Source organism: Cibotium barometz, chromosome 15 (genome assembly GCF_041138505.1).
Source record: "Cibotium barometz isolate CiBa-2024 chromosome 15, ASM4113850v1, whole genome shotgun sequence".
NCBI classification, from domain to species: Eukaryota; Viridiplantae; Streptophyta; class Polypodiopsida; order Cyatheales; family Cibotiaceae; genus Cibotium; species Cibotium barometz.
Window position 1 is genome coordinate 53,830,604 of NC_141060.1, and position 144,179 is coordinate 53,974,782.

Consider the following 144,179-nt stretch of genomic DNA (forward strand, 5'->3'; position numbering starts at 1 on the left):
CAAAATATAAAAATTGTTTTTTTTTTGCCTTTTTTCTTTTGTTTTGTTTTGTTTTGTTTTGTTATATTACAAAAATTTAAAACAATGCAAATTACCCAATTATGCTAAAAAATACAGAAAAAAAAATAAAAAATATGCGCACAATATGGACTCCTAAAAAATAAAAAGATTTTTTTTTATTTTATTTTTTTTTTTGAATTTCCTTCTTTCTTTCTTCTCGCTATTTTTTTTTTAAAAGATTTTCCACTATTTTTTTTTTGTTTTTAATTCTTTTTTTTCTTTTTTCAAAAAATAAATTTTTATTTTATGGTTTTTTTTTCCTTTTTTTTCTTTTTTTCTTTTTCTTTTTATCTCTTTTTTTTTTAATTTTTTTTTTCTTTTTTTTTATTTCTTCTTCTTTTTTCTTTCTTTTTTTTTTAAAAAAAAATATTTTTCTTGTTTTTTTTTATATTTTTTATTATTATTTTTTATTTAAAAATTAAAAAAACATAAAAAAATATAAAAAAATAAAAAATTGCACCTACCTTATCTTTTTCGGCGCTCCACCGCTTGCTCGCCGGATTTCCCGCCGACTTCACGTGGCCCCTTGCTCGCCTTTACGTTTGTCTACAACTGCTGCCGCCTTCGCACAGCTGCTGCCAGCCGTCGCCTCTACGACCGTCTACAACTGCTGCCCGCTTCTCCACGCTTCTCCACGCTTCTGACCTTCGCTCGTCTGCTTGCGTACCCAGCCGCAGTCGACAGCCACACCAAAGCCTTCCAAAGCCTTCGCACTGCTGCTGGCCGCCTTTGGCCACGTCAGCTACCCGCCTCTCGGCTTTCTCCTTGCCTGCAGAGAACAGCCGCCTCCACTTGGCTTACAACCAGCTGCCTCGTCAACTTCTTGCTGCTGCCGTCAACTCCTTGCTGCTGCCAACGACGTCTTCTTGCTGCCGCCCAGACTCCTCAACGCAGCTGCAGCTGCGCCTCCTCAACTCCAGCCGCCAACTTCAGCCGCCTACGCCGACAGCCACACCGCCTCTGCTTCTTCTTGTCGGCCGCCGGCCTTTAGCTGCAGCAGCAGCCGGCCACGTCAGATCCTGCTGCAGCCGGCCACGTCAGCATCACACCGGCCTTTGTGCCCCTTTACTTCGCCTTCAGTCTTCCCTGGCTGTAGCTCGTCGCCTCCTAAACTCCAGCAGTCTCCACGATGCAGCGCTTCCACGCCAGCCACTGTAAAAAATAAAAATATAAATCTATATATATATATATATATATATATAAAGATTTATTTATAAGGCCGCCTTCTCTTTGTTGTAAAAGAAATGATTAAATCAATATATATTTGTTTTTATTTTGAAAAAGCAGTCGGTTTGATGCAGCCCTTGTACTCTAATGTTTGATGCAGCCCACAAATATATATATATATATATATATATATATATATAGATTTATAAGTTCTTTCTTAGGGCCACCCTTGGTTGCCCGTTTCTTTCAAGCAAATCGGTTTCTTTCAAGCAAATCGGTTAGTCATGCTGCAATAGATAAATATTCCTCATTTTTTCCTCGAGCACGCTTGATGCGTTGGCTCCCCACACAATAACAACACAAAACAAAAGGAAGGTCGCCTCCAACACTTCCTATCTCTCTTCTTTCTTGCTTGGGAGTCAATGGGGCTTGCATAAGCTATGGGAGAGCTTAGCAACGCATCCCTTTTCTTTTTATTTATTTATACTAATTACATGTTAACAAAAAGCATGAAAGAATGAAATGACAAAAAACAATGAAGGTAAGCATAATGAACGGTACTTGAAAAAACATAAAAGCAATGAAACATTAAAAAAAAACAATGCGGGAGAACCCTCAACCGCTCAATGGTTAACCTTATCCACTCACACCGGGATCACACACCCAAACTTAACCTAATCACTCAATGGTTTTGCAACCAAAAGAGGAAATAGTGGTGGTTTCCACACACTCTCAACCGGATTTGAGTCTTCTCCCCGGCAGCGGCGCCAATGGAGAGACGGAAAACTCTCTCTCTTGTAGCAAGAGGAGTACGATCCACACTAAGCTCAATCCAATGGGATTTGCATCCCTTTCGGAGCTAGGGATTCGACCCGTACCGGTGCACAAAAGCTTATCCACAACAAATGGAGAGAATGTGAAGAAAACTACTACTATTGACATGGACTAACACATACTCAAGCTCAATCTTGCCACACTCAATCACTCAACATCCCACTCATTCCATGCATCCAAACAAGAAGAAAGCTAAGCTATTGCATACACAAGCTCAAAGCATCCTTCATTCTCAAGATCTTACTTCCTAGCATGCACACACTCCTTGAAGCTATCAACAACAAAGAAACATGCTTACTAGAGAATAGACATGAGAAGAGAGACAAACATCACTCATTGCATTAACAAAAGAATAGACTTACAATAATGTAACTGGGGAGAGAGAAGAGCTTGCACCTCTATGGAAGAAGAGGGAGAGCTAGTCTCAAGAGAGCTCAAACATGAGTTTGCCCAATGTGTGTAAAGCTCTCAAATGAGCCACCTTTTATACAAAAATTCTAGGACTCCCATAAGTCCCCATGTGGGATTATTATCAAACCCTCTCCCTCATTCATCTACAAAGTAGAACTCTTTTCAAGAGCCCTAAGTATCGTTTTTGTTGCATCCTGGTATTGATCTTCATTTGCAAGCAACATATACATACATATATGTGTATATATGTATGTATATATACATACATATATGTGTATATACACATATATGTATGTATATATATATACATATATACATATATACATACACACACACACACACACACACACACACATATATATATACACACAGAGATATATATATATATATATATATATATATATATATATATATATATATATATATATGTGTGTGTATATATATATATATATATATATATGGCCCCTCTTGCTCAGCTAGCTGGGAGGAAGAAAGGGGTTGCACCACCCAACCCCTTTCTCGGTGCCAACCCTCTCTCGGTGTTGCACCACCCAACCCTCTCTCGGTGCCAACCCTCTCTCCCTCCCTGGCCAAAGAGGGGGAGGGGGGAGAGGGAAAAGGAAACAGGCGAGGGATAGAGGGGGTGATGTTAGCCAATCAATATGGGAAAGAGGGGGGGTACCGGAGGTGGCAACATGCAAAAGAAGAGGGGGGTAAAGGGCAGGAGGGACTGGGGAGGGGGGGAGGGGGGGAGAGGATGGGTGCCTGTACTGGTTGAATATGGTCATTGGTGACCATATTTGGAGCGGCACAATATACTTGCCCCTGAATATGCGCGCGCGCGCGTGTGTGTGTGTGTGTGTGTGTGTGTGTTTATATGTATGTATGTATGTATGTATGTACATGAGGACAAGGTGCTTTTGTTTAATATCGGTGAAGGGCGCCACACATATGGTGCTTAACATGTTAGCATTCCATATGAATAGGCTGAATAACCTTGATCTAAAGAGTACTTGATTATAATGATTATAACAATTTTAAGGAATGACGGTGGCAAGTTGGTAGGGTGGTGCCAAATGTGGCACAAGGTAGGCAATGACTATGATGGGTAGTTGGCAGGTTAGCTCCAGAGGTGGTGCAGGCAATGACCAATGGCAGTAGACTCGAGGAAGTGCACAACAAAGAAGTCATAGTGCTAGGGGGGAGGAGCGATGATGCATTGTGAAAGCTAGATGATCAAAGAGCGTAAGTGCTCAATGTTGGGAATGGCAATTATGAAGGGGCAAACAAAACAAAGCAACAAGCAGGATGGCTCCAATACCATATGTGAGCTTTATAGAGTTAGGTTTAGCAAAGATGCTTGGTTATGGGGGATTGAAGAGATCCATGATGGGTGAAGCAGTAGTAGTAGAGAGAGAGCAAAGAGATGTGATAAGCTCTTCAAGAGAGAGATGATTTGAAGGAATCAAATGGCGATTGATTAGATGTTGTGATCATGATTCATTGAGTACAATGCCTTTTTGTAGGCAGAGAGCCTTATCTTTGACTACTAGGTCACATACACTAAAGCATTGACACATGGGTACTATGATATCATTAGTTTTTACATCAACACAGAAAAACTAGCCTTAGGATGATGTTCACACACACTCATAAGAGAGTGTTCACATGCACATATACATGGACACACAAATTGGGGTTTACATGCTAGGTGGCACACACACATGAAGCTCTGAATCCCAACAAACCCCCCTTTAGAGTGAAGCTGCTAGAGCTACTAAAGAGCAATTTCCTCTAACGAACCTAAGCTAGGGAATGAATGATTGACTCCCCCCTCAACCAAAATTCATGACAATGATGATACTTATGATAGGTATGATGACCATGTGGGCATAACATTGATGGTTTACAAGGCTAGATTCTTCCCAGGTATAATGACCATGTATGCTAGCCATGATGGTTTACAATGCTATGTAAAGCTCATGCAATGATAGGCTTAATTCTTTGGCTCAAATAGCCCAATCACAAGGCTAGATTCTTCCCAGGTATAATGACCATGTATGCTAGCCATGATGGTTTACAATGCTATGTAAAGCTCATGCAATGATAGGCTTAATTCTTTGGCTCAAATAGCCCAATCACAATCAATAAAGTTGGCCTCATTAGATGCCGCTTCTTTTTGTACTTCCTCATCTTCTTCTTTATCCTTTTCTGCAAAGAAAACCTTTTGTGATCTATTTCTTACAAAACATCCCTTTTCAATGTGACCTAGTTTTCCACAAAAATCATAATTTAATGCTCCTTTACCTTTGAAGTTGCCCTTTGAATGAAGATCCCTTGTAATTCTTGGTATAGTAGGCCCCTTCATTATTGTGGTAGACCCCTTATGCTTGTCTTTTCTTTACCTTCTTCTGCTCTTCTAATATTGAAGATTCGACATCCACCAATTTGGGAGAAGGAAGATTTTTGAGGATTGTTATGATGAGATTGCCATAATCGTCACGTGATAGACTTTTTATAATTATAACAATCATTATATCTTTTTCTATAGGCATCTTGATACTTGCAAGGTAGTTTAATGTGCTTTTCATATAATTTAGATGAGCTGGAACATAACCTTCAGCCTCCATCTTTAAATCAAAGAATTTTATGAGAATGCTAATTTTAGAATTCTTTGCATTTGCTCCAAACAGCTTATTGAGTTCTTCCCAAGCTTCATTGGCTCTATCAAATCCATCTCTATGTGATGAATAAAGTTATCACTCAAGGCCAAAGAAATAATAGCAAATGCCTTACTTTCCATCATGTGCTACCCATTGCGCCTGACTATCCCTTGTGCTTGGCTTTTTTTCTTTTCCATTGGCTATATTCCATAATCCCTTCTTCATTAGGATGAATTAGATTTTTGTTTGCCAAGTATGAAAAATTTTCCATCAAAATTATCAAGAGTTGCCATGATTTTGGAAAGATTTTACTCAAGATAGGTCTTACTCTTGGCTTGGAGCTCAAGAGTAGTGTCTAAATCCTTTACAAAGTTTTTAGCTTACACAGTTTTCCCCCTTGGCAAAAACTTTGATTGTTGTTAGAAAGTGACATGCTCGTGCAAAACTACCTTTTATAGCTTAAGCCATGTACATCATGATGTAAATATACACTACATATGAACACCTCAAGCTTTTAAAAACATTTTACCCCATAATCACTCATTGATGCATTGCAGGAAGAAAATGCCATGCATGAAGCTTAACTTTAAGCCTTAAAAGGCTTTGATTTGCTGAAGATTGTGTTGGCTGAGGACAAGGTGCTACTGTTAAATATGACAAAAGATTGAACATGGATCCTCAACCATGCATGGCAATGGTGTGCTTAGCCCTAGTTATTGTATTTAAAAAACACTAAGCCTATAATGGGTGTAGCCTAATCAACAACATAGTGATGATCCTCATGACTTAATCAAGCTTGACTCAAGCACAATTAGGTTATAAGATGGAAGCTTGTACTCATAGAGAGGCTTGAGAGCTGCTTGTTTTCATTGCTTGAAAATGACCCTTTTTATATGAGGAGGGTACACCTCTTACAAATGTGCTCATGTGGGATAATGTCCAAGTGTGATGTGGCTGGATGCTCCTAATCTTGGTCCTCTACTCATATCTTGCCCTTAAATTTCAACACCCCCCCTTGGTGCCATGATGTATATATAGGCTACTGTGGTTGGATGTGAGTTACAAAAGGTCCATCACTTCCCCTTAGTGCAACATGCTAATCAAGGTGGTCAAGTGTGGCATTACAAGATGTCATCAACCCCTAGGTACATAAGTTGCTACCCTCATGTGATCAGGTGTGATAAAAACAAACGACTAGGTCTACTCTCCTCATCGAAGGTCTTCTCTTTGCTCGATGAAGACTTCATGTAGTTGGCTTCTTCATTCTTCAGTCAACATTCTTCTTCCTTATGCTCGAGTTTGTTGCAATGTCCACATTTGGGTTGTGTTTTGAGTCTGCATTCGCTTTCAAGGTGTCCTTTCTTTCCACAGTGGTAGCATTCTTTTATGCCTTTTTTAGTGTAGAATGCTTGTTCTCTTGTTGTACTTTGTGTTCCATTCTTTAACCACTTCTCTTCTTCAAGTAGGGATGAAATACAACCCTCAAATGTTGGTTCAGGTAAATTTTTTAGAGTGGTTCACTAGTGCAGAAGAAATTGATAAACTTCTGAAGGTGGGGTTTATCTACCCTGTATATGAGATAACTTGGTTATCTCCCATTGTAATTGTACCTAAGAAGAATGGGAAAATTAGGGTATGTGTTGATTACAGGAAACTTAATGCAGCTACTATTTCAGATCCATTCCCTTTACCCTTCTATGATACCCTCCTTGATTCAGTAGTAGCAAGTCATGAAGTATATAGCTTTCTTGATGGAGTTAGTGGCTATAATCAAATACTAATGGCACCAAAAGATAGAGACAAAACATCATTTATAACAGAATGGGGAGTATTTGCAAGTAATGTGATGAATTTTGGACTGAAAAATGCTCCCTCGACATTTCAGAAATGGATACAGGAAGTGTTTGAACCATTTTTAACATCATTCATGAAAGTCTTTCTAGATGATTTTAGTGTGTTTGGGAAAATGGTTGATCATTTAAAACACCTCAAGCTTTGCTTTGAGAGATGCAGGATGGTGGGTTTAGCACTTAACGCCTCAAAGTGTGCTTTTGCTATAAATAGAGGCATTCTACTTGGATATGTTATTTCTGAAGAGGGAATGCATATTAATAGCAGGAAAGTCTTTGCAATCCAAGAAGCTATACATCCTAAGAATGTCAAGCAATTGGCAAGGTTCATAAAACAGGTGAAATGGCATAATATGTTTTTGAGATATTTATCTCATGTGTGCCATCCTTTAACAAAACTGACAAAGACGAAGATATTTATCTCATGTGTGCCATCCTTTAACAAAACTGACAAAGAAGAAGATAGCTTTTATTTGGGGTGAAGAATAGGATAGAGCTTTCAAATTATTAAAGAAGATGTTGGTGGTGGCACCAATTCTTCAGCCATCTGACTGGAATTTGGAGTTTCATGTTTTTATTGATGCATCCCATATTGCAGTAGGAGCTGTAATGATGCAGGAGAAGACAAAGGGCTGGTTTAGACCAGTATATTATGCAAGCAGAGTTCTTGCTACTGTGTGGCAGAAAGGAAATATTCAGTTACAGAAAGAGAAGCATTAAGCATGATATATGCTCTCAAGAAGTTCAGACATTATCTTTTGGCCCCAACAAGGTGGTTTTTCATGTAGATCACCAAGCTCTTCTTTATATGGTGAATAAACCTGATTTGTTAAGGAGGATGGCTAGATGGGTATTGTTACTATAGGAGTTTAATTATACAGCTATCCATACACCAGGAGGAAGTCATGTGGTAGCAGACTATCTTATCAGAATAGAAACAGGAGAGAAGCCAGAGGGAATTTCAGATGATTTCCCTGACTATGAGATTCTTTAGATTCATTCAGTTGAACCAGAAAATTAGTATGACCAGATGATGTTCCTTACAGATGGATTATTTCCTGAATTAATCCGAAGAAGAAGTTAGCTTTGAAGAGCAAATCCTTCCTTGTTATTGTAAGGGTACTTTACAAGAGGGGCATAGATCAAGTAATCAGGAGGTGTGTTCCTGAATTTGAATAATTAGCTGTGATTAAGAAGGCACATCAGGGAATAGTAGGAGGACACTTCTCTAGTGAGATAACAGGGAGAAAGATATTTCAGGCAAGGCTATGGTGGCCCACTGTGATTAAAAATGCCCATGAATTCTCAAAACAATGTATCCAGTGTCAAAGAGATGGCAGGCCAACTCGAACAGACAAAATTCCTCATCAACCTGTATTACCCTTGGAACCATTTCAAAAATGGGGGATGGATTTTTCAAACCACCTGCAAGGTTTACAGGAAATAGGTATGTCCTTGTTGTTGCAAACTAATTATTGTACAAAATGGGTAGAGCAGTAGCTTTCAGAGACAATAAAGCCTCTAATGTGGCCAAGTTTTTGTATATAAGAACATCATGACCAGGTATGGGTGCCCAATAGAACTAGTTTCAGATCAGGGGGACCATTTCTTGAATAAGGTCATCAAGAAGTTGACCAGAGTTCACCTGATTATTCACAAAAAAATCAACAGTGTATTATCCTCAAGCTAATGGTCAGGCAAAGAGCTCTAACAAAATCTTGGTTAAAATCCTGAAAAAGATTGTGGAAGAGAACAGGAAGGATTGGGACCAAAAGTTAGACTCTGCTTTATGGGCTTTCAGGACAGCATTCAAGGTCACAGCAGGACTCACACCATTCAAGTTAGTTTATAGGTTGGAAGCAGTTGTACCAATGGAGTTCCTGGTCCCTAGTCTGAGAATTACAGTAGCCCATAAGTTATCACCTGAGAAATCCTTGGATTATAGATTGGAAAATTTGCTGGAGCTGGAACAGGACAGAATTCAGTCAACTTATATTTCAAAGGTCATTCAGCAGACGAGACAAGCATGGGTTGATAGAAATATAAAGTTTAAGCTGTTCAAGGAAGGTGATTGAGTGATGTTCTATAATTCAAAGCTAGGACCACATCCAAGGAAGTTGAAACTTTGATATGTGGGTCCCTTCTTGATAAAACAAGTTATGGGACAAGGCACGTTCTTGTTATTTGATTTATCAGGAAATCAGTTTGGTAAACCTGTCAATGGGTTTCGACTGAAAAAGTATTTTGGGCCACACCCGACTAATAATGTTATAGCTGTCTGACTCATCATGGCAGTCGGTCAAGAGCAACATGCATCTATAAAAAGGGACGGACATGTGCAAATGGAATCACTTGACGTGAGTTGTTACACAAGCCAAGCTTATAATTGCCAATGTCTTGTTCGAAAAGACGCCCTCACATGTGGTCAGTGAGGAGAGATGTCTGGCATGCACAAAAGCTTTGTGAGCCTGGACAACAAAATCGTTGAGGCATTCACGGACCTCTCCAAGCAAAAGGGCCTTGTAAGGTGCAGTCCTTGTAGCAGAGGCACACCAGCAAGAGAAGATAATTCTTATGCAGTTTCTGAAGATGATGACGTTGTCGTCGAAGAGATCTCTAACAAGCTTGACACATCAGCAACTTTCATCGACTCAAAGGTACCATTAGATCTGACTCAATCCAAACATAGAGCATGGTTACAGGTTGTCGGCCTGTTGGATTTTGCATTATTGCCCTGGGATCAGTGGATGGGAAATGAGCAGGCTAAGCAGCAGTTTAACTTTTTGCAAAACAGTGATGGTTTTGTCTCACCCAATGTATTTTTGTCAGTAGAATTAGTTTCCTATATATTTAAGCTATCCATGGAGGGGGAGCTGAGGTTTGACAAGGCATCCGTGAAAGCTTTGGAAAAAGAATTCGGTACGCCTGAAACATCAAGAAAATACTATGTTGTCAAGGCAAGACACCCAGAAAGAAGGATACAAATGGAATGGTTTTTAGAAAATGTGTTGTTATTGATAAAGTTAGAATATATGTCAGACAAGAACTTTGCTTATCTGCACACTGCAAAGAGGGGCACGACTGTGGCTTGGGCCCATATAGTCCATCAAAAGATTATGTCTGAAATCAAGGAAAAGGATAAAAGGAAGGTGGACAAGGCATCTAGGCTAGGTCCCATGCTAGGCTATTTTCCAAACCATGAAGAATTTGGAGTATGTGTATGGGGGAAATTTCATCTCAAAAATCAGGCCATATGTTAGGAGCATTAAAAGAACTTCAGAGATGTTAGATGCTGAACCCCCACAAATCAAAAGCAAAACACTGAAGCTTGATGCAGTGGTGAATACAGAAGAATTATCAAAGGATCTGCAGAGGGTAGGGTATTCAATTGAGGAGTCAAACATGGCTACCAGAAGTCACAAGGCCCTTACTGATCCTCTATTTGTGACTCCCTTAGTTCAAAGTTTTGCAGAGAAAGATATCAGTGGATCTCCAATCGTTAATCAAAATAAGGGTTTTAAGTTGAAGATGAGCAAAGGGAAAGATATTAAGGAGGGACTTCCTGAGAGGACTTCCTAAGATTTCAAGGAAACTTGAAAAGCAAGAAACACAGCATGCAAGTGTGGCACAAGAGATCCCTCTAGCAGAAGCTAAGAAGGCTTGGAAATTGATGGATGACTTTCTGTTCCAACACATGTACGTAAGAGTAGATAAAAAGAAAAATAGGAAGCTAGAAGGAAAAGTGCTCAGCTTGGAAAGACAGTTGGTAGAGAAGGATGTCAAGAATGACAGGGTTACAGAGTTAGAAGCTCAATTGCATGTTCAGGAGCAGTCTCATTTGTAGGATCAAAAAAAGCTGGAAGAAGACATGAGAAAATGGCAAGAAAAAGCTACATACAAACAGAGATGATCCTTACAGATTGGCTGACAGAATTTAAGGTGTCATATAGCACTCAATTAGAGGAACTGGCAAAATAGAACATAGAGTTGCAGACCAGTAATAAAGTTCTAATTAATCAGCTCACAGTTTTGAAAACTGTACAAGATCAGCTGAAATCTATGGTTGAAGATAAGGAAGTGGACATGTGTAACGCCTCCGCTACGGCTGCGTCTTCCTCAAGCCGCCATAGCCTAGGCGTGGAGAAGAAGAGAGGGTGGAAGTCGGTTCACCTCCCAACCACATAATGACGAGTTAGGGTTTCTCGTTGGGTTTTATACCAAAACCCTGGCCTGTGTCCACACCTCCTAGCCCGGCCGCCCATCTTACTTAAGAGCCGTGCTAACTTAGATGTGTACACACATCGACCAAACCCTAACGCCCATTAACCCCTGAACCCCGCTAGCACTAATAATACTCTCGAGACTCCGAAAGCTATTAACTTATGCTAGGGTTCGACTTCCGTAGGACCATAGTCCTGACATTACTCCCCCCTTCGAAAAGAGTTTTCGTCCTCGAAAACAAAAGTGGGGAAACGTTTCCTCATCACACTAATGTTTTCCCAAGTGGAGCCTTCCTCTGGACGGTCCTTCCACTTGATAAGAGCTTGTTTCCGAACTTGGTGGCGAGTACGTAACATGTGATAATCCAATACTCTTTCTGGTTCATGAGGCAGTATTGGGGGTTCCACATATTCTACCAAGAAAGAATCATCCACTGGGCTTTCATGACCCATAAGGCGTTTCCTCAAACGGCTTATGTGAAAGATGGGATGAACCTTGGAATGTGCTGGTAACTCAAGTTTATAGGCTACTGGGCCCACCTTCTTGAGTATCTTAAATGGTCCACAAAATCGGGGCGACAATTTTGGTACGGGACCCGTTTTTAAACTGGTGGAGTTTTGTGGTACCTTCAGAAACACCCAATCACCTTCTTGAAAGTGAAGTGGCCTACGTTTCTGGTCCGCAAACTTCTTGTAACGATCTTGTGCTTGACGAACATTTAATCGTGCAAGGCGCAACATATCCATATGGTCTTAGATAAAATCCTTAACCTGACTGATTTTCTCATTCGCCAGTCCCACCGACACTGGTGAACGTGGCTGAAAACCATACATCAACATGAAAGGGCTAAAGCCTGTCGAGACATGCTTTGCACTATTGTAAGCAAACTCAAGAATAGGCAAATAAGACTCCCAATCAGATTGTTTTTTGCTGACATATGCCCGAAGCATATCTTCCAGCACTTGATTAACCCGTTCAGTCTGACCATCTGTCTGCGGATGATCGGCTGTACTAAGGTTCAACATAGTACCCAACTTACTGAATACTGCTCGCCAAAAATGGCTGTTAAACTTGCGATCGCGATCACTGACAATATTGGATGGTAAGCCATAAAGTCGGTAAACATTCTCCACGAAAAGGCGTCCCAATTCTGGAGTTGTAACTGTTTTCTTAGTAGGCACAAACCGACAAAGCTTGGTTAATCGATCCACGATTACCCAAATGGCATCATGTCCACGATTCGTTGTGGGCAAGCCCGTTATAAAATCCATAGATATACTTTCCCACTTGCCGTCAGGAATCTCTAATGGATGCAGTAACCCGCCAGCTTTAAGACGTTCTGCTTTGTTCACTTGACACTTCTGACACTGCAGAACATAGTCAGTAACATCCTTGTGAAGTCTAGGCCAATAGAAATGCTTTCTTACGAGAGCATACGTTTTGCGAATGCCCGCATGACCTGCACTTGGACTATCATGACACTCAAAAAGAATTTGGCGCCTAGTGTCTAAGTCCAATGGAACACAAACTCTCCCCTTGTGGAGTAAGTATCCATCATCGATGGAAAAGTTTTTCCATCGCTGTAGTTCATCTTGTGATAAAGAAGAACCATGTGTGGAAGAACTGGAAACACTACCGTTTGAGTGAGAGGGACCCCTCATTTGAACATGATTCCACACCTTTGAGTATGTTGAATCCTGCTTGCATTTGCCTCGTAAAGATTCTAACAATTCGCTTTTCAACTCTGTGAATAGCAGCGAATTAATCTCCGGCATACGACTCAAAGCATCAGCTACAATATTGTAACGTCCTTTGCGATAGCGTAGCTTGCAATCATACTCCTGAAGGATCTCAGCCCATCTGGCCTTTCGACCCTGCAAATCTGTTTGGTTCATAAACCACTTTATGCTTTCGTGATCAAAAACAAGCTCGAATTGCGCACCATATAAGTAATGTCGCCATTTTCGTAAGGCATATATGATGGCAAAGAGCTCACGCTCATAAGCTGAGTAGTTTTGTTGAGCACGATTGAGCTTCTTGCTCTCATAGGCAACAGGATGACCATCTTGAATGAGAACCGCACCCACTGCCTTAGCACTGGCATCCGTTTCAATCACAAATGGTTTTTGAGGATCCACAATTGCCAAGATGGGAGCTGTAGCCAAAGCAACTTTAAGCTTATCAAAGCTACGTTGTTGCTCCTCACGCCATTGAAAGGTAATTGCCGCACCTTTCAATTGATCAGTCATGGGAGCGGCAATCTTTGCATAACCGTTCACATATTTGCGATAAAATCCTGCCATTCCCAAGAAGATTTGAAGTTCTTCCTTACTGCGAGGTGTTGGCCATCGCATAATAGCATCAACCTTACTAGCATCCATAGCAATTCCGTCTGCAGAAATTACATGACCTAGGTATTGTATGCTATCCTTGAGAAATTCACACTTACTTTCTTTCGCGTAAAGTGCATTCTCGCGTAGTAACTGAAAAACTTTTCGTAAGTGTTCCAAATGCTCTTCTAAAGTCGAACTATAGACCAAAATGTCATCAAGAAAGACAATGACAAATTTGCCTAAGTACGGCCTTAGTACGCTATCCATAAGCGTCATAAACGTTGCCGGGGCATTAGTAAGCCCAAACGGCATAACCAAAAACTCATAGTGTCCAAAGCGAGTTCGGAACGCAGTCTTGGTTATATCATCAGCGTTAATACGCACTTGATGATATCCTGAACGTAAATCAATTTTAGAAAAATACTTCGCACCGTTGAGTTGATCAAACAACTCATCTATCTTAGGTAGCGGGTATTTGTTCTTAATGGTTACCGCATTCAAGGAGCGATAATCCACACACATACGCATGGATCCATCCTTTTTCTTCACCAAAAGAATGGGCGATGCCCATGGTGAAGCACTATGGCGAATGAAGCCCTTACTAAGGTAGTCAGCAAGCTGACGTTCCACCTCAGCTACTTCAGTCGCACTAAGCCTGTACGACGGCTTACTAATTGGTTTGGTGCCCGGAACGACATCAATGCGATGAGGCAAAGCTCGTTCGGGTGGCAAACCCTCTGGTAATTCATTAGGAAAAATATCTTTAAATTCTTGTAACAGTTGTTGCAAAGACAAAGCATTAACTGGTTGCTTAAGATTATTTAAAGAGATTTTAGAAGAAGGTAAAGAGGAAGAAGGCATCGCTGAGGAAGATTCATTTGAAGAAGAAACATCATGCACATCAAACCCACTAGTTTGAGACACACAATAACAAAAATAGACTTCTTCTATTTGATTACTATGCTCCAAAAAAGAGAGTTCGGCATTACATATGAGTGGTGTTGGGGGTACATCACGTTCCCCAATAAGTAAAACATGCTTACCATTGGCCTCAAACGTAAACGTATTATGTTCATAACTCCTTTTGAGGGATGACCCTAACCCATACAACCACTCCCGTCCTAAGATGACATCCGCATGAGACATATTCATCACTTGGAAGTCAAGAACCATAGTGTGTTCTTGCACAAACACAGGCACTTGCCGTACTAGAGTATCCCACACATCGTGATCATCCCCCTGAATGGTGGACACCACATAACGATGAGAACTCTTTGTCTCCGGCAACTTTAATTTCTTAACTAATGCATAGTTCAAGAAATTGTGCGTGGCACCATCATCAATGAGAATACGTACTCGATGACCATAAATGGAGCCATGCATACGGACCAAATCATGTGGTCCAACTGTCTCTTGCCACATAGATGCAGTGAGATTACACTCATGCATCTCGGCAGTGTGCGAAACCTCTACCGCAGAATACTTAGGATCAGCATCCAAGGGAAGTGTTTGCACCATGTGTACAGCCTTCTCCTTGACCTTCTCCTTATCCTTATTCTTGCGAGGCAACTGTGGACAATTTTTCTTCTCATGATCACTACCTAAGCAATGATAACATAGTTTCTCCTTCTTGGCCCGTTCAAAATCTTGTGGAGACAACGGACCACTTGACCCTTTAGACTTCTTTGTGTTTTCAGTAGAATTGCTGGCAAGTTTACGCTTATTAGCATTAAATTGCGAGCCATTGAATTTGGCCGGTCTATCCATGCCCTTCTTATCCATAGTGTCATCAAAGATAAGGGCACTTTGGATAGCCGCTTCCAAAGTTTTAGGATATTGGGTTTTAACCTTTGCCTGATATTCTTTATCAAGGCCTCTAACAAACCCACGAACCTTTTGAAAGTCGTCCAAACCATCTAGCTTGAGAATGACTTCACGGCATTTGGACACATACTGATTAAGTGTAAGACCTTCCATCTTGCACTTGTCCCAGGCTGTCCAACTCCGATCTTTCTCGTTTTGCGGTAAGAACTCCTTTTTAAATGCTGCCGCAAACTCCTCCCAAGTCTTAGGGCGAGTTTCAATAGGTAGACTCATCCACCACTTGTAGGCTTTACCTTCAAGTGTGAGACTCGTCTCAGTGACCATAACAGCAGCGGGAGTGCGGCGTAAGCGATGCAAGTCCGTCCACTTGTGTAAAAATGTATGGACCGCATCCTTGTTACGATCGCGCTCCTCTCCCTTAAACACAGGCGGCTTCACGTTTTTCAACATAGCCCCTTCTTGCGTTGCAGATGGTGCAATAGATTCTACTATAGGATTTGGAACAAGAGGAGGCATAACTATCGGAATAGGCCCTCCACTTGTCGCCGATCCACTTGCAAAACGTGCCATAAATTCAGTAAAAAGCGTGCTCATGTTTGTGAGATTGGTATTGACATTTGTTATAGTGCGCTCAAGTGCAACTACCCTTGAAGTGAGACGTCCAAACTCTACCGTGTCTACCAAACCATAATCATCTATTGGACTCGCACCCCCTTCGGCATCGGTCATGTTGTCATCCCGATCAGGCGCAACGGCCTGTCGCGAATCACCCACACCACCACCCAAAGGGTGTGCCTCACTAACATCATGCATATCATTCTCAAAATCGAAGTGAACATGAGACGGTTCCGCTGAGGCCATGGTATGCACGTGTTTACAAATAGAGAACGGATTACCTTCAAAAGCGAACTTCAATTGAAGCGTCGTAGAAGAATTCCTCTTGCATGCACGGAAATCGAGAAGAAATCACCACTTGAGTCTTCAATCAACACATGCATGCAAAAAAGTGTGTTGCATGTAGCATGTCGTTGAAGATCCGTCCACCAAAAACTTCCAAACTTGGAGCATAGAAAACTCCTCTCACAAATTGAAAGAAGGAAAGTTGAAGGTGAAAAGGTCACTTTCCTTGTAGTTTGTGTCACTTTCCTTGTAGTTTGTGTCCTCCCTTGAAAGAATAAGTAGAGCTCTTTTGAAGAGAAGAACAACACAAGTGAAAAGGTGAAGTGGCTAGCACACTTGCCTTGGAGCTTGAGGTTGTGGGTTCAAAACCCCACTCCTTGGATGGTGAAGCCTCCCCCTTGTGCCACTCAAGTAAGGGAGAATTCTCGCGCGCTCGCCAACGGCGCGCCAACGATCGCTCACCGATCGCCTTCGAGGACTGCCGGTCTGCCTTGGTCGCCGCCTTAGGCGTCCGCTGTGGGCTGTTCACGTGGACGGTCGCGTGTAGGCTGCACTCGTACAGGTCACCGTACGGGCGGCGGCGCTCGTTTCTTTTGCTGCAGCGTCGAGCTCTTTTTCTCGTGCAGGTCGCGCCGGTCGTCGCTAGCTCTGATACCAGTGTAACGCCTCCGCTACGGCTGCGTCTTCCTCAAGCCGCCATAGCCTAGGCGTGGAGAAGAAGAGAGGGTGGAAGTCGGTTCACCTCCCAACCACATAATGACGAGTTAGGGTTTCTCGTTGGGTTTTATACCAAAACCCTGGCCTGTGTCCACACCTCCTAGCCCGGCCGCCCATCTTACTTAAGAGCCGTGCTAACTTAGATGTGTACACACATCGACCAAACCCTAACGCCCATTAACCCCTGAACCCCGCTAGCACTAATAATACTCTCGAGACTCCGAAAGCTATTAACTTATGCTAGGGTTCGACTTCCGTAGGACCATAGTCCTGACAACATTAATGGTGTGTTCATGAGCAATGCAGATTTGGCAGTTATGAAATCAGAGCTAATGAATACAGGCAATTTCATTTGGACAAGCATAAAAGATAGAATTCACAAGGTGCTGACCAAGCCATGGGAAGCTTTTGCAGATAGAGTGCATACTGCAAAAATTGAAATGCTCAAGGCCAAGATAGCAACCTTACAAAAGCAAAACCTGAAATTGCTGTCAATTCATTCTCCTATTAATATAGAACCTCTTCAGGTGGAGTTGCCATGTTAGACCACTTGGGAGAATCCCTTGGATTCCATCAAAGAGTACAAGAAGCTTGATGAAGGACTGTCAATAGAAAGCCAAAGATCCTTTAAATTTGTTTCTGGTTTTACAGGTTTGAACAAACTTGTTGAAGAACAAGATGATCTAGAAGTGGAAAGCTTGAAGATTACTGATTGGTGACACAGTACCAATCCAAACCAAAGGCCTTGTTTCTGATCCACATGTAGAAATGTTAGCTGAGGTGGTTCAAGAGATTTCTGATATGCAAGATTAGTTACTGGAAAAGGAATCAGACAAAGATACTAGGAAGGATCTTGCTAAAGATACAGAGGGAGGATCTGAGTTTGTTAAGAGTAGTACCTGAAAGATCAGGTGGACTTGTTAAAGTGGGTTTAGACTCGTAAAATTTTGGGAAAATTTGTGTCCACCGTGATCGCCAGGTGTAAAACCTAGGGTTTTACAGGATAGTATTAAGTATTATTAGGTTTTAAACCTTTACTGGAGATGTCAGGAGTCATGAGTTGAAGAGTCGTGTCATGTTATGTCTCTTGGGATCTTCATGTGGTGAAATCGGTTAAGCTTCAAATGTCATGCGCAGATATAGAAATGTGTGTAGCTATTGGAAAAACATCTGTTATCTTGGAAGGAGTTTTTTACTGTTTTTACTATTGTGTTATGTTCGACATGTTTGCCTTCAATTGAAAAGATATCAATGTATGCTTATGAATTACCAATGAATGAAGTGCTGTAAATGTTCAGATTATGCAGAAGACAGAATACTTGAAATGACAGGAAGAATTAATGTAAAGATTATTTGGTGCTGAGTTAACCCTCAACAGTGTATCCATTGCTCTCCATTCTTGCTTAAGCTTTGGGGGTGGCATTACGGAGTTATAACTTTAGTCTTTTGTTTGGCATTAGATGATATAGTTTTCGAGGCTTATAGTGCCGGTTTCTTTGACCTTGGAATCAAGATATAGGGGTTTCCTTTATGGTTGTTGCTTGACTTTCCCAGGCTGCACTTCGCAAGATTTTGAGATTCGGATGGAAGGGTTCCAATCAAAGATAAGCCTTTACCTTCTAACATCTCGACAAGGATCTAGTAAGGCTCGGGTTATGAGGCTTAGGTTATGGGTAAAACTCTACTACTTTTGAGGCTCCTACCTAACAGATTTTTTATCATAAAAAAGTATCTAGCTAAATAGTGGTGGTGGCTTACTTGGGCATTATAGGTTCCTTGGATTTCCAAATTGCTCTTGGGTATCTATTCTTGCTCAAGATTGTTGAGGATGACGTTCAGGGGGTAGTCTCATCTCTCTTGATAAGGTTTTGTATCTCCATAATGGTATGAGGGTGTAGGCAACAAGGCGAGGTAAGAGGAGTGTTGAGTTTTATGGTTTACTTGAGGTGAGGTTGTTGAGGATGACGATTGGGGGTAGTCCACATCTCTCCCGATAGGATGAGGTTTTGGATCTCCATAAGGGTTTGAGGGTGTGGTCACCGGCATGAGGTGACAGGAGCGTTGAGTTTTAGGGTTTATTAATGTGATGTCGTGTATTTTAGAAGACAAAGAGTGTTGATTTTTAGGGTTTAGTTGAGGTGATATCATCTATTTTTTGGAAGACAAAGAGTGTTGAGTTTAAGGCTCGGGTTATGGGTAAAACTTTGCTACTTTTGGGGCTCCTGCTTGACAGATTTTTGGTCATAGAAAGGTATCTCTAGGTAAACGATGGTGGCTCTGCCAAGTTTTTGCTTTGACATTGTAGGTTCCTTGAATTTTTAGAGTGCTCTTGGTATGTTTTGGGGGTATTCCTCATCTCTCCCAATGAGGTTTTGGGACTCCATAATGGTAGGACCTACAAGTGGACATTGGGGGGATTTGAAATCAATACTCCACTCTCATCTCATACACAAAGTATTGTTTTGATCTATTTCTGTTAGTCATAACCTCTATGGGGATGCCCATTATTTTATATTGGGATATTTTATTTTGGATGTGCTTTTATTTATATCATTTACTAAGATTAATATGTTTATTGTGTGCGCTAGTATGATATAGTCAAAATTAATGTGTTTAATCGGTTATGTATGCTGACTAATATTTTTTTGGATGTAAGTGATGATTGAGTGGCAGATTATATATTAATCACAAGTGGAACATGTATCTGAACATTGTTAACCATAGATAGAATATGTGTTGGACCACTAAGAGATATTTTGGAAGACATGTGAACACCTATTATGGTGTCATATTTTGGTATTAATATTTTTATAGGCTAATACTTTTGGTAGGCCCAAGATATTTTTGTAGCTTGCTATATTTTCTTTAAGAGCTTTTATGCTAAAAAAACTCAAAAGAACTTAAGCTTTGCTTTTGGAGTTACCTTTTTGAAAAGCAAGCTTTTAATACATATAAATATGGGTGATCTCTTTCTATTTTCAAGTTCTCTTGTTTATTTAATTTTGTTTATATAAGTTTTATGGTTTTAATTTGTTAAAGTCTATGGTTTACTCATAAAGATCTTGACAATTTATAAGGCTGCATTTATGAGAAGGAGTTGCTTTGTGTTTAAGGAGCATGAATGTTAGTTAAGATGGATAGTCTACTACTCTACAATGGAAATTTATGTAGATATCTTTACAAATGCTCTTGGGAGAGATCCTCGAAGGGGGGGTCAAAATCAAAGCTCCATGGTCATTGTATGAATATGCGTGTATTGGTTTTATCTATTTTGTAAGACCGCTTTATAAAAGAAGCCATTTATGTTTAACCAACACTGACCTCCACCTGGCAGGGTGTGATTTTTACTCAATAAGGGACCATATGTGGCCAAATAGTTAAGAGATGGCTTCTATAGTTTTGGCTTCATGCCAAATAAACTAATGTAAGTCTGAGCTGATATTCCAATATCGAATCGCACTACAAGAAGAGGGAGATTTTCTTGATATACACTTTGAGGCATAATTATTACAAGGTACTTGGCTGCTAATACTGGCACACTTTTTTGCCTATGAAATAAAATTAATGAAATGTGATCGATTATTTTTCAAAGCGCTATCACAAAGTGATTGTTACATTAGTGATAATTAGTTTAGTTACCGATAATGAAGCCACTATTTGAATTCTCCATGTGCACTTTTTTCTTAACAATAGAATTTACTTATATCCGCCTTAATATTATCAAGGTTGCCCATATAGAGTGTGAATTGATTGCCACCTTGTTTTGGTTTGACCAAGTTTAGACTACTCAAAAACTTGAATTGTGGCCTTGTTTTGTTTCCCCTATTAAAAAGATTTTTTAAAAAAATATATATAGTATCAGTAAGGCTTCATGTTTTCTTGTAGCAAACTAGCAGCAATAAGGCTTCATGTTTTGTTGCCCTACTAAAAACCTTTTATTTTGATGTTAATTTTTTAAATATATAGTATTAGTAAGCCTTCATGTTTTTTTATAGCAAATTAGTGTAAGCCTTTTATTTTCATGTTGATTTTTTTAATATATAGTAGTAAGCCTTCATGTTTTCTTGTAGGAAATTAGTGTAGCGGTGGCAGCTTCAGAAACTTCAAGAAAAATTTATTTTATCTTTCTCATTTTTTTCAATCTTTTATTCTTTCTTGTGGAAATCTCTCTCTCTCTCTCTCTCTCTCTCTCTCTCTCTCTCTAAAGAACTATTAAAGAGAGGGCACATAAAGACAAGTGAGTGGCATTCTTTTAAAATTAAGACAGGGCAAATTAAGTCTTAAGCATAAACTAAAAGCAAAGAACTATGAAAAGGAAATAAGATGATGGCAAGCACACTTGGAGGATAATATGATGAAATTCAAGTACAATTGGAATTCTTAGCTTTATGTTGTCTATTAAAACCAACGATGTGGGTGCATGAGGTTGAGATAGGATAAAAGCACGATGTTGTAATTATGTCCCAATAGAAAAGGAATACTTAGACCACAAGGATATATGTGTTTTTATGATGTAAATTGAGTATAACACTAGAGAACATGCTACAAACAATATTCATGATGGGATGCTTAAAAGTCTATTCACGTGGATCATGGAGACATCGTTGGCATAAATTAGTTCATAAGAAGCAAATGTGCGAAGAAGAACAATTTGAAAAACTATTAGCACACATAAATGGAAATCTTAAAAATGTAAACAGTTTGAGAAAGCACGAGCATTAAGTTTTAGAGTGAAAAAGGAAAGGGAGAGATTTCCCTGAATTTTAATGACCAATTAGATAACAAGGAGGAAAGTCTAAGAAATATTTAGAAATTGATTTAGTGTGTGAGAAAGGGCTCATAGAAAGAAAGAAAGAGGTCTCCCAATTATGTTCCAAGTGTGTTGTGCCTCATTAACATGCTTCACCCTTCCTTGCTTTCACTATTTGCATGTGGTGTTTGCCATAGATAATACTAGTAACCCTTTTCTCATCCTTGCATGCTCTCTTCTCAACCTTTTTATCTATTAACCTTTAGCCTAAACACTTTCCCATTCAATTGCCTGTCCATATTTACAAAGAGATTTTTTTAAGCATTTATACTTTATCCATTCCTTTCTCCACAAAATATAGTCATTATTTTACAAGACATATCCTTAGAACTTATATAGAGTGCAATAAAGTGATTTGATACTTTACAAGGTGATTCGTGCCTTGAACAATGGAGAAGAATCCACCTACACTTATTATGGGCTTTGCCTTCTTCACGTCTTGACAAGCTCTTTGATAACACACTACAATATTGTTGTGTTAAATATTTAATCACTATAAGCTCATACAAAAGATATTCATGATGATAACAGTACACTATGTGCACACTTTCTGTGTTAATGATACAAACACAAAAAAAAAGTGATAATTGTATAAACTCTCCAAGGTGATCTCCAAGGTGTCATCTTTTTTTGTGTCATATTTAAACCTTTGCAACATCATCTACTTTAGCACTTAAACTTTCTATTTGTCCACTAAATTGGGATGATCTTCTTAGTTGTCTACAAAACCACAATATATAAACCTTTATACATTGGAATATAAGAGATTGTTACATAATGTCCACCCTTTAGCTGAACGGGGATGCCCGAATGCTTGTGTGCCATGTTAGAGAATTGGTATTGTGGGTGACTCCACATTAAATACTAATTTCCTAATATTATTGGCATAGCTTGAGACCATGCTTGATGGGTGTATGCTGTTGAGATGTAACAAGTAGTGCATGCTTGACGACTATGTGTGATCGAAGTGAAATAAGTGGACTATGCTAAACAACTGTACACGATCGAAGCGTAACAACTATCATTATACACGTCATGCTAGATGATGTGTATAATGATACTCTCATTGTAGTGTAACAAGTAGTGAGTGTATGTTAATTATTGTGAAGATAGAAATTAATTGGAATAACTAATGTGTTTACATTTGTGAGATAGGTAATAAGCAGTGCGTGTGTTGCACATGGAGAATCTTATCAATATCATCTCGGATTATTATTAATTTTATTATTTTATTAGTCACGTGCCAAATGATTGTACATATTATGTATGTACGCTTATGCGTGGCATTGCTATATTACTAGCACATATGTTATAAGAGTTTTAGTTATTTTACACTTAGTATCTCAACAAGCTCTAGTGTTTGAGCTATTTTTTGTAAAAGTGGAAAAGAAAGCCCTATTTTTATATGCACAACTATTATTAGTTCCTTGGGCTATATTTTGAATACAATTCTCAAAATACTCATGTCATGAAAGAAGGAGCTGCACACATGAGGGGGGGAATTGCACCCAATAGTGTGTTGATGGTGATGTTTATGCTATCTCATGGTCTATGCTATGCTATAATCTTGTCAATTTAATTCAAGTCTATGGTTTATTCCTTGATGTATATGTGAGTTTTATTAATTCTTCAAGTGCAGTGGTATCATAGCTACGAGTACTTGCACTTGAAGAAGAGGGAGAAACTCACAAAAATCCAAAGGCTTAAGAACTCTAGGACAAAGCTTGGAAGGTTTATGGGAATTTCATGAGCCATAGGATGGAGAACGAGATCAAGGGCTGGAGATTAATGTCACCTTTTCTTCAAAAACCACTCTATTCAAACCAAAACCACCCTCTCTCATGAAAAGTGGGTTTTCTTGATTCTTAGCCTCTTCGTGATTTGACCGTATGGATAGAATCAACAATTAAAGGAGGCTTAAACTCAATCGTCAAATTGCTAAACCCCTACTCATGTCAAAAATCCATAATGGAAGTTGGAGAGTTGCCTATAAATCAATTTGGAGAAAATCTCTTCTCATTATTTGCAACCCATTAATCTTTCGATTAAAGATTAATCAAGCTAAATCTTCAAGCTTTTAAAAGAAGAATTAAAGCTTAATTTATTCTTCTTCTCCCTCCAATTTGAGTGACGGCCAAACCATGAAATTGGGGCTGTAGTAGCAAGTTTTTTCCCTTCCTCTCTCTCGGTTGTTGCCACACCGGCGGGTTTACAGCTGCTGTGAAGGAAAAATGTTTATTTATTTATTTTTAGCTAAAGATTTAAAGCTTATAATAATTATAAGCTTTAAAGCTTATTATAATTATAAGCTTTTAAAAGCTTACAACCTTCAAAAGATTTATCTACTATAAGCTTTAAAAGCTTATGACCACAATAAGCCTTATATATTTCATAAGGTAGAAAGCTTATATTTCCTTAAGCTCAAAGCTTCTCAAAGCAAAAATTCAGCAAAAGTGCACCAGTTCACAATGGATCTTTTAAGACATTTCATGACTCTTTTGAAGACTTCTTTAACACATTATTATTTGGGCTCCAAGGAGTTATCTTCAATGTCGGATGCATTTCTTAGGCAATATTCTCGAGCTTTTGAAGACGTGGAATCTTGGCATTTTGCTGATTATCCAACATTGACAAAGTTATTTCAGCCACTTATCTTTTGACATACAAGCTCTACTTCAAACATTTTACCAACTTCTCTAAGTCAAGCACATCGGTAACATTTACTACTTTACCGCGCATCAAATGAGCTAAGTATTATCACAATAGCTCAGTAATTTTTATTTCGACATTTATATCTGCATCTTTTATCTTTCCACATCTTTTTATATCTGGATCTTTTATCTTTCCACATTTCTCTTTCATCATGAACCCTCTACCCCCAACCATTCAAGAGCAAATTCAGTCACTCCAAAACTAGATTCTAGTTGAGAAGAAGTTGAGAATGGATCTAGAGGATAGGTTATTCTACAAGAAGAGGCATAGACATGCTAGTGATGCATCTTCATACTCTGATGGTGGTGACCAAATCTAAAGAACCATGCAAGCTACTCTTATAGCTTAGGAGTCTGGGAAAGAGAATAAAATTATCTACAAAGCTTTTACCTTGAAAATATTTAATGGTAAGAAAGATGCCCGCACAATACTTGCTTGGCTTAATCAACTTGATCGAGGGGTGAATTCTTTAAGAAGGACAAAATGAAGTGTGCTACCAATCATTTGGTGGACAATGCAACATTGTGGTAAAATGTGATTAGAACCAGTATGCATAAACCAAAATCTTGGAAGAGATTTCAAAAGCTCATCAAGAAAGATTTATTACCCTCAAGAATATATCCACTTATGTGGATAGATTTTGGTAAACCTTGTTACAAATACAGGTAATTGAGGAAGATCGCATGAAGGATCAAAGAGGGAAGTTTATAGTACGTTGAAAACCCACAATTTAAATAAGAAGTAAACATGTTTCAATGGCACTCTCTTAGCTTGACTATTTCGTTAACCTTGATGAATTATGAAAATAAAAATGGTTTTCCCAAGGAAGCTATGGCACCCCAAATCTCAACATCAAAGTTCTTGAAGCCTAAAACCTTTTCAAAATTATTTGATAAACCCCTCAATGGAAATATCACAAGTATTGATACTAAGGCGGCTGATGATTCACAACAAGCTAATAAAGATGATTTAAAGAAGTGTTACACGTGCAACGAGATTGGACATATTGCATCGAATTGTCCATGAAAGTCAAAGTATATTTCACTTGGAATATATATGGTTGATGATAATGAAGATGAATACCCCTACTATGACGAGTATTCTGTCTTCTAAGGTAACAAACTCATTTCATTTGAGTATTTTTATAATAAATTTTATTTAAGACTTTTGGTAAATTTCAAGGAGAGTTTTCATGCATCAAAAGTAGAACTTCTTGGAGGAACTGGCCCTTCCATCTTGAACTATACGTTATAAATTTTCACTATGTATTAGTCTTGTGGTAGGGGACACAAAGATTAATCCTATGTGAATGATTTCGATGCATACTTATCTCTAGATTTATGTGGGATAATTTCTAGTGGTATGGGACACTAGAATTTATTACACATATAATTCCTTGATAGAATGTCTTTTTGTCATAACTAGAGAAGATACTAGAATTTATATATTGTAAGACATTGATCTCCTTTGCTCGCAATAAGCAAACATGAAATTGAGGTCAGTTGCTTATCTAGGTAAGAGGGATGTTGTATAATGTCCACCCTTTAGTTGAACAGGGACACCCGGACACTAGTGTGCCATGCTAGTGAATTGGTATTGTGGGTGACCCCGCATTAAATACTAGTTTCCTAGTATTATAAGTATAGCTTGAGACCATGCTTGATGGGTGTATATTATTGAGGTGTAACAAGTAGTGACATGCTTAACGGCTGTGTGTGGTCGAAGTGAAACAAGTGGGCTACGCTAGATAATTACACATGGTCAAACCGTAACAAGTGGTTTATGCAAATGATGTGCCATGCTAATTAAAGTGTAACAAATGATAATACACGCCATGCTAGATGATGTATATAATGATACTCTCATCGTAGTGTAACAAGTGGCGAGTGTATATTGTGTTGTGCCTATCAATGTTTTATATTGAGATTAATAATTATGGAGATAGCACTTAATTGGAGCAACTAATGTGTTTACATTTGAGAGGTAGGTAATGAGCAGTGCATGTGTCGCAAATGAAGAATCTTGTCAATATCATCTCAGATTATTATTATTTCGTATTATTTTGTTAGCCACCTGTCAAATAATTATACATATTTTTCATGCACGCTTGTGCGTGGCATTGCTATATTATCAGCACATATGTTAGAAGAGTTTTAGTTATTTTACACTTAGTGTGTGAACAACCTCTAGTGTTGAGCTATTTTTATAAAAGTGGAAAAGCAAGCCCTATTTTTGTACACTCAACTATTATTAGCTCCTTGGGCTATATTTTGAATACAATTCTCAAAATAATAATGTCGTGAAAGGAGGAGTTGCACGCATGAGGGGGAATATTGCACCTAATAGTGTGTTGATGGTGATGTTTACTCTATCTCATGTTCTATGCTATGCTTTAATCTTGTCAATTTGATTCAAGTTTATGGCTTATTCCTTGATCTATATGTGAGTTTGATTAATTCTTCATATCAAGAAGTACATGAGGTCTTGTGAGACAGGGATCAACAACATATATATACAACTTTTCATGATGGTATTCTAACCAATGTTTTAGTATCCAATCTTCGTGCTTCGACATACTTGTTTTTGAGCCATTGTGCTCTTTGTGGGACTCAAAGCTCCTTGCTATGTGTCCGATACTTCAAGACATATGAATTACTTCAAAAGACAATAACAACATACACAGTTAATGTACTGATCACATTCTTTTTTAGAAGATGCATGACCACTCTCCTATGATTCAAAATCATTTCAGTAGAGATGTACGAAGAGAGGTAGTAACAACCCTAGATGTGTAGTAGCAAACAAAGACTAGTAAGATTTAAAAAGTGAAAAAGGAGCCCATCTGTATATCATGCATATCACAAGGTATCTATAGGCATGTGGACTAGAAACATCATGAAGAGTTGTAAATGTTGCTCAAGGAAAACTCCTACTCCTTGGACACATCATATACAAATTTTTAAAAAGTTGAATGATCCATGCAGAGAGAGAGAGAGAGAGAGAGAGAGAGAGAGAGAGAGAGAGAGAGATGAATACATGGATCATTCAACTTTTTAGAAATTTGTCGCCTGCCTTGGTGAGACTAAGCATTCACTTTGTTTTCCAAAGTTAAGAAGACTTTTCATTAAAAGGGTGTCACATGCTTTTTACAAGGTCAATTCATGAGATGCTAGTTAGTAGAGCAAGTGCATTACAAGGATTGGCCAAGAAATGTGCCCCTTGGAAAGCATTGGAGTGAAGTCACGAGAATCCTTCTTGTGGGTTGTTGACGAGGAAATTTTCTTCAAACTTTTGTCCAATTATGGTCAATTTTTTAAAGGAGGTTTTCCCACAAAATTGAGGGAGAGGAGCTGGCTCAAGGCTTGGGACAAGTTTGGCCATGAGAGCATAGGAAATACTCTTTAGGAGCTTGCCTAGCACTTGAGTAAAGGTGGAAGGAGTGGTTTCTCAGAAAACCATGGCAATTTCGTACACGCTCATGAAAATATTGATTGCAATAAAGTAATCACCGCCGTCCAGCCAGGCAGACCACGCGTCCAACTAAGCTCTTGTATGAGCTGCCAAGTGTCCGTCGTTCACGCTTCTCAAAACAGCCGGTTCTCATCATTGCTGACCTGGACAAAGTCCAAGATCGTATCTCACTTTCAAGGCTTCATCAAAATCTCGTGCTTTTACACGTGGCCATCGTTCAATAAAATTATAAATATATAAATAAATAAACAAAAGTTGAATTAACTTTAAAAGAAGTCTTCACGTAATGGGATCTTCTTTCGTTTGCATGTCTTTCATTTGGGAGGAGAACTTGTTTGTGCTTGGGTGCACTCCTCTATAAACACATTTTCAAAAATAAGGACCACTCCTCAATCTACCCGGTTTTAGTTCCCAAAATGTATACTATCTAAATATATATAATACATGAATCCTTAAAATAAACGCAATGAAAAAGCTTAGGCCATTTTTCATAATTCTAGCCAAAAATTACATTTTTTCAAGCACTAACTATTAGTTGGGTGCTTTCTCTTAAACACATTCCATGTCTTTGATTTGTGTTAATGTGTCAAAGCCCTAAAAGTTATAGCAGCACAACATGCATGATCAAATCAAAACCTCCACCATTCGACAAACATTACCATGTGATGCATCCATTGGCAATACCCCTCATCTATTCTTGCAAACTTGCATGGGAGTAAGTGAACTTTAAGAAAAGCACAACCATTTCTTTTTGGAGGAAAAACCTTATGTAGCTAGGGCATTTAAACAACTAACTATACCAATGCATGCATAGGAGCCAGAATGTATCACATGATAATATTTGCTGTGAATGGTGGAGGTTTTAATTGCATGACTTTGTTTTGTTGGAACCTTTAGGGCACTATTGGCCACTAACAAGTTTTCACAAATCAAAGGCATGCAATTTGTCCAAATGAAAGCACCCACCATTGTTGGGTAATAACAAGTTCTCACAAATCAAAAGAAATGCAAATTGTCCAAATGAATGCCCCCGTCAAATAACTATAGGAACCCAAATTTCCAAGATTTCAATATTGGTACAATAAATGTGTTCATGCCTACTATAACCACTTCATATTTATAGCATTTTGAGATCCTAGAATCAATTGGCACACTTTAAGAATCCTTTAAAACATTGCTATTATAGGAGTTAACAACTTATGTCATGTCGCATTAAACTTTATGGCACTAATTATACTTTAGGTGGCTACTATCCATGTTTCAATCACTTAGCATCAAGATGTTTAAAACATTGCTAATTATACTTTAGGTGGCTACTATCCATGTTTCAATCACTTAGCATCAAGATGTTTAAAACATTGCTATTATGGGAGTTAACAACTTATGTCGTGTCGCATTAAACTTTATGACACTAATTATACTTTAGGTGGCTACTATCCATGTTTCAATCACTTAGCATCAAGATGAGTATATACAAGGTATTTTGTGTGCGCACTCTCTTATCATCATCTCGAGCACTTGAGTAAAATATAAATGAATGTTTACAAATTTTTTGTGCATATACATACAAGGTATTTTATGTGCACACTCTCCTGTCATCATCTCTGGCATGTGCACCAAATATAAATGAATTTTTACGATTTACATATTAAAGTTTTTGATATAGCCTTGCTAATGACATCTTTAAGCACTTTATTTAACAAGGGAAAGGTTCCAAGAAAACATTTGAAATGTGTGGTAATGTGTTAAGGTGAATAACCTAATGTGAAGTTTAAAAAAGCAACTTCTCTATGTCAAATCATAAAATTCGAATGAAGGAATTTTGAACTGATTAAAAATGTGACTATATGAAACACCACTATATCGTTAAAAAGTGAGATACCACTATCACTTTAAGCCACCTGAGAGTGATACCTTTGTGTTGGAAACATCCTAAAGATTTTATAATGTGGTGAAGAACAAGGAGCCTACAAGGGTTTTTTCACTCTCATGTGGACACAGGAGAGTGAGGAATGCAAAGAAAGCTTACACAATAATGGGTGGGGACAAAAACACCACTTGGTTAGAGACCATTTTAATAGTAATAGTATAGGATTATACTTATTTGTTATAATCTTAGTCTCGAGGAGAAAGATGATAACTCTCTCTCTCTCTCTCTCTCTCTCTCTCTCTCTCTCTCTCTCTATCTATCTATCTACACACACACACACACACATATACATACATATGTACACACACACACAACAAATAAGAGTCTTTTGCATTAAGCAACAAAAATACAAGGATGGCTGCGTTCCACACACTTGCACTTCCCAAAGGTAGCTTAGATGGCTCTTAAAACTACTACGAGTATGTCGGTAAACACATAGTGATGGATAACCATGTAGAAACAGGCCTCAGTGTGTATCTATACATGCTTTGTGTTGCGAGGCAACCATGACTAGAGTGCGTCAATTTGCATAGCCATAGTCCATGGTGTTGATTCGACCTATAAAGATCAACTAGAACTCCATAAGCTAGGGTGGCTATGGGAGGTGGGTTTGTATCCCACTTAGGTTTTGATGGCCAAATTATCCCATTGCTTCGACAATCTCTTTCTCACATTCTTCTCTATTAATGTGGTTCATGGCCACAACGCTAATTTTATGATGTTTTTCTTCTCGCTTTGTTTTTGTCTGTAAAGATATCTCATACTGAAAATCTATAAAAATTTGAAAAAGGAGGTCTCTTGCAACGTTTACACACACACACACACACACACACATGCACACATTGATTCTCACATGAAGATAATGAGTACATTTGCTCTTTCTAACTTAGAAAAAATCATTTATATGAGCACGCAATGATGGTATGTGCAAAAACATGAGTGAGATCAAGCAAGATTGTTTGTTAGAAGTGGGAGTTAATTTCGAAAACTTGCTGGTTTGGCGAGACAACCATGACTAGGGTGCGTCAATTTGCACAGTCATAGTCCAGTCCATGGTGTTAATTCGACCTATAAAGATCAACTAGAACTCCATAAGCTAGGGTGGCTATGGGAGGTGTGTTTGTATCCCACTTAGGTTTTGATGGCCAAATTATCCCATTGCTTTCGACAATCTCTTTCTCACATTCTTCTCTATTAATGTGGTTCATGGTGGCCACAACGCTAATTTTATGATGTTTTTCTTCTCGCTTTGTTTTTGTCTGTAAAGATATCTCATACTGAAAATCTATCCAAAATGAAAAAGGAGGTCTCTTGCAACACACACACACACACACACACACACACATTGATTCTCACGTGAAGATAATAAGTACATTTGCTCTTTCTAGCTTAGAAAAAATCATTTATACGAGCACATAATGATGGTATGTGCAAAAACATGAGTGATCAAGCAAGATTGTTTGTTAGAAGTGGGAGTTAATTTTGAAAACTTGCTGGTTTGAAGATTAAAGAGAACATCTTGAATGTTGATTAGTGTGGCCAAAATGGGAGGTAGGATAAAGGGAGGGTGGTAATTTAAAAAAAAAGGTTTAAAAAGCATGTGATCAAAATTGAGACCTACTTTAAAAACATTAGATGTAAGACTTGAGTTAATTTCAACCTATGTGAGGTTGATGACATATTCGTTAAGTACAATACAAGATGGGGAAGTTTTATGAGTGAGCATGTATATGTGCAAGCTAAAAATGGCATATGATAAGTAAAAGGCTAGGTTGAAAGTAGCACCACGACAAGATGGCTTAGGGTGAAAGGAAAGAAGATGAGAAAAATCTGTAAAGGATCTTATTATGTGAAGCACATGATTTTACAACAAAAAGGCAAAGTCATATGCATTGATAGCTCTATTGCAAGAGATATTTCTTTTTGTGCATGGAAAATGTAGAGAGAATGTGCTTACATTTATGCATAATGCTAAGGGAATTTCAAAATGAGGTGGACAACAAGGGTAAGGTTCTTCTTGAGGTACATGATTAGGAAGGTTAAGGGTTAAAAAATGCAATAGATAAGCATGACAAGAAAGCAAAAAGGTGACTTAATGTGGTAGCACCTCTAGGATTCCATGGTTGCAATTGTAAGGGAAAGGATATAAAGGGCTTCATAAAAAAGAGAAGGGAAAGCTAATTAATTCTATGTTTGCTTGATGGAAGGGTGACTCAAGATTCATATGATGTAATGTGACTGCCCTTCAAATCACATCAAAGAGGAAAACCAAACTTTTGTTCGCTTGAATTTAGGTTGAAAGAGAACTTGGTCATTCTTGGATACCATGTATCTTGGAGCTAGTCTTCCTTTGATTGGGAAGAGATGGGAACTTTTATGTAAGCTACTCAATTGCAATGTAAAGGATCTATAATAGGCTCTGGTCTTGGGCATCTATGAACTTTTTGTAAAGGAGTTTATGTGATAATATATAATATTATATATATGGTTGAGTTCTTTTTTTTGGGAAATATATATATAATATTATATATATATTTCCCCAAAAAAAAAGAACTCGGCCATTAGTTAGGGTCGAGGACTACAAATGCTTACGAAAGAGATTCATTATCTAGCTTAAACATAAATTTATAGAGACTATGTGCATGTACGTGTTCATGTGCATGTGTAGTCACTCTTTGCCTAGAAAAAGCGGAAGATTTGTATTAAAAGGTTTATTAAAAGATTAGAGTGCATTATTTAAGTTGTCTTGTGGAAAACGTTTGGGGAAATTTGTACTGAAGGCTAAATAGAAGATCAAAGAGTATTATTCAAGTTGTTTTGCAGATATGTAATGATTGAAAATGTAACACCATCTCTCTATCTCAAGATTGTGTCTAAGCTAGCAGCATAGCAAATATGTTTTGTTTGTATTATCTCTTGAGGGTTTCGATCATGGACTCGATTTGCACACGGTTGACTTGTTAGCCTCAATTGAGAAGGCATGGTTTTGTCTAACGGAATATAAGATGTGGCATGACATTGATCAAGCACCTCGATGTCGCCCCCTTAGATGAAGTCAGGTGGATGTGATGTGGTAGACATTCTTCTAGAGATAGCTAAGCATCCACACTTCTTAAGCAGGTCTTGCATGCCATGGTGAGTGGTGTGAAGACTACTGAATGCATTTCTCACGCTTCTAGCATATTTATGTTGCACAACAAATGGGCTATATATCTCATGTCTCCTTGCGTATATACTCTCAAGAGTAATGTCTTAAGTTCTTATGTGCATTTCAAAGGCTTTTTGAATCCATCTATGCCCTTTTGCATTAAAAATCATAAAAAAAGGGCCTTTTTCTCCTTGGACATGGTCGTGATTTCTTTCATGGCCATTTTTTTTGGCATGTGATTTGTGCGCTTTGAGGAGCTCCATAGCCATTCTTCTCTTTGCAAAGCTCTCCTCCTCTGCAGAACTTTGCCATTGCCTTAGTCAGGCTCTGCACAGAGGTTGAATATTGCCATAGCCAGGGACTAATCCCACCTTACTTGCACGCATTTGGCCCCCCCATGCCTTTTCCGATCCCTGCATTGCTGCTGTTTCCTTCCATGGCATTTAACCTCTCCCCTTCGTCGCTGCAGCGCCTCACAGTGCCTCTGCAGCGCCTGTCTTTAGCTGTTTTTTCTTAGTGCGAAGATCCTTTTCTGATACATTTTTCCATTTCCAAGCAGGTTTTAGGGTTACAGCGCAACACAGCTTGTCATCTAGGGTTTGGGAAAGACAGACTGTCTGCCGTAAAGGGTTAGGGCAAGGCAGAATTGTCTGGATTCTACGAGGTAAAACTGTAAGGTTGGGCCTGCAAGGGGCAAAGATTAGCGTGAGTGTTTGCAGAAGTTTTGGGGTTTTTTCGTGGAGGGAAGTCAAGGCAGGTTGCAGAGACAATGACGAAAATTGTGGTGGGGATTGCGATTGCATCTGCGGCGGTAGCCTGTGCTGCTGCGGCCTATGTAGTGAGCAGGCGCATTCGAAGCCGCAACAATTGGAATCGGACGCTGGCCGTCCTGCATGAGTTCCAGACCGACTGTGCCACTTCCCTCTTCCGCTTGCGCCAGGTTGTGGATGCCATGACGGTAGAAATGCATGCAGGCCTCGCATCAGAAGGAGGCAGCAAGCTCAAAATGCTACTCAGCTATGTGGACAACCTGCCCACAGGGTATCTCTTCTGCCCCTCCTCTTTCAAGATCTAGCCCTCACAGCTGCATTCCCCCAATAACTAGTTTGTATTGGAAGGCATCTTTTCATGTGTATATATTGCATTGTTCTTGTTATGTATATGATGAATGAGACCGATCATTGACAGCTTTTCTTTTCATGGCCTTTAAGGTAAACCCCATCCTTCTCAGCTTCCTCTTATCATTTACAGCTTGTCTCCTTGGTATTTAATTCAAACTCCATCATTTATGTCTTGTCACTTGTGTGGTCCCTAAGGTGTGTCACGCTCGTTTGCAGTATAAGTCTTTTAAGCAGTGATTATTTCCTACAAATTTTTGATTCGAAGCACGTAATAGGTTACTGAAAATAGGTTCTGATTTTGAAGCATGAAGTTACCAAGTATACTGAACTCAATTCAAAGCAATACATTTTGGGCTATAGAATGTATTGAAATAAAGTAAAGTCTGCATTTAATTCAAAGCAAATAGAGCGTTAGTATGTTGTGTAATGTACATGTATTGCGCTTTCAAACCAGTGTATCATTTGAAGCTTCGATTAAGGTCCTAGAATACTCATGATTGCACTAGCTAGTGTACTCAGGATTGTACTGTCTAGTGTGTTTTACAAGTAAGGTGGTCTTTGTTGCAGGGATGAGGAGGGCTTGTACTATGCTCTTGATTTAGGGGGCACCAACTTCAGAGTACTCCGAGTGCAGCTAAGTGGCAGAGAAGGCCGAGTATTAAGGCAGGAGTATGAAGAAGTACCCATTCCTCCACAACTTATGGTTGGCTCCAATGAGGTAATACTCCTGGTTGGCCAGTTGCCTCATGCTGAATTGGGTCAAAGCTTAAATGCATCTAAGTGAAAGGTAGAAGTTATATCAAACTTGTGGATGACCCACCATATTGTCTTTGTAGCATGTGACGTGGTTGAAACTTTACATGTTTCATTACTCTCGAACTGGCACTGGTTGATCAAAAACGACTTTCTAATGCAGGAATTGTTTGATTACATTGCTCTTGAATTATCGCGGTTTGTGGAGACCGAGGGTGATGGCTATCACCCCAAGCCTGGCCGGGAACGGGAGCTTGGATTCACGTTTTCATTCCCTGTAAAGCAGACATCCGTTGATTCTGGATGTCTCATAAAGTGGACAAAGGGTTTTGCGATTTCTGATGGAGTTAGTTCTCCTGATCTGATACCTCCCTTTAGAGGCTGATTGATATTTTGATCAGCTGCACTTTTCTTGTGCTGGTCTGAATGCTTTACCGTCTTCGATGCAGGTTGGACAGGATGTTGTGCAAGCTTTGCATGATGCCATAAAAAGGCAAGGATTGGACATGAGGGTTGCAGCGTTGGTAATCATATTCATCATTCGATCACCAGGTGTAGGATCATTGCAAAAAGGGTGTTTTTTTCACTAATTCAAAGGCATGTTTGTTTTGCAGGTCAACGACACTGTTGGTACCTTGGCTGGAGCTCGCTATTGGAATGAAGATGTGATGGTAGCAGTGATTCTGGGAACCGGGACAAATGCTTGCTATGTCGAGCGGGCAGAGGCCATAACAAAGTATCAAGGAGAGTCACCAAGATCAGGCTCCATGGTACTCAGTTTAACTGGTCTGAGGGAGTTCTTAATGAGTATATCCTAGAAGAACAGCTGCATTTGCCCTGTTTTACTCCACCGGTGATGTTGACTTGTAGGTGATCAACATGGAATGGGGTAATTTCTGGTCATCTCATCTTCCCAGGACACCGTATGATGAGGACCTTGATGAAGAGTCCCTAAACCCTCTAGAGCAGGTACTGTGTGCTTAGAATCATGCTTCCTCCCTGCTACCGTTGCATGAGGTACTTACTGATTGGGTTGCTTCATGTAGCTTTTCTTGCTTAGAATGTTAACTTTATGTGCATCTGGCCAGGGCTTCGAGAAAATGATATCGGGAATGTACTTGGGCGACATAGTGCGAAGAGTTCTGCTTAGGATGGCCCAAGAAAGTTTCCTCTTTGGAGCTGATGTTCCAATTAACTTGTTTAAGCCCTTTATTCTAAGGTAAGGCTTTGTTTTTATTAGTTTGTGATTGTATACATTTTGTGATTGCAAATTTTTCACATGCGTTTGCTTTTCTACCGTGTGCACATGTTTTGGGAAGTTTATTTTTTTTGAAAACCCCACAGCTTTTCCTTTGAGGGATGAAATATACTGAAACTTAGCCTCCAACGTTTTATGGCCAAGATGAAGACTTAGGTGCGAATCTCGCATGGGTGCAAGATGGGAAAAGAGACGCCAAGTAATCCCACATGCAAAGGCAGTGTGGAAGATGAAAGTGTATATATAGCTCAAAGGGACCCCTTCTATCTTCAGCTCCCCCAAGCTTCTCTTTTGTGGTAGATTGGAGGGCTGGTTAGGCCTGCCTTAGGATGTCAGAGCCTCCGTAGGCCCATGCGGATGTGTGTGCCCCCAAGGGTGCTAGCGGCTCTAGAAAGCACGCTGGACACATATGTTGGCTAACCGTTGGAACCGAACTTGGTGTTGTTGGGGTAAAGGCATTATGCCCACCCTTATAGTGTGTACAAGCCCATAAGTTATAGTACATAGTACACTTAGTACTTTTAATGTACTAAGTGCACTATGTGTACTAGTGCAATATACATGTGTGATAGGGGAGTCACACACTCATGGCCATGAGTTGACTTATCCCCACAACTCTCTCTCTCTCTCTCTCTCCCTTGTTTTTGTGTGTATGTCTCCCACATGAAACTCTAACCCTAATTCTTCTTCTCCCATTCAACTGGTATCAGAGCCAACTGCAAGGGCCACCGGTTTCACCTCTGTAGCTGAGTTTCTTTAGAAACGCCCTGCCATCAAAGAGGAAAGCGTGGCTCTCTCTCTCCGCAACTTCTGCTACGCAGGCTGCAGCTGAAGCAGGTCGACTAAGTGTTGACGGGCAGAGCTACGCGTAGCACACCACAGGACAGTAGCGCAGCAGCAACGTGGCGAGGCAGGAAGTCACCTGGGTTCAGCTTTGTGCGAATTATGGTCGCCTGTGCGCCTACAAGCGAACCGTCGAAGCCAGGCTGAACGAGCACGTGGCAAATAGGAGTCGGGCGCCGTGCTGGAGCTTTCGCGCACAACTGGAGGAGTCGGGCGCCGTGCGTCGCCAACCTCGATAGCGAAACTCGTCACCGGCGCTCAGCCCATCGCGCGTAGTGCTGGCCAAGCCGCCGTCTACTGTGTTGAACACAACGAGGAGAGCTACGGCTAGCCTGCGGTTTCATCCACGTGCGTGTGTCCCAATGCTTAAATAAGCACAGTGCGGTGCTGTCTCTCAGGTGCAACAGAGGCACGATATGTGCTTTGCAATGCTCTCGTGATGAGCATGTATGCCTAATGTGGTGCTGCTTCAATAGCCGCACGGGTTGCTGCAAAGGAGTCCTTCATCTGCACTAATACAGCAGCAGCATCATCACCCCCCTTTCCTGTAACAAAAAAAAAAATCAAAAAATTACTTGAGGTATTTGCTTCAATTTTTTGGAATTTGCATGTCCAATTTGCAATTGAGCAGGTACAATCATCAATTGAGCAGGTCAGGTGCCGAATTGCTCAATTTTTGAGCAAAATTGGCAAAATTGGCAAAATTGGGTGACATTGGTCACAATCAGGATCAATTTGTAAGAAATTGGATGTCAAAATTTGGGGCTTTTGATGTAATTGTGCAATTAAGCATTCATACATGCTGTATGATGTGAGAAATCGCACATTCGGGCAAAATTGCAGCAAATTGTAGTGCAAATCAAGGGGCTTTTGTGCCGATTGGGTTGATTTGCATGCAGGCACTCGCATTTAATGCTTTGGGCAATGTGTTGATGCCTGTCAAGCACTCAATGTGCCTGTAAATCAAGCGGCTTTCATGTATTGGATGTGTATGTGGCCAGGGGAAAGCATCGCGAAGACTCTGGATGCCTTCATGTGCGTCAATGTACCATGTATGATCAGAAATTGATCTTAAATCAAGGGGCTTTTCAAGATTTTATGCTTGTTGAGCTTGGCAAAGCAGCAGGCAAGACTTTTATGCCTTGAATCCTCAAAAATCAGCTTGCAGTCAAGGGGCTTTTGCCCAATTTCTGTTCGGGACTGTTGTATGCAGTGTTCGGGACTGTAAAAGTTTGATTTTCACTCATTTGGACAGCCAGGAGAGCATTTATTGCTAATGTACTTGTTGGTACAGATTTGGTACAGCTTTGTACAAGTTTTGGCATGGCTGCACATTGATTTGAGTGAGTAAAAATCTCAATTTCAGCTGCTGTACTTGCCGATACAGGTTTGGTACATCATTGGTGAGCACTTGGTACTGTTGTACAGTACTTTGGAGGGCAACAGAGCACATTTAAGGTGCTGTCCTAAATCTGCAGCAACCAGATTTTGGTGATTTCATCACATACAGTGGGAGAAAAGTTGCATTCGTGCTTCCGCAGTGGGAGATAAACTTTGGGAGAACAACTGTGAGCACTTTGTGTGCTTTTGGTGCAGTGTTTGCACATTTTGCAGGGAGTCAGGCATTGACAGGTTGCATATTGCTATGGCAACCACAGGTGAGAGCTCTTCATTGATTCACATCAAGAAGCTTGAAGGCTCACATAACTATGATATTTGGCAAACCCAGTGCTATGATGTGTTGCTCTAGAAGAAGCAGCACAAGCCCATCAAAGAAAGGGGTGTAATGCCCGCTTCTCTTACTGCTGAAGAGTGGGAAGATATGGATGAGCTGGCAAGATCCACCATCATGTTGTCTGTGTCAGACACTTTACTTTTCAGCATTAGTGAAGAGAAGACAGCTTGGGGAATGTGGCAGAGATTGCAGGACTTGTATGCCCAGCAAAGTGTCTCAAGCAAAGTGTATTGGTTGAAGAAACTCATAGGTCTTCAGATGAAGAAAGGGCGTCTATGGCAGCCTATCTAAATGAGTTTAATGGTATTGTCAGCCAAGTTATAAATCAAAAGTTGGCAATGGACGATGAGTTCAAAGCCACTTTTCTCTTATGCACTTTTCCAGAGAGTTGGGACACATACAGGACAGCCACTAGCAATTCGAATGCTATGCTGTCATATGCAGATGTTGAAGGTGCTCTTCTTCAAGAAGAGATGAACAGGAAAAATAACTTTGTTGGAAAGTCCAATGCAATGAATGCACGTGGGAGATCCTAGCAAAGGGGTAAAAGCCAAGAACGGGGAAGGAGCAAGTCTCGCTCCAAAAAGGACTTGGAATGCCATTATTGTGGCAAGAAGGGACACATTAAAAAGCAATGCTACAAATGGAAAAATGATCAAAAGGAAAAGGGAAAAGGCAAAGACAAAGACAAAGATGAAGCCAAAGATGTAAAGCAAAAGTGAAACCGATCCCGTCAAGTGGGAAAGACTCCGTTGGACACCCACACGCTTAATAGCACAACTTTAAAACCACAAATTTGAAATGGACAACTTAATACAACTTGAAATTGAAATGAAATGAAATGGAAAGATGGACACCAGCACTGGGGCCGGAACGGGCCGACCCCCCCCTCAATATATGATATATTTATTGGGAGTATTTAATAAATACAATGCTCCGTGGGTTCCAAGAACCAGATAATGTCCATGTACATATGAAAACAGTACCAAACAAGTAGGCTCGAGGTCGAAACTTGATGTAGAAGCTCGAAGCAGTACGACCACTAGTGTGGTCCAATCTCTGCGGTCCTGTGCTTTCACTGGACTCCGCGGAGAGCGCCTCACTGGTGTTCCGAGACCACGCACAGACAGGCGCTCTTGTACTAACGCCTGGCTCTCCCGATCTCAGCACCTTTGGACCGAGGTTCGCCAATATAGCTTGGACAACCCGGCACCGAACGGGTGTGGCCGTAGAGGGAGGAATCCCTTATCAGATTTAAATATAAAATACTTTACTGAAATCTGAAATTCACTTACTTGAAGGTTGCAGATTGTAGACCAATATCCGAGGTATTCGTGTGTGTAGCTACTGGAGTGGAATACCAAGATGTAGCCTCAAGAAGAAAGAAAACACCGCCTATGGAAAGGAAGTGCGACCACCTGTTGTGCAGGACACAACCACCTTTTTGTGGAGGGGGAAGCGTAGGAGGAGTCGCCTGGCTGCAGAAAAGGAGAAGCACCACTTGTTGAAGATGTACACGCAGCCTGCGGGTGTTGGACACAGCCGATTGCTTTGGTAGTGCTGCGTAGAAGGAAGGAGTGCAGTCACCTGGGGGTAGAGGGCTGCTGGCTGGAGAACAGGCGCACAGCCGCCTGCTGTGGTAGTGGACAACCCTTCGGAGTGACCAGCGCAGCCACCAGCCGTCTGAAACAGAGGCGCCTGGCTGCAGTCTGATTGGGACAGAAAACGTGGCCTTCCGCCTGCAGCCTGTGATGATGCAGCCGCTTGGGGGGGAGAGTACGTGCAGTAGTAAAGTATGAGATGGTAGCCGCCTGCAGCAAATTCATGCGCTAGCAAAAGGTGTGATGACGGCGTTGCTTGAGACTATACACAGGAGAAGGTCGCCGGCAGGTTCTTCTTTTCAAAAGTTGATGGAAAAATGATCGCCAGGTGATGATCTCTACGTTTGAAGGATGGAAGCGATTTAATAAAACTAAAGTGGAGTCTTCTCTAGTGAGTTCCATGCATGCATGTGGGGGCACTAGTGTGGGTAGGTGACCATGCCCACCCCCACACTCACTTAAAAGTGGGGCTCCCCACCTTGGTCCCTAAGTGGGTGCCCACTTTTAAATAAATGTGAACACCTAACCTTATAAAATAAAAGGTTAGAATATAAAGCATTAAAACAACAAGTGCGACATACTTACCATGTTCACATGCACCAAAACTTGTCAGAATACAGAGCAGACTTCACGACTCACTGAGAGGCGTCCCCGCTCAGTAAGTAACACGTCAAGCAGGCAAACACACAAATACATGTCATGCGAAAACAGTTTCAAACATGCAAAATATGTGTGCATTGTGCAAATAGTAACATGGACATATCTCCCCTTCATGGAACAAGTACAAAATATCTGTCGGCACAAAACTGGCACGACATAAAAACATAAAAACTTGGTCTTCCTATGGAGTGACAGTCCCATAGGTAAGACACAGTTCCAGGCACGAGTCTCCCTATGGTGTGACAGTCCCATAGGCAAAACACGGCACGAATACTGGCTCTTCCATGGCGTGACAATCCCATGGGTCGAACACAGTCCAGGTCATACACGGGTGGTACTGATCTGGCTCCCGTCCATACGACACCATCCTGCTAACACACGGGTGGCACCAGTCTGGCTCCCGTCCATGTCAGCAAAATACTGGCCTCTTCACACGAGACACCGGCCTGGCCTCAAGTGAACGAGACGCAAAAACTGGAGATGGACCAAATGGTCGGCCAATTGGTGACATCCCCTCGGGCTTCTAAAGAGTTGACCTCAATTGAAAAGCCTCAAGATATGCTTGCAACAATTGTGGATAATCTGCAAAATAATCCTCATTTACCCACTTGGCATCAATAGGCAAATAATTTTTAAACTTCACAAGGTATCTCCTGGAAAGCTTTCCTGCAAGTAGCTTTCTCTCCTTGTGAAAAACAATCTGTTCTGGCTGGAGGATCTCCTCAAGCTCTTCAATTTCTGGCGGATCTTCTGTGACAGGCTCATCAAGATCTGGCCCCACATATTTCCGAAATAGACTCACATGAAAAGCATTGTGAATCTTCCAATGACTAGGTAAAGCAAGCCGGTAGGACACTTCATTGATCTTGTGAATCACCTTGAAGGGTCCATAATAGTGAGGAGAAAGCTTAGGATATGATCCTTCTCGTCCTGGCCTCTTCCGAAGCCTAGCCTTCTCAAATTTCAGCAATACCCAATCACCTTCTTTGACTTCCATGTCCCTTCTATGCTTGTTAGCAGCCATTTTATGCTTGTCCTGAGATCTTGCTATGGCTGTCGGCACCTGACCAAAGGCAACATCTAAGTCACGAACATATTCATCAGGTGCAAATATCTCATCCTTTGTACGAAGGATAGGTGGCAAGACCACTCTGCCATAAATAATCTCAAATGGAGCCTTTCCTGTGGAAGCATGGATCGTATTGTTGTGTCACGTGCATCCCGCACTTGGATGCCACGTAGACATTTCTGTACAGAAGGTGCAGGACCTGGGATCGTGAACTGGTCCCATGTGAGCCCAGTCCGGGACGAGTCAGCCAGGGATCCATCTCAGTCGTCCGAGGTCAGGTGTGCATTGTCCTGCACATGAGTCCAAGGTCAGGTGTGCACTGTCCTGCACATGAAGCAGTGCCAGTCCGCGCTGTGAGTCTCCCTCTGGAATGATGTCAGATGTTCTGTGTATCTGGTTTGCAACTGGATGCCAGGCCTCTGTAGGCATGCAGGTTTGCATGTAGAGATGGGGCCAGCCCATAGGGCTACCCCAGTGCGAAGATTTGCACTTGCACTCTTAGTATGGGCATGGGGGAGGTGTAGAACCACCCCCAAGGGGCCAGGAGGGCCCAAGCTTTGCCCACCAGCCAAGGCATGGGCTGGAAGGGCTGTCGGCCAGCCCTAGGGCTGCTGGACAGGCAGCCGACAGGGTTTGAAACCCTACCTAGCAGGTCAGGCCAGGTGTAGGGGCAGTCCCACACCTCTGCGCAGCATGCCCAGCAGCCAGGAGCTGTCCCAGAAAGCATGCGCAGGCTGGACAGCATTTAATAAAGTGTGAAAGCATTTTATTGAATGGAACCTAGTCGTGGGGCTTTTATTAGCTGGCCGACTGGATGCTAAGTGGAGTATAAATACTCCAGCCATTAATCGTGGAAGTCATCTCATAATTCACCAAGTGCATCAAGCAAACAAGGGCCAGGACAGCCAAGAGGTTGCTAACGCAAAGGGGTGAAGGACTGAAGGTCAAGGGCAGGTTTTTCAGCCAAGAAAAGGTCAAGTACTTTGTATTTGTTTTCAGATTTACATCATTCTAATAAAGCAAATACACCATCCGTGGTGGGGGCCCTACAGAGGGTAATTGGGACCCAATACTGTGTCCTCTCCATCTCCCCTTTCTCTCTCTATTTTTCTGCACATCTCCTTTCAGTTTTGTGCGTTAATTCCATCGCGAAAAGAGTGCTGATTTCTGAGTTTTGAAGTATCGATCCTTCTCCGAAGCTTCCGCATATTACATGTTGTAGGCAAACTCAACAAGTGGAAGATACTTCTCCCATGCACTCTTTTGATCTGCCACATAACGTTTCAATAAATCCAACACGGCTGAATTTGCAGCTTCACTTTGGCCATCCGTTTGGGGATGATAAGCTGATGAAAACTCAAGTTTAGTACCCATATTATCAAACAAAGCCCTCCAAAATAGGCTTGTAGTCCTGGGATCTCTATCCCCAACAATGGATTTAGGCATACCATGATGCTTGAAAATATTAGCAAGAAAAAGCTTTACCATATGATCAGCTTTAATGGTTTTCTTGACGGGCAAGAAGTGAGCTTGCTTGCTAAACCTGTCCACAATAGTCCAAATAGCATCATTCCCATGCTGGGATCTAGGCAAATCCATAATAAAATCCATCGTGATACTTTTCCAAGGTTGCGAGGGAATAGGCAATGGCTGAAGCAAACCTGGAGGCTTTTGCCTGTCAAATTTCACCTTTTGGCAAGTGATACATGCACGCACATAAGCCGCATGCTCAGCCAAAAGAAATACCTCTGAATCATGCGAGTAGTAGGCATAATACCTCTATGACCAGCATATGGTGGAGCGTGACATTCGTCCATAATCTTTGGACGCAAATCCTTCACCACACATAGGCAATTATCCTTCATAAGATAACCCTCGTTGATAACATAAGAGGCATGTGAATGACCAGCCATCAAATCAGTCCATATATGGCAAAAATCAGCATCCAAATGATACAAATCTCTCATAGCAGATAGATCTCCATGAGAGGCCACTGAGACTGCAGCAACATAAGGCCTCCTAGATAGTGCATCGGCCACCACATTTTTCTTTCCTGGAGTATGCACAATCTGAAAATGAAACATGGAAAGAAAGTTTGCCATTCTCATCTGCTTCTTTGAAAGCTTGGTTTGAGATAGAAAGTATCTCAAGCTTTGATGATCTGTCTTGACTACAAATTCAGCCCCAAGAAGATAATGTTTCCAAATCTTTAAGGCGTGAATTACAGCCAAGAGCTCTTTCTCATAGATATCCATATGAAGCTCAGCATCATGCAAACGACGGCTCTCGTATGCAACTGCATGCCCTTCTTGATTTAGGACAGCTTCTATGCAATCACCACAAGCATCACATTCAACCACGAATGACTTGTGCAAGTCAGGAACAATCAATACTGGACCACATATGATCGCGTGCTTGAGTTGCAAGAAAGCATCCTGTTCCTTTGAAGTCCATTCGAAAGCAGTTTTCTTCTTCGTGAGATCATGTAGAGGAGTGGCAATCATAGCAAAATGCCTTATGAAACGCCTGTAGCAACTTTTCGAACACTGTGACTAAATGAGTTCTGTGTTCCTGCTCATTCTTGGAGAAAACCAAGATATCATCAAAGAAGACTCCTGTAAACTTGCGATGGGGTCGGAATATCCTATCCATCATACGATTAAAAGTAGCAAGAGCATTGGTGAGACCAAAAGGCATTACCAAGAATTCATATAATCCGAAGGCTGTCCTGAATGCAGTCTTATGGACATCTTGTGGCACCACGCGTATTTGGTGATAACCACTCTTCAAATCAAGTCTGCTAAAACAAGCCGAACCATCAAGCTTATCCAAGATATCATCAATACGTGGAATAGGAAATTTGTTCTTGATGGTAAGCTTGTTCAAAGCTCTATAGTCTACACACATACGGAATGATCCGTCCTTCTTTTGAACAAGAAGCACAGGAGAGCAGTAAGGTGAGGAACTGGGCTGAACCAAACCTTTCTCTAAAAGCTCGTTAATCGGCTTCATGATTTCTTCTTGTTGTGCAGCACTCACTCGGTATGCGGGTTTGTTAGGAGGAGAAAGCATGTGACTTACCTGCATATGGCATGGTCTCTCCATGAGACAATTCAGAAGGCAAAATTTTTCTGGAAGTAGACCTGTCACCATGAGATACATGTCTGGCATGCATGTGACTCTCATGCCCTCCATGAGCACTGGCATACATATATCTGTCAGGCTTAGTGCCTTGGGGAGAGGATGCATGACGAGAGGTGACAGTCACCTCTTCCTTTTGCAAAAAAGATTTCAGCCTTTGGGATGCAGGATCTCCATGCTTCAAACGAGGTGGATTTTTGAATTTTAGCTCTCCGTCATCTCCCTCTTTGATATCACCTTTGTGAAGGAGATAGGCAAGTGCCAACTCCCTTGGTTTCTTGCCCACTTCACGAGCCATTGATTCAAAAGTTACATCAACCATAGCATCAGCCTTCCTGGCTTCAATAGCACTTTGCAGATGTGGATCTTCATGCAAAAACTTTAACTCTTGCTCTTGAGCCTGCAAAAGTTTTCTCATATGTTCCATTTCAGCCCTCATAGCATCAGGCTCTTGTTCAAGCATAACTGTCTTGCCTGGAGACAGTTGACCCTTTGATTCACTATCCATAACCCTTTCAAGAGGCTTGTGTCTACCTCGCAGGGCATCAGACCCATGAGAGGCACTAGATGGACCCCTCGAATTTGGTACTTCCAAAGGGTTGCCTTGGCTGTCCATTGTGTTCAAAGTTTGCTAAAAGCGGGATGTCACCACCTTTTTGTGGAGGGGGAAGCGTAGGAAGAGGCGCCTGGCTGCAGAAAAGGAGAAGCACCACTTGTTGAAGATGTACACGCAACCTGCGGGTGTTGGACACACAGCCGATTGCTTTGGTAGTGCTGCGTAGAAGGAAGGAGTGCAGTCACTTGGGGGTAGAGGGCTGCTGGCTGGAGAACAGGCGCACAGCCGCCTGCTGTGGTAGTGGACAGCCCTTCGGAATGACCAGCGCAGCCACCAGTCGTCTGAAACAGAGGCGCCTGGCTGCAGTCTGATTGGGACAGAAAACGTGGCCTTCCGCGTGCAGCCTGTGATGATGCAGCCGCCTGGGAGAGAGGGTACGTGCAGTAGTAAAGTATGAGATGGTAGCCGCCTGCAGCAAATTCATGCGCTAGCAAAAGGTGTGATGACGGCGTTGCTTGAGACTATACACAGGAGAAGGTCGCCGACGGCAGGTTCTTCTTTTCAAAAGTTGATGGAAAAATGATCGCCGGGTGATGATCTCTACGTTTGAAGGATGGAAGCGATTTAATAAAACTAAAGTGGAGTCTTCTCTAGTGAGTTCCACGCATGCATGTGGGGGCACTAGTGTGGGTAGGTGACCATGCCCACCCCCACACTCACTTAAAAGTGGGGCTCCCCACCTTGGCCCCTAAGTGGGTGCCCACTTTTAAATAAATGTGAACACCTAACCTTATAAAATAAAAGGTTAGAATATAAAGCATTAAAACAACAAGTGCGACATACTTACCATGTTCACATGCACCAAAACTTGTCAGAATACAGAGCAGACTTCACGACTCACTGGGAGGCGTCCCCGCTCAGTAAGTAACACGTCAAGCAGGCAAACACACAAATACATGTCATGCGAAAACAGTTTCAAACATGCAAAATATGTGTGCATTGTGCAAATAGTAACATGGACATATCTCCCGTTCATGGAACAAGTACAAAATATCTGTCAGCACAAAACTGGCACGACATAAAAACATAAAAACCTGGTCTTCCTATGGAGTGACAGTCCCATAGGTAAGACACAGTTCGAGGCACGAGTCTCCCTATGGTGTGACAGTCCCATAGGCAAAACACGGCACGAATACTGGCTCTTCCATGGCGTGACAATCCCATGGGTCGAACACAGTCCAGGTCATACACGGGTGGTACTGATCTGGCTCCCGTCCATACGACACCATCCTGCTAACACACGGGTGGCACCAGTCTGGCTCCCGTCCATGTCAGCAAAATACTGGCCTCTTCACACGAGACACCGGCCTGGCCTCAAGTGAACGAGATGCAAAAACTGGAGATGGACCAAATGGTCGGCCAATTGGTGACAAAAAGGGCAAAAGTGGAGTCAAGATTGAAGAAATCAATGTGTCACATGTAGGTGACAGTGAGGATGAGGTCCTATTCACGTCTTCACTTGATGCCCATTCACTTCTTAATTGAGATGGTCATGGTATGCACTCATGGATCATTGATTCAGGTGCCTCCTTTCATGTCACAGGTTGCAGAGACTTGTTTGTCAGGTATACTGCTGGCAATGAAGGAGTAGTTTATTTGGGTGACAACCATGCATGCAAGATTCTTGGCAGAGGTGATGTGAGGCTTGTGTTTTCAGATGGCTCACAGCTTATGCTCCATGATGTCAGGCATGTGCCTAAGATCAAGAAGAACCTGCTTTCTACTGGACAGCTTGATGATGCTGATTATGTTACCACATTTGGTCGTGGAAAGTGGAAGATTAGTAAGGGCTCACTGGTTGTTGCCAGAGGCTCTAAGGTGGACACTCTTTACTTCATGCATGCAGGTGTTTGTCACCATGCTAATGTAAATGCAACCGAGCTGCCGGAAATTTCTATGTAGCATAGCCGGTTGGGACACATGAGTGTCAAAGGAATGGAGCAATTGTCTCGTTTTGGTTACTTGCCTTCTCTAAAGTTCTCAAGTTTTCAATTTTGTGAGCATTGTATATATGGTAGGCAACTACAGTGCCCCCACAAGAAAGCTCTTGGACAGAAAGATGCTCAGTTAGAGCTTGTGCATACTGATGTATGTGAGATGCCTCAGCTTTCTTTGGGAGGGGCAAAATACTTTGCGTCTTTTATTGATGATGCCACACGCAAGGTGTGGGTTTATCCTCTTCGTTTGAAGAGTGATACATTCTCAGTGTTTGAGAAGTTTGTTGCTCTTGTTGAGAATCAAACTGGCAAAACACTGAAGGCTTTGCGTTCCGACAATGGTGGAGAGTATATGTCCAAACAGTTTCAGGACTTTTGTGATGCTAAAGGCATCAAGAGGGAGCTCTGTACTCCTTACGATCCTCCACAAAACGGGACAGCAGAGAGGATGAACATGACCATTCAGGAGAAGGTCCGTTCTATGTTGTCACATGCTGCATTACCTTATGGTTTTTGGGCTGAAGCTGTTATGACAGCCGTTCATCTTATAAACAGGTCACCTAACACGAGGCTTGGTGGGAAAGTGCCAGAGGAAGTATGGACAGGGAAGCCTCCGTCATACAAGCACTTGAGAGTGTTTGGTTGCGTTGCGTACGTGCACATACGCAGGGAAATGCGCACCAAACTTGATCCTAAGTCTCACAAATGCATATTCCTAGGATATGGTGACAGAGGTGAAATGGGGTATAGACTTTGGGATCCCGTGAATAGAAAGATTATACGCAACAATGATGTCATTTTTGATGAAACATGCATGTATAAGGAGCCTGCAAGGCAACAGGAGCCTGGCAGAGCCATCTTTGATGATGATGGACATCATGGACAACAACCAAGGGCTGTAAATCAGCCATTACAGCAGCAAAACCAGCCCTTAAATGGTGCTGAAAATGGTCCAAATGGACAGCCAGAGATGGCAGAAGATATCCCTATGGATATCCCACAGTTAGAGGAAATACCGGGCATGATATTTCAGCCTTATGGCATGGAACAGGAGCCACCAATAGGTGATATGCAGGCTGGACAGCAACCTGCAAATGATGGTCATTGGGTACGGAGGTCCACAAGACCCTCTAGAGTCCCTAACAGGTTTGTTCCAGGGGTTGACTACTTGATGCTTACTGACTGTGGGGAGCCCTCATGTTATAAGGAGGCTTTACAGAGGGCAGACAAGGCTCTTTGGGAGCGTGCTATGAAGTCAGAGATGGATTCTCTGCACAAAAATGGAACATGGAAGTTGGTGCATTTACCTGCAGGCAAGAAGGTTTTGCCTTGCAAGTGGGTTTACAGGCTCAAAGTTGCACCTGATGCAAAGCCAAGATACAAAGCCAGGTTAGTGGCTAAGGGCTTCAAGCAGGAATATGGTGTGGACTTTGATGAGATCTTCTCTCCAGTGGTCAAAATGACCACGCTTAGAGCTGTATTAGCTTTGGTTGCTCATGATGATCTAGACTTGATTCAGATGGATGTGAAGACTGCTTTTCTTCACGGTGATCTCCATGAGGAGATATATATGCAACAGCCAGAGGGTTATGCAGTGAATGGAAAGGAGAAGCTTGTATGCAAGCTGAAAAAGAGTCTTTATGGGCTCAAACAGGCACCAAGGGAATGGTATCATAAATTTGATACATTCATGAAATCCCAGAATTTCGGGAGAAGTAACATAGATCACTGCTTATACACCAAGAAAGCTTTGGATGGCAGTCTATTGATCCTCATCTTGTATGTTGATGATATGTTGATTGCCGGGAAATCTCGTAAAGAGATGGATGCCTTGAAGAAGAGGCTGCATCAAACCTTTGATATGAAGGATTTGGGTGATGCAAATCACATTTTGGGTATGCGGATACTTCGGGACAGAAATCAGCATGTGTTGTATTTGTCTCAGAAGGAATACATTGGCAAAGTCTTGCAGAGGTTCGATATGGATGGGGGGACGAAGACTAGTACTCCTTTGTCTCCATATGTGAAACTCAATGCTATGGACAGCCCACAGTCAGATAGTGGCAGAGCTGATATGGCCAAGATTCCGTATACTTCAGCTTGTGGCAGTCTCATGTATGCCATGGTTGCTACTAGGCCGGACATTGCATTTGCAGTGGGAGTGGTTTCTAGATACATGGCCAACCTTGGCAAGAAGCATTGGGAAGCAGTGAAAGGTGTCATGAGATACCTGAAGGGCACATAGGATATGTGCATTTGCTTTGGCAAACAGGATGCATTAGTGCATGGTTACACGGATTCGGATTATGCCGGTCATCCAGATAACCGGAAGTCTACTACCGGTTATGTGTTTACATTCACAGGAGGTGCTGTGTCATGGATATCAAGGATGCAGAAGTGCACTGCCTTATCTACTACAGAGGCCGAGTATATTGCAGCCACAGAGGCTTGCAAGGAGGCATTATGGCTATCTCGGTTAGTGGTTGATTTGGGCTATACAGGGGATATTCCATTGTTGCATTGTGACAGTCAGAGTGCCATCCAGTTGGCAAAGAACCCTGTCTTTCATGCAAAGACGAAGCATGTGGATGTGAAGTATCACTTCATCAGAGAGGTGATAGAGAACAAGCAAATTCAGCTTGTTAAGATTGATACGGATGACAACCTGGCTAATCTGTTGACAAAGAGTTTGCCTCCGGAGCGGTTTGCTCATTGCAGACACTTGATGGGCATTGGATGAGGCCAGTTTTAGCCTTGATATGGCCTTGTATATTATCATATACATGCTGATTTTTTTTTTCTTTCATTTAAGGGCACTGTGCCTTTAAGTGGGAGGTTGTTGGGGTAAAGGCATTATGCCCACCCTTATAGTGTGTACAAGCCCATAAGTTATAGTACATAGTACACTTAGTACTTTTAATGTACTAAGTGCACTATATGTACTAGTGCAATATACATGTGTGATAGGGGAGTCACACACTCATTGCCATGAGTTGACTTATCCCCACAACTCTCTCTCTCTCTCTCTCTCCCTTGTTTCTGTGTGTATGTCTCCCACATGAAACTCTAACCCTAATTCTTCTTCTCCCATTCAGGTGTGTGAACCATGACACGTCATGGGTGATGCGGCAACTCTTGGTTTCCAAGATAGGGTGTTCAATTGATAAGCTTAAAAGGGCTTGCTTTAGAGGTAATAATTTAGGGCTTGGATATGCAGTTTTGTTTTCTACTAGTTACTTTCACTCCTTTGGGTCATTGGTCTTGCCCTAGGTCTTATGACATCTGTCATTCGCGATAATAGAGTCTAGACAGATTGCCAAAGAAGGGTGAATATACCCCATTTCAGAGCCCTATTGTGTTCGAGTATCGCAAGTCAAAGCAATGAGGCACCATTTGGTCCAAGATGGGTTGGTAAACCACCTAATACCCCGGAATGTTGGGTGGCACCGCAGTGCTAGAGGGCATAGTGATGAGAGAGACCTGGGATGGGTAGAACCCATACGCAAGACCCAAAGGAGGTGCAGGCGGTGATGACTGCATGCCAACACTAGTAGGAAAAACCATGGGTTGGGTGGGAGGGTTTTGTGCTTGAAGTTGAGCAGTATTCCATAACACATTAGGAGTAGGGACAGAAAGTGAACCAGAGGAGAAAACAATGTTACCTCCTTGAACACCAGAAGTCTGAGAGTGAATTATACTACTAGACCCTCCTTTGTCTGGGTTCACAAAATGCCAGGGATCGAGGGTAGTTGATGGTATTGTTTATTGAACCTGTGCTACAGAAGAAGATACCCTGGTAGAGTTAGGAACATATGTACTAAAGGGCACATACGAACCTGACGCGGTCACTGGCAGGGTTGATGATGATGGATCTCCAAATGACCGAGGAGGTACGTGTCCTTCTTGAGAAAAAGTCCCATACCGAAGTCCAGCTTGTCGGCTAGAATAAGGAGGAGGGCTCTCCAGATGAGGCTGAATACCTGGGTCCAATACTGGCACACTGGTTGTGGGCATGTATCCTCCTCTGGAAGTAACGGCTGATGAGCTTGAAGAGGAAAAACCATATGCCAAGGGTGTAGAGGGTGAGTACATAAAAATAGGCTGGTTGTCTCCCAATGAAAGACCTCGAACAAGGCTCTCCAGTGAATGAGTCGTCCCATCCTCCGTGTGATCTAAATCTGAATAAGGAGAATTAGTATCTGATAAGAAAGGCTGATCCTCAGGAATCGTGGGTAGACGATCCATGTTGTGTGCTCACAAGGTCTTCAATCCTTTTGCTCACGATAGCTCTGATACCATGTGAGGGCAAAAGAGACCAAAGGACCAAAATATACGAGAGATTAGAGTAAATCACACAGCATGCAACGGGGATACATATATAAATGATGAAATCTAGTACAGGAGCTCTATGTGAGACTTGTTGTCAAAAATGCAGACAACAGTCCTGAAGTAAGCTTGATGTAAGTGTCGATATATGCCTGATGTAAGGCTGGTGTGATGTCAAATCCCCATAGGATCTCCTCGTAGAACACTCTTGGTACAATACTCGAAACCTGCAAACAAACCAAACAAACGTGAAGGGGGTGCAGGCCTGAGTCACCTCCCAACCTTGACAGCCGTGGGCGAGCCCACAAGACTTGGCTGTCCCCACCGAGCCACGAGCTAAGCTAACTAGATGAACGTACTGACCAATCTCTATCTCGTGACGTCCCATACCGCCACGAAGCGACCCTCGCGGGCCTCAAGACTGCTGTCGACCTCGGCTGCATAAAGTAGGTGCACGTCTGTCTGCACTAGATCTAGGCTCCTGACCATAGAGCTCTCACAAAGACACGCAAGACTCTCTGAACTAATGACTAACCTTGGCCACCCTTTTATAGGCTCTTGGCCGGTCATCGGGCGTCCACACTTGGACGCCCGCCCGTCCATACTTGGGTGCCCGCCCGTTAGTCTATCCCTAACTCAGCTCGCCAATCAGCCTGCCTAGCTTCAAGCTTCCCCAAACCTCGAAGTTAGTCTTGTGTGCGTGTAGCACACGGTAGATACACACTGTGCACATGACATACTCCCCTTCCTCTAAGAGCTCACACCTGACCTCACTAAAAAGCCAGGGTAATCTCTCTGAAGAGTAGTCAATGTCTTCTATGTAGCGTCCTTCTCAACACGATCCTTCCACTTGATCTTGTATTCCATGATAAGCGTATTATGCAATCTTCTTTCACGAAATCCAAGAATCTTTTCAGGTTCGTGTGAAACAAATGTCATGTCCTCGACATCTATGATTTCTTGAGAAGTAACTAACTGGTCTATTCCACCCAGTACTTCCTTAAGTCTACTGACATGAAATACAGGATGAACTTTCACATGAGAAGGCAAATCCAATTCATATCCTACTAAATCAATCCGTCGTGTAATACGAAATGGTCCACAGTATCTAGGGGATAATTTCGGAGATCGACCTGTCCGTAAAGTCTCGGAATCTTTCGGGACTCGCAAATACACCATCGTTCCGTGAGAGAACTCTTTGGGTGAATGATGTCTATTAGAATAAAATCTGTCTTGGTCTTGAGCACTTCTAATAGATTCCTTCGCAACTTGTAACATCTCTTACATATCTTGTAAAAAATTATGTGCTGTATTATACTGAAGTTAGTACTGTTATATACAAATTCTAACATAGGAAGATAATCCTCCCATGAACTCTGTCTTTTGGATACATATGCTCGAAGCATATCCTCCAAAATTTCAATCACTCTTTCAGTCTGGCCATCAGATTGAGGATGATCTGAGGAACTCAAATTCAAAGTTATTTTCAACTTCTCAAAAATAAGTTTCTAAAAAACCACTTAAACTAAGAGTCCCTATCACTGACTATGTCCTGCGGTAACCCGTACAATCTAAACAATTGCTCGATAAACTGTCTTGTTAATTGCGTAGCTGTAATGGTTTTCCGGGTCGATAAAAATCTAGCCATTTTTGTCAAGCGATCTACCACAACCCAAATAGAATCATGGCCTTGATGTGTTCTTGGCAATCCGGTAATAAAATCCATGGAAATACTTTTCCATTTATTACCTGGGATTTGCAAAGGATGCAACAACCCAGCCTGTCTAAAGCGTTCAGCTTTATTTCCTTGACAAACTTGACACTTGAGAACATAATCTTCTACATACCCTTTCATCTTTGGCCCATAAAAAGTGTGTTTCACTAACGATAATGTCATGTGTATCCCAGGGTGTCCAGCAGACGGGGCGTCGTGACACTCCTTAAGAATCGTGGACCTAATATCCCACGCTCTCAAGGTTTGGAGACATTATTTATATGGCTCCAAGTTTGTGGTATTGACTGATTATCAGTCAATCAAGTATGTGTGTGATGCCGATGATTTGAGAGGAAGGAAAGCTCGATGGGTTGAATTAATGCAAGATTTTGATTTTGAGATTCGTTATCAAAAGAGGTTCATGAATAGTGTCGCAGATGCGCTTAGTCGGATTAGAGAGGTGAATACTTTGTCGTTTACCGAGATTTTTACTGACTTATTTTAGTCATTGAGAGGGCTTTGTAGGACTGATAGTTATTTTGGTCCATTTTGGCAGAAGATCCAGGACGGGAGCTCATTGATTGACCAAGACTCAATGATTGAGCAGCCTACCATTGAGGCTGCAGGAGGCCAGTGTATGATTCGGAATGGTTTACTATTCCGTAATGACAAAATTTGTGTACCACAGATCTCGGACATTAGGTCCAAGATTCTTAAGGAGTGTCACAACGCTCCTTTTGCTGGACGCCCTGGGGTACACATGACATTATCGTTAGTGAAATACACTTTGTATTGGCCAAAGATGAAAGGGTATGTAGAAGATTATGTTCTCAAGTGTCAAGTTTGTTAAGCAAATAAAGCTGAACGCTTTAGACAGGCTGGGTTGTTGCATCCTTTGCAAATCCGAGGTAATAAGTGGGAAAGTATTTCCATGGATTTTATTATTGGATTTTCAAGAACACGTCAAGGCCACGATTCTATTTGGGTTGTGGTGGATCGCTTGACAAAAATGGCTAGATTTTTACCGACCCGGAAGATCATTACAGCTACGCAATTAGCAAGGCAGTTTATCGAGCAATTGTTTAGATTGTACGGGTTACCGTAGGACATAGTCAGTGATAGGGACTCTAAGTTTACAAGTGACTTTTGGAGGCTTGTTTTTGAGAAGTTAGAAACAACTTTGAATTTGAGTTTCTTAGATCATTCTCAATCTGATAGCCAGATTGAAAGAGTTAATCAGATATTGGAGAATATGCTTCGAGCATATGTCTCCAAAAGACAGAGTTCATGTGAGGATTATCTTCCTATGTTAGAATTTGCATATAATAGTACTAAGCATACGAGTACAGGTTTTAGTCCTTTCATGCTTATGTATGGTTTTCAACCTAGATCACTTGTTATTATAGTGGGATTTTTAGGACTTCAGTATGATGCAGCCCGTAATTTTTTGCAAGATATGCAAGAAATGTTACAAGTTGCGAAAGAATGTATTAGAAGTGCTCAAGACAGAGACAGATTTTATTCTAATAGACATCGTTTACCCAGAGAGTTCTCTGAAGGAATGATGGTGTATTTGCGAGTTTCCAAAGATTTTGAGACTTTACGGATAGGTCGATCTCCGAAATTATCCTCTAGATACTGTGGACTATTTTGTATTACACGACGGATTGGTTCAGTCGCATATGAATTGGATTTGCCTTCTCATGTGAAAGTTCATCCTGTATTTCATATCAGTAGACTTAAGGAAGTATTGGGTGGAATAGACCAGTTAGTTACTCCTCAAGAAATTATACATATCGAGGACATGGCATTTGGTCCACACGAACCAGAAAAGATGCTTGGATTTCGTGAAAGACGATTGCGTAATACTCTTATCACGGAATACAAGATCAAATGGAAGGATCGTGTTGAGGAGGACGCTGTTAGAAGCCATCTCCTGTCTATTTTTATACACCAGGGCCTTTGTTGTGGGTGTGTCCGCTCTTATGAGGTGTTTTCTCATTTTTCTCCACTCTCCGTATTTTTTTTCCATTTTCCCCTATTTTTTCTATGGCTTGGGTGGCTTCCCTGTGTTGGCAGGAGGGCCTTTGTGCTGGCCGACTGTACCTTCAGGAACCTGACCTCATATCTGTTTAGGCCGACTCAGGATAGCTGGCCGACTGAGTGTATTTGTTGGTCGTGGAGGTTCAGGGCCAGTCGGCTACCTTTAGCACAGGCCGACAGGGTATTTGGGGCCATATAAAATGGCCCCAGGGCCTCCATTCCATTTTGTATCATTCCCGGGATCTTCTTGTGTATATAGAGTAGAGTTACACGCCTCTACCACTCTATCTCTTGTGCTGTTATTTTTCTGCATTGCTCTTGTGTTCCGAGATCTGGTCATCATCACTGTCGCGTATTCTGACATGGTATCAGAGCCTAGGCTCTAGATAGTTCTTGGGATTTGTGTGAGCAAGAGGGGGACTGTTGTGTTGTTGATTGGTGGACTGTTCGGGAAGAAGAGAAGCAAGAGGACGGCGGGCTGACTTGCTGGACAGCCACTTTTGCAGGTGTTAGTTCTTCTCTGTTCCCACCCACCCACCCTTTTCAGAGTACATCCCCGCAATGGCAGATCTGTTTGAGATGGCCGAGAAGCATGTGAAGATCCCGACACTCCCCGCGTTCCCAGTGGACCGTCAGTTAGATGGGAGCAACTACGGCATATGGAAGGTTATGATGGAATCTGTTTTGGAGTCATACGACCTCGCTGATTTCGTCATTATTGGGGTTCCACGGCCGGAAGTAGAGGAAGGGGAGTTACCATTGATCCGCAAGGACCGAGAGGCTCAGACACAGGCCAGGGTCCGTTCGTTTATCTTTCTCAACTGCACACTGCAGGTAATCAATCATGTAAAGCATATGACGCTGGCCAGAGGTATATGGCAGCATTTGGCCTCTCTTTACAACAGGGTATCGCCCATGAAGAGGATCTCCTTGGAAGTGTAGATGCGGGTTATGAACCCTGCAAAGTCATCGACGATGCGGGAGCACATTAACAAGTTGCAAGCTCTTCAGCAGGAAGTTCTTCAGGCTGGGAAGGAGATATCGTCAGAGGACATGGCCATAACGTTGCTGTCGCACTTGCCCTCCCAGGACTCACCATTTTACTCGTCTTTGATTACCAGTGGTAGGCTTAGCACCGTCACGTGGGAGGAGCTTGTGCCCATGGTCTTGGACCAGGAGGAACGATTCATGAACCCTCCTCAGGGTGGAGGTTCAGAGGCCTCAACTGGCCAACGGTCGAAAGGCCGTAACACAGGCAAAGGAAAGGCTTCGTTGGAGAAGTCTTCCGAGAAGAAGTCCGACGTTGACCGCGAGAAACTAAAGGCAAAGAGGACATGTAATGATTGTGGCGAGAAAGGCCACTATTGGAGGCAGTGTCCCAAGCGGAAGACCGAGAAGGGTGAAGATTCCTCAGCAGCAATCATGAAAACTCCGGCTTTTATGCACCTGGAGATGATGGACATCGATGTTTCATTTTCTTTAGGCAGGGAGGAGATTGGAGGATTCTACGCAACGGATACTCAGTGGTGCTTCCAGGCACATGACTCCTTCCCGTTAAGATTTACAGGATCTCTACAGGTATTCTGGTCACATTCTTACTGGGGATACATCCACTATCCCAGTTCACAATGAGGGCAGGTTGGAGATAGTTCCCGATGGCAGAGGGGGGAAGCAATCCTCCCGGGTGTTGTATGATCCGTCACTTGGTTTTCATCTGTTGTCAGTGCATCAGGTTCGCAAGACTGGCGTACGGGTGGAGTTTGATGAGCATTTTGTTGCTTTCCGGGAAAAAGCAATAGGCCAGGTGGTTTGGGAAGGTGGAGTGGAGAATGGAGTTTACAAGCTTTCAGCACTCTCTCTCCCAGGTCCTCAGGTTTGTGATGAGGTCTGGTAATGGCCACGTAAGTGTGGATACGCTGCAGGAACAGGCTTTCCGAGACCAGATGGTGGATAGCTTGCCAGTGGATGGTAGCAGTTGGCAGGAACTCTCCGGTACTGATGTTGGTAGTTCTTGTGTTCGTCAGTCAGAGGAAACTGAACAGGTCACTTATGCTCTGATGTCTCGTAGTATTCGGGACAAAGAACCTCCTGTAGAAGAGGATGTTCTTTCCACGGGGACCTTTTGGAAAGCCAGGCAGGTGGCAGTTGATCACTTGCAGAAGGAGGTGGTTTCTCCAGGCTTTGTGGTTCCGGATTCAGAGGGAGTGGTTGACAAGTTTCAGAAGGCCTTGCGTGGTCTTCAGCAGGTTTCCAGGACTTGGTTTTGCACCGTAACAGGTGTTGATCCTTATGAGCAGTGTGATGCCTCTTTGACTCAGAAGCAAAATGGTTCATTGATCTGGTTGATGGACACCAGATTGGACGGGAGCTTCTTGATGAGGTAGTCTCATGGTTGCAGATTACTCTTTGGGAGGGAGGATTGCGTTTCTTGTGGTTTCTGCGGCATGCGAAGGATCATGGACTCTTTCACACAGGAAGGGGATTGATTGATGGAGTCCGACTCCACGGTTGGAGTGACTCAGTTTGGGGAGGAGATCTGGACACGAGGAGATCTACTTTAGGCCCAGGAGCAGTTTTTTGGAGCAGTAAGAGACAGTCATCTTTTGCCTTGTCGTGGACAGAGGCAGAGTACCGGACTGCTTGTGATGCTGCTTGTGAGGTGGTGAGGATGCAGAGGCTGCATTGTAGGTTTGGGCTTCCATTGGAGGAACCCATGGTCATCCAGAGGCACTTTGTTCGTGAACAGATCGTTGCTGATGACATCTTGCTAGAGTTTTGTTCGACGGAGGACACTACGGTGGACCCCTTCACGAAGTCGCTATCTCAGGATTTGCTCAGGCGGCACCCCAACTTCCTGTGGTTGGTTTCACAGCCAGGAGCTGAGAGGGGGTGTTAGAAGTCATCTCCTTTCTATTTTTATACACCAGGGCCTTTGTTGTGGGTGTGCCCGCCCCTATGAGGTGTTTTCTCATTTTTTCCTACTCTTCGTATTCCCCCCCCATTTTCCCCTATTTTTTCTATGGCTTGGGTAGCTTCCTTGTGTTGGTAGGAGGGCCTTTGTGCTGGCCGACTGTACCTTCAAGAACCCGGCCTCATATCTGTTCATGCCGACTCAGGACAGCTGGCCGACTGAGTGTATTTGCTGGTCGTGGAGGTTCAGGGCCAGTCGGCTGCCTTTAGCACAGGCGGACTAGGTATTTGGGGCCCCCATTCCATTTTGTATCATTCCCGGGATCTTCTTGTGTATATAGAGTAGAGTTACACGCCTCTACCACTCTATCTCTTGTGCTGTTATTTTTCTGCATTGCATTTTGCTCTTGTGTTCCCAGATTTGGTCATCATCTCCGCTGCGTATTCTGACAGACGCTACATGAGAGATATTGACTACCCTTCAGAGAGGGATTACCCTGGCTTTTTAGTGAGCTCAAGAGTGAGCTCTTAGAGGAAGGGGAGTATGTCATGAGCAGAGTGTGTATCTACCGTGTGTTACACGCACACAAGACTAGCTTCAAGGTTTGGGGAAGTTTGGAGCTAGGCAGGTTGATTGGCGAGCTGAGTTAGGGATAGACTAATGGGCGGGCACCGAAGTATGGACGGGCGGGCGCCCAAGTGTGGATGTCCGATGACTGGCCAAGAGCCTATAAAAGGGTGGCCAAGGTTAGTCATTAGTATATAGAGTCTCGCGTGTCTTTGTGAGAGTTCTACGGTTAGGAGCTTGGATCTAGTGCAGACATGCACTTGCTTTATGCAGTCGAGACCGCAGCAGTCTCGAGGCCCGCGAGGGTAGCTTCATGGCGGTATGGGATGCCACGAGGTAGAGATTGGTCGGTACGTCCATCTAGTTAGCTCAGCTCGTGGCTCGGTGGGGATTGCCAAGTCTTGTGGGCTTGCCCACGGTTGTCAAGGTTGGGAGGTGAGTCAGGCCTGCACCCCCTTCACGTTTATTTGGTTTGTTTGCAGGTTTCGAGTCTTGTAGGAGTGTTGGTACACGCGCATTGATTCACACAATCTAGTGGCCACCATTGCATCAAGACATGTCAACCAAGAGATATATGCTCTTACCAAGGCATGTATAAGAGTGCACAAGTTCGGCTTTGGGGAAAGTGAACATTTGTGTTCTCTTAGCGGCACCTGGCTTAATCGGGGTATACCATGCTTTCGTTCCCCACCAAACGCTTACCTTATCGCCTAGGGCTGAAATCCCTCACTTGATCCTTAATCACTGGATATTTGTCTTGGATTTACAACTCACTGATTTTCTTCTCAGCATGAAGGCATCCATGGACGTGCACGTTGCAAAAATGAAATCTATATGTGCTCGTCTAGACAAGATGGTGTAGGCACCTTGAGCATCGAGTAGTCCGGATCTGGAATCTATGAGGGCCCGTGCTTCGGAGCAAGTGTTGGACTATTCCAAGGGCGAAGTGGCAAAACTTTTCGGAGGAGGATTTTTCACTCCTTTGGATGCAGACAAGGATGTACTGGATAAGCTTTGCTCCCATGTTGGTAGTCATTATTCTACACTTGCGTGTAGTCGGTAGGAGAGATGCCGTTCGCGTCACTGACAGTCACCTTCGCAGTGTCCCTCTCCACCTGGTTCTTTGGACAGTTCTCGCTTGCCTTCACCAGCTCGATGTTAGCGGAATACCGGTTTGCCAAGTTCATGCCTCATGAGAAACGAGCTCAATTTTTGAAGCCTCCCAAGTTCAATGGAAAGATGGGCACGGAAGTGTTCACCAATTGGACCCGCGAGATCGCTACCACATTGCCAACAGTAGGTGGTTCATATATTTTTCATCTCCATTTGGTTATGGCTTGGATGGGTGCCACTCTCTTGTAGTGGGAAGACCATCTTAGGCACCACTCCGTAATTTGTTGGAATGATTGCCGTGACCCATCGCAAGGTGGTCTTAAAGCATTGTATTCACATAGATTACGAGCATGAATTGAAGAAACAATGGGAGCATTTTATGCAGAAACCTGGTGATCGATAACCGACTATCTTGCTCGATTTTGGAAGCTTTTGTTGATGCTTCCAGGGATCGTTTGGCGGTCAAAGTAGGTCGAGCAATTTTGGGTGGTTTGAAACCATCTTTGCATGCATACGTTTGTGCACATTGGTCCCATGATCTTTCAGATGCGGTTCGTCTTGCTACAACCCTCGAGACGCGGGAGAGCCCCAAGTATGGGGCTCAACAACAAGGACAATAGAAAGGCAAAGACAAGGGTAGCCAGTCCAAGGCCAAGGATGGTAAGGACAAGGCAAGTGGGGGAGCCTCGGTCACTTGCCTCACCTATTACAACCCCACGGATTCCCTAAACGCAAAACATGAGTGATTAGTACAGACCCCCTAAGAGGGGTGCATGCTAGCTCACCACTCAACCGTAGGTTTACGTCCACAAACCTCCCCCGAGCCAAAGGCTAAGGTCCCAATCCCACGAACCATGCTTGGCAACGCTGGTATACCACCAACACCTACATGCTAAGGCCTTCAGCCGTCTGTGACTTGTGGAATCCAATCATGTTCCCAACGGTAATCTTGGTCCATCACCGATCACTGAGTGAATAGCTCTCTGTGAACACTAATAACCCAAGTCTCACTTATATAGCGGTTAATGTTGTTATATATAACTATCCGGTCATAAATAGCAAGTATACTTGGTATTTTTAACCATGAGCCTTAGCCGCCTGTATCAAGTTGCTTACTCTTTATCCTAGGGCTCCCCTAACCTGTTGGATTAGACCACTAATTCTAAAGAGAAGTACTGGATACGTGACATTCTTCCTCTCCTCAAACAAAATCTGTCTAAGAAAGAAAACTTGGAAACTTGTGTTGGAAACTAGCAACTCGCTCCTAAGTCGACGACATTCCCAATTGTGGAAATAAACAAGGGAAACTCAAAACTACATCTGACAACTGATTCCATAATCTAGCTCATCATTCATGCACTTTCCAATCATAACTCTGCCATAGGAACTGACTAAATCTGCAACCATTGTCCCTACAACTATCTCAGTGGAACTAAAACATACCAACTCGAACCAGAGTTGTGAGGAACACAACAATCTGTCAATCCAACTCATGAGGAATCGGATATTTTGACATCACAATGACAATTATGTAGCTAGTCGAATTACCTATTCTATCAGAGTTGGTTAATTCCTCGTACTTAAGGGATAAAATACCTTTCCTCTTTGGGAACCACAGAACTATCAGATATTAGAGCTCCAGAGAGAGAGATTGTGTGCTAGAAATGTCCTTGATAATAATAATGTGAAAGTACTAAGTACAATATTAAAGACCTAAGCCTAAAAGGCCAACACCCTGGAGTGTGTTTCCACAAGAAAAAACCCTTGTCCATTCCAGGGTTGTTTCCGTGCGGTGTACGATAGCTATCGTTCGGAATACCGTATGGTATGATAGCGTACGTACTCGTATGGATTTTTTCGGGATTTCTTTTTTTCAAAAATTAAAAATTTTCCAATTTTTTTTTTTGGGTAGGTTATGGTCTTTTTTTGGCTTATCTATGGCTGTTTGAGCTTCCTGTGTACTATGATGCTTCCCTCCTTTCTAAAATACTCCATATCTGGACTTGGAAATACTTAAGTTTATAAGTATTTTTTTAAAACACCATATTTTATCGTATGATAAGAAATTTTTTTATATCGTACCATATTTTTTCGCACGGTATCGTATCGTACAAACCGTACTATATTAAGTGCCCATGGATAGCTTTTGCTCACACTAGAGACTTCTTGAGAGAGTAGCTAACAAACCCCCCCTGAAGTGTATTTTGTGAAGGTAAACATGTCGGAATATGCAGGGGATATGTGACAAACCTCCACGATGAAGATGAGCAAATGCAAAAGAACCACCAGCCTGAAAAGGTAGAACTAGGTGTGGAAGAACAAACGTAGAATAGAGAGAGAGAAGCTGTATGAACTCTACTATATACAAGATCCGATACAATGATACATGAATTGGGGGTAGGAGTGGTATTTATACCACCCCCCCATGCTGGTTGTCTAGCAAAAAGGCAGCCGATTGGCTCCTGGACAAGCTCATGACGGCATACAAGCAGTTGGCCAGCAGGGGGACAGTTGGCCAGGTACAAGGCTCAAGTTGGCCAGTACAGCTCCAGGCGGCCAATGAATAACATCCCCACGACCATGAAAAAACAGGGAAAAAATACGGAAAGTGGGGAGAAAATGAGAAAATACTTTGGGCAGGCACACCCACAACAAAGGCCCTTTGTGAGCACTATGGTATAGACAGGAGATGACTACTAACACCCCCTCTTAGCTCTTGGATGTGGAACCAAGTCCAGTGAGTTGGAGTGTTGCCGGAGCATAGCCTGAGGTTGAGACTTCGTGAAGGGGTCCGCTCGTCGAACAAAACTCTAGCAAGATGTCTCAAGCAAAAATCTTCTCACGAACAAAGTGACTCTGGATGACCGTGGGTTCCGCTAGTGGAAACCCAATCTCACCAAGTAACCTCTGTAACCTTACCACCTCGCAAGCAACACCACAAGCAGCCCAGTACTTTGCCTTTGTAGACGACAAGGCAATAGTTGGCTGCCTCTAGCCGCTCCCTAAAATAGCTCTCGAGCCAAGGGTAAAACTGTAGCATGATGTAGATCTCCTTCCCACTCTGAGTCACTCCAACCGTGGAGTCTGACTCCATCCATTGTTCCCCCTCTAGTATCATAGAAGAGTCCAAGATCGTTCGTACTTTGTAGATACCGCAAGATCCGCAATCCTGCATCCGAATGAGTCTTCAAAGGCGTCTGCATGAATGAGCTCAACAGACCCACCGAGAAGCTCAAGTCCAGTCTGGTGTTCAGCAACCAAATCAATGAACCAAACCGCGTCCAATACAAAGAGGCATCAACGTGCTCACAAGGATCATCAAGTGTAACTTTGGTATGCCAAGTCCTGGGATCTTGTTGAAGACCATACAAGGCCTTCCGGAACCTGTAAACAATCCCCTTTGAACCCGGAACCTCAAAGCGTGGAGGCTGCTCAACATCCACCTCCTGCTGCAAGTCACCATTTGCCACTTGCATGGCTTTCCTACAAGTCCCTTGGGAAAGAGCTTCCTCAACTGCAAGAGGCTCTTCGTCTCGAATGATACGAGACATCAAAGCATGGTTTACCTGTAAAGGCTCCTCTGATTGATGAACGCAAGAACTGGAATGTTCCTGCCTGTTGCCATCATCTGGCAAGCCATCCACCATTTGGTCTCGGAAAGCTTGTTGCCGCAACGTATCCACATTCAAGTGGTCATGATGAAACTGCCACACGTCACCTAATTGAGAACCTGTAAGAGAGTGCAGAGAGTTTGTAAATCCCATCCTCCACCACTCCGTCTTCCCATATAACTTGGCCTGTCGCTTTGTCTCGGAGAGCAACAAAATGCTCATCAAACTCCACTTGTACGCCAGTCTTGCAAACCTCATGCACTGACAACATATGAAAACCAAGAGATGGGACAAAAAGAACTTGTGAGGAATGCTTCCCGCGTCTGCCATTGGGAACGATCTCTAACTTGCCCTCACTGTGAATAGGTATAGTGGACTTGTCACCAATCAGGATGTGACCTGCGTGTCTTCGAAGATCCTGTAATAACTCCCGGGAAGGAGTCATGTGCCTGGAAGCACCACTATTAAGAATACACTCCCGAGTGTCCCTAGCGGTGAGTCCAACCGCCTCTCTGCTTGAAGAAGATGAAACATCGGTGTCCATAGCTGGAGTCTTCACGGTTACTGTTTGTCATGTGCACAGTGTGTATCTATCGTGTGCTACACGCACGCAAGATTAGTTTCGAGGCTTGGGGAAGCTTGGAACTAGGCAAGTTGATTGACGAGCTAAGTTAGGGAAATACTAATGGGCGGGCACCCAAGTGTGGACGCCCGATGACCGGCCAAAAGCCTATAAAAGGGTGGCCAAGGTTAGTTATTGGGATATAGAGAGTCTCGCGAGTTTGTGAGAGCTCTATGGTCTTGAAGCCTGGATCTAGTGCAGACGTGCACCTGCTTTATGCAGTCGAGGGCGGCAGCAATCTCGAGGCCCGCGAGGGCAGCTTCGTGGCGGTATGGGACGTCGCGAGGAGGAGATTGGTTGGTACATCAACCTAGTTAGCTGAGCTCGTGGCTCGGTGGGGACAGCCAAGACTGTGGGCTTGCCCACGGCTGTCATGGTTGGGAGGTGAGTCAAGCCTGCACCCCCTTGTTGTTTATTTGTTTGTTTGTTTGTTTGCAGGATTCGAGTCTCGTACCAAGAACGATCACGAGGAGATCCGTGGGGATTTGACAGTGGTATCAGAGCATACCTCGTGAACGAGCAAGTCGGTAGGTAGAGAAGATGAGGTTGAAGAAAGGTATGTGTTAAAAAAGCTTGCTGTTTTTCTGTGCATACCGTGGTTTTCAGATTCAGTATGTGTTTTTTCTTCATCAAAGAAACCCATATTGATGGGAGGTGGTAGTTTAGGAAAGGTTGATTGCTTGCAAGAAGTAGGGAAGTCGCTTGTGCAGTCGTACGCATGAGCAAGTCGGGAGAGAAATCAGAAAAAAGCATGGTTTGCTTTTTGTTGAACGATTGAGAGAGAGAGTGAGAGAAAGCGAGCCAAGCGCACGTTGCAGGGCTGATCGTGTGGAGTTGCTGGTCGTAAAGTGCTGTACGTGTAGGCAAAGGCGGCTGCTGCTGCAGGCGGCCAGGCGCCTTAGGCTTGCGTAGCCAGGCGGCCTAGGCCAGCGTAGCCAGGCGGCAAGGCCTGCCAAGCCAAGTGGCAAGGCCTGCGTAGCTAGCCCAGGCAGGGCCTAGGCCAGGCAAGCAGGTGCCCAGGCCACGCAAGGTAGGCGCCGAGGCCCACGTGGCCTTATGGCCACGTTTACATAGGCTGGCGCAAGCGCAACCTGCCGTGAAGGCACCGGCAGGGAAGGTGACGATGGACAGCACGCCGACGGGCTAATCCAGGAGGGATGAGAAAAAAAGAAAAAACAAGGAAAGCACTCGTTTTTTTTTGGGCTTTCGTTTTTTTAAAAATTTTTAAAGGTTAAAAAAACTCCCCTCCAAGGTTCAAAAGTGTTTATTTTTTTTAAGAGTCTAGAATATATATATATATATATATATATATATATATATATATATATATATATATATATAAACACAAAAGCAAAAGCAAAAGCAAAAGCAAAAGCTAAGAATAGCTTTTGGGGATTTTTAGCTTTTGGGGCTATCTTTATAAACCCCTTAAGTGGGCTTCTTGCCACACATCTCTCAAGTTTTCAAGCTCTCAAGTTCACTCGCACTTTTGTTGTGCAAAGATCAAATTTTCTCTCCACTTACCCTCTTCATGGTGTCGACCCAAGAATCGGAGTTGGAGCCCCTTGTGGAACGCGAAGGCTTGCCGGCTACGGAAGGTACCGATGCCGATCTTTTTGACGATTTTGTGTCCAAATCAGATTTCCAAGAGTTCAAAGTAGCTCTTGAAGCTTCTTCGTCGGAACGTCAGGCACAAATCGCAGTCCAGATGCAAGCTTTGCAGAACTCCATTGCTCTATTGACCACTACCCTCTCTACTTTCTCGGGTATGGATACCTTGGCTTCTGCTTTAGGCCCCAACATTACTTCGGAACCGTTTGGGGGCGAGCAAAAGCAGCGCATCAAGGAGATAGTGGACACTTGGCTACATAAGTGGCAAGTTCACTTTCAGTTTCATCCATATGATGATGGAAAGAAGATCCAGTTAGCATCAGGTTTCCTGTCTGGCAAAGCTTTGCTTTGGTGGGAGGAACTCAATCCTAAGCCAACGACTTGGGCACAATTCGAAGACGTCTTCAAGAAAGAATTCCTCAAGAAAGAGGATGATTATGATGATGTTGCCCGGTTTTCAGCTTTGAGCATGACCTCTCAGCACCTCACTTATGAGGTCTACCTCCAGAAGTTTCGTGACTTGCAGATGATAGCTACAAAGATGGATCCGACTACTCTTTTGGGGTTTTTCGTAGCTGGATTACCAGACTTGTACCGATTACAGGTTAAAAATAACAAATGTAAAACATTGGACGAGGCCATTCATTCAGCTCGTATCTATGATGATACAAGGGTCTCTTCCAAGTCGAAACCCGTTACCGAGCAGGGGAACAAGCATAAAAGAAAGTTCTCCGCACCTATGGCTAACACGACAGAAGGAAAGTCTTCGGACCAACCTTCGAAGAATTCAAGCTGGACACCAGGGAAGAAGAAACGACTCCTTAGGGCTTTAAAGCTCAAGAAGAAAGGACGTTGTTTTATCTGCGAAGAAAAAGGACACATGCATAATGAGTGCCCAAAGCAAAAGGGTGCCAAGACAAACGCAGGATCCAAGCCAAAGGCAGCTAACCAGTTGTCTTTGACAGGTACGTCAATTACTGTACTCTCTCGCCCTAGTACTTGTTCTGATTGTCTGTTCAATTCTAAAGTATTTGGCTTGCATGATCTTCTCCGAGTTTATGGAGAAGTGAATGGCCATAAGATTCACATTCTTCTAGACCCTGGCAGCTCACACAACTTTGTTGACTACAAACTTGTGCAGAAATTGAGTCTTGATACGACACCCAGCGATCATACCTATGAGGTACGTCTACCTGCGGGAAGGCAAGTATGGGATCGAAAGGTGGAGATGCTTCCAATCCAGATTCAGGACTACAAAGATACTCTGGAATGCTATGTAATGCATCTAGAGAATGTGGACTTGTTATTAGGGATTGAGTGGTTTAAGACTCTTGAAGTCCAGATAGATTGGTCTAGTCATATTTTTTCTTTTCAGCATAAGGACACCAAGTATAGTATTTTAGGTGATTGTATTCATCCCTCTCAGGGACCTCTTGTAAATACAATTGATTTTGGAAATATAATGGATTCTTCTTTGTATACCGCTTTCCATTGTGTATTGATTCCACTTTCTTGCTTTCTCATCCCTTCCATGGATGTAAATGAATTAAGTGTGTTTGAAAGCAAAGAATTACAGAAGATCCTTGATTTGTTTCAAGACGTATTTCCTAAGAAACTGCCATCGGGTTTACTACCTGAACGGGCAGTAGATCATCGTATTGACTTGATCCCTGGTGCTCATTATGTCAGTATTCCACCTTACAGGATGAGCCAAGCTGAGGAAGATGAGTCGGCTAAACAACTCGAAGATTATTTGAGGATGGGCCAGATCCGTCCAAGTAAATCACCTTGTTGTGCACCTGTGTTGCTTAGGAGAAAGAAGGACAACACCTGGAGAATGTGTATAGACTACAAGAGATTGAACAATCTGACCATTAAGAACCGTTATCCTCTCCCTAGATCAGATGACCTGATTGCCCGGTTAGCATGAGCGAAATATTTCACGAAGATAGATTTACGTACTGGCTATCACCAGATACGTATTCATGAAAGGCATGTCGAAAGAACCGCCTTTCGGACTAGGCATGGCCATTACGAGTTTCTCGTATTACCTTTTGGGTTAACCAATGCGCCAGCCACTTTCCAGCAAATGATGAACGATCTTTTCGTGAACATTTGCGGAAATTTGTGGTGGTGTTCCTGGATGATATTTTGATATATAGTCGTACTCTTGAGGATCATGTCAGACACCTCACGATTGTCTTATATATTTTAAGACAGAATCGCCTATATGCTAAGTTAAGTAAATGTGAGTTCTTTATGACCGAAATCATTTACTTGGGACACAAGATCACTAGAGATGGATTGAGCAACTATGACTGAGTTCAGAAGGTTCTGGACTGGCCTATACCGCGAACAGTGAAACAACTTCGTTCTTTTCTCGGTTTTGTAGTTTTTCTTCGGAAATCTGTGCGGGAGTACTCTCAGCTCACACTACCGATGACCGACTTATTGAAAGGTCGTGGACGTAAGTCAAATCAGCCTATCACTTGGAATAACGATTTGGATATGGCCTTCAGACTGGAAGCACCTATCTTAGCATTACCTGATCCTAGTCGGCCTTATGTTCTTGAAACTGATGCCAGTGTGACTATGCTATCGGGGCTGCTTTATTTCAAGATGGTAGACCGGTTGCTTTTGAAAGTAAAAAGCTCGACGACAATCTCGTTGGCCAATCCTTGCGAAGGAGCTTTATGCTGTGATTCATGCTCAAGGTTTGGAGACATTATTTATATGGCTCCAAGTTTGTGGTATTGACTGATCATCAGTCAATCCAGTATGTGTGTGATGCAGATGATTTGAGAGGCAGGAAAGCTCGTTGGGCGGAGTTAATGCAAGATTTTGATTTTGAGATCCGTTATCGGAAAGGGTCCATGAAAAGTGTTGCAGATACGCTTAGTCGAATTAGAGAGGTGAATACTTTGTCGTTCACCGAGATTTCTACTGACTTATTTCAGTCATTGAGAGGGCTTTGCAGGTTTGATAGTTATTTTGGTCCATTTTGGCAGAAGATCCAAGACGGGAGCTCATTGATTGACCAAGACTCCATGACTGAGCAGTCTACCATTCAGGCTGCAGGAGGCCAGTGGATGATTCGAAATGGTTTACTGTTAAAATTTGTGTACCACAGATCCCGGACATTAGGTCCAAGATTCTTAAGGAGTGTCACGACGCCCCTTCTGTTCGACACCCTGGGGTACACAGGACACTATCGTTAGTGAAACACACTTTTTATTGGCCAAAGATGAAAGGGTATGTAGAAGATTATGTTCTCAAGTGTCAGATTTGTCAGGCAAATAAAGCTGAACGCTTTAGACAGGCTGGGTTGTTCCATCCTTTGCAAATCCCAGGTAATAAATGGGAAAGTATTTTCATGGATTTTATTACCGGATAGCCAAGAACACATCACGGCCATGATTCTATTTAGGTTGTGGTAGATCGCTTGACAAAAATGGCTAGATTTTTACCGACCCGGAAGACTATTACAGCTACGCAATCAGCATGGCAGTTTATCGAGCAATTGTTTAGATTGTACGGGTTACCGTAGGACATAGTCAGTGATAGGGACTCTAAGTTTACGAGTGATTTTTGGAAACTTGTTTTTGAGAAGTTAGAAACAACTTTGAATTTGAGTTCCTCTGATCATCCTCAATCTGATGGCCAGACTGAAAGAGTGAATCAGATTTTGGAGGATATGCTTCGAGCATATGTATCCAAAAGACAGAGTTCATGGAAGGATTATATTGCTATGTTAGAATTTGCATATAACAGTACTAAGCATACGAGTACAGGTTTTAGTCCTTTCATGCTTATGTATGGTTTTCAACCTAGATCACCTGTTACAATAGGATTCTCAGGACTTTAGCATGATGCAGCACGTAATTTTTTGCAAGATATGCAGGAAATGTTACAAGTTGCGAAGAAATCTATTAGAAGTGCTCAAGACCGAGACAGGTTTTATTCTAATAGACATCGTTCATCCAGAGAGTTCTCTGAAGGAACGATGGTGTATTTGCGAGTTCGGAAAGATTCCGAGACTTTACAGGTAGATCTCCGAAATTATCCCCAAGATACTGTGGACCATTTCGTGTTACACGACGGATTGGTTCAGTTGCATATGAATTGGATTTGCCTTCTCATGTGAAAGTTCATCCTGTATTTCATGTTAGTAGACTTAAGAAAGTACTTGGTGGAGCAGATCAGTTAGTTACTCCTCAAGAAGTTATAAATGTCGAGGACATGACATTTGTTCCGCACGAACCTGAAAGGATTCTTGGATTTCGTGAAAGAAGATTACGTAATACGCTTATCACAGAATATAAGATCAAGTGGAAGGATCGTGTTGAGGAGGACGCTACATGGGAGACATTGACTACGCTTCAAAGAGATTACCCTGGCTTTTTAGTGAGCTTAGGAGTGAGCTCTTAGAGGAAGGGGAGTATGTCATGTGCACCGTGTGTATCTATCGTGTGCTACACGCATGCAAGACTAGTTTCGAGGCTTGGGGAAGCTTGGAACTAGGCAGGCTGATTGACGAGTTGAGTTAGGAAAATACTAACGGGCGGGCACTCAAGTATGGACGGGCGGGCATCCAATTGTGGACGCCTGATGACCGGCCAAGAGCCTATAAAAGGGTGGCCAAGGTTAGTTATTGGGATATAGAGAGTCTCGCGAGTTTATGAGAGCTCTATGGTCTTGGAGCTTGGAACTAGTGCAGACGTGCACCTGCTTTATGCAGTCGAGGGCGGCAGCAATCTCGAGGCCTACGAGGGCAGCTTCGTGGTGGTATGGGACGTCGCGAGGAAGAGATTGGTCGGTACGTCAACCTAGTTAGCTCGGCTCGTGGCTTGGTAGGGACAGCCAAGACTGTGGGCTTACCCACGGCTGTCATGGTTGGGAGGTGAGTCAGGCCTGCACCCCTTGTTGTTTATTTGTTTGTTTGTTTGTTTGCAGGATTCGAGTCTCGTACCAAGAACGATCACGAGGAGATCCGTGGGGATTTGACACTGTTGAGGAATATGCACCCTTCTTGGTGCTTTGCTTAGGACATTTCCTCCAATAGTGGCCTTTCTCGCCACAATTGTTACAGGTTCTCTTTACCTTCAAGGTGTCACGATCCAAGTCAGGCTCCTGCTCAGAAGACTTCTCTTTGCCCTTATTGCGGCTTTGTGACCGTTGGTCAGTCAAGGCCTCAGAACCTCCCCCCTATGGAGGGTTCGTAAAATGCTCTTCCTGGTCCAAGACCATAGGCACAAGCTCCTCCCATGTGATGGTACTGAGCCTGCCCTTGGTGATCAAAGAGGAGTAGAAAGCTGAGTACTGAGAGGTTAGATGAGACAACAAAGTGATGGCCATGTCCTCTGAGGATATCTCCTTCCCAGCTTGAAGAACCTCTTGCTGAAGAGCCTTTAACTTGTTAATGTGCTCCCGCATCGCCGAAGACTTTGCAAAATCCATCACCCACATCTACACTTCCAAGGAGATCTGCGAGCTACCCAATGTATTTCCGCTGAGATAGCAGGATACCCCCTTAATAGATATAAACTGAATGCCCAAATAGTAATGTGAATGTCCCATGTCTGTGACATCAAAAGCGCTCTGCAATTCAGCTTTGAAAGTTGAAAGTTTGTCCTCATCAGGACCAGTAATGAGCATGTCATCCGCATAAAGAATAAGGATTAGTAGATTGTGCCCATCTCTACGAACGTAGAGAGTACTCTTAGTTGGACTATTTCGGAACCCATTAGTAGTCAAGAACGCATGAATTTTTTGGTACCAAGCATGAGGTGCTTGTTTAAGACCATGAAGTGCTTTATGTAACCTGCATACTTTCTTTTCTGCCCCTTTTTGAACAAAGCTAGGAGGGTGAGATACATACACTTCCTCCTGCAAATCACCATTAAGAAAGCAATCTTAACATCTAATTGATGTACATGCCAACCCTTGTGTGTAGCCAAAGCAACAACAGCATGAATGGTAGTCATACGCGAAGTAGGAGCAAAAGTCTCCTCATAGTTAATGCCCTCACATTGAGCATAACCTTTGGTGACCAAACGAGCCTTATGACGATCAATAGAACCACTAGGCTTACGTTTAAGCTTATACACCCTCTTAGTGCCAATAGCACGCTTGCTAGTAGGCAAGTCAAATAATTCCCAAGTACTGTTCTTTACAATGGAGTCCAACTCGGAGTGCATGGCTGCAAGGCAATACTCATCCTCCAAAGCATCAACATGAGAAATAGGTTCCTCATTACATGCGGTGGCAACAAGAGCAGTTGGCAACAAAATGTGAAGACGCATGACGATATGCAGTACGAGTATGGCCAAGCATTAGAGTAGGCTGTTTGCTATCACACAACGTGTTAATCAGCCAACGAGGAACATTCCTGGTCTCACGAATAGCTGCATTTTCAGTGTCCAATGCATCATCCAAGGTCTCCTGATCAACAGGTGGTACATCAGGACCAATTTGAGTGGTGTTAGGTGGCTGAATTTCAGGAATTTCAGCACCATGTGATGGCTGTAAACAAGTTGAAGCGGGCTCTCTACATCATGAGCATGTGACCCAAAGAAAGGCAGCAATGTATCAAAGAAATCTTATGGTCCAATTGGTCTGTTTTTGACATGAAAGCACATGCACATAAGCCAGACAACCAAAGACTCGCATACGAGTAATCATTGGGGTTCTGCCATTCCAAGCCTCATAAGCTGCCATAGATTTCAAGGCTTTAATGGGACATTGGTTCAGCACATAGTTGGCACACATGACCACCTCAAGCCAAAATTTACTTGGCAAATCCTTGCTTTTAAGCATACATCTAGCCATCTCCATGAGAGTATGATTACGTCTTTCAGCAACACCGTTTTGCTGAGAAGTATAAGGTGTAGTGCATTGATGAGGTATGCCACGAGACTACATAAAAGCTCAAGCTTATGGCCACAAGCATTTTCAATCAAGGGTAAAAAAGTGTGGAAGGATGCATACACATATGAGTTGGCTTTCAAGCCATACACCCAAGTGAACCGAGTGTAGTCGTCAATGAAAGTCACAAAATATAGATGTCCCCCAAGAGATGGAGCCTGCATCGGGTCCACCTTGTACAAATCATTGCACAATGTACGAGAGATGACAATAGAAGCTACATCCCGACGGTCATAAACTGAGCAATAGTGATCAGAAAATTGAACTTGAAATCCGGTTTTAGTAAGAGCAAATACAGAGATGAGATTCTTACGAATTCCAGGTACATACAATGTGTCATGTAAAAGTGAAAATGTCACCATTGTATGTTGTCAAATCTACATTCCCAATGCCTTTAATGGCATACGATGCATTATTAGCTCACACCACTGTAACACCTTTAGGTGCATCCTCCAAAGTGACAAACAACAGCTTACATGAAGTGGTGTGCTTTGTAGCACCGCTATCAAAGTACCGATCAACATCAGAAACTGACATACAGGAAGAAGGCATAGACGGAGTACTACATGTGACAAGCAATGCATAGCCATCATGGGCCAAGTTGACCTCTTCCTTAGTGTCATCTGTGTTAGTAGCCAAACCTTGCTGCTTTTTCTTTTGCTCACTCGCAATATGCTTTTTGCATTCTTCAATGAAATATCCAGGTTTTCTGCAATAGTTACACCGTTTTATCCCCACCCTCTTTGGACACAAGAGGATCTGAACGGGCAGGTGGCTTGCCCTTAGGCTTAGCACTAGAAGATGTCCCAAATTTCCTCTTTACCACAAAAAGAGGGCACAAATCTGAATTTCTCTTTGTCAAGAGCCGAAGAGTGGTAGCAAATCCTTGATAAGATTCAGACAAGCCATTGAGAACCGTAGAAACAAGTGAATTGTCAGGTATCACTTCATCAATATTGATTAACTGTTCTCGCAAATCCTTAACACGGGTGAGAAATACATCCATAGAATCACCCTCAGCCATATGCTCCGTGTCAAGCTTTTTTTGGAGATGAGCTGTACAAGCTTCATTGCGGATCTGATACAAAGAAGCAAGTATATCCCATGCACCCTTAGCAGAAGAACACGAACGGATATGAGGAATGACTTGCCGTCTACATGAGAGAGCAATCAATGCATGAGCCTTCGCATCTTTAGCATCCCATTTGAGTTGTGTAGGTGGTGCACTCCCACTGGAACCAAAATCACTAGTCCCAACAATGGAACAACCCCGCAGCACCCCCCCCCCCCCCCGGCGACGTGCTAGCTGTAGGTGCAGCACCAGTGGGTCTTAACTTAGCACTAGATGCGTATACCCATAAATTCTTTGCAACTAGTACATGCTTCATCGTGTGTGCCCACACGGGATAGTTGGTACCATCCAACTTATCCTCAATGGACAATATCCCAAACAGACCATGGTGTTTCCAGACATTGTGCACAGCAAATACAATGCAAACTAAAGCAAATCTGATGCAAGCAAATACTGCAACCCAATCAGAATCCCACAAATGTTTGCTCAATGCATATACATGTGCCAAATAATATGTACTGCAAAAGATCTGTTGCAAAAACAAGTACTATACCCTAAAAAATTGGGGCAAATGTGCCCAGCAAATGCAAAATGCCCAAATTCCTGTAAAAAGAGCTGTAAAACCTGTAAATCCCCACAAAGTGCTTACATGAACTTGCTAAATCTGGAAGATCCACACAAATGTGTACATACACTTGTAATTGTGTCAAATGTCCACAAATGTGTACATAAACGTGGCAAATATCCGCAAATCGCCAAAACCTGTAACATATTGAAATTGTTGAAAAATTTAAAAAGCCCCAAATTGTACAGTGTAGGAGAGGGTATTTGTGGGATTTTGGGAAGAAATTTTGCAAGAAGATTTTTGCGAATCTGGAGCGGGGCGATGTGAGGATCAATGCAGGAGCAGTAGAGGAGCTTCATGCGAGTGCGGTACGCCGGAATGAGCCACTTCAGCTGTGCATGGCAACAAATAGGCTGTACCAACAGCAATGACAGCTGCGCAGAAACCCTAAAACCAGTAGGGCAGCAGCTGAAACCCTAAAAACTGGCTGTACGGAGGCAGGTGGCAGGCTACTGTATGACATTGCTGAAACCCTAAAAACAGGCTGAAATCTGCAGACGAAGCCCTAATTTCAGCTGTATGGCCTGCTGTAGAGTTGATAACGAGCTGAAAAGTGATGATGAGCTGCTGTAGATGAAGGTGAGCTGTTGTACGGCTTTGTGTATGCGCAAATGTGGAGCTGGATGCGAGAGAAGCTTGCTCTGATACCAATGTTGGGTATGGGGGAAGCTTTGCAACCACACACACACACACACACGAGAGAGAGAGAGAGAGAGAGAGAGAGAGAGAGTGCTGGAAATGTACTTGATAATAATAATGTGAAAGTACAAAGTCCAATATAAAAGACCTAAGCCTAAAAGGCCAACACACTGGAGTGTGTTCCCATGGGAAAAAACCCCTGTCCAGTTAGGGTAAAAAGTGCCGGTGGATAGAGCATGTTCACACCAGAGACTTTCTGAGAGCATAGTCACATGGACGCGAAATGGGGACGGGGACGGAAAAGATTGAGAATGGCCATTCGTTGTGACTATAGAGTGACATAGGACGTGAATGGGAACGGGAAGATGTTGCCATCCCCAACATTCCCGAGTCTAAAAATGCCCATTCCTTGTGACTATGTCCGAGAGTTTAGCTAACAAATATAACTCTCCTATTGTCCCATATTCTTTGCCAAATGCACAACTTGGAAATTGGTTGTACAGCAGGTCAATTCTTACTAGGGCTACTCCTAGAATTACATCTTCAATTCTAATCCTCAAGGGAAACTTGGGTTGACACCCATACCAAGCAATGTTATTATAGGCAGATCTTGACCAATCAAATGATCTCTTGGGTATCCTCTCTCTTGCATGACAGATTGAGAACAATCATCATGAGAAGGAACCTATCTTAGTCGAACTCTGACTACTTGAAGTATCCAGAAACTTCAAGTCCCAACTGAGTCTATTGTGTCAACGTAAGCAAGATGCAAGCAAAATTTGGCAACATCAACACTCTCTATTGGAATTGGGTCAAACTAGTATAATCCCACCAGCCAATACCTCGCTACTACACAGCTCTGGATAACAACCATAGAAGCTGATAACCTGGACATCTGCCTCGTTAGAAGCATGGCCTGTAAACTGTGTATTTGCCACATCAAAGGTGTGGCTAATGAATTGGACATCTGCCATATCAAAGGCCAGTGTTCTCACCCCATGAACTAGGAACCAACAATCTTGAGTTCTGGATAACTATCCTATCAGAAGCTAAAACATCTGCCTTGATGGAACCTTGTAAGCCCGCCTATGTGATACATCCTAGCGTCCCATACCACCAGAACATACCCCATGTCACGGTGGTATAGATGCACTGTAATGCCAATGAAGAAGCAAGCACTATATGACGGGACATATGAGAAATCCCAATGTCATAGTGCTGAAGCTAGAGCATTGCAGTACATAAAAGCATCACTAGAAAGGCATGTCAAAGATCATATGGACATGAACTGCATCAAATCAAGAAGCATCCCAAGGTTGCAATAAGAGCAGGTGTGTTTAAGACCCTCCAGTAAGGAAAGTAAATATAATACCCCTTTCAAGGTGAGCATCCAAATGCCAAACTGAACTGCATGTGGTCCACATCAATGACAACAAGAGAGCAAAGCATAGCTCTCTAATGGCACCGGTAATAAGCATAAGAAAATGTAGTAGGTAACGCATGTGTAAAGGCAACAGGATCCAAAAGTCATGCCTGTGGTGAGACATGCAATGTAAGCTGCAAGAAGTGAACTTTTCAATGGATGATCCAATGAGTAAAAATCAGTAATGGTGGGGTTGATAGAAGCGAAATTCAGCATGGGTAGAAAGCTGAAAATCGGGAGAAAAGTGGGGGCTCAGGGCGGGCATCAGTCATTGAAAACGCTTCAGATGTCAAACAAAGATGTGAAAACGCAGCGGAAATGACCATAAACAATACTAAAAGGAACACAACATTGAGCCGGACCCCCCCCCCCCCCCCACCCCCCCTCCTTAGGAACTTCTTTATTGATTGAGAAGCTTTACAAAATACCAAGGTGCGGGTGTGAACAACACCAGATCTTTCCACAAACTTCCTCAGCAAACACACTTGCACACGAATCAAAACACAATCTTGTTTCTCCAAAAACAGTCCCTAATTGGCCCAGCTGCTGTACCACTGTACAACCTGAGCAAAAAGGGAGAGAAGTCCTGCTTGGCCACTGTACGGCTTGCCACAGTACTTCGATGAATCCACGATCCACAAAGATCTCCCAAGATTTGTTCAAAGATAGTTCAAAAACAGCCCTCAAAACTGTCCTCAAAATCTGGTCCAAATCTGCCCTCAAGGCTGGTCGGTTACGCTTCACACATGCGGCCTGTACTGTCCCTGTACGGACAGGTCCTGTTGGCGGCTGAATTTCTGTACGATCAGTGTAGAGGGAGTGGAGGGAATAAACAGTTTCACTTGCAGCCCCTTCTGCTGCGTACGGCCAACAAAAGAGAAGAGAGTGCAGAGCTGTAGGCGGTACGCTTCTTCTTGCTGCCTCCTGTACGGCCAGCAAACAAATCAGCCTACAGCCCTCTGTACGGCCAGCAAAACTGATCAGCTTGCTACCCCCTTTTGTACGGCCAAAAACTGACGAGAAAGCGAGGAAAAACTGGCGCCTGTTGAAGATTGGGTGAAGAGGGAGCAAACAGAACCTGAGTGCCCAGCGCATCTGATGCTGAAGGTCTTGTATGGCCACGAAAACAGAGAAAAAGCCTGTCCGTCTGCTCTCGCCTAGAAGAGAAGGGACTTCTGCCCACTGTACGGACAAGGCTCAGGAGAGAAGGAGAAGGAGAGGGAGAGAGAACACTTCTCAACTGCTGCCCGCCTCCTGTTTATCTGCGCATCACTTCCCTTTTATAAAGTTGACCCCCTCCTCTATTTCCAGCCTATCTTTGCTTTTCCAATGTCAAAAGTGGGAGACCCTCCAAAAATACCACAAATCTCTCTTGATCAAAACCCCACATGTCCATTGTCACCAATTGGCCTACCATTTGGTCCATCTCCAGATTTTGTGTCTCGTTCACTTGAGGCCAGGCCGGTGTCTCATGTGAAGAGGCCTGTATTTTGCTGACATGGACGGGAGCCAGACTGGTGCCACCCGTGTGTTAGTAGGATGGTGTGGTATGGACGGGAGCCAGACTAGTGCTGCCCGTGTATGACCTGGACTGTGTTCTATCCATGGGATTGTCACGCCATGGAAGGGCCAGTATTCGTGCCGTGTCTTGTTTATGGGACTGTCACTCCATAGGGAGGCTCGTGCCTGGAACTGTGTTTTACCTATGGGACTGTTACTCCATAGGAAGACCAGGTTTTATGTTTTACGTCGTGCCATTTTTGTGCCGATAGATATTTTGTACTTGTTCCATGAACGGGAGATATGTCCATGATACTATTTGCACATGCACTCATGTTCTGCATGTTTGAAACTGTTTTCGCATGACCTGTATTTTTGTGTTTGCCTGCTTGACGTGTCACTTACTGAGCGGGGACGCCTGCCAGGGAGTCGTGAAGTCTGCTCTGTCTTCTTACAAGTTTTGTTGCATGTGAATAGGTGGTAAGTATATTGCACATGTTAGTTTAATACTTTAATCTCTAACCTTTTGATTTATAAGGTTGTATGTTCACATACACTTAAAAGTGGGCACCCACTTTGGGCACCCACTTAGGGGCCAAGGTGGGGAGCCACACTTGAATTGTGTGTGTGTGGGGGTGGGTGCATGGTCACCTACCCAACCCACCATGGAACTGGCCGCCCACATGCAAACGTGGGTAGCCAGCCAAATCACAATAGTGCAACTCCCTCTCCAAACCTTACAAAAGGAAGCCACCCCTCCATCGTATAAAAGAGACAGCAATCGTTTTCCACCACCTTCGTGGAGATCATATGCCGGCGACCACCTTCTGTGCATAGTGTGAGGCAACACTATCTCCCCCACCTCTGCTGGCGACTGGTTTTGCTGCAGGTGGCTGCGTTAAACCTTCAGCGTGCTGCCCACCATTCACAAGAGGCTGCTCCTACAGCCAGTCGGCTCTCTGCAGCCAGGCGACTCTTACAACCAGGGCGGCTGCTTCTGTTCTTCTACAGTCGGCTGCTCCTCCACGCCATCTCCTTTACTTTCAGCAGCCAGGCGGCTGTGGCTGTGCGCCTGTTCTCCAGTCAGCGGTGCTATGCTCTTGCAGGCGCTAGTGTACTATCCTCTGCTGGTGGCTGTACCCTCTGCTGTGGGCTGCGCTGGTTGTCCAGTGGGCTGCCCACTACACAAGCAGGCAGCTACGCAGGCTGCAGACAGCAGTGGTGCTCCTACAGCTAGGCGGCCGGCGGCCGTTCTCTGCACACAAGCGGTCACTTCTCCATCTCATGCAGGCAGCGCTCCAACTTCTGCTAGTGACTGTCCACTGTGTGTCCTCTCCCACAAACTGTGCGCTACAAGCCGGTGGCTGCAAGCTGCCATCCCTTCTCCACTGTAGCCTGGCAACCATACAGGCTGTGTGTCACCTCTATACAGTAGCTACTCCTCTCAACATGCTGCTGCATCATGGTGTTTTTCTCAAGTAACTGCGTACCGACACCATGAATTTTGGTCTTCCATCTACCATCCAAAAGTAAGTGAATTTCAGATTTAAGTAGAGTATTTTGTGATAAATTTGATAAGGGACTCTCTCCATGGCAACACCCGTTCGGTGTCGGGTAGTCCAAGCTATTGGAGAACCACGGTCCAAAGGTGCTGAGATCGGGAGAGCCAGGTGTTAGTACGAGAGCGCCTGTTTGTGCGTGGTCTTGGAACACCAGTTGGGCGCTCTCCGCGGAGTCCAGTGAAAGCACAGGACCGTAGAGACTCGACCACACTAGTGGTCGTCCTGCTTCGAGCATCTACTTCGAACGTTGACTTTGAGCCTATTTGTTTGGTACTGTATTCATATGTACATGGACATCATCTGGTTCTTGGAACCCATGGAGCATTGTATTTGTTAAATACTCCCAATAAATATATCATAAATTGAGGGGGGGGGGTCGGCCCCTTTCGGCCCCAGTGCTGGTATCTATCTTTCCATTTCATTTCATTTCAATTTCAAGTTGTATTAAGTTGTCCATTTCAAATTGTGGTTTTAAAGTTGTGCTATTACGCGTGTGGGTGTCCAACGGAGTCTTCCCACTTGACGGGATCGGTTTCATCCACCCACTTATAAGTGTGAACATGTATCCTTATAAACCATAAAAGTGAGTAAAATCCTGTAAACTCATGTCCTGTAAACCGCCTTCAAATAGAAATATGCCAAATGAGCCTTCACACACGTTCTGTGACAAAACTTGGCTTTACACCGGCGTCTTCCATCCTGTGACTTTGTTGCTTCTGTGGAAAAATCCCTGTTCACACCTTGGTTCTACCTAGTGTATAAAACACTGATCGAGACGGGTGAGGGACCAAATGGTGATAGCCATTGCTATGAGAGGATAGGGTAAACTCTCAGCAATGCCATGATGAGTGGCATGTATGGCAAAAATAAAGATGCATAATCCCACAATAAACAAGATACATGTGACATGTCAAAACCAAGGAAGCAAGCCAACATTGGCGAAGTGTGTAAAAGGCACTCCCAGTAAACATCACATGTGAGAAAGTGACAATGTCAACATTGTAGAAACAATCCCGTTGCAAGCGAAAGCAACATAAAAGGCATCTTTAGTGGACATCACATAGGTATAAGTGTCTAGCATATACAAGCATAAGGTAAAAAGAACATAAGTGACCAATAGGCATCACCAACTGCATATGGGAAAGTAAAATCCCTCCCTCCCCCCCCCCCCCCCCCGACAAAGCATACCAAGAAGTACTGACTATATAGCATAGTCATCAAAAGCAACCGCATCAGAAGACATCCTTCCCCCCCCCCCCCCCCCCCCCCCCCCCCCCCCGAGAAAAGATCCTTTTATTAGTTATAAAAAAAACCCACTGGGCTACAAAACCTCTCCTGCTCATAAGAAGGCAGGGCAGAGATCCAACCAAGGCAGCTAGGGAGACTCTCCCTAGGTGCAGAAAAGTACAAATAAAAGTACAAATAGCTGAGAGGCTATATCATACAATAGGAGGGGGGAAAATCCAAACAGGTGGCCTGTAGTGCCAGCGGGGGTACCCGCGTGTAGAGTATAGAAAGGGCCGCTGCGCCAATTGGTGTGGAAGGCCTGGCGCCGCAAGATCGCTCGATACGAGTCGCTCGGGATGCGGTCATACTGTCCTCGCAGGGTGTGTATCAACTCCTGCCAGATCGCCCGAACAGTCTCTGCTGGTGGCTCCAGTCTCCCCTTAAAGGCCTCGAAACAACGGGCTCTCCAGGTGAACTATATGGTGAGGCTGCTGAGGAGCTCCCATCGTATATCCCTCTCCTGTGTCCAGCCGGCTGTCGAGAAATCCGGTGAGGAACTCCTGTGAGAGTCCCTGAAGTCGCCAGTCCTGTCTGAGTAGCATGAATCAAATCCCCAAGGAAGGGCTGGATTCTCAAACTCAAGGCCTTTGCTAGGACCTTGTAGATTGTATTGAGGATCGTAATAGGCCTCCAATGCCAAATATCATCTGACACTCCCTCCTCCTTGGGGATAAGAAAGATCAAGCCCTCTCAAAAACTTTGGCATCACCCCAGTGTCCAAAACATACTGAAAACCCCTGCAGAGGCTTGGTCCCAAAAGGTCCCAATAGCGCATAAAAAAGGCAGACATCAATCCGTCCTCCCTAGGGCAACTATGACGCGGAAGGACCCTCAAAGCCTCAACAAGCTCATCCTCTGAAAGGGGCTCACCCAAAACTGTGTGCATACGATCTGTGACCCTCCTCTGCACATGGGCCCACCCAGTCTGTCTGCAAGCATCACGTGCCTTCGTGGCTGGCTCCGCTGAAAGCAGGTCTCTATAGAACTTAGTGGCAATAGCTCTAATCTCCCCGGGCTTAGTGGCTAACGATCCGGCCTGCCTCCTGAGCTGGCGTACTCCTGCTCGAGCATGGCGGGATCTGGTGATCTCAAAAAACTCCCTAGTCACTCTATCAGCAAGCTGCGTCCACTGAGAGGCCTGGCGATGATAGTAGAACTCGTGTCTCTACTCCTCTGCCTCTCTAACCTCTTGGCGTGCCTGGCTCAGCTGGGACGCCACCCACTCACATGTAGGCTGCTGCTCCTGAAGACGTTGGAGCGAAGCAAGGCTATGTCTCAAGCAACGCTCCCGCTGTCGCGTCTCTCCCAGCCGTGTCAAGGCTGTAGCGTGCAAAAAAGAGCTGAGCTCGATGAGTCCCTGGGCACAGTGGCCTGCTGCATCTAGGTCAGAGCTTTGGCTATCATGCCATATCCTCTCAATGTCCTCAAAAAGACTGGGGCCTGTAAGTATCCTCTTTGGGATCCTCAACTGCAAGCTGGTCTCCCATGTCCTCTCCTCTAGTGTCAAAATAACTGGCGCATGGTTTGAAAAAGAGGTGCCAGCGAGAATGCCAACGGAGCCACCACGCTCCCCGAACCTGCCGCCCACATAGAAGCGATCAATCCGTGATAGATTAGTCCCTCCCTGCCGGCGATCCGACCGAGAAAAACTAAGACTGTCCTGAGAACGGGAGAAAGCCTCATTCTGCCATGCATCAGTGATCCGCAGTGTCATACAAAATCGCTCCCAAGCTGCAAGCTCCGTGCCGTGCACTGTAACATGACTGCCTCCCACCCTATTGGCTGGGTCATCAAGCATGTTGAAGTCTCCTCCGACACACCAATGTGCGGCCTCGGTTAATGCATCTGTAACAAGGGTCCTGAACTCTGCTCTCGCACTAGCATGATTGGGCTCATAGACATTGAGCACACCAAAGTGCTCATCGTGCATCCTCAGAATAACATACTGCGCTCTACCAGGCACAATGACCCCGCGATCCACAATGGCATGCCGCCATGCATCCACAATGACCATACATACTCTTTCCTGCCCACCCAAGGGGCCAAAACCTGCAGACAACCACGATAACGTACATAGTGTGCGCCGCCATGGCCCTTTACATTCCATGAGATGATCCTCATGGATGAGCTGTTGAGGTGGAGGCTGTCTCAGCCATACGGCGGGCCTTCGCAAGCGCCTTGGATGGAGAGTAATCCCCATCCGAGCGGCTACGAATCTGCCCACCTAGTGTGCTGCAAGAGTCTCGGACCAGGCGCTAGTGGCTGTGTCCCATAGCGATTGCCTCCCGCTCGGAGAGAGAAACAGCCAGGGTCTCGTGCTAGGTTTGCCACTATGTGAACCACCAAGTGTTGATTCCCAGAGGCATCCGCACTCCCGGTATCAAAGAAATGTGCCGACTCCCAGAGTCGGCCTATCATGTCTGTCATCTCCAAAAACATACCAAAAAGATAATTATTATTGGGGCCTTGGCAACATAGTAAAAAATTGGCAAGGAAAATAACTCAGCAAGATTGCAAATGAGTAAATATGCCACAAAAGTCAATACATGTGCTACAAGTAGACTACTAATATGTCAATGGTCACCACAAGAATAAGCAGAGTCCAGCAAATGTGAAGCTGACCAAGTGTCAAGCGATTCCGAAATGAATACATACACATGTGCATCAATGTCTGCAATCCACGGAAGTACCTGTAAACGTGTAGGAATGCGGGAGAGTAAACAAAGGGAAAACGAATGGACTGGAAGGGAGCGCCTTCACCACAAGAAATACATAAACCCATCTCAAATCTGCAAATGTGCTGCACTGTCAAAAATCCCCAAATTTGCAATACGTATGCACAAGAAATACATATACCCGTCTCAAATCTGCAAATGTGCTGCACTGTCAAAAATCCCCAAATTTGCAATACATATGCGCAAGAATCCCATGGAAATCATTGCCAGACAGGAGCAATGTCACAAATGTGGGCTTAATTTTGAAAAGCCCCAAATTTGAATGATGAAAATCTGCTCAATGTCGCGATTTTGAGAGGAGCAATTTGAGAAAATGCCAAAATGTTGGGGTAGACTGCTCGAAATCTGTTCAAAAGCGGAACAATGTCACAAATTTAGGGTTTAATGGAAAACCCCCAAATTTAATGTAACGAATCTGCTGATTTTGAATGGGTTCGGGATGAGAAACTGTTTCAAAAAACACGGAGCTTTGCTCAATGTGCAAGCTTGCACACACTGAATATGCAGGGTGAGATCGGTGATGAGCGGGCTGAAGCCGCGCACAACAGCAGCAGCACTAACACCTTCAACAGCTCAACAGTGCATGCAGCAGCAATGGCGACAGTGTACAGCAGGAGGTCGTACAGCAACAGAAGCAGGTCGTACAACAGTCAGATCCGCAGCAGATGCGCGCAAACAGGAGCACGCAAGCAGTTCAGCAGCGTGTCATGTACAGACAGCAGGAGCAGTAGTGCGCAGAGCTGTACGGTAGATATGACCTGTACGGCAGCAAACAGAGGAGCAGGGAGAAGTTGTGTTGTGTGGGTGCAACAGGCAAAAGCTTAAGGGCAAGGAGCAAGGAGCAAGGAGAAGCCCCATGCTCTGCTTCCACTGTTGGGGTTGGGGGAACAAGCCTGCACACACACACACACACACACACACAGAAGCACACAGAGAATCTATCAGACAGAAAACGTGAAGGAGAGTGAGCTGCTGGAAACGTACTAATGAAAGTACAAAAGATAAGAGTACGAAAAGCCTAGGGCTAAGTGCCCAACACACGAGTGTGTTCACACGAGAAAAAACTTGTGTTCAGCCACATGGAAAAAATGCCCGTGAGTAAGCTGGGCTCACACTTGAACTAGCTGGGAGTGGCTAGGCAGACATGACCAACATATATGTCTTACAATCCATCACTCCGTAGCTTGCAAGTCTTTTGAAAGATTGCTTAAGGTTGCTAGCAATCTCTTTCGGCATACAAACTAAATCTTCTTGGGAGAACAAATCTATTGGAGAACCTTGCTCATCTCATTATTAGCGAAGTCTCATCTGAATTTGGATCTATGCAAAACATATGCCCACGGGCCACGTGCGAAGATTCTCAGAACTATCTCAGTAAAGAAGCTTTACATAGCATCTGGCAAAGCAAAACCGCTTTACCCAAACACATATGCGAAGCAAAGAAGCTTCACACCTAGCAAAGCATAACCGCTTTACCCAAAACATAGATCCAATCATAGTTGTAAATACTGCGCAACTACATAACACTCTCCGATCATTTGCAATCCTCAATTTTGTTCTTCCTTCTTGTAATTGATTTCTCAAATCAACTGCTGCGTCCCCTCAGTCCAGAAATCCACCAAATAGGAATATAGATGTATCCAGAAACGTGGCATGTAGTGTATCCTAGCACCACCAGGATACGCTCCATACAAGACCCCCTTTAGACATAAGATTTAGTCAAGAGTGATCAATTCCTTCCCAATCTTGCCTTGACACAACCAGACTCCCACTTGAAGGACAATGACTTACAGGTTAGCCCACCACATCAATTTGCCCTAATATGATATACCCTCTTACTTCCTCCCATAATCTTGGGGCTATCATAAATATAGAACACTGGCCTATGGCAATCTTGCCCCAAATAGGGATCATGAGGCTGTCGCAAGTGTAGAACACTCATCCACGACAATACTGCCTCAAGTAAAACCGTGTCTGTAGCAACTCATTGGCCCAAATCATACCTACATAAGGCTGGCCAGATCTTGATTATGCTACCACATGTAAACCCTATGAACTTGAGTTCAAAACTCGGGAGGAAAGTATCAGGGAATGCTACCTTTACCCGGAATAGAATCGTTTCTTGAAAGAAATCATAAATCCCATTCGAAGTTGCTAAACTCTCTGAAGGAACCAACCATGATACCCACCTCCAACTTTGTATTTGTGCACTAAAAGAAACTTAAGTTTCATCAAGACGATAAAATCACCGGATAATCAAGTTCTATCCAAGAACCCCATCTTATATGCAATAAGTGATGGTCTTTCTCATCTCGAAATCTGAGATGAAACAAAGGTGTATCCAAAAGGCTTCCTAAGGAAAACCCGCTACCATTACACAACATGCAATAACTTCAAACCAATTGCCATCCAACATTTGCGATGATCTTGGTCTAGATTACATATGTGAGCCAAAGGTATCTGGAAATCAAGTATAGGTCATACCATCAATGTTGTGTATATCACACATCTGCATATCATGTCTTCCTTCGGTAACATCTCCGAGACCTTGGTACTAAAACCTAGTATTGATCCAACTTCGTAAGATAAATCTGACTCTAGGTCTATAAAGGGATCTCTACTCTATAGAATTGAAATTTGCACATTCCCAAAGGTATCACTAGTGAACCTAGTGCACCTCAAGGAAAATATCGGCCCATCCTCACCATGCCGACAACAATAAGTTATCCATGGTCACATGGAAACCTCATCAATGCAATCTTCTCGACAAAAGTCAAGACATGCTTCCCTTGTGAGTCAAATTAATTAGAAAATAACTACCCATGAAGCTACCTTGAATCCCTAGCTTAAAGCCGGAACCCCTTTGTCAAAAGATGACTGAATAAACTGTCTGTGAGATCTTGTGCACTACATGTTAGAAATGTACTCAATCAAATACACGATCTAAGGTTACCGTACTCAAAATAGGCAAGATCAATGATCGTATAAGAAAGTAATAAGTAACTACAAGTAGTCACACATTTGGTCACTAACACTTGCACATAGATTTCAATCGAGGCAAATGCTCGACGACATTCCCTCGTCGAAGCTTCTTGTTGGACGTCTACCTATGTAGGACTAACCAATGTTATTCTTGGATGCACGAAGGAACTATCGATCTTGACAACTCTGCTGGCAAATTTTTTTAAGGTAAGTACATAGTATACGTGGCACTATCAAAGTCATGCTATCGATCCTTTGCATCGGCTAGTGGTTCAGACCAGTTAGCTTGCAATCACTAGGATCCCCGCAAAAGACATGGGTTCTCACTTTGGCAAGACACGGGTCACGGAATAAATACCAAAGTACATCCGCATCCAAGAGTTCATCTAAACAAACTAAAGGTTACCTTGGCAACACCAGCCTAAGAAGGCTCTGCGGTCTCCCTAGTCAATGGTCTCTACAACAAATTCTTCTCCACAGGTCAGGGTTGCTTCCCAAAAGGAAATCATGCTTCTACAATTGGACCCACTCAAATATCAAGAACAATAAACTGATAGATATTGTGTACGAGATGGGATACCAAGGTATATGTCTCCAAGGTGTATATCTCCAAGTGAACCTCCCAAGAGATAACCACTCTTGTGTTTCCTCCCTCAGATCACCCTAGTCCAGATCTACTCCCACCCTAGTCCGGATCTACTCCCTAAGATCGGTCTACCACGAGTTTGGATAATCAAGGACAATTGTGGTCCAAGTTGTTCGGCTAAGTACAACTCAAGAAGCTATCAAAAATCTGCTTCTCGTTACTGAAGCAAACTAAACTCCCTCCACCTATGTCTGCTCCTCGTGGGTGTGAAACCCATGGAACCCTCTAACAGAGTGAAAGAGTGAGACCTTCACCTTTGCATCGTGGGATCTTTTGTGTTTAGATACCAAGTGCTCCACGGATCTCCTAAACGCAAAACATGAGTGATTGGTACAAACCCCCTAAGAGGGGTGTAGGCTAGTTCACCACGCAATCGTTGGTTCGTGTCCGTAAAGCTCCTCGTGAGCCAAAGGCTAAGGCTCCATTCCCACGAACCATGCCAGTTAGCACTAGTATACCACCAAGACCTTCATGTTGAGGCCTTCAACATGACCGTCCGTGACCTGTCGAATCCAATCATGTTCCCAACAATAATAACCCAATTCTCACTTATATGGTGGCTCCTGCTGCTATAAATGCTTTCCCGGTCATAAATAGCTAGTATTCTTGGTATTATTACCCATAAGCCTTAGTTGCTACGCGTATCAGCCCACTTCTTCTAATCCCAGGGCTCTTCTAACCTTGTTGGATTAAACACTAATCCTAAATATTAGTACTAGGTACGTAACATCACCCTTGAAGAGCGTCGCGTCAAGATAGTTGCTGGACATTGCTTGTATTGTGACTCCACGGATCACATCGCAAAGGATTGTGTGAAGAACTTGGAGGAGCAATGCGAGGCGGCGGCTTCGTTAGACCCGGAGTAGTAGTCCAAGGAGGCGGTTTCTTTAGAACCGGAGGATAAGTGTGAACTTGTGAAGGACATGCATGTGTGCATGTCTCAGCTTTTTTTCATTTCTCAGGTTGAGCACACACCCAGGGTGCTTCATTGCATCAGGTTGTAAGTATGAAAACAAAGAAAGTTTTCAGCTAGGTCTCTGAGGGAGAGTCTTCTGAGAGTCTTCTCGATTTCCGTTTGCACTCAGTGGAGAATCTTTGGCTTTAGTGGCGATCACTTTAGTTTCTGGGGTTGTTCAAGAGGACTCTTCTCACTTGTCGTTTGCATTAGGTGGAGTATCTTTTGTGTCTAATGTCATGGAAGCACCACCGGTGGACATGTAATCAGATTTGTCTGTGTCCTGGGAGGATAGGCCGCTTGGTGTATCTTTAGAGTACATAGATTTCTCAGAGATTGTACTGACATCGGTGTATTAGTGTATGTGTATTTTGGAGTATGTTCCGCAGGACATGGGTGGTTTAGTCATACTTGTGCCGAGCAATGCTGATGGATATAGATTAGGTGCAGCGTTTTTGAGGAGTATTGTTCTTGGTTCTGCTTTCTTCCTTCAGGGTGCATTGGAGCCGGTGCAAGCAGTTCTTGTGCTCCATCTTTAGTTGTTGGAGTTTGGATAGCGGAGTTTTACTCGACCATTCTCTAGAGTGTGTTTCTCGTGGGCTACCGGAGGATTCTTAGTGGTTTGCAGTGGTTTTGTATGGAAGGTTGAACAAACGAAAAGTGCTCGATCAATTGGTCATCCGCAGGTTTCTTTACAAATAGCTTGCCTTCTTGATGATCCACAACGTGGCTTTGCTGTTAGTGCCTTGCTTCTGGTCCCACAGACTATGGCTAATGGATGTTTACAAATGATCATGACTGCCCTTTATATAGGGATCTGACAGCTGGTCGATCAGTCCCTTTTTGACCCAAAAATATCCACACAGTGCCGAGCTTGTCCCCCATCCATTGGTGCATGTCTTGGGAACCCCCGGGCGCCAATTGGACTTTCCAAACATCCCAAATTGGACCATAGCCTGTCCCTAATCTTGCGTCTTAGGCGGCTACAAGTAAGGTCTATGTCCACATGCTAGGCCATTTATGCATGCATGTGACATCCTCACATATGAAGTATGTTGAATGGTTATTGAAAAGACAAGTAAACTTGCATATTAGTGCATTAGATGGTCCATTTTGGGGTGAATTGGCTGCCTTAAGGACCCCGAAGTTGGTGCATGTGCCTCTTGACATGCCAGTAGGTTGACTCCTCAACGAGAGTGCTTGTTTGGCTTAGGAGCGTGGTGTCACGTGCCTCACCTGCGTGAGTGCCACATGGACATGAATCTCAGCATTAGCAGATTCAAAGGCAGATTTGGAACATTTTGGAGCTCACAACTTGTTGAGGGGGGCCTCCCCATATAAAGGACCGAAATTCACAATACAAACATGCTTTCTGCGACTCGTGTTCTTACCCTTAATCCCCAATTAATCCCCTGTTTAATGTGCTGATTATCTTGCTGGTCATACAGTCTCTCTGCCCCATCAGTCGTGCTTCTTGCCCATTCTGTTGCAAACAATTTGTTATCTTATAATAACTCATGCTAAAAAAAGGATCCCTAGCCCTCGTTTTAGCATTGAATCTCTCCAGGACCACAAGAGCCCTTGAGCAGCCAGCACCCTATGTTATTGCTCTTGGGAGGAATTTTGCAGGAGAGGTTTTGGTTGACTAGTGTATACTAATTCTTCTTTTGTACAGGGTCAGTGCTACAAATTGTATTTTGTTGTAGAACTATTTATGCTCGTCTGTAGAATATAGACATTATTAGGTTAACTACTACTGCGGTTTGAGTTTGTGTCAGTCGTCTGAGCAATCCATGAACATAAATTCGGTCTCTCTCATTGGTTTTGGTTTTCTTTGGAGTCTCAAAATGCTTCTAGCATTTTATTTCTTTTATTTCTTTTATTTCTTAGTGAGTATTGGGCCGCCACATAAACCTCTTTCAAAATTGAGTGAGCAAGTTGTGCTTGGGTGTTGATGGATATGAAGTGGACATTTGAAGGTTTATTCGCTAAGTCTCTTTTGATTCTTTGCAACACCTATCAGCTAGTAATGAGCTTGCTCTGTTGTTTCCTTACAGAACTCCCGATATGTCATCAATGCATCAAGATGAATCAGCTGATTTGCGGGAGGTCGGCAAAATTCTTAAAGACGTTTTGGGGGTGAGTTCAAAAATGCTATACACATGTGCACAACCCTGCATGCATGTAAATTTGCGCCCCCCCCCCCCCCCCCCCCCCCCCCCCCCCCCAACACACACACACACACACACACACACTCTCCTTCTGCGTGCATACCCACTCACATGTGCAGCGTGACTTTTCTGGATGGTCTGCTGTAGCTGATAATTATGTCTGCATGACAGATTGTGAACACGCCCCTCAAAGTTCGGAAAATTATTGTGGAGTTGTGTGACCTTGTGGCTGAGCGCGGAGCTCGATTAGCTGCGGCTGGAATTGTTGGAATACTTAAAAAGATTGGAAGGGATGGGAGTGCAACAGGTGGAAGAATGAAGAACGACTCAGGTAAAGGAAAGCGAACCATGGTAGCGATGGATGGAGGGCTCTATGAACACTATCCCAAGTTCAGGAAGTATCTACGAGAAACCGTGGCAGATTTGCTAGGAGAGGAGATGGCTGCTAACGTCACAGTGGAGCTTTCAAAGGATGGGTCTGGTATTGGAGCTGCTCTTCTTGCTGCATCTCATTCACGATACTTGAATTCATGACAACATGAAGAGAGTTTCTTGAGAGAAAACGTCATGCAAATTAGGTCATGTTGAAGGATGGAGTAGGCAGAAAAGGACCGGCAGAAATTGTATGTACATCTTGCATGCGTTTAGTCTGTTTGCTTTCTGTACGCAGGTGTAATGTGGCAGCCAAGGACTTGAACTTGGATGCCTTCATTATCTATGCTGTAATAAAAGAGTGTTTATGTTGCACTTCCATAGGGGTATAAAACACAGATGGTGGATGTTTTACAAGAACCTCAATGAGGTTCCTCAAATGAGGGGTAGATCAAAGTAATGATACACCAGAGACGTAGAAAGTAGAGAGAATGTACACGGCCATTGCCATAACACATACTGCTTACTCAGGCTGTTAGTATCCTCACCTCAAGCTCAGGTTGTTTTGTGAAGTTAACATTGAACAGAAATGTGTGCAAAAGCCTTTGGGTCTCTTTTCACCTGATAAAATTTCTCATGCATCGTAAGTCTTACTTTGCCTGGAACTTGTATGTTAGTGTGAAATGCTGCATATAATGACACCTTGGATTAAGCTGTTGCTATAATATGAGGGAGAACCTTACAATAGCCAAGTTGAAGTAACCCATCAAACTTATGTATTGGGTTATTATTAAGTTGACAAGGTATACATCTTGTGAGAAAAGCATGTAAGTCCTTCCACATCCCTTTCTAATAGAAGCTCTTCCTTATCTTATCAACGGTCCTAAATATTCTTGATTGCCACACCATTGGTGAAGGCAACGGTCTTGAATATTCCTAACTGCCCCACGCCATTGGTGAAGAATGTATTTGTTCAATCCGCCTTTACTTGTAACTTTTGATGTAGGCACCATGTAGACTCTATCTTTGTAGTAAAAAAGAGACCATTTCATAGCTAGAAACAAGGCCACACTTTATGAGAATCATGTCATAATTTATGCACCATCTTTATTTGAGAGATATTCCTTTTGATTTCTGCATCCTTGCACCTGGAACTACAGTCTAGAATTAATGTTGGAAAGCCATGAACCTAAACCTGCACCTATGTAGCTGACATGGAGCTTAGTTATCTGTCATGTGAAGCTTTTACCCTTTTATGTCCACGTGTAGAGAATTGTCTAGCCTTGTTGGGTTTAGTTGTCCACCTAAATCTAGAATCTTCTTTTTATTTGTGAGTATTAAGGAGTTAAAGTGGTCTTAGGGCCTACCTCACTAGCCATGCAAATGCGTGTATAGTGAAACATTATGTTTAAGTGTGCATCGTGGCATGTCTACAGCAATGGGATTGATTGTTAATATTGGTGAGTAATGTCTCCCTGAATTGCTACACATACATATGTAAAGCTAGCTTTCTTCAGCTTCTTACAAACGTATGGGCACATTTCAAAGTAGCTATTTGGTAGTCGAGCACATGTACTTAGCTTAGTGGTTCAAGCTTGCATCTTCCAGAAAAGGATTTGTCAAGTAAAACTTTCACCAGGGCCCTTGAGGGGAGAGTCATGAGAGATTTAATATGTATGATGCCAGTGGGAAGGTGACCGGTCCTCTTCCACATCCACATTGGTTGTAATAGATGGCTTGCTTAGGGATCTTAGATATAAAGTGCATCCTTAGGAGCTTGCAATTCAGCATTTCAAGTGTTGGGTTAGGGATGTTTGCCCCCATGGACAGCAACTTGTCTCTCATGCATAGTTCATCAAGTAGAATTGCTCTCATGTGGGGGCTTGTCCATGGATTGACTAGCAATATTTGTAAGGGTGATACCTCCTATGCATATTCCCTTTTCCAAAATGAACAATCAAGGTATCATGATGAGAGAAGCTTAAGGTATTATGATGAGAAAAGCTTTGGCATTGAAATGGGGCAGCAATTGCATTCACATTGCTCACAGGCCTTGTAAATGTTATGTTCTTTAATCGCTCTCTAGAAGCTTGTCTCTCAGAACTTTCTGACAGACCAGTGTTGATCCCTTTTGCGGGAAAGGGTGGCTTAAATACTCGTATGATTAGTTAGCCCAACTACTTGTTGCAGTGCATTAAATGATGCCTTGTCAACCTTGTCCTTAAAAGTAGTGCTTCTTTGGCCTTTAAAGGTTTGAATTCTGCTGGAGGATGAAAACTAGGAAAATTCTCCCTCCCACGTGGCAGAAATAGTTGGTGGTAGCACCAAAAGACAATCTGCCATGGTCTCTGAAGTGTAGGAAAAGTTTACTGCCAGTGTGTCACTAAGGCCGTGTTTTGTTGGAGGAGCATTCCAAAGTGATCATGCTTCACATTGCTGAGGTTCAAAGATGGGCATTGATCTTCCTAACACTACCTATTTTTACGACTAGTATTTTGGTCTTGATAATGAAGGCAAAATTTGTCAAATCTCTTTGCTTCCCTGTTAATTCACGACAATACTATTCCAAATCATTTGGTGAGAGTATGATTGCACTTCGATGCAGAAGGCCATCAAAAAGGCCTCCTATATTTAGGAAATGGATGCTCAAATTCAGAGGAGTTGACATTCCTTTTTTCATGTGTAACGTACACAGACTAGCATATGCAATACACACTATACGTCCTCTTCTCTCATGGGGCTACTGGAGTCAGCATGGCCGGTACACTCGTTGGAGGTCAGAACAACGTGTAGGCTTTCCTTAGCGCTTGTGTACCCACCCTTCCTCCTCCTTGGATTGGTACACACATACGTACACTCTTGTCAACTAGTGTTCCCTTCCAACACGCACGCACACACACAGTCATTTTGGATAGTAGGCGCACATACATCACACTCTTGTGTGTGTGCACTCTTCCTTGGTGAGATGAAGACGCGTGTATGCATTGTGGCTCTCTTTTCTCTCGAACTGATCTTCATCCGTACACACCCTTCATCTCTCCACAATGTAATTATACCTTTCTTTGAATCAGCGTACCCTTTCCTGTGTCGATATGCGGACAGGTTTGTAGTCTCGACGCTTTGCTGTTGCTTCAGAAAGAAATGAGTCTTTTTTTTTTAATTAGATGATTAAAACCACCATTAAAAATGGTATTGTGCATGTCTTGGAATCCTTCTTTGCTCCACTTTCACTCTTTGAAACTGCAAGCACTTTAAAAAAATGGCAGAACTTTGCTTGACATCTAGGCCAAAATAAAACGGTTTTACAGACCTTCCATACGTCGTGGGCAATCTCGTAACTTTTTCGTCTGAAATAATATCTAGCGCGCACAATCTTTTCTTAAATTATACAGTTTATCACCAATAATATTATACGTTTTAGTTACAATTTTATCCTTACATTTAGCTATATGTTTTTGTGAAAGATTTACTCCTTTTCAAATATGTTGTTAAAAAAAATCGTACTAGGGAAATGCTCTCAACACAAGATAACAACACTTGATAGAAAATATTAAGTGTCAAAAAGAGTTTCGAAAACATAGGCTTTCATGGCCGCAATTTATGAACTATTGTTTTAAATTTTTACATCGAAAATACTTAAATCATTTTTAAAGCGTAACTCAATAATTTTTTTTTTGGAGTTTTAAGTTGATTTTCCTTTTTTAACTTAAAATAAGAGAGAGAGCATTGAGCCACTTTCTTATGGCTCAATTACAAAACGACGAGTGTTCAGAACATATTCAAAATAAAAATAAGTTCTCAAAGCATTCTTATTTCCTCTTTTAATTCTGACGTTGCTACGGTAATTGCATTATAAAAAGGTCTTCTACTAAGGGCATTTGTAAGCTTATTCTCTTTCCTTGTGATTTTCTTGATATTAAAATGATATTTACATTTTCTCTTCAGTGTTTTAATGGATCATAAAGGTTGTTATCCTTTAGCTTATACTAGTATTGGATTTGCGCGTTGTTGCGGCAACCAAAGTTCCAAAAAAGAACCGATCTTTCTCTTTCACTCTCTCTCTCTCTCTCTCTCTCTCACACACACACACACACACACACACGTGTGCGTGCGCACATGATCCTCTCTCCCTCTCTCTCTCTCTCACGCACACACTCCCTCTCAAATGTTTACATGATTCTCCTTTACATGACTTGTAACATGTTTATCATGAACTTCTCAGGGAAGACCACTCTCTCTCGGACACACAAGATGTTTGAGAACTTACACTCTCTAGACTTGCATCGCATACATATTGAGGCAAACTCATCAACAGCAAAGTACTACGCGTCTCCCATGAAGCTCTGGGAGGCCCTCCTCAAAAACACATCACTGTAATCTCTCTATATCGATGCCAACCAAGATTTGTGCCCCTACCATCGTTTGGCATCAGCCCTCAGTTGCCACCATTGCTCCATCAAAACACTTGGGCTTATAATCACATCAACGTTTTTTGAATACGGCCTGTAGAAGATTTGCATTGGTCTCACTCAGAACACCATTTCTTTAACTAGAAGACTTCATTTGGCAAGTAGAATCGAAAAATGTGCAAGTCCGTGAGAGACGTGTTGGTTTAAAGCTTCTTGCCACACTATTGTGAAGGCCCGTCTTGGTCAAGTACCTTAGTTCTTGATAGCCTACAATCAATGGCATTCTTAATGACCTTGATCTCAGAGGGACACTATTGGAAAGAAATTTTGCGATCTTAGCCCAACTTGCTTGGAATCGCGAAAATGCAAATCGCGTAAAGGTGCTGAAGTCGAAAGTGATTAAGCAAGTACCACCCATAGCGATCCGATTCAAGAACGTGAGGAGTCGAGGAAAACAATGCACCACATTCTTGTGTTTTGGCTGAAGTATCTCCCAGCATAGCACACCAGGTAGGAGTCAAGGAAGACATGCGCCTTGTGGTTTGGCTAAAGTATCTCCGAGAATGCCACATGGGAGATGTTTTGTTCGTCAATCTATTAACGAAAATACTTACTATCATAATTTCATTTTTGCCTTAAGCCTGACAGACTCAAAATATATCTTATTACCATGATTAGCGCTTCATCATTAAGCGTTCACCTGCCTGCAGGCTAACAACCCTAATATCACCCCTGATTGCGACCCTACAGAGCTCTTAGTGGCCTACGCTCTCCTACAAATGAAGCATGGGGGCGGCTCATCGTCATTAGAATCATCGCCATCATCTTCTTGCGCAATGACTGCAGAGGCGCCGGCGCCAATCAGCCATAAGAGAAAACTGCATGCCAACATATTGCAAAAGGCCTCCGATAATGAGACACCCACCATCAGTAACAATACAAACTCAATTAATTCCAAGGTTAATAGATCTTTGAAGCCACCTCGCTTCCCTCTCCGATGTCTATGCATCAATATCAACAGTAACTCCTCTCCATGCATCTTAATACAGTGAGCTCTCTCCGTGCAACGGACCCCTCTTCTTCTTCTTCTTCTTCTTTTTTGGGTCACAGCGGCTCAAGTACCTCCTGCGGAGGCCTCATAATAAGAAAATCACAGTATCGTCAACTTCGTATAAATCACAGTGAGAGGAGAGGGAGTTTATAATACCTGCTCTACCTGAGGGCTCTCTCCTGTCTCTCAATAATAGATAGAATAGATAAATCTTTTCTCTTGTTCTTCTTAATTCTTAGAATTAAAAAACCAGCATCCAAAATTATAGAAAAACAAAACTAACTAAGTTTTATCATAAATATTATCCATCAAACAAATGAAATTTTGTCAAACCAAATGGTAAGATAGTAAATTCAATGTCCATAATATGGAAAGCGGTCTTAAAAATACCATCCTCCTTAATTTGGATTCAATGGTAGCCATATCTCAAAGTTGTCACACAATTAACCAACAAATAATTAATATGAGGCAAGGGATATTTTTTCTTTTTATGGTATGTCTATTAGATCCTCTATAATCTATGCATAGATGAAAGTCTCAATCTCTCTTCTTTTGAAACAAAACAATAGAGATACACTTGTTCTAATGAAGTGTTTCTTTAAGAGGTTTGCCACTAATTGAAGCTTTAGCTTAGCATACTCCTAGACATTGAATCTATATGGAGCTTTCACAAAAGGCATTGAATCTATAAGTTCCTTCACATAAGGAGGATTGTTATCTTCTCCAATATGTTCTAGGCTCTTTCACCAAAATAGGATATCTCAAAGCCTTGTCTAATTTCTCAAATCAATAACATGGTTAAAACCTTAGACATCAAGAATTTGGTCTCCTCTCGTTTGATCAAATATTCTCTACCTTCCACCTCTCTAAGAATTACTTCTTAACTTGACAATCTATCACCACCCTCTTCATGGGTAGCTAATCCATTCTTGGAATATCATCATCATACTTTATCAAGTGGGAAAATTTGGAATTTAGTTGAGGATTGGACATCATCCAATTTGAAGTTAAGGGATCTAGGTACGCCTCTAGTGAACTTCAATTCTTCCACTACCCATCTTTACAAGTTTATTTCTCCTCTCACCAAATTTTAAATTTAATGTTAGGAGATATAAAGCTATGTCTACTACCAGAATCTATAAAAAATTTTAAAATTTGACCCAAAATAGTGAGTTTAATCTTGATTATAGTAGCGTGAGTATGTGTTTCTCTAGATTAAATAGTATCAAACACACACACATAGAAGAACGACTATGCATAATTTCTTCTCTAACATACTCCTCTATGGTTGGTTTGTTGGCAAGAGGAGCTTTTTCTTTCATCCTTGGCTTGACTTTGGGTTTTTGAAAAGGAGATTTCCTAGCACATTAGAGAGCCATGTTTTTGTCAATAAAATTTGAATCACTTTGATAGTTTGTACCTCTGTTATGGGGACGATTTTTGGGCAGATTTCTCCTTTGAAAACCCACCACCTTAAGCCTTTTTATTTTGATGTTATTGTTTACTTTTTGAAGAGGTCTTTTCCCGATGGACCTTGGATTTATTTGAAGTCTTGTCCTTATTTGCATTCCAAAAATGGTCCTTTTTTGCATCTTTTGTTATATTTTGTTCATCCTATTCCAGTATTGGGCATCCTTGACAAAGATTGTGAAGTTTTATTTTTTTTACTCAAGTGGGAAATGCCAATTGTGTACATGTGACTTGAAGTTCACCCATGTTCCTGATCCACTCTTGGAGCTTAGTGCTCAACCTTAGATTTTCCAACTTCATAGAATTTTTGTTATTCAAAATTAAGGTTTTTTTATATTATGCCTTTTTCTCTTCTCTTGTTTTCTCAACTCCCATCAAATTTCAAAAAGAGGGGCGCGTTAAGAAACTTGTTTGAATACAGCATCCATTGAATCTTCTCTCTCTCACGACATCTTCAATGTTGCGGGCTTCTACATATACCCCAAGCATTTCTTCATGCATGGTTGGATTTACATATATGTTGATTATCCTCGCATGTATGCCAGATATCCTCTTCATTGCCATTTCCAAAAGGCACCATAGCTATCATGCAAATGGTTGCATTTTTCACGAGCATTAATCGTGAGGGGCCATATCTCTCCACCATTGGACCACGGCTTTGTTGCAATATGTCAATTTTATCATGACAAGAGATCTTGACTCCGCTCACAAGGTGCAAGAGAACAAACCCACCATTAAAATTAGTTGTGAGGATCAAAATCACCCAATATGGCTATTGTTCATAATACAATATTAATCAACATATATTGCAATAGCATCTCCAAACACATTCCTATTTCCTTGAACAATTCACATTCATATCAAATTTTGCAATAACTTGCAAAAGACATGCTGAAACATCAGGCATTATGAAAGTCTGATTCTTCTCTTTTCTCTTTCGTGATACATGTGAATTTGCTAAATTTTTAGTACCACACGTAGTCTTACCAAACGATGTGTCAAAATTTTGGTATTCTTTCTTAACCTTTAGTACCACATGTAGTACTACCAAACGATGTGTCAAAATTTTTATATTCTACCTTAACCTTCTTGACCAAGGTCTAGCAATAGACCCACTACTAGAAGACTCTCCACATCCACTAAGCACATGTGATTTAGTATTGCTCTCCATTTACTGTAGCCACTTAGTTATTTACATCAGTCTCGATGGAATCCAACATTGGTGTATACTGACTACTGATCTCATAAAAAATAAAATCCCTGCTTACTCGCATTGCACGAGTAGTAGGGTTATAGAATCTATGATCTTTCTAATCAAGGGAGTATCTAAAAAAGACACATTTTTCTAGCTTAGGATCTTGTTTACCTCTCACTTCATCTTGCACATGTACATGCAACCAAACACTTTCAAGTGAGCCAAATCTGGTTTTCTACCAGTAAACATATATTTAGGCATCATGCCACGAATTACTGCAATGGGGGTTCTACTCATAATATAAATTGTAGTTTCTTTTGGCCAAAAAATAATGAGGCATCCCTTTTTCATTCATCAATACATAGGTAACTTCTGTAATATGCATGTTCTTTCTTTTTATAGCCTTATTTTGTTGCCACGTGTACGTGTATGTAAACTTCCTCTTTATCCCATATGCTCACTTAGATAATCACTGAATTCATTGGAGAAATATTCTTTGACACCATCTGATCTTAAGTATTTTTTATGCATGCCCTTGTGTTTCTCAACCATAGTTTTGAAGCTTTGAAACCGCTTCAAATAATCTTGGAGACTTTGAAGAAGTAATCATCTTCTTGTGAAGTAGAAGTTGACCGATTTCTCCAATCTTGTTATAGGGGGTTGGTGGCTGACTCCAAAGTGGCACCATAACTGTATCAGCATCCTTTAGTTTGGTGCTGATTGGTTACCCGAGTCAATTATACAATTTGTTACACATATGCACCTTCTTCCCAATTACTGCTCCTAGGGGCATGTTCCCACCCAGGCATCATATAAATCTTTCTGGTAACACAATTTATTATAGGGGTTGACTGACTCCATAGTGGCACCATCATTGTATCACCATCCTTCAATTGGTGCTAATTGGTTACCCGAGTTAATTATACAATTTGTTACACATATCCACCTCCTTCCCATCAGTAACTGCTTCTATACTATTCCTGGGGGCATCACATATATCTTTATGGTCACATGGTTATTCTTGATGAAAAATCATGATGTCATGAACATAATTTTATGCCGATATTTTGGGTCAATAGATACTTGGTTATATCCAATGAAATCATCTAAGAATATGCCCCTCTATTGCCACCTCTACAACCCTTGACCATAACAACCAAGGTGATCATTGCAGCTGACAAATGAAAAGCTATCCTTATGACCTTGCCATGACAACCTCTCTTGCCAAAGTCCCAAAATTTATAATTGTAAATGACATTGAATCCACAATTGGATCTGGTAAAATTAAAGACATAGTCTCTATCTCAACAACCACTCCTTTATTGAAGACCCTAGCCTCGTCACATCATCAATGTTACCATAACCCAACACCAAAGCCTCACCAACTCACATCAAAAAGCTTCGATTCCAATAAGGAAAACTCGTTATCCACCACCAAGAAGACCATTAAGATATTTCCAAAGCATCAAGAGGTATGGATGGAAAAGCAACTACTTCAAGCACAAGGATTCTATGAGGGTAGCAATCCTATTTGGCTACTGAGTCAGTTCCAACAATATTTACATGGAGAAATTCAAAGGCTTGACAAAAGAACAAGAAAATAAGGCAACCTCAACCATGGCATCTAAAGCAAACACACAAGAGAATGCCAGTAAAGGAATAATGGATCCCAAGAGTATTATTGTGCAAGCCCAAGGCTACCATGTTGGTGCAACCCAAGTTTGGATCCAAAAAAGGCAAACCATGCTTTCAAAGAAGAAGGGATATGATTCTAGGAAGAAGTCTGCACCAAAAAAAGAACCCAAAAACCAAGGTGCCCACAAATTTACTTCAGGATCAGCGATACTATGAAGGCAATACCATCATATGGGTGCCTAGAGTTGTCAAGATTAATCAAGTTTCATCATCAACTTCAACTCAAGGAGCCCTAAATAATTCTATAGTGTGAAGACCAAAGCCAAAACAACCTAACCACATGGAGGACTCCACTTACCTACTCCAACCTAAATAATTTTATAGTGTGGAGACCAAAGCCAAAACAACCTAACCACATGGAGGACTCCACTTACCTACTCCAACATAACTTGACCATTAGTTCATCCAATGAAGGGATACAATTGGAGATATCCCCATAGATCATTTACATGAAAACACTCTTTAAACTAGTAACGCAACACTGAGTGGACACAAGCACCTACACTCCTAAAAAAGGTGGTAGACAAAAGAATCCACTACTCACAGGAGTGCAAAATTGAGGCAAAATCACAATCGGGGAGCCACAAGAACCATTGTATGAAAAGGAAAAATGCCACAAAAATCTCCCACACAACAAGAATAACAAGAGTGCTCAACAGCCTACAAAGCATTTGGGATGGCTACAATGAATGAGATCAACAATTTCTACTAGTAAGCAGTCAGCTTTTCAAGGAAGAAATACAATTTTACTCTCAAATGCAAGCAAGTACATTTCTACTAGTAAGCAGTCAGCTTTTCAAGGAAGAAATACAATTTTACTCTCAAATGCAAGCAAGTACAATTTTACTCTCAAATGCAAGCAAGCACATTTCTAATGGCTAGAAGTGTAACCGTAGTAGTTTGAATGTCATGATTATTTCTTTTGCAAAATCACGCTACTAGAAATGCATAAAAAATGGTTATTTAAGGTGCATACATGCTCTAAATGATAAAAAAGGCTTTAAACATGGTAGCATTAAGAAATAATCTGCCGTGATTCTCTAAAAATCACGATCGTGATTGCCATGTGTTAGCAAAAGTCATGCCATTAAAAGCTCAACAAATAGTCAAAGGATGGTGTCAAAGATGAAGCATTAAGTATCAAGGAGTGTAAAGCATCATCAAAATAACCAAAAGCATTAACTTTGATCATCATGATTTTGCAGTCATGTCACACAAGAATCATGCCGTGATCTGAAATATGATCGTGATCAATAATCACGCCAACAAACAATCACCCTCTTAATCGTTTTCATATACAAGGATGTTGCACATGATGCTATGTACATCATCAACATAAGAAAAACCATAAGGCTAAGCCATCATGATTTTCAATGCTGTGATTTATGCCACATCATAAAAAATCATGCTCTGTGCCACATCATCAAAAATCACGGTGGATTCAAATCAGGCTAATTCCTTTTATCGTGTTGCCTTAATCCTCATGGGGCCATGTTTTTTTCAAGAATCACATCCACGATTCCTCTCGAATCACACCAACACATCTTCATCCAAATGTTCAAGTGCATGGTATTTTGGCGTTCTCTCATCATTTCTAAACTACTAAAGTCATCTCTTCTCAGTATACATGAATTATTATCATCATGATTCTTTCAAGAATCATGCCTATGATTCTTCCAAGAATCATGCCTATGATTCTTCCAAGAATCATGTTGAATTGGCTATCTCAATTTCCCTCACAACCATCTCTAACATGTGTTTCCCCTGATTTTGCATGCATATCAATCATTATCTAATGTAAACAAAAGTTTTTTTTATCACCTGATTCTTCAACAATCACGGCCGCGATTTCTCCCACCAGTAAAATTACGAAGGCTAAAACTCACTCAAATGCAACCGCATGGCCACAATGTTTTCTTATCATGTTTCCAATCTAAGAAAACATTCTTCGACAATTTCATTGAAGTCTCACCACTATGATTCTTAAAATCACGCCTGTGGTTTGTTCATAAAGAAGAATAGCCTTCAACCTTATCTACATAATCAAAAGAAGAACAAACCACAATCTAATAGTCCTTGTCTTCAACAGGCTAATCATCCTATGGTTTGTTGACAAAGAAGAATGGTCTTCAACATGCTAATCATCCTTTTCTACTATAAAGAAGCAGCTACTCAATGAGTACACTTTCACTCACCCAATGGTGGAAACCTCATCATCGACATCTTCCAAGTACATCTCTGGATGGGAGGACCATGGTGGGTGTAAGCCTGACCCATGGTACAACCCATCACCTAGAATACCTTAAAGTTTAAACTCGCCAACAAAAGTAGTCAATGATCTTGTGCAAATAGCCTTTGACCCTTTATAACAAATGGAGCCTCCAAAACCTGACAAGCCACCTAAATCCTTTCAATCCTTTCTAAATGTTTTAACTGCAAAACAACTCCAAGAAGAGACTCACTCTTTTGTACTTCATGGTGTATCGGCTTAACCAATGGTCAAAAAGCACCTAATTGTTCTTCATAGATAAAACATCACATGGGATAAAAAGTAGGTCAAAGGACTATAAAATCATTTGATAATCTATAAAAGGACAACCTTTGCCCCAACAGCTCGAATGACCACTATTCGCAAAATACTTGCATTGGCTTCTAATAAGAAGTGGCAAGGTTTTCAAATGGATGTAAAATTAGCTTTTCTAAATGGACATCTCGAGGAGGAGGTGTATTTTGCTCAGCCACCAGGTTTGAGCTACCCAAATCAGAAAATAAGGTTTGCATGTTGAAGAAGGCTTCATACAGGCTGAAACAATGGTACCAACAACAAATAGATAGTTTTTAAAAAAATACTGGTTTTTCTAGAAGTGCATCTGATGCTAACTTGTATGATATGTGATAGTTGTTCTCTATGTGGACGACCTCATTATCACTGGTAGGCCATGAAGACTTGATTCAACAAACACACGAAAGGCTTGGCTCTGAGATTGAGATGATAGACTTGGGGTTCTTACATTATTGTTTGGGGATCGAGGTTTGGCGACAGGAGTCTGACAAGATCTTCATTTCTCAGCAAAAGTATGCAACAGAGATCTTGAAGGCATTTGGCTCTCCATTCTCTCTATTGCATTGTTTAGTGTACTTTCTCTTGTTTAGTGTACTTTCTCTATTGCATTGTTTAGTGTACTTTCTCTTGCTATATCTATTTTCGCTGTGCCATATTCTTACACACTAATCCTACTCTCAGATTGTCTAGAACATCCCAAAAATTGGATTGCTTTTCTTTTTAGATCGTTACCTTTTGGATAGAGTGATTCCAAAGGTATATTGTGGTCCATTTATTCCCGATAGTCGATTCTATCTTCAAATTGGCCATGATCTAGATCGCTAACATTACTGAAATCATTGATCAAATCATCATTAGATTGTTAAGACATTCAGATTGCTAGAATATCAAATTTCGAGATCATAGCTACTTCGGATCGTCAAAATATTCAAATTGTCTATAGTACAGATCTTCCATAAGATATCTAGATTGTTGACTTGATTGGATTCCTAGAGAGAAGAAAAACAAGAAAAGATAAAATAATTTATACTTGCATTGTTTATATGCATCTTGCATGTCCTTTCTTTTGTAAGTTTACTATTTTTCTATTAAAAAGCCTTGAAAATATAAAAAAAGTATAAAAAGATCATAAAAATCTGTAAAAGATTAAAAATCATTAAAATATTCATGAACTTTAGGAAGCAATTCTAGTACTAGGATCAAATGTTCTGCATTTACAATCAGGTTAAATCATTACCTAGTCATATTCTTACCTGACCTTTGAATATGAGTCTTTGTCTCATGCTCAAATATTAGGGTGTGGTAGCGGACGTGTAGAGTTGACCTCCCTACTTGTGCTGCCAGACACTAGTTCAGAAGCTAACTAATAGTCTTTCATTATGGAAGAGTTGAGATTAGTACTGGGGGGTATAAACCCTATAGAGATTTTGTAGGTTAGACCTCCACATTACCCAATACGGAAGGAACATTGAATTTCCACAGGGATGAGAACCATTAGGCAAAGACTTTAGAAAGAAACAAATTGGTAACCGTAGATGAATCAGTAGTACCAATCAAGCTAGGAGATGGGGAACCATATAAGAGTTGTGAGGGCCACAAATATAGGGCCTCAAGTGTACCAATAGCTCTTGGAGCATTGGTGTATGGATACCCAATGATGTGTTCAAGCTTTTTACCCCTTGGACATAGCCAAGAGAATCATCTTTTGGGGTGACAACCTATGGATATGTGGAACCATCCTATATTCAAGTACCTCCTAGAAGGGAACCTAGGCACATGACTGCCTCAATGGATCTTGAGCCAGTTATTTACAGAACCAATAGAGACCATCCTATACTCAAGTACCTCCCAAAATGGAACCTAGGCACATGACCGTAATGGTTCTTGAGCTAGTTATTACAGAACCGATAAACACCATCCTATACTCAAGTACCTCCCAAAATGGAACCTAGGCACATGACTGTAATGGCTCCCAAGCTAGTTATAAAACTGGATTTAGAGAGACTAGGGTTTTAGAACTCACATAACCCAAGAAACAAGAAGAAATATAGATGCCATTCTGGCACTTATTAAACCTACCAGGGGATTGACGGAGTAAATGGAGTATGGCTATCCTAAGATAAGACCCTCTCTCATAGCCAAGCTAATTTCAAAGTTTGATTAAATGGGAGATCCTTATAGCTATTTAGCTACTTTCAAGCAAGTCTGTACTATAGAAAAAGGGTGACTGATCCTCAAACAAAGATATATTCCTTTAGCTTAACCTTAGAAAATATTGCTTTGCTCTATTTCAATGCATGGAAGAGTTGGAGCTAGCCTTTATGAAAGGGCTCAATAACTCAAATCTATCAATTCAAGGAGCTTGAACACAAAATGGTAAGATATTGCATTAATAGTCTAAAGAAATTGAAAGCACGTGTCCTACCGAGGAAAAATCAAGCCAAACCAAGATAATTTTTCTCTTCTTGGAAGGATTAAGGAGCAAGTAATTGCATGATGCATTGTATGCTAAAAGACATTGAATGCTAGTGGAGTATTACTTGGATGCCATAGACTTTAAGACAGCTTTACTGACATCCCATCCATAGAAAATCTCAGGTTGGAATCATTGTCCAAAACCAAGCCTAGTGTTAAGAGCCAAGCTTCAAAAAAGGCCAAAGCACCTAAGTGTGTTGAAGACATAGTGAACGTTGTGATCAAAGAGTTTGAAGGAGTACTCAAAGCTGCTCCAAAGGAGTCAAGCCATTCTCATTTAGCTCCTAGACAAGAAATGACGTGGTGTGCTATTTGTAGAAGTAACCACATAGTTCATGAATGTCCAATCCTCAGAGTTAGAGAAAAATCAGTGTTGTGGATATTATAGGAGATTTGAAAATCACAAATCATGATAACAACTACTACAACACCAAAGAAATGATGAGAATGACTGGTTTGCTACCATTGCTGGCACTCCCACAACCATTAGCTTTGTCAGCATCATCTCCTAGTGGTGCAGATGTAGCTTACTCAAATAGAAACCCAATTTTCATTTGGAATCCTTATAGTGACATGGAGATTCCACCTCAGCGTTGCCTTCTTAACCAAGCCTGCTAGGGACCACTCCTACAAGGCTAGTCGAGACTAAGCTAATTATTGATAAACCTCCTAACACACATGAATTATATGTCAAATATCTAGATTCAATGGTTGGAAGTCCACCAAGGGGTGAACACCACATGGACCAACATTTGTAAATAGCATTAGGAGCTTACCTACCAAGAGATATTAATGCACCGAGGCAATCTCCTTTAGCCTGCTTTAGATATAGAGTAACCGATTTCCCAATGAGAGCTAACCTTGAAGCAATAATTGCTAACCCTTCACTCTTGGTTAGATGGTGTATGAAATGTGGCATTAATCATTTGATCACTTCCCTCGTAATCTAAACCCTCCCCACCATGAATACGTTGTTACCCACCATAGGGTTTGGGGATAGTTAGTATGTCTTGTTCAACATCTTCTTCTTAAAATAAAAAGGAAGCTCGATTGAAGATTGTGACAAGGGCCCAGGCCAAGAAAATTCAAGATCAAGTAGCCATGTCTGTGACATCTTCTACATCAGAACCCCCTAAGAGACAAAAAGAGAAATGAAACAATAAAGACTGTAATAAGGGGAAGGCACTAGCATTACCAAATGAGCCTACAATAGAGCCACTCAAACCTAGGACTTCTCAAAGTTCTAAGGTGATGAACAAGACTAAAGAGAAATACCCAAGTGACATACTAGGTTATTTGAGATTGAGGATGTTCTAGACTCTTCCACTCAAATTACATTAGAAGAAGAACAAGGAGTGGAAAACTCCTTGTTCTAGACTCCACTCAAATTATGTTAGAAGAAGAACAAGGAGTGGAAAACTCCTTGTTCTAGACTCCTCCACTCAAATTACGTTAGAAGAAGAACAAGGAGTGGAAAACTTTGATGAACTAATCCTAATCAAAATAACATAAGAGCTTAGGGAGCCACTAAAAGAATAACATAAGCTAAGACCATACCACTTTTGAACTCATTATGACTCAAAGAGTAACTATGCAGGTCCCACTAGTGATGCCAGGAAAATTACCACTTACGCATTAGTGCCTCTCGAAAGTGCCATGCTAGATCCCTGACCTAAGAGTGACCAAACCATGATCCGGATTCATAGACATGCAGAATACACTTCTCTTATCTTGAATATCGAGTCAAACACTCAATTGGATCATTTGGGCACTTTTGCTACCCAATTTTCCACCTGCTAGGCCAAAATTGCAATTAGTGACCCCGATAGTGCCTGTTTGTGTGTGTGTGTGTGTGTGATTTCTAAATGGTGTGGAATTGAAATATGAGTTGGACTATAATTATTGTACTAAAAAAGTGCTTCACTTTTGTCTTCTACCTCTCCTTCATCCTAGGTGGAAAGATACGGTGTGTGCAAAAAGCTGGCTGTCAACTGGTTGTAACTAGCCAGTTGCACTATGCAATTTTTATACTCAAAAAATGCTTCACTTTTGTCTTCTGCCTCCTTCATCCTAGCTACTAGTGCAAAGATACGGTGTGCGCAAAAAGGCTCCAACTGTAACTAGCCATGTTCATACCAACTTCATCTCCTACTGCTGCTCTAGTATGATACCAAATGGATTTTGACATGATGGAAACATGTGGACCTAAACGAGGCAGACATCTATGCTGAGTTTGGGATCAAATTGACCGTCAGAGTGGACTTGGATGCCATTTATGTCGCCTTTTCGGTCAACTTGCATTAAGGAAACTGTCAGTTGGGGATCTGCATTCACTGTGCTCACATAGATCATGCAAACTGAGATCCAACCACATGGCCATGGAGCCTAGGACCTAATGCAAATGTCATGTCCATCAAATTGTGGAAATCACTTCCTTGCTGGTTGTTTGGCATTTGGATGCATAGGCTCTAGCTACCGTAGGGCATTTGTGGGTTTGTTTGCATGGCTGCCTTGGTACTCAAAACACATATTGACTTCCCTCCAAATGTAGTGATTACATACAAAAAGAGGAAAAGAGCAAAGCTTAATTAGTATGTTGTACTTACATATGCCGAGTACACTATCATAGATGGATATGAGCCCACATGATGTGTCTGATATTAACCACATGATGTGTCTGATATTAACCACTCAAATATATCCCATGATTTTGGGTGGACAAGCAACAGAAGGGCTGCATATAAAACATTTTCCATATCCATTCTTGATAGATAACCATTCACCAATGCTATGTACAAAGCAATAATGATAATTGACAATGGCTAGAAAAGGGTTGAAACTTACACATGCTTTCGGTAGGTCTAGTATGTTGTACGCTAACTTGTGTTTCCATACATAGGTGTGCATAGTAGAGCTACAAAAAGCAAGCTTAGACATAACTTGTAGCCACAAGTTCTTTATGAACACATAAAAAACGAGGGTCTATTTATAGGTGAGGGTGGCCACTAACCAAGTCCAACTGGGTTCTAGAATTTTCTAGAATCAGTTTTACTCAATTTGGACCAGTTTGGCTCCCTTTGTGATTTGGTTTGATCTAGGAGAGAGGAGAGATAAAAATATCATAATTTTTTAAATTACCAAGGTTTAAAAAATGCATCATTATTCCAAAATATCTCATTTTTTTAAGTAATATCTCATTATTTTTAACTAATAAACCTTATACTCAGTCAACTCTTCATCTTATGTGAGCATTTACTCATTTTTGGGTATTTTTTTAATTCTTTGGATTTATCTCATCCCAACACTTGGATTAATCCAATTGGCCCATTGGAACCTTAATTGGACCATAATCCAAAAATTTCTGAAAATGTAGACCCTTAGGCTAAGGTCCCTTATACCATTTTCAATTAATTCCTAATGCATATTTGAAAGTTCATTTTGAACTTCTGTTTAGGGGATTTTTATATCCAAAGATACCTTAATTTTGGATTATCTCTCTCTAGGCTAAAACAGGGTAAAACAAGATCTTTCTTCTATTTCAGAGAGGGAAATAATTATAAGAACAGAAGGGGAGTTTCTTATACCTTTACTGCTCAAAAGCTGGAGGGAGGAATCTTACATCCTACCCCACTTAAAAAACGCGAGATTTCCTCATCTCTTAGTTGGAGGAGGATAAACTCTTTCACCTTAAGATTCAACTGATTCTGGGGTTCCTTATAGTCTGGTCAACCCACACAAAAACGTGGGATAAAGATCCCTTCTACAAGAAGCACATACAGAACTCATTATTAGAGAACAATTCATTCAGAACATATAGAACATTTCATATCCTTAACACAATAATGGTTCATCAGACTGAAAATTCCATTTGAACATTCTCCACGAAAGTTTCAGTTATGCAAGTTCTCAATTTGTCAGCACAATCCACTAATCTCATAGTGATTTGCTGAAAGTTATAATCATTTTCCACTTACTACCATCATCACTGGGATTCTCCCCATTCATCCTCATTGTGGTTTTGTTCAACTTATCTTCTTTCAACCAGAATTCAGAAATCATTATCTTTCAATCAGAATCAAAATCAACTCATCAATTCTCAACCAGAATTCAAAAATCATATCAACAATAAGCATTCGAATTCATCCTCTGGATAGCATTTTTGCTTATAACTTCAAGGTCTTAGATTTACTTGTATATATTGTTAGTAAAGAGATATAGATATACCCACGGTACATATACGGGTAGTCACGATCCTTGGAGCTATAAGGTGAATACCATCATATCTAGGCCTCAAGCAAGTCAGGGATTCCATACAATTGTGGTACTTCCATTTGAAGACTCACTTTCCAATTTATGAATCTTCATTCTGAATATCAATTTATATGAATTTCATCATACCATTACAATCTTTTACTAGTACTTTATAAAATTTTGACATTTCTTGCTTCTTAATTGATCCACTTTAGCGAATTCGCTCTGATATAGCTGAAAGATCCCTCCCTTCTGCGCAAGGAATTCGGGGATGCTAGTAGTGGAAGTAGCACTTCTTGCGTAGGGTAGAGCCTCTTAGGGGCCTCGCCCACAAATATCTAGACAAGAGACTAATCCCTCGGTTCTTCCAAAATCAAGCCCAGAAAAACTTCCCTCGTCGAACAGACATAGGCGATTCCTCTAGGATATTTTATTCTAACCTAGTCAAGGTCATCACTAACCAAACTGATCCGACCGAACCCGTAGGTCTCATGGTCAGATCAAGGGAGAGACTTGAACTTGGATCATAGAGTCCAACGCTTTTTTCCTCATCAAGAGGCACAACCGTTGATACTTTTCCATAGAACAAGGGTTATTTGGGATTTACTTCAACTATCGTAACTTAACAGAATTGAGTCTCATTTTAGGGATCCATCAGTCTAGCATAACCCCATCCAATCCCATGGGTTAGCCAACTGCCCAACCACTATAGTGATAGGATCCATTTAAGAATTTGGTTATGTTTTACCCCGAGTACTAGGGAAAAGAGTTCCCAGGCCCCCTAGCCGGTGCTTCAAGCAAACTTTAAGATAGTCACACCACTTACACACCCAACATGAAATTGCCTGTTTCATAGATTCAGCTGTCTTTAAAACAATCTTTTAATGAAACCATAGTATCATTGATTATAATCCTCCAAAATATCTAGCTTGAATTCTAATTTCCAATCATTCCTTCATCGGTGTATCTATGGCATCATTGGCAACCAGAACGCTCACCACTTGTTCACTCAGGGGCCTTTTCAATAGTTCCTAGCTCATAGTACCCGAAAATATAATCACATCAGAAAAAGCGAGATGGACTCTGCATTGAAGATCAACAAGATCAACCAACATATCCATATAAAACAGCCACATGGACTCATTTGTTGAGGACCAACAAGGCCAATCAACTAGATCCATGCCCAAGTTCAGAAAACAACTTTAACTCCTTGTTCCAATTTCTTCCGTGATGCATGCGTGGGTATCTTCCGACGACCCAGAGCCCGAGCACCCTTTAGGCTCCTTCGCAGGTCACCTAGTGCTTCACTCATAGGTTGCTTCCTTGGTTCCTCATCTACCGCACCGAAAGCACACCATTTAAATCGAACCGAGGCTGGTCAACAAGACCTGGGCCGACCTTGCTACGCGAGACGTCCTCCATAGACTCTCCATCAGCTGTTGCAACTTTATCACTTAGGTCTCTATGACCTTATTCACCAAATGGTCAAAATGCTTCCCCAGCATTCTTGACATAAAATAGTCATTTAAAAATAGGTTTCATAAATACAGTTTCTAACAAACTCTCATCTTTCCACATTGTTCCACATCATTTCTCGTTATTCCACATTCTTCTACATCAATTCACATTGCTTATTCCACATCCAGTCATATGTATTCCTATCATCTTCATCCATTCTCATCCAATCACATCATATTACATCTCATCACAATGCATGCAAGTCAATTGCTGAAGTACGGTGCCATGAAGTATGGATCTAGAGGAAAAGCAGGCAAGTACACATGATTTGTAAGTTTTCTCTTTGCCATTTTCACTATGTTTAATTCATTTGTCATGTGATGTTCATATCTTATACATGTTGTAATTTGTTAGGAAAGGGTAACAAGTTGCCCCCCAACATCTAGGGAGAATAGGTACTGCAAGCACCACAACAAAGCTGATACTTGGGAATGGCTCAAATGTCAAGGAGTGGTCATCTCACTGAAACGGATATCCAACGAGCTTGTTGGCAAGGCAACTTGGTGAGACCTTAAACTTGAATTTTAATTATCACCCAACTTGTTTTTGTTGTGGCTTACATTTTTGCATTGTATCGCTATTTAACATAGGATGATGATGCTAAAAGTGACGGTGATGATGAAGGTGGTGTTGCACATGGTGAAGATGCGGGACGAAGATGATGCATTAATGTAATTAGTTTTTGATTTCTTTATCTTTATTCATTTTTGGACATGAACACCTTATGTAATTTGCACAACTATGTATGTAATTTGTAATATAATCCATGATATTATTGTATTATAAAATTTTTAATGTTTTAAGTGTTTAAGTATTCTTAAAAATTTTCATTAAGTAGTGTTTGAATAATGTGATTAAAAAAAAGAGGGACATAATGGGGGAGAGATGTGGGGATACACGTCCCCACATATGTCTCTCACCCATTCTATCCCCTTTTTTTTTTATTATTATAGACAATCCATGGCTATAACTGTGCGAGGCTATATAAGCGGCTGTAGACACTGTTTTGTGCGCAGCTATCCACACTACTATATGCGTGGTTATATGCATGATTAATTGTGCGGCTATAGCTGCATACATAGCCATGTTGATAGCCGCGTAAATGTTTTTTTTAATATATAGATTTTTTAAAATTTTCATGGCTCCTCGTTTATTGTAGTGCAAGGACTTTGAAACCATCCTTCTCCTTAACTTTCTTGGCCCTGGTAGCATTAAGTTTTTGATATGGTTCAACCATCACCTTCAACGAGTCTCTAAAACTTAGCTACTTTGTGATAGTTTGCTCTTGTTTTCTAATTGAAATTTTTACATTTAAGTGTCAAAAAACAAGCATCAAAATTAATAACCATAGTCAAATAAACAAAAAGATATTTTCAACAGTTATTTGCTTGTGAGATAAAAATTCAATGAAAAAAATATTTTACCAATTCTTTGAATGGAAGAAAGAATGGTTCCAAAGCCTCTTGTGAACTTGATTTGGGATATTGTTCTGCCACCATATCCCCATTGTTGTAATTCAATTGAATTAATTGCATTATTGTTTTCTCTTACATTTTGTAAATACTTTATAACTACACCACCATAACTTACACATAAACACTTAAACACAAACTTCTATATCTTTTGCATCAATAAGAAAAAAAACCAAAAATCCCAACCACTAAAGAGAATTAATTTCTTAAAGAAAAATGCAACTACTTACTTTTCAAGTTATGTCAATATCTCCTCACAGTGATAGCTCTCCTGAAGCAACTCTTAGTAAAAACAGACACCAATAGAGCTTTGTCTCATGCACACCTTGCATAAAGCGCTTTTGACTCACCTTCATGGCATCATGTAGTAACTCTTGAACTCCAACATCAACCTTCTTTTCCTTAAGAACAACATTGAGATTATATTCTTTCTGTAACTACTTCTATCCCTTCATCTTTTGACTTTCCAAAATCCTAAAGAGATCAAATCCTTGTAAATCCTATATTCATCTTCTTATGTGCCATATATGGGTGACCCTTGTATATCTTTGAATGGAAAGATGACAATGTCAATGGGAGTTCAAAAACTTGAAGAAGGCATTATCAAAAGTGTACCCCCAACTTGGAACAATGCTTCAACATTTGCTATTGGTTGCATGTTAGCATAGTTGGGGGAGAGCTAACATGGACTTTTATGTGACCTTTTCTAGACATCAACTTAATGTCATTGATTACCAATACACAATCACCATTAAGAGAGAGGGTTTACCCATGGTAGATGATGTAAAGAATTATTGAAATTATCTCTTAGCTCTACAAAGTTTTTTAAAACCACTAAGCACTGCCTTATTTGGTGAATAAGCCTTACACCACGGGGTGCATCACCAAATGGTTGCTTATTCTTTTGGAATTTAATCTCAGCATAAACATGCAAAAGTGGTCAATGCATGTACATATTGATCATCTTTCCAAAATTATAAATGGAGAACCCTTCGAGTGGAAGATGATCTTTTTGATGCACTTTGTTGTTCCTTTCTGACAATGCACTTTGTTGTTCCTTTCTGACAATGTACAAAATGGAGTGAAGACATCACCACTTCTTGGCCAATGGATTCCTTACTGTCTCATCAAGAAGGACAAAACTAGATGCCGCATCAATAAGGTAGCCCCCTATTAATTGATAGCAAGAGTGGTTTACAAGAAGGGTCAAGACAAACGACATCATGAGAACCTTAATTGGACCATAATCCAAAAATTTCTGAAAATGTAGACCCTTAGGCTAAGGTCCTTTATACCATTTTCAATTAATTCCTAATGCACATTGGAAAATTTATTTTGAACTTCTATTTTAGGGGAATCTATTTTAGACACTAGGAGGATTTTTATATCCAAAGATATCTAAATTTTGGATTATCTCTCTCTAGGCCAAAACATGGTAAAACAAGATCTTTCTCCTATTTCAGAGAGGGGAATAATTTCAAGAACAAAAGGGGAGGTTCTTACACCTTTACACCTCAAAAGATGGAGGGAGGTATCTTACATCCTACCCCACTTAAAAAATGCGAGATGTCCTCATCTCACAGCAGCAGGAGGATAAACTTTCACCTTAAGATCCAACTGATTCTGGGGAAATTCATTCTTACCTCAAGGATTAGCTTGCTTCATTTTCTAGAAGTGAAGCCCCAACCAATAAATTGGTTTAACAAGGTAGTTAAATTCCTTTTATAAAAGAGTTCCTTGTCACCCCACAGGAAGTCCTCCCCATATTACCCACAAGCGAATGGCCAAGCTGAAAGCACAAACAAAATTATGTGTACCATCCTTACCAAAACCATGGAGGCTAGCGACAACAACAATTAGGAACAGTCCTTCTATTCTAAAACTTCTTGTATCCTAGTGTTAATTAGGACCTTGCTGTCTCTTAGGAGGTGGAAAGTTGGAAGTAGTTCTTGGGGTTTGGAATCTTTTGAAGGATGAGGGAGCTGGCTTTGGCAGAACCTTGACAACAAAGGACTAGGCGAAATCCTTCGCCATCCACACTACTTTGGCCATAGAAAATGGCTTAGCATTCTTCACCAGGGTATCCAAAAGGTTCATTCATTCCCCAAATGAACCTGGCCATCAGCTCTTCTTCATCTAGCAGTGGCACGTATTTGAGGAGGAGAGTGAATGCTTGGTGATATTCCTCCGTGGTTCGGTTTCCCTGGGTTAGCTCTAGGAACTCATTCACCTGGAGGACAAAATCTCTTTCTAAGGTATGCTTTGAGATCATCCCACATTTGGGTGTTCTGATCGAAGCGGTTTGTCTCGTAGTGGTTCCTCCATGCTACTCTGGCTGTTTCTATAATCTTCAGCTTGGCAAGAGCCACCTTACTTTTTTGGTTGTACCCTATGACATCGAAGTACTCCTCCATAGCTTCAATCCACTTTTCTATAGCCTCACCTAAGTGTTCCCCTTCGCCCTTGAAGGGACCTGGGACTGAGACCTATGTAGAGCTTTGCGAACGTCAGGGTCAAGCTCATTCTCATCCGTGTGAGGATCTGGCTGTCTACCATGATTCGCACGTCTCATGATTTTGCCAAAATGATACATCGTTAAATTTTCTATTCGACTTTGTTTTGAGATTCTAAGACTTAAGAAGTTCAAAATTAATTCATTCAACAAGGTGATCATTCTACTATAGATCCACGGCATATGTCTTGAGAAAACATAACTTATTCCTTTAAACTCAATGTCTGGTGTTCACAATCAATTCGACAAACTAGAATTTTTGAAAAACATTCTTTATTTACATATGGTTTTTTGTAATATATACATAGAGTAACATGGCTCCAAAATTCAATGCCTCAATTGCATATGCATGAAATGGCGATACTACGCTGTGGACATGCCACAATGCAATTGTGCCCTTACCGCCATTGGTGCTACAATCCTCCTACTCGGAATAAAACAATTGAGAAGCTTGAAAATATGATAAGTGATTCTAAAATCTCGAGGTGAGGGATAATAAAGTATAACACCACGAACCACCCCTAGTCTCATCAAAACCATAGCTAAGAGACGTTCTGATTCAACCTCTGTTGCGAGACAGGCATGGACATATTGCGCTGAGAACCACATATGTTGTCATCTCTCCACTGGGTCCGAAAAATATAGTTCCTGGAAATGATTAGCAAGACTTGCTCTGCTCGATCGAGTCATGCAAAGGAGAGTATATTCTCAAAAGCAAAGGCAGTCATATCCTGATTTTGGGTAAGGTTGGGGATACCAGATAAGTACAAGGTGTCCATCTATGAAATCCAATTTATCAATTATAAGTCTTCATCAATGAAGCTTAATTTGAATGAAAATACAACATTTGAATGCACCTTTCTAAGGTTTTATTATAAATTTCTGATAAAATTCATCTTCAATTCTTGAGCTTTCAACAAACCTCTGATACCTGCTGTGAGACCCCTGCCCTGTCTTGCGCAGCAGGGCAGAGCTTCCCTCTCGGGGCCTCGCCCACGAATGTCCAGGCAAGGGACTAGTTTGGCGGTTCTTCCAAAATCAAAACCGGAATAACTTTCCTTGCCCAAAAAGCACAGGCGATTCCTCCAGGAAAATCTTCTAACAAGAATTTATCTAACGGAGTCAAGAGCCTTAACTATCCTTTATGTTCTGACCAAACCCGCGAGGGTCACATGGCTGAATCAAGGAAGGGACTTGCACTTGGTTCATAGAGATCATTGCTTTTTTCCCCTTGCACAACCGTTGATTCTTTCCCATAGAACAAGAATTACCCTGTGACTTACTCTTCAACTATTGTAACTTGAACATAACTAAACTTTATTATAGGAATCCACCGATCCAGCCCATGGGTTTAGCCAACCACCCAACCATTGTATTGGTGGGATCCCTCTTTACAAAAATTAGCTGTGTTTTGTCTCGGGTACCAGGGAAAAGAGTTCCCAGGCCCCCTAGCCAGCACTCATGCAAAAATATAAAATAGACACGCCACTTTACGCACCCAATATGAAATTGCCTTTTCTTAGATTCAACTATTTTCAAGATAGAACTGCAATAAAACCAGAGTGTCTCCATCATAATCCTCAGTATTCTAGTTCCATTGTTTTACAATCAAGTGTCATCCAGACTCTCCGTTGAAGACCAGCTACTCAACCCACGAGATCCAATTTCATAGTTTCCAGTTCACTTAAATAAATTTCTTGCCAATCCATGAAGATCTCCCTCGAGATACGTATGGATGTCCTTGCAAAAACGAGCCCGTGCATCGCCTGGTCAGAATCCTCTAGGATCCTTCTTAGGTGTCCTAGCACTTTATTTAGGGAACGCTTTGTTGGCCCTCGCCCATCGTACCAAAAGTGCACCATTTTTAACCATCCCGAGGCTAGTCAAGACCTTGGCAGGCATTGAATGTTGGCCAAGATGACAATCAAGACGGCGTGCTAAAGACCTGCGAGCTCCTCGAATCTCTGCCTCTGTTGTTTGTGTCACCCCCCTTCCTTCCTCTGTCCCCCTCCTTCCTCTTCCATTATTCGCCCCTACTTCTGCCCGCCCCTCTTCCTCCTCCTGCTGCTGTCTCCTGCCTGCGCCCCATCCCCTCTTGCTCTCCTTGTTCGCCTCTCCTCCTCTCTCTGCCTCCCCTCCTTCCTTCGCCTCCTCCTTTCTGCGTAGACTTGCTGCGCTGCCCTTCCTCACCTGCTGCCTCCCCTCCTTCCTCTGCCTCCTCCATTATGCGCAGTCTTTTGCTGCGCTGCCCTTTCCCCGCCCTTCTTTGCCTAGTTTTTTTCTTTTTTTTTCTCTTTTTTCTTTTTTCTTCTTTTTTCTTCTTTTTCTTTTCTTTTTTTATTTTTTCTTATTTTTCTTTTTCTTTCTTCTTTTCTTCTTTTTTCTTTTCTTTTCTTCTTCTTCTTTTTCTTATTTTTTCTTTTCTTTTCTTTTCTTTTTCTTCTTTCTTCTTTTCTTCTTTTTTCTTTTCTTTTCTTTTCTTTTCTTTTCTTTTTCTTTCTTCTCTCTCTCTCTCTCTCTCTCTCTCTCTCTATCTCTCTCTTCTTTTTCTTTTTCTTCTTTTTTCCTTTCCTTTTATTTTCTCTTTTTTGCCCTTTTCCACCCTCTCTTCCTTTCCTCCGCTTCCTTGCTTGCCTCTTCCCCTTGGTTCGGATTGCTCCTCATCCGGGTTCAAGTTGACCTTTTTCTTCGATTAGCATCATGGCTTATCATTCTCCCTCAGTCGGGCGAACCATGGTGTCTTTCGAAGCTGAGCTCGCTGTCCTCTATGCCAAAATAGAGAAAGACTCCAAAACGACTCTCATTACCAGAATCTTTGGATATCACCTGTCTCGTCTCCAGGCTCGAGATTGGGTCCTGGCGGCTCTGCCCTCCAACCTCGCTCCACACTTTCGAGATGTCAGGTTGCTTGGAAGAGGTTTCTTCCAAGTAGATTTTGATTCTAAGGACATAGCCTTAGAGGTTTTGAAGGGCAACCCTTTGCCATTGGGCCCGAGGAAGATATTCTTTCTTCCCTACTCCAGCTATTTGACCCTGTGTTTGAGGAAGACCGGAACCGTTTCCCGATTACTCTCTGATTCCCAGTTCTTCCTCGTGCATATTGGCCTATGTTAGAGGCCATCGGGTCTGTTTGGGCTGGTTCTTCAAGTGCCCCCCATCCACGCCTTGCTGACATCTTCTGCCCAGGTGGTCACTGCCTCGGCGGATGCTATCCCTAGGGTCATGATTCTTGCCCGTGACATTGAGCTCTTTGAGGACTATGTTTTGCTTCCGGGCCCTTGTGGCCCTTTGAAGCAACGTATGGAGATTGCAAGTAAACCCGATCAGTGCCGGGTTTATCACCAACAAGGTCACTTTGCTCAAGATTGCCCTCGGGCTCGAGGTTGCAGGAGGCCTCGGGCTCGAGGTTGCAGGAGGCCTCGTAAGCGTGCTTTTCTCAAGCGCCGCCTCCCTTGGTTCCTTCCCGTCGTCCTTCAGTCCGCCATGTGTGGCGAGCTATCTCTCTCACCCGACCCCCTGGTGCGATTGATGGGAAGGCCTCCTTGGATCATGTATGGATAGATGATGTTTCTGGTCAGAGAGGTGTCAGCTGGATGCAGCTTTACAGAGAGATGATATCTCAGATCAGGATGATTTTGTTGAGTCCTCTCTACTTGGAGGGGGCAATATGCAGGATGTTCAGCGCAGTGGGGATCATGTATTGTAGGATTTTCAGCATGATACCATTGCCCTTGATGCCCCGCAGGGTGAACAGTTTTCTCGTACATATGCAGGTATTGTGTAGGGCCTTAGACAAGGGCATGTCAGTGGACTTTGTCCTTATTTTCCCATCCTCCAGCTTTATGAGAGGCATCCTCAAGCTGCCCATCATCTTCTTAGATCGGGGGTCAAACCCTCTTCTCTTCCATGAGAATTGTCTCATGGAATATTCAAGGCCTTGGAGAGAGCTTCCCACCCATGGTAGGAAGCGCCTTCTAAAGGACCAACTTCACCCTGCTGTTTTACAGGAGGGTCTATGGATGCACTTTTGTTGCAGGAACACAAATTGGATAGATCTCAGTGTGGCAAAACTGGTAAGATGCTTTCTGGCCACACCTTTTGGTCCTCGGCAGCTGCTGGGACTAGAGGGGGTGTTTGCATTTCAGTGGTAACAGCTATTATGCCTCATGTTATTGGGCACGGTGTTATCATCCCTACTAGAGGGGGTGTTTGCATTTCAGTGGTAACAGCTATTATGCCTTATGTTATTGGGCACGGTGTTATCATCCCTACTAGAGCACAGTGGATCTTGATCATGCATGAGGGTCAAAAATCGGGAATCTTGAATATCTCTGCACCTAACATGAGAGGTGAAAGGGTGGCCTTTTGGGACACCATTACAAATGTCATTCCCCAGGTTGATCATTGGATAGTGGGAGGAGATTTTAATATGGTTGAGCAACCTTTTGACAAGAAGGGTGGACACGCAAAGGGGGTTTACACTCTTTGGAAGCAAACCTGATGGGAGAGGTTCACGCTTTCCTTTTGTGGCAGGGATTGCTGGACTGAGCATGACTTCCAGAGAAGGCCAAATTCCTTATCTTTCTCTTGGCATAACTGTAGGAGCAGGGATCAGAGCATCTTTGCACGTCTAGACAAGTTTTATGTGGATAATTGGTCCTTGGACAAAGGAGGCACCATTGTTATTATGCCTGGCACCACCAAATCCGATCATTGCCCTGTCGTTTTGTGTCTCAGAGAGCCTGGGGCTCGCTCGGCCTCTCCCCGTGTCCGTATCCCTGACTATCTTTATCTAGATGCTGACATCTCCCTTGAGATCAGAGAGAGATGGAGATCTTATGATGGTCCTGATCCTCATCATAATATTGCACCGCTAACTGTTGAGAGGACCAGCCATCATTATCATAGCATTGCCTTGTCCAAGAAGAAGGAGGCTCTGGACAAGGAGAGAGCTATTAGGCATAGGATTGCTGCTCTTCAGAGAGGGAACATGAAAAGCATCCACATGCGTCTTGGATTATAGACCTCTTGACCACAGTTAGAGCAGAGCTACAGTTGGCCACATGGACAAGAGGGCTGAGTTCGCCTTTCATGTGAATGAGGCTTTTTGGACTCAATGGGTGGCAGATGCAACAAAGAGTTTTTTTCAGCACACAGGCCTTCCCATATCAGGGATTCTGTGAGGTACTTGCAGGATTCACAAGGTGAGGTTCAGATTGAGCCTGATAAGGTGAGGGGTGTTGCTTCAGATTTTTATCGGTCTTTGTTGAACTGCAAAGGTGCCCTCTCCTCAAAGAGATATGGCATGACAAAAAGTTTGGGAGTGCATGGCCAGGCTCATTTACAGATGCTATGTGTTCTTCCCTGGATGCCCCTTTCTCAAAGGATGAATTTCTTCACGCACTGCATGCTCTTTCCAGTGGTTCATGCCCAAGGGATGATGGTCTTTCTCCCACCTTCTTTATTCTTTTTTGGGATCATATTGGAGATGTAAAACTGTTGCCCTTCAAGAAATGTGGTTGTCGGGTATGATGCCTTCATACCTCATGGAGGGGCTGATTCACCTTATCCCCAAGAGTGGGGACAAGACTGACATCAAGCAATGGAGGCCCATCACCCTCCTTGGATCTGCATATAAAATATTAGCTAAAGCCTTGAGTATAAGGTTGCAGTCGATTCTCCAAAGGACTATCCATGATACCCAGAATGGGTTCCTCCAAGGAAGGAGTATATTTGATAACATCTTTTCTTTCTTGGAAGCTATCGAGTGGGCAAAGTCTAGTCAACAACCTCTTGCCATTCTTTTGCTTGATTTTGACGGAGTGGATTGGTGGGACTATGGCACACATGGGGTTTTCTCAAAACTGGATCCGAGGGGTGTCCTAGCTATACAGGGAGGCTCATAGCACTATTTTAGCCTGTGGGGGGTGCAGTGAGCATTTTCAAATTCCCATTCAATGAGGCAGGGCTGTCCCCTCGCCCCTTTACTATACCTCATTGTAGTTGAGACTATGAACAGGTTTCTTTGGGGTGCCCCTGGTGTTGTGGGTCTCAGGCTGCCTTCATGCATAGAGGAAGAGTATTTGGACTCTGAGTTAGCAAATGATACGACGTTGTTCCTTGAGGCTTCACATGCTTGTTTATGTGCTTTCCAGATAGCCTTGTAGGCCTTTTGTTTGGCAGCCACCAGCAAGAGCTACTATCAATTGGCATAAGTCAATTGGTTTTTGGATCAGCGATTCTCCTCTTGCAGATTGGGGTACAGATGTTCGTTTTACTTGGATTGAGAGAGGATGCTTTGCCATATACCTTAGTTGTCAGGTGGACGTTGACATCTCCCTTGCACAACATTTTGCTCCATTGCTCTTAAGCATTAAAAGCAAAATTCATCACTGGAGTAGGAGGAAGCTCGACTTGGCCTCTAGAGCTTTGGTGGTTAACCAAGTTTTGCTAGCCACCGCTTGGTTTATCGCTTCATGCTAGATTTTTCATAAGGGCTGCATTGGCCAACTTCATCGCCTTATTTGGAACTTTCTTTGGTCAGGGCTTGATGGAAACGCACACACCAGGGCTAGAGTTGCTTGGAAAACCATTATTAGGCCTAAGCAGGAAGGGGGATTGAATATCATTGACCCTAAGAAGCAGCAATGTAAGGCTTTGCTTTGTAAGCTTGTTGTTAGGGGCTTTCTTCTAGGCGCTGAGCTGTGGAAAGACTTTCTCATATGCAGCAGATCACGAAGTGCGTCCCTATTCGTGGAGGTGACTGGACTATCAGCTCACGCTTTATTTTTTCAGATGCAGTTCATCGCTCCCCTTCATCCCCCTAGTTAGGTCCCTCCTATGCGCCTGGGACTGCCTGAGGAGTTTTGGTACACATCCCCCCATGTTTAGCGGAGGAAGTTGATCGGTAGCCCATTCTGTGGAATGATTTGATCTTACATGTGCATGGTAGGCCTCTTGGGGCAGCAGTTATGCATGGTAGGCCTCTTGGGGCAGTTATGCATATTCTTTGGGCTGGTTGGGAGACCCTATGCCCCATAATGCTTGCTTGGAAGAGGCTTTAGAGCCTCACCGAGGTACAGAGATTAGATTTCACGCAGCGTTTGAGAGGCTCTAGCCAGAGGATTGCACAGATTGATGCAGCCATTCCCAACCACTGGATTACTAGATCTTTTCTTGGAATGCCGTCATCACTCTTGGTTTGGGGTTTTTTCTAGGGGACAAGTGTTCCTCTTCAGGTTATGGGTCTCCCCTTTCCTAGGGAGGATGATGTACCGGTCGTTTTTTCTGTAGAGGATGGATGGCAATTGGAGAGATGTGATGTGTAGGACCTTATTGAGGGCCCCCAAATTCGTTCAGCTAGAGTTGTTGGCAAGGTTAGGGAAGCACGTCTTTGTTGACCCCCCCCAGGGATGATCACAGAGAGTGTTAGCCTTTGGTTGTATGGTGGCTTCCCTATCAGACATTTGCATCGGACCACGGTGAGTGGGAGTGGAAGGATGCTTGTAACCCTTTGAAAAGCATGCCTTTTTTTAGTTATACGGTGTGGAATGCCAGACATCTTATCTTGGGACACATTCAGAGTGTCCCTGCTCTTAGACCCCATTGGGAATCTTACGGCATTTTGACTGACATTCAGAGGGTATTTTGGCAGAGATTGTGGCATTCTTATAGGAAGCCACAGATTTCCTCCTTTATCTGGGTTTCTCTTTATGGTGGTCTAGCCACCAATCACTGGAGGTCTGTTTTACTGGTGTTTGCCCAGCATGCCCTAGACGTGTAGGAGTTTCGGAGTTAGTTTACCATTGTCTATGGGAATGCACTGAAGCACAGAGGGTTTGGTCTATGATTGCACACCTCTTTGGTAGGATTAAGAGGGATGCTATCATTTCTTTTGGTTCTATCATACATTTGGTTGACACAATCTAGGACTCACCTAAGATTCGAGGGGACTGATAGGAGCTTGGACATTATGGTTAGGCAAGGAGTTGCTCTGGCAGTGTTGTCTTCAGGAATTGCCACTTTCACACTTTGTCCCTCTAGCACAGAGGTTAGACAGCTCTTGGGAGATTATTGCTAGCATCTTAGCCTGGAATATCTGCAAGGCTAGATGCATCGAGGCCATTGAGGGTACTCCCGTTCTTGTTTCTTAGTGTCTTTGCAGGATTTGGAGTGATATTATTCACACCATTATGGCTACCTGGGCCAGAATCGAGGGATCTGCAGAGAGGAAGCGCGGCCAGTTTACAGAGTGGGACATTGGTATCTTTTTCACATCCTCTCATTCGGGACCCTATTGGGGCAGCACAGGGCTCTTGATTGGTTGAGATCTCCACCTTGCTTGGTGTGAAATATCCATTTTGTAAAAAAAATTCATACTTAATAGAAGTCTCCTTTCTGAAAAAAAAGACCTTGGCAGGCTTTGCCCACCAGAGACGTCCTTCGATGAATCCCCGCTGACTATTGCAACGTAAACTCTCCTTAGTTTGAACAATAAACCAAATGCTTCCTCTAGCATTCTGGCATAAGACAGTCCTTTATAAAATAGAGTTTCTATGCAAGTAAGATTTTTCCATTGAGTTTACTTTCATCTCACGAAAAGCCATTTCACGAGAAAACATTCTCTAGTATTGGTTTCATAAGACCCTTTTTTCAAAACCCAGACTTCCTCAATGAAAATCATGAATCTCGTATCTCGAGTGATCCATCCATCAATTACAAATGAATTTCTAACTTATTTCTAGACGATTTTGGGTCTTAGGAAAAATTCTCTGAATCAGATGGTTATCCCTTCTTTGTTCTGAAGAAATGGGAATGGTCACAAGTCTTGGCTTAATTTACAATTCAAGAGATGGGCAGGCATCTTACTGACCCACCTTTCTCAAGTGGTCATGGTCTAGCACCAAATTACTTGAATTTATTCCTAGATTTATTTCCTAATTATATTTCTCCATTTATCTCATAAAATAGTTGTGATTTCTAATCGTAAGGGTAAACATCCAATAATATGAAAATTCAATCTACTTTGGATATAATAGAACTATAAATAATTCTTCTCATGAATAATGGAATTTAACAAGGATATTTCTTTTTCTAAATGATCTTTTTATTAAAATATTCACATAGAAATAATCTTAAATATTCTCTTCTCCATTTGAACTAGGCATCAACATGCCATAATTATCTACATAGAAATATGATGAAACATTCTCTTTCTGATACCAAAATTAATTATGCATGCACATACTATGAATGTATATTAAAAAATCCTTCTTTTAGCATTTAAAATGTTTATGCATAGAATATCGTGAAAATTCCTCTTTTTGACATCTAGATATTTATGCATGCACATACAATGAATATATATTTAAAAATGTAACAAAAATCTCTCTTTTAATATTTAAAATATTTATGCATAGAATATCGTGAGAATTACTCTTTTTGCATTATTAAATTACATTATTAAATTTATGCATAAATATAATTCCATAAAAATATTATTAAATTTATGCATAGAATATCGTGAGAATTACTCTTTTTGCATTATTAAAAAATATTTATGCATAGAATATCATGAGAATTACTCTTTTTGCATTATTAAATTACATTATTAAATTTATGCATAAACATAATTCCATAAAAATATGGTGAGACTTCCTCTTTTAATATAAAAATTCTTTATGCATAAACCTAAGCATAATTGCATCTAAGCATCTTGTTTATTTTTAAAAATATTCAAATATCACTTCCATATGAAAATACATATATGAATGTTATCCTAAGCTCTCTTTCATTATAAAAATTAATAAATATGAAATTTCTTATCATAAGCTTAAATGAATTAACCTTATTCTAAGTAGGTTAAAAATCATAAACATGTTTAATCTCCATCTCTAGCTTGTTAGGCTTAGAGTTTTGGGTAAGAAAAAGAGATTAGAATTAAGAACTATCCTTCCAAGAAGGATTTAGCCATAAAATTGAGTATTCTTTCAAAAAGAGAGATTACAAATAAAAAACAATACATTTAAGCATAAGAGATTAACATTAATTCATTTAAACAACATAAATCAATAAGGGCATGGTTTTAAGAAGAAACCATGAATTAGAATGCTTCCCAAGCATGTAGAGAGGTTGGGAAGAAGATTACCATCCAAGAAGAGAGTAAAACATCATTGTTTAGGCTTACCCTTGGTTTTGGCTTGATTATTTAAGGAGATGTGTAGCCCTCAAGGAAGAGGCTTGGCCACCAAGTAGAAGAGGCTAATCTCCAAGAGAAGAAGAGGATTAGTGAAGCACCAAAGCTTCACAATGGAGACGCAAGGTAAAGGAATAATAGAATTACACTAAAATGAAAATTACACTAGTATGTAAATACACTAAGATAAAAATACAAAGGAATGGTGTTCTATTTATAGGTGAGGGAGGCCACCAACCAAGTCCAACTGGGATCTAGAGGCTTCCAGCTTCAGTTTGATCCAATTTGGACAAGTTTTGGACCAGTTAGGCCCACTTTTCTGATCTAGTTTGAATGAGGAGAGAAGAGAAATGAAATATCTCATTTTTTTGAATTAAAAATTGGGGTAATGATGAGGATTCTAGGTGCCTTCTTCATGAGCTCCACTCACCCTCCTGAGGTGTCAATTTTTCCATTTTTATACTATTAAGTGTCAGTACTAGAGTTAACTCTTCATCTTATGTGAGAATTTACTCATTTTTGGTGGATTTTCTTTGTTCTTGCATTTTTCTTATTCAAACACTTGGATTAACCCCATTGGCCCATTAGAACACTCTTTGGACCTTAACCCATAATTTTCTGAAAATGGGTACCCTTAGGCGCTAAGGTGTCCAATGCACATATTCAATTAATTTCTAATGCATATTGGAAAACTCTTTTTAAACTTTTGTTTCAAGGGAATTCATTTTAAATTTAAGGGATAACTTTTTATCCAAATATATCTCAAAACTGTATTACCTCTCTGTAGAATATTTTCTCTCTCTAAGCCAAAAACAAAGGAAAACAATGTTTTCTTCATTCTGAAATTGGGGATGATTACAGGGGACTGAGGAGGAACCTCACACTCTTCCCCAGGAGGAAGGCAAAATTCCCCCTAGTCCCCATAGGACAAGGTTGATCCTCCACTCAATCCCCTAAACAGGTGTGACACTATGGATTGCACTAAATTTGAACAGGCAATCTAAATCCTGCTTGACCACCAATCCCAACAAATGCATTCGATGAAAGTCACTAATTGCATGGACATTTATGTCCTTTGACTTTATGCTGACGCCAAGTAGGATGCCTAGAAAAGACAGTACCGCATCACTAGTGTGGAGGATACATGCAGCCCAACCCAAAATCCCGACCCATCATGTTTGATCTTATGGGTGACCAACCTATCCGGCAATGCCCATTCCTCAAACCTCACATCTGGGAAAAATATTACAAGGCCCCATACCACCTCCGCATCAACCTATCGTATCTCCCCATTTGTCGTTTAATGGGCATGGTACCTATTCCACATTGAACATTAGTAGCCTTTGGTTTAGCCCCCCCTTTTGGCAATACATACACAAAATAATGCATGATTACTTGGATGACCATGTTCAATGCCAAGTATGAGCAAGTGCCCGGTCCCACCATCCTCTTCTTCAACCCAATTTTCACTCTCTTATTTGAATTCCCTACTTGGCACCATTATGATGAAGGTGCCCAAGGCCTTGCCTTTGACATCAACAAAGGCCCCACACTCAAGAAACTATTCGGGTACTATGAGCGAATCCAATGGATGCCAACCTAGTGCCTCCAAAACTTTGAAGACATGATGGAGATAGCCTTCTAGATGCGCCAACCTAGCATCGAGTGGATGCCAGCCTGGTGCCTTTAGAACTTTGAAGACATGATGGAGACAGCCTTTTGGACAAGCTACAAAGCTTTCCATTTCCCCCCCCAATACCTCAAATTATGATACAATTTCATATGCACCTACTCCCTCTACTACCAGTACTGAGCTTTCTTGCTAGTTTTGAGAACAAACCCAAAGTAGGGAGGGGGGGTATGTTAACCACAATGGTTAACATTACTCCTACCATTTTTTATCAAAGTATGGTTACACTTCATGTAATTTATTTTTATGCAAAACTGCATGAAGTGTTTCATGTAAAAAGATATGGGATGACCGAGCTTAGTACATGTGTAATGCCGGCCACCATGAGCTACAGAGCCTAGGTATACATAGAGGTTGAGAATTAGTTTTGGGCCCCCAATTATTAATGGGTGATTGGCCATTGTAAAAAAGGAGCCTATGTATATAAGTAACTTAACAAAATATGAAAAGGATATAATCCCATTATCATAATTGAGTCTTCTTATTCTTCCCTCTTGCTCTCTTGTGGCTATGGTGGTGAGCTTGTGTGTTAATACATGCTTACTTGCTTGATTGTGAGTGTGTGCTTGCAAGTGGTGCTCCCTATCTTCTCTCCATCTTCTTCTTCTTCTTCTTCTTTATCTCTCAACCTCCATCTTGTACATATAAAATCATTAAGATAGTAGTTGAGCTTTCCATAGATCTTTCTCTCTCTACCTAGCTCATAGTAAAAGATCCTTGCCTGCTCCGCGTAACGAATTTGCGAGTGCTAGCAGCAGAAGTAGCACTTCTTGCACGGGGCAAGGTCCCTCACTTGGGGCCTCGCCCATGGATATCCGGACAAGAGACTGATCCCTCGGTTCTTCCAAAACTGAGTTCGAAAAAACTTTCCTCACCACCCGGAAAGCACAGGCGATTCCTCTAGGATATTTCTATTCTAATGTAGTCAAGGTCATCACACTAACCAAACTGATCCGATCGAACCTATAAAGACACTCGGTTAGATCAAGGAAGAAAATTGCACTTGGATCATAGAGTCCAACGCTTTTTTCCTCATTGAGAGGCACAACCGTTGATTCTTTTCCATAGAATAATTTTTATCTGGGATTTACTTCATCTATCATACCATAACAGAATTGAGCCTCATTCTAGGGATCCATCAGTCCAGCCTAATCCCATCCAGTCCCATGGGTTAGCCAACCGCCCAACCACTGTAGTGATGGGATCCAATTAGGAATTTTATGTGAAAATTTACTCATTTTTGGGTATTTTTCTTTTATAGATTGGATTTATCTCCTCCCCACACTTGGATTGATCCTATTGGTCCATCGTAACCTTAATTAGACCATAATCTAAAAATTTCTAAAAATCTAGACCCTTAGGCTAAGGTCATTTATACCTATTTTCAATTAATTCCAATTGCACATTGGAAAGTTCTTTTTGAATTTCTGTTTTAGGGGAAACCATTTTAGACACTAGGAGGATTTTTATGTTCAAAAATATCTCAATTTTGGATTACCTCCCTCTAGACATTTTCTCTCTCTAGGCCAAAACAGGGTAAAACAAGATCTTTCTTTTTTCAGAGAGACATAATAATTATAAGATCAAAAGGAAAGGTTCTTACACCTGTACACCTCAAAAGCTAGAGGGAGGAATCTTACATATAGAAAGCTCCTCTTGGGGTGACACAAGTGGTGGTGGAGTGAGTCCCTAGTGGCTTCACATTGAGGATTTAACCCTGTTAGGGTTGGCTAAGTGCATGTTCTTGAACTGACCCTTGCATCTTCTCTCTTCTCTTCTCTATTTCCTCTCTCATGCAAGGAAATTGCTCATTTAAGTGAACACAAATGTACAAAAAGTGTTAACATTCCTCTTCAGTAGAGTAGATACATTGGCATTGAGACCATAATCCACAAAAGAATAAGATACATGATGAGAACATACATGTGCCTTGCTAGACAAAGAAGTAGCTAATTTACTACACTAGTCATTTTGGCATATTACTCTTAGATGCCTATATGTAATTTCTTTCCTCGTCCACAAAATGGCTGGTGTAGCTAATTTGTTATACCAACCATTTTGGCATATTACTCTTGGATTCCTATATGTCTTTTCTTTCCTCATCCACTACATCATCCACAATTATCTTACCAATAAGCTGATCTCTATGGGCTAAAATTTGAGCTAATTTTTAGTTGGTATGGGAAGTTCATTTACAACACCTTGTTGAGCGTTAATTTGCTCGATATACGGCTATGTATAAAGGTAAGAGTGATGTTCTATGAGCATACATTTTATTTTATTTTACATAAAACCATGGGATGGATGATAGATCTATAGCCTTTGCTTTCTAAATTGTATCCCATAAAAATGTATTTTAGTACTATATCATCTAGCTTATTGCGTTGTTTCTGAAGCACAAGAGCATAATCAAGATAACTAAAAACATCCAATGAGCCACAGAGGGCTTCTTGCCATTCCAAACTTCATAAGGGGTAATTGGCTGCAAGGCCTTGGTAAGGCATTTTTTAAGCACATAAGTTGCCCACATAACTGCCTCCAACCAAAAAACATAAGGTAAATCTTGGCTAATGTGCCATCTCCCCTTGAGAGATCTATTTTTCTCTCAGCTACATCATTTTGCTGAGGTATGTAAGGTACCATGCATTGAATTTCTATCCCTCTTCATCCACATGTATGAAAATCTCAACATATACACCCCCACTCGATATGTACGAATAGTGCCAACTTTACATGTAGACATATTTTTATCCATCAAAACAAAGTGTCGAAGGTAGCAACATCTGACTTTGTCTTTAATCGATACGCCCAAGTGTGATTGGAGGAGTCATCAATAAGCTATAATTTTCAGATAAACTCTTAGTGATCCATCTTTTGAGAACGATTCTCATTGCATCTTACCTAAAATGCAACACTCACATACCTATTTGATAGGGTAATGAAAATTTGGTAATGCTAACACCATCTCTTACCTTTTAAAGAAGGCACAATAAACTACCAAAATTCAAGTGACCAAAGTAGGCATGCCATAGCTTTGCATCACTCAGAGCATGTGTGGCAGTAGTACCTGAATGATCATTATTTGCCAATATCTCATACCTATCTAGCCTGTAAATCCCATGGCTAAGAGTGTCGGATACCCATGTCTCCATCACTCCGATCGTGTACTGTACACTTGTCCATCAATAAATTTGACCAATAACCTTACCAACTCCTTTACTAGATATGAGGAGTCATTTGCACATGTGATTTTCCCCCCTTGAGGAGAACACTCAAGGGAGAAAAACACATCACACTAAGAAGTAATGCAAGGGCAAAGACTGATAGTAAGTTCTTTTTTATGCCTTACACAAACAAGACTTCTCAAAGAGTCATTGTTCCACCATTTATAATAGTCACCACAACCTTACCAACTCCTTTACTAGATATGAGGAGTCGTTTGCACATGTGATTTTCCCCCCTTGAGGAGAACACTTAAGGGAGAAAAACACATCACACTGAGAAGTAATGTGCTTGCTAGCACCATTATCAAAATACTAGCCATGCTAATTTATCAAATTGATATTGGTGCTTGTTGCTAGCACCATTATCAAAATACTAGCCATGCTAATTTATCACATTGACATGCATACATCATGGACATAAGGTTCATACATCAGTGACATACATACATCATGGACATCATGGATAGAAGAGTCATACATCACTGACATGCATACATCGGAAGAGTCATAATTCTAGTGCACAACAATGCCCAATCATCCTATGCATAGTATGTTGACTCCTTCTATCATGGACAGAAGGGTCATACCTCACTGAGATGTATACATCATGGAAGGGCCATAATTCCAACGCACAATGATGCCCAATCATCGTATGCATAGCATGTTGATTCCTTCTTTTTTTCACCTAATATTGAGGCACCAACCACAATCATTCTTGACTCTTTCTTCTTCTCCTTCTCTAGTCTTTTGCTACATTCATTGATATAATGGCCTAGCCTCTGACAATTTGTTGTATTTTCCTTTCTTCTTAGGCTTATTAGACCCCTTCTTGGCATCCTTACCAAAAGAGTGGGAGAATTCTACCTATGTCTTAGCCACCTTGAGAGAAGGCTTTTACCGCCCTAAGAGAAAGCTTTATCTTTACCTTTTTGGCTAGCAGATCTTCCACATGCATAAAAGTTTAGTTTTCTAGGATTTCTTTCTTGCAAGATCATGCTTTAACTAACTCATCAAACATAAGGCCATTGGCATTCACCTTCAATCATAAACCGAATTATGGATATAAACCTTGGTGTGAATCTAATAAATCTATGAGAATACTAAACACCAATGAGCTCTGTGGATATGACTCTCTCAGATCTTTAAACCTTATAAGAAAATCATTCGTCAAGTCTCCCTCATTCATTTGGTTGGACTCTAACTGCTTACACAAGTAGGCTACATGTGCCTCATTGCACATTTGGTAAAGCGCAAGCATATCCTAAACTTGCTTGGTAGGTTTACATGAGATAATATGATCCTTTTCACAGAAAGTGCCACCAATGCATGTGCATGTGCATGTGCATCCCTACAATCCCACTTGGCTACACTGTGAGATGTATATAGGCAAATATCACGGTTACATTTGAATGTGTCACCATCCAAAGCATGTGCACTATCTATGCACTGGTGAGATAGGGCATGCCTCAATGCCAATAATAACATTCTAAAGCCCTTTAGCACAACCAATGCAAGATGCATCATACAAGACCATAATGGGTAGTTGGGCATGCCAAGCTTATCCTCAATAGAAAGAATCCTAAATACATCACTACCTACCATTTTCATCTACAAATAATGAATCTCTAACACAAAATACTAATATCCCAACAACCTACAAGTACTTTCAATGCTCACTAAATTTAACCGAAAATGCAACCGAGATGACCAGCAATTCATTGATGATGAAGAGAACTACAAAATGTATGAAAAATGATAGAGTGTAGAGTATAAATGTTACTCTAGCAAGGATGCAAAAATTCATGACAATGATGATATTAAAGATGAAGCTATTAATGATGAGCTCAAAGATGTGATGTTGATGACAATGAAGGAGTGACTATGACCAAGTGTATGCATACCAAATTTGATTTTATACTACTGAAAACCTAAAATCTAATAAAGACATTTCAAAAACTGACACACCCTCGAGATATGTATAAAACCTTATTGCATGTGAACAGACCTCGAAATGCACCCAAAAGTTATAAAAATATTTTGTTAACTTTTTTAACACAATATAGAGTATAGATTCTCCACCTCAGGGGATAGCTCAATTTGAGACAATTAGGAGAGCATCTCGAGCAGGGGATGATGAGAGAAAAATACGAAGGGGCAAGAGCTAAGAGAATCTACTCTGATACCAATTGTTAGAGCAGAGACAAAGGTAGCAACAAGTACGAAGGGGCGAGAGCTAAGAGAACCTACCCTCATACCAATTGTTAGAGCAGAGACAAAGGTAGCAACACACACATAGATACAACAACAAGTAAGTAGAGATACAAAGAAGTACAACACTCAAAGTATATTGATGAGAATGAGTGAAGTACAAGTGAAGTAACATGATAAGGTCATTTATGAGACTGTGTACACAAGCCTCAGGGGATAAAACCTCTTAAGGAGAGAAAAAAGCCCCAGCCCATTATTAGCCTATATCCACACATCACTACTATGTAAATGGCTACAACAATGTATGCAAAAAATGCATACTTCTTATGTAATTGGCTACAATTCTAGGAGGCTAGCATGCATAAGGTTTTACGTCTCTTACCTAGGCAAGAGGCACACAAAAATGAACCAACAGCTGATCTAGGAGTAGTAGAACCAAGCACATCCAGTCTACATATGCAGCTATAACATGTCGTACTATGTAGAGTCTGCTAGGGCAACAACACAAGGGGAAAGCATGAAAAAAAAGAATAAGCACCCTTTATTTATTTAAAAAATATTTTAGTCACTTATTATGACTTTTTGGGTTTATAAAAAGCATACATGTGCTTGCTTGATATTCTTTAAAAAATGTGATAAACAAAACTCATGTAGGATTTAAAAAAAAACATAAACTTCTTATTTGGCAAAATTTTTGATAAAAGACACTTGTGTGTGTTTTTTTGGGAAAAAAGCATGCAAGGGTGGGTCTCTTATGAAAATGTGTGACACCAAAAAAGGGCGGGTTCATTTTTATGGGTACACATATGATGGGGCTATTTTTTACAACACACATCACAGTGTTTTTTAATCTTTATGTTTTTTAAAAGGCTATACCGCTTCTTTGGAAAAATCATACACAACCTTTCTCAAATTATAGTTATTTCAAAGCACATATTAGGGAAATTTTAACCCTTTACATCGATAACTGTTTGACATGGGCAAGGATTGGGCATATATATATATATATATAGGACAGGACTTGCTGCGAGACACATGTTTATTTGATTATTTCTAGCTCTTTTATTCTACCTCATGGTAACCCCAGCTAGACTACCATCCTTGATGGTCTTTATCATCATATGGAGCACCAGGGGAAGCAATGAGCTTTGGTTATACCTAGGTTTAAGGGAATTGGGGAGATTGAAGCAAGTAGAGAAAATAACATACTTTGATACTAAGATGGTAAATGCACATGAGTAGTTAAGCGGGTAGTTTGAACCCATGTTCTTTCATGATATCTAGTTCGATAGCCCTTCTTTCATACTAAATCTTTATGCGGGTGATAAGAGAGAGGGAATCAAGAGTTTGATGATTCATAGGCTGAATAATCAAGGGATTATCCACTTGGAATTCCACCTTTCCCAACTAATGAGAAAGTACATATTATACAATAGTTCTTCATAAGGTAGAGGAAAGGCCCTAACCGACTAGAGGAAGATTGTGGACTGATTTCAAGGGGCTAAGTTTGAGGCTCAATCCTATGCTTAATTTCTTTAGTGGGATAATGAGTTTCATGTGATGGAAAAACTTGCAAAGAAGTTGTCTCATTCTCTCCAACTCATCTTTAGCCAATGGGTTGACCACCTTGTCTTTGGAAGGCTATGGAAGGCACATGCACTTGATACCCATAAAGAGCCTCAAAGAGAGATATCCCAATGCTCAAATTTGCTAAGATTATGGCAAAATTCAACAAGATATAGCCATTCATCCCGTGAAGATTATATGTCATGATAATAATGCCTCAAATACATCTTAAGCCACTTGTTGGTACACTCCATTTGCCCATCCATTTGAGGCTGATAGGCCATAGATGGAGTAATTTGTGTACCCATGCTCTCATACAAAGATCTCCACCAAAAATTCCCCATAAATTTGGTGTCTCTATCACACACTATGCTATGTGGCAAGCCATGTGTCTTGAATACATGCTCCATGAATTGTGTAGCAATTTAAGATGCTCCATATATGACTTTAGAAGCAATGAAATGGGTTGATTTTGTAAGCCTATCAACCACCACAAATATTTGATCCCATGTTTAATCTTGGGAAGACCTGTAATGAACTCTTTGGAGATATATGTGGGTCCACTTCCCATCCAAAATGGGAAAGGATAAAGTAGACCACCACGTAGTTGATGACTATCCTTGTTCCTTTGACATGAAGAGCATTCAATCACAAACTTCTTGACATCTCTCCACATGCCTTTCCAAAAGAAACTCTTGGTCACTTTGTTATAGGACTTTAGCACACTAAGATAACCGGTAAATGGAGAGAAGAATGCATCTCATGAAGCACCTTAGGTATGTCAGATAAGTGGAAAACATGATACACTCTATCCTTGTACCATAAAAGGTTATTGTGAATCTTATAAATGAGGGGTATCTTCATGAGCACCTTGTTATAATTTCTTATAAATATGAAAAAAACCCTTATTTAAGAGGTATTCCTCTTGAATTTCTTTAATCTATCACTGAAAGATCCCTGCCCCCTCTGCGCAACGAATTTCGGGGGTGCTAGTAGCAGTGCAAGTAACACTTCTTGTGCGCAGGGCATCGGGGCCTCGCCCACGGATATCCGGACAAGAGACTAATCCCTCGATTCTTCCAAAATCGAGCCCGAAAAAACTTTCCTCGCCTAGGAGACATAGAACACCATATTGGGGAATATGGGAATTTCCCATAAGTTTGAGACATGTGGTCAAATCTTTGGATTAATCATAACTTGAACACCGTTACTCCAAATTGAGCGCTCTATAGCTCACTAGATTCCATTTTCCAAGTGCTTTCCAACAATAGGTCACATGATATGGTTTTGAAAAACTTATAGGCATGTTATCTAGGTCCCCCCTTTTTAGTATTCAAAAAATGGGAGTTGGGAAATTCCCAAACTCACGAATATAGTGTTATAGGCAATTCCTCCAGATAATTTTATTCTAACGTAGTCAAGGTCATCACTAACCAAACTGATCCGACTGAACCTGTGAGTCTCATGGTCAGATCAAGGAAAAGACTTGCACTTGGATCATAGAGTCCAATGCTTTTTTCCTCATCAATAAGAGGTACACTCGTTGATTCTTTTCCATAGAACAAGGGTTATCCGGGATTTACTTCAACTATCGTAACTTAACAACAGAATTAAGTCTCATTTTAGGGATCCATCAGTCCAGCCTATCCCATGGGTTAGTAGCCAACCACCCAACCACTGTAGTGATAGGATCCATTTAGAAATTTGGTTATGTTTTGTCCCGGGTACTAGGGAAAAGAGTTCCCAGGCCCCCTAGCCGGCGCTTCAAGCAAACTTCAAGATAGTCACACCACTTACACACCCAATATGAATTTGCCAGTTTTCACAGATTCAACTATCTTTAAAAAAATCTTTTAATGAAACCGTAGTATCACTGATCATAATCCTCCAAAATATCCAGCTTGAATTCTAATTTCCAATCATTCCTTCATCAGTGTACCTATGACATCATTGGCAACCAGAACGCTCACCACCTGTTCACTTAGGGGCCTTTTCAATAGTTCCTAGCTCATAGTACCAGGCAATATAATCACATAATAAAATCCAGATGGACTCTTCGTTGAAGATTAGCAAGATCAACCAACATATCCATATAAAAGTGCCATGGACTCATCCGTTGAGGACCAGTAAGGACAATCAACCAGATCCATGCCCGAGTTCATAAAATAACTCTTACACCTTATTCCATTTTCTTCCTCGACGTACGCATGGGTATCTTCGGTGACCCAGAGCCCGAGCACCATATGGTCAGCACTCTCTAGGCTCCTTCGCAGGTCACCTAGCGCTTCACTCATAGGCCGCTTCCTTGGTCCCTCATCCACCGTACCGGAAGCTTACCATTTAAATCGAACCGAGGCTAGTCAAGACCTCGATTGACCTTGCTATGCGAGACATCATCCTCCGTCAGCTATTGCAACTTTATCAATTATGTCTCCACGACCTCATTCACAAGATGGTCAAAATGCTTTCCCAGCATTCTTGACATAAAACAGTCATTTAAAAATAGTTCATAAATACAGTTTCTAACAAACTCTTATCTTTTCCTATTATTCCACATCATGTCTTGTTATTCCACATTCTTCTACATCAATTCACATTACATCAATTCACATTACTTATTCCACATCCAGTCATATGTATTCCCATCATCTTCATTCATTATCATCCAATCACATCATATTAAATCTTATCACATCTATCGACATTTATCCTCATCACATCTATCCATATCCACATCACATCACATCCATTCACATCTACCCATATCCACATCACATCACATCTACCCATATCCATTCACATCACATCTACCTAGATCCACATCACATCACATTTATCCACCTTACATCTCATCCATCCATTCACATTATGTCACATTCATTTATATTCATTCAGATCCACATCTCATCACATCACATCCATCCACATCACATCTCATCCATTCACGTCATATCATACTCACATCCATTTTCATCTCATCATATCATATTCACATCGCATCACATCCATTTAGATATTATCACATTACAGTCACATCCATTCACATCTCATCGCATCCATTCACATCTCATCACATCCACTCACATCCATCACACCCATTCACATCCATCACATTCATTGCATCCACATCACATCACATACATTCCATCCACATTACATCACATCCACATCTCATTCTCATCCATTTACATCATATCACATCCTTTCACATATCATCACATCTCAATCTCATATCATCACATTCACATCCACATCCATTTACATCACATCACATCCCATCCATAACTCTTCACATCCACATCCATATCCATTTATACATTCCATCATCCATTTACATCACATCACATTCCATCCACATCTCATCCACATCCATTTACATCACATCACATCCACATCCACATCCATTTACATCACATCACATCCACATCCACATCCACATCCACATCCATTTACATCACATCACATTCACATCTTATCACATCCACTCACATCTTATCACATCCACTCACATCCTATCACATCGCATTCACATCTTATCACATCCACTCACATCTCATCACATCACATTCACATCTTATCTCATCGCATTCACATCTTATCACATTTAGTAACATTTTCTACTTTCGATACCGATGGGACTTTTTCTAAATTTCTGCCAATTACTTGGCCTAGATAAACTTACTTTTTCTCGATGGATATTTTCATATTCTTTCTCAAATTTCTCAAGTGAAATATATTCAATATTATTCTTTTGAGTAAAAGATTCATGGGATTTACAAAAATCAGTTCTACCCATATTTCTCAATAATTTTAATAATGCTCAAAATTCCACTTTTTGATAAATACTCATAATTTGAATTAGGCCAAAATTCCTCTTTTACCATTTAATTTCTTGGATCTCAATTATCATGGGAATTCCTATTTTTGCATAAAATAAATTTACCAAAAATTATTCTTTTACCATTTAAATACTTGATTCTCAATTATCATGGGAATTTCTCTTTTTGCATAAAATTAAATTTACCAAAAATTACTCTTTTACCATTTAAATACTTGATTCTCAAACATCATGGGAATTTCTCTTTTTGCATAAAAATAAATTTACCAAAAATTACTCTTTTTCCATTTAATTACTTGATTCTCAAATATCATGGGAATTCCTCTTTTTGCATAAAAATAAATTTACCAAAAATTACTCTTTTTTTATTTAATTACTCGATTCTCAAATATCATGGGAATTCCTTTTTTGCATATTAATTATTTATGCATAAACACTAAAATTTTGTTTCCCATGAATATGATGAAAATCATTCTTTTAGCATAGGATGTCCAATCCTAGAATATGGTAGGAAGTCCTCTTTTAGCATAATGCATAAAAATAACATATGTCTTAATTTCTAAAAATTTTACCATAGCTTCGCTGCTATTACATATAATTTTTATTTTTTCTAGAAAAGAATAAGACTTTGTAATACAATTATGATAAAAGAACTATCCTTAAACTTAAATCCAAATTATGGAATTAAATCATAAATTTACCATAATTTTATTAACATAAAAGCATAAAAATACTATTTTCTTAACCTCTAGCTTAACAAGCTTAAAGTTTGGTTTTGAACTAAGAATTTATCAATGAGAAGCATTCTTTTCCTAAAGAATTAGCCATAGGAATGACTATTTTTTTGGGAGAGAGAGATATACATAAAAAGCATTCAAAATAAGCATAAAGATTAACTTTTTTGTGATTAATCATTAAAGTTCTTAAAGAAAGCTTGATTTGCATTAAAAACAACTACTTATAAACTTCTCAAGCTTAAGAGGGGTTGAGAAGTTAAATCATTTGAGAATATTAACAAAAACCATGAAATTCCTTCTTACCTCTAGGTTTGGCTTGCTTCTTTATCTAGAAGTGAAGCCCCCAACCAATCAATTGGTTTAGTGAGTTGAGAAGAAAGCTCAAAGAGTTGTTGAAGAGAGAGAGAAGCTCCAATCTCTCCAAAAGTAGAGGATTTTTAAGGGATAATAGAAAATATGATTATTTTTATGTAATACTGGCATGGTATAGCTCATATATTTTTTTTACAAAAGACTAAGGGTCTATTTATAGGGCTCCCTTTTTGATCCAGTTTGATCAAGGAGAGAGGAGAGATAAAAATATCATAATTTTTTTGAATTAAAAAACCTTCCCACACATGTGAAGGAGGTGCCTACCTCAAAGGTCCCCCCTTCCTTACCAAGGTGTCAAAAATTCATCATTTCTCCAAAATATCTCATTTTTTTAGTAATATCTCTTAATTTTTAACTAATAAACCTTGTACTTAGTCAACTCTTCATCTTATGTGAGTATTTACTCATTTTTGGGTATTTTCTTTTATTCTTTGGATCAATCTCATCCCAACACTTGGATTAATCCTATTGGCCCATAAGAACCTTAATTAGACCATAATCCAAAAATTTCTGAAAATCTAGACCCTTAGGCTAAGGTCCCTTATATCATTTTTAATTAATTCCTAATGCACATTGGAAAGTTCATTTTGAACTTCTGTTTCAGGGGAAACCATTTTAGACACTAGGAGGATTTTTATATCCAAATATTTCTCAATTTTGGATTATCTCTCTCTAGATATTTCTCTCTCTAGGGTAAAACAAGATCTCTCTTTTATTTTAGAGAGGGAAATAATTACAAGAACAGAAGGGTAGGTTCTTACACCTTTACACCTCAAAAGCTAGAGGGAGGAATCTTACAATCACTACAAATTTCCATGATTAATGTCATATTACAAGCCCACATTCTTGACAATGCATCTACTCCACATTATCTTTGTCTGGTGTGTATGATATCTCAAAATCATAACTTTGAAGAGTGGTCATCCAACTCTTTTGCTTGCGAGAGAGATTTGGTTGGGATAGGATAACATTTAGCACTCCTCCATGGTCTCTTCTCACCTGGATATGGGCACCATAGACGTAATGATGCCACTTCTTGATGGCATGAAGGATAGCAAGCATCTCTTGCTCATAAGCATGCAATCCCACCTCCTTAAGCTTTCTACTCTCAAATGCAATGACCCCATGCTCTTGGTATAAAACAGCCCCAAGTTCTCTTCCACTTGCATCTGCTCTCACACATAGGATAATCCACTTCATTGACCACATGAATGTGCATTTTATCTCTTTTGCAAAAAGCTTGTGCTTTCCCATTACTTTGAACACTTGATTCACATGAAAAAAATTCTCCTCCTTGTTCTTACTATATAAAATAGCCCCAGGTTCTCTTCCACTTGCACCCGCTCTCACATAAGAAGTCTGAAAAATTAAGGCAAATGAGAATGGGGGCTGATGTAAGTAGAGATTTAAGATCATTGAAGTTTTTATTGGTAATGAAATCCTTAAGAAAGCTTCCCTCTTGATGCATAGTGCTCCAATAGAAAAGAAGATAATCCCAAAAACCCTCTTAGTTGAGTAGAGTTGTGTGGTGTTGGCCAATCTTTGACACATTCCACTGTATCCACCCTTATACCATTCTCTCCCACAAATGCCCAAGATACTCCACTTCATTGATCACATGAATGTGCATTTGCTCTCTTTTGCAAAAATCTTATGCTTTCTCATTACTTTGAACACTTCCTTCACATAAAACAAATGCTCTTGCTTGTTCTTGCTATATAAAATAGCCCCAAGTCCTCTTTCACTTCTTGCAATCGCTCGCACATAGGAAGCATAAAAAAACTAGGGTAAATGAGAATGGGGGTTGATGTAAGTAGAGCTTTGAGTTAATTTAAGCTTTTATTGGTAATGAAATCCTAAAAGAAAGCTTCCCTATTGAGAAGATCGGTAAGAGGTTCCACTATTGATGCATAGTGCTCCATAAATCCTAAAATAAAGCTTCCCTATTAGAAAGTACCTAGGGAAGAGTCCCTAGCATGGCTATGTTCTCCATTACATTGCCATAACCTCATTTTCCTCTCTACTTCCCCCTTAGGGAAAGTACTTAAGGAGGAGTCCCTAAGATAGCAAGATCTCCTCTACATGCACATGAACTAAGATAACTTGGTGTGAAAGAAAGCAATCCCGAGTACTTTGTCTAGAGAAAGTACTTAGGATAGCTTGCGAAAGAAGGCAAGCCCCAAGTACTTTCATTGGTGAAAGTACTTCGAAAAACTTTTCAAAGTTGCCATAAATCTCACATCTAATGTCTAAACATATTCATCCAACCACTCAAATCGATGAAGGGAAAATGCCATTTGAGCGCATTCAATTTACTTTGAAAAAAATGTAAAAATAAAGATCTAGATCTACAATTGGATAAGTTTAAAAGCTATTTCTTATGCTTTTTTCATTGACATTACTTGATTCTATCCTACTATGTATCTAGGGATGATCTCCTCTACAAACCCATGAATTCCTTGTCCTTCCTACTTTGATCTCCTCTATAAACCCATGAACTCCTTGTCCTTCCTACTTTTTTTGATTAAGTGCATGGAGAGGAATCTCTTACACGGGCATGATCTCCTTTACATTCATGTGTCTTAAATCCACTACTTTCTCTCCATGCCACCCTCACATGTAACTCTTAATATTCAGTTGTGCTTATTTTCTAACCATCATATAATATCAATGTTTCTTTTTTGGAATATAAAAAATACATAATTTAATAATATATCCATATTTCTTGGATAAACATGCTAGTGGGATCATGTGGTTTCCTTAAAAAGTTAGTAATTGGTCCTCTTTTGTGATACCTTATCTTGGGAGCTCGTGGGTTTTAACTCAGAAAATGTCAGTCCCCTCTTGATGGGTGATCGTATTCAAGTCACAATAATCAATGCACATGTAAAAGGAACCATCCTTCTTCTTCACCAATAGAAAAGGATAAGAAAATGGAGATTGTGAGGGTTGAATAAGACTCATGGAAAGTAAGTCTTGGACTTTCCACTTCCTCTCTTTTCACCTTGGAGAATTGATAGGGAGCCTTATTGACAGCCTTTGCATTTGGTTCAAGTACAATGGCATGGTTAATTTCCCTCTTGGGAGGCAAACTCTTTGGCACTTGAAAAATGTCTTCAAACTCCTTAAGAGGGGTTGCCATGTCTTTGTCTATGTGATGTCCACTACTTTCCATCCCTTCTTGAGCAAGATGCAACACATAGATGGTGCCAAGAGTATTAAGTTCCCTTTTTAGTTGCTTTGGATTGATCAAAGAGAGCTTCTTTGAATGATTTCTAGTTAGTATTACTTGTTGTCCAGGATGTTCAAACTCATGATTCCTTGTTGAAGATTCATATGGAAGTCACCAACTAATCGCACTCCATCATTACATCAGTAGGACCCAATGTCCAATACCACTAGATCACCTCCCCAAGTGTATGGAGAGGATAAAATCACCTTGGTAGAGGGGCATGCTATCCTAGTTTCCTCCTTTTCTCCATTGGCCACTTGTACTTGGGTAGCTCCATTGAAGTGAGCTTAAGAGAGTCAAGGCATTTTTTCTCTTTTGCTCCATTGGCCACTTGTACTTGAAAGGTTATGGGTAGTTCCACCATAGTGAGCTTAAGAGAGTCAATGGATTTGGGATTGATGAAGTGCTCCTCGAATCCACTAGAATGTGAGTAACCCTCCTATTGATAGATCCCACCAATCTTAGGGTACTTGGGCCTTTGCAACCTGCCCTTAGCTCTTGAGATATAGAGCATACACATGCTAAAAATTCTAAAATTTTAAGATATCCTGTCGACCACAATGTGTCCATCATCCTTACCACTAGGATCAAATCATTCTCTTTTAGTGGTCCTCATGTGACTCTTCATCTTGTGTATCTTCATGATAATCCTCAAACTCTTCACCCTCATGAGAATCCTTTGCTTCCTCTCCTTCATCCATGAGAATCATAGTGGCCACAACCTTCTTAGTTTTGCATATATTCCCAAGTGAGGGCCACCTCTCTTTGCACTTTAACATAAGCATTTGCTTCTTAGTTTTGCATATAACCCCAAGTGACCACCTCTCTTTGCACTTCACACATAAGCATTTGCTTCTTAACTCTTCAATCTTTGGATTATCCATTATTTGAGTCTTGTTGAAGGTTTTTGAAGGGTTTTTGTTCAAAGTATTCCCCTTCTTTACATCAAAATGAGCTCCACTCGGGCTGTCCACCTCCATGAATTGTAGGAAATCTAGGAATAGAAGATGATGGTTTAGGAAGAGAGTTTCTACCCATGCTAGAAGAAGTAATAGGTGGTTATGTGAGTCCTTCATGAATGAAATAGGCTGAAATTTTCTATATTTGGGCTCATAAAGCTCCACCAATCTCATAGCCTCTTTAAGAGTGTTTGGTGTTTGAGCTAATACATCTGCCTTGATGAAGGAAAAATTTCCATGTACAAACTTCTTCATCTTCATTTCCATGTACAAACTTCTTCATATTCATTTCCTTATTTAGCCCCTCCACATACATGGAAAGCTTCATGAAACTCTTGATGTACTATCTTA

The 144,179-nt window shown here is 41.6% G+C and overlaps 2 protein-coding genes across 2 annotated transcripts; both read left to right on the plus strand.

The window, feature by feature from the left end:
• The first annotated feature begins 8,392 nt into the window (after window positions 1-8,392).
• On the plus strand, window positions 8,393-9,267 carry LOC147631424 (uncharacterized). Its single transcript, XM_086809186.1, has 3 exons — window positions 8,393-8,432; window positions 8,657-9,052; window positions 9,182-9,267. Exons 1-3 carry the CDS (start codon window positions 8,393-8,395, stop codon window positions 9,265-9,267), a joined length of 522 nt encoding a protein of 173 aa, XP_086665312.1.
• Window positions 9,268-33,167: 23,900 nt separating this feature from the next.
• Window positions 33,168-91,839, plus strand: LOC147631425 (hexokinase-1-like). The gene is made up of 9 exons (XM_086809821.1): window positions 33,168-34,092; window positions 34,740-34,890; window positions 35,089-35,271; window positions 35,375-35,449; window positions 35,540-35,695; window positions 35,796-35,894; window positions 36,014-36,144; window positions 90,711-90,792; window positions 90,996-91,839. Exons 1-9 carry the CDS (start codon window positions 33,821-33,823, stop codon window positions 91,356-91,358), a joined length of 1,512 nt encoding a protein of 503 aa, XP_086665947.1. The 5' UTR covers window positions 33,168-33,820; the 3' UTR covers window positions 91,359-91,839.
• Window positions 91,840-144,179: the final 52,340 nt, after the last annotated feature.

Coding starts and splice junctions, on each gene's coding strand:
- LOC147631425 (XM_086809821.1), top strand. CDS start 33,821: ATGACGAAAATTGTGGTGGGGATTGCGATTGCATCTGCGGCGGTAGCC. Junction 35,696..35,795: donor CACCAAGATCAGGCTCCATG/GTACTCAGTTTA, acceptor GTTGACTTGTAG/GTGATCAACATGGAATGGGG. Junction 35,895..36,013: donor CCCTAAACCCTCTAGAGCAG/GTACTGTGTGCT, acceptor GCATCTGGCCAG/GGCTTCGAGAAAATGATATC.
- LOC147631424 (XM_086809186.1), top strand. CDS start 8,393: ATGGATTTTTCAAACCACCTGCAAGGTTTACAGGAAATAG. Junction 8,433..8,656: donor GCAAGGTTTACAGGAAATAG/GTATGTCCTTGT, acceptor AAAAATCAACAG/TGTATTATCCTCAAGCTAAT. Junction 9,053..9,181: donor GTTTAAGCTGTTCAAGGAAG/GTGATTGAGTGA, acceptor TTGATTTATCAG/GAAATCAGTTTGGTAAACCT.